The sequence below is a fragment of the Phyllobates terribilis genome, unplaced genomic scaffold (assembly GCF_046119375.1).
Source record: "Phyllobates terribilis strain yellow unplaced genomic scaffold, ASM4611937v1 Scaffold_2__4_contigs__length_985480577, whole genome shotgun sequence".
Classification (NCBI taxonomy): domain Eukaryota; kingdom Metazoa; phylum Chordata; class Amphibia; order Anura; family Dendrobatidae; genus Phyllobates; species Phyllobates terribilis.
This window is the reverse complement of record NW_027362762.1, coordinates 106,711,372-106,855,550: the sequence shown is the minus strand read 5'-3', so window position 1 is coordinate 106,855,550 and position 144,179 is coordinate 106,711,372. Positions and strand designations below refer to the sequence as shown.

At 43.2% G+C, this 144,179-nt stretch overlaps 1 protein-coding gene across 1 annotated transcript; it reads left to right on the top strand.

Moving 5' to 3' along the window:
• The first annotated feature begins 46,541 nt into the window (after positions 1 to 46,541).
• On the top strand, positions 46,542 to 123,856 carry FLT1 (fms related receptor tyrosine kinase 1). Its single transcript, XM_073662478.1, has 13 exons — positions 46,542 to 46,883; positions 73,207 to 73,303; positions 73,644 to 73,864; positions 79,669 to 79,793; positions 84,503 to 84,665; positions 86,283 to 86,419; positions 89,117 to 89,288; positions 90,853 to 90,970; positions 100,716 to 100,885; positions 100,987 to 101,143; positions 112,957 to 113,074; positions 117,589 to 117,697; positions 120,193 to 123,856. Exons 1-13 carry the CDS (start codon positions 46,823 to 46,825, stop codon positions 120,573 to 120,575), a joined length of 2,031 nt encoding a protein of 676 aa, XP_073518579.1. The 5' UTR covers positions 46,542 to 46,822; the 3' UTR covers positions 120,576 to 123,856.
• Positions 123,857 to 144,179: the final 20,323 nt, after the last annotated feature.

Below are 144,179 nucleotides of genomic sequence, written 5' to 3'. Positions count from 1 at the left end.
TCACGTCTGTCACATGTGCTCAGTTTGAACCTGCTTTTATCTGTGAAGAGCACAATCCTGGTGTTCTGTGGCAAATGCCAAGCGTCCTGCACGGTGTTGGGCTGTGAGCACAACCCCCATCTGTGGACGTCGGGCCCTCATACCACCCTCATGGAGTCGGTTTCTAACCGTTTGTGCAGACACATACACATTTGTGGCCTGCTGGAGGTCAATTTGCAGGTCTCTGGCAGTGCTCCTCCTGTTCCTCCTTGCACAAAGGCGGCGGTAGCATTCCTGCCGCTGGGTTGTTGCCCACCTACAGCCCCCTCCACGTTTCCTGGTGTACTGGCCTGTCTCCTGGTAGTGCCTCCAGCCTGGGGGATATATATACTCGGATGGAGCCCAGGATAAGAGACATATATAACAGGATGGGGGATATATATATCAGGATGAGGTCCAGGATAAGGGACATATATACTAGGATGGGGAAATATATACTAGGATGGAGCCCATGATAAGGTACATGTATACCAGGATAGGGAACATATATACCAGGATGTGCCCAGGATGAGGAACATACATCCCCTGGCAAAAATTATGGAATCACCGGGCTAGGAGGATGTTCATTCAGTTGTTTAATGTTGTTGAATAAAAGCAGATCACAGACATGGCACAAAACTAAAGTCATTTCAAATGGCAACTTTAGGGCTTTAAGAAGCACCCTGAAAGTATGATGTTTCCCCCACCATGCTTCATGGAAGGGACGATGTTCTTGGGGTTGTACTTCTCCTTCTTCTTCCTCCAAACACGGCAAGTGGATTTGATATCAAAAAGATCTATTTTGGTTTCATCTGATCCTATGACATTTTCCAATGCCTCTTCTAGATAATTCAGATGGTCATTGGTGGACTTCAAACGGATCTGGACATGTGCTGGCGTGAGCAGGGGGACCTTATGTGCCCTGCAGGATTTTAATCCATGATGGTGTAGTGTGCCACTAAAGGTAGTGTTTGAGACTGTGGTCCCAGCTCTCTTCAAATCATTGATCAGGTCCTCCTGTGTAGTTCTGGGCTGATTCCAGAGCTTTCTCAGAATCATCCTTAACCCACAAGGCGAGATCTTGCATGGAGTCCCAGACAGAGGAAGATTGCCAGTCATCTTGTGTTTCTTCCATTTTCGAATAATTGCGCCAACAGTTGTTGCCTTCTCACAAGCTGCTTGCCTATTGTCCTGTAGCCCATCACAGCCTTGTGCAGGTCTACAACTTTGTCTCTGGTGTCCTTAGACAGCTCTTTGGTCTTGGCTATGGTGGAGAGGTTGGCGTGTGATTGATTGAGTGTGTGGGACAGCTGTCTTTTATACAGGTAACGAGTTCAAACAGGTGCAATTAATACATGTAATGAGTGCAGAGTAGGTGGACTTCTTAAAGAAAAACTAACAGATCTGTGAGAGCCAGAATTCTTGCTGGTTGATAGGTGATCAAATACTTATTTCCTGCAATAAAATGCAATTTAATTATGTAAAAATCATACAATGTGATTTTCTGGTTGTTGTTTTTTTTAGATTCTGTGATTCTGTCTCTGACAGGTGAAGTTTACCTACAATAAAAATTACAGACCTCTCCATTCTTTGTAGGTGGAAATACTTGCAAAATTGGCAGTGTATCTGTGGCACCCCAGGTCTGGTCGCCACAGTGGCAGCAATGTCATGTCTGAGAGCAGGTGGGAGGTTCCCTGGTTGGGGACAATTAGCATGCAGCACCTCCTGCCTCAGTCCAGGGAGTGGAGAAACCTGCCCTTTATAAACTGGATCTGGGGCAGGGTTAGAGAGACCAGTTAGAGACCAGTTAGAGACCAGTTAGAGAGAAGTTCCAGACAAGTTGCAGATAGGGACAGGACAGCAGCAGGCTGAGGAGTCCCTGTAGGCAGAGGAGGAACACGAAGCCAGGAGGGGAGCTAGAAGAACTCTTCCTGGCTAGAGACTTAGAAAGCCGGACACTGGAGTCCGAGGCTGTGAGGGTTATAAGCCCAGCAGCAGAAAACCACCACGCAGGGGACCTCAAGTCCTCTGGCCCAAGGAAGCCCGGAGGCTCAGCCACACGAGAGGGACCACTACTGCCCCGGAGGGGTGAGAAGTATGGAAGGCCCGAGTCGCCAGTCATACGGGTGAGAACAACACGGTACATTCAGAGACGTGGGCTACCACTACACTACGGCAGGATAGCCAAGGAAGAGTGAAGTCAGCACGGTAGGCCTACAAACTCCCCCTGACCAGCGGGATTTCCCAGTTGCTCTCAGACTGACCAGGCCTCCATTGTTAACCTGTATTCCGGACGGGTCCCTTAATACCACCAACAGTAAAGACCCTGAGTTACATGACATACTCCGTGTGGTTACTGCTGCTCCCGCGCACCATCACCTCCAACATCCCTAGTTACTGCCCTGAGGCTATACTCCTCCCGTGGGGAGTTATACTATCCTCTGCTGCACCCACAACACCAGCCTCAGCTGTCTGCCCTGCAGCGGCGGTTCACTCTGACCGCAATCCACGGGTGGCATAGTCGGACATTCAGCTTATAGACTGCCATTTGGTTTGACCGCCCTGAGCACGGACCGGATCGCCACCACGAGGACTACAACCCCCAGCATCCACAAAAGGTCCGGTTCCGGGTATCCCCACACACACACGGCCCAGGGGGCGCGTCAACTTTGGCGTAGTCGGCAGAATTTCATGCCCGCCACCAACTGGTACTGCGTGCCTGAAGAAAGACTGTAAAACTTACTTTGGTGGAGTTTCCCGCCATCCGCAGCTGTTTCCCACCATCCGCGGCCATTTTCCCGCCATCGGGCGCCATCTCTGGGACGCCGCGTGGGAAGAAAAGGGGCGTGGACGATGAAAGCGCCCAAGAACTGGAGCCCCGCCTTACGCACGGACGCTGCGCAAGGTCCTGAAAGGAGCCGAGCGGACGCTGACGTCACCAGGACGCGACGCAAGGTCCTCAACCCCGACGGTCGCCTGCGGAGCCGCGGCCTACAGAAGAAAAGCAACAGAAGGTAGGCCACGGTTGACTAGGGGGGAAGAGGATGACGGAAGCAGGGGGAACTGTCACCGCCAGCGCGGTCGCTGCCGCAGTAATGCCGTTCACGATGCCTTATATCCCCGGAGCGGCCTGGTTGCCCCAGTACTCAGGGGAGTCGCATACCCTGAGCAACTTTAAAGAGAGACTGTATAGCCCATTCCAGGTGTACCCCCTGATGGAAGAACAAAAAGTGACCATACTGATAGGCCAGTTAACAGGTGCGGCCCAACGAGAAGTAAAGTCCTGGTCAGTCAGGGACAAGGGGACCGTGAAGGAGATTTTAGCCCGTCTAAAGGACACTTTTGATACCCGCACCTCAGCAGAGATCAAAATGAGATTTTATGGGTGCAAGCAGCAGGCCCAAGACAGTATAAGAGACTATGCTTTGAATTTGCAAGAGACCCTGAGAGCCATTAAGCAGGCAGACCCTGACAGTGTGCGGAATGCAGATGAACTGCTGACTGAACAATTCATTGAGGGTCTGCTGTCCAGCGCCCACCGAACCCAGTTACGCCTAATGGCCCTGCAGAACCCTGAGTTAGACTTTGCACAGTTCAAAGACAGGGCCATCCGGGTGCTCCGAGAACCGGCACCAAGTGGCGCTGTAACCCATAGGCACCCTGCTATCACCTATCCCCAGGAGGCGGCGCCCTTGTCTGCAGAGCCTGTGGGAGCTGATGCACAGATTTTGGACAAAGACCCGGCTGCAGACCTGCACCATCAGGTCCAAGAACTGAACAAAAGCGTTGCCGCGCTAACCAGGACTGTGCAGTCGTTACAGGTATCCTCTTCAGGAAAGATCCAGCTGGCTACTAGTCCGGAGGACGTCCCGTGGCGCCGACAGAAGAGGATCCCACCATCCAGAGGGAAGCCAACGGACCGCTACGACCAGGATGGACAACCCATCTGCCGCCGCTGCAGCCAGCAAGGACATATTGCGAGGTACTGTAATTTAAACCCCCAGGCGTAAGATCATTAGGCCCGTCAAACTGGCGTGACAAGTATGTGAGGGGACGACCGGTCTTGCCTGTGGTACTGGATGGCATTCCCATGAGTGCACTGTTGGACACCGGGTCACAGGTAACCACCATCCCCTATGTACTTTTCAAGCGGTACTGGGATGACACGGATAGTACCCGCTACCCAGATAATGACTTGAGCATCATCGCCAGCAATGGTCAGCCTGTGCCGCAGGTGGGGTTCAAGGAGGTGACCATCAAGATTGGTAAAGTTGAACTGCCGGCGCAAGTACTGATTATTGTGGACATTGACCGTCGTGAAAGTCACCCTAAAATAACCTTGGGTACTAACGTAATTGAAAATTGTCTTTCAGAGATAATTGTTATATTACAGCAGGTCGCAATGAATGCCAGCTCCAGCCAGCAGCGAGTCTTACAAAAGGAGATCAAAGCCCTGATGAAGTGGCAACAGGTAGAACTGTCTGGTGGTGAGATTGGTAGCATTAGGATGAGTGACCCATTCCCTATCGCCATGCCCCCAAAAAGCGAAATGATGATCTGGTGCCGGACTGCAATCGGGTTAAGAGGTAGAGACTACCAAGCTATGGTAGAACCCGTTTACTCAGACAGTAAGCCCACCATTTTGACAGCACAGGAGGGTGGTTGATGTCCACCATGGGAGGGTACACGTCCGCATCCTAAATATTGGGGAAAGAGAAGTACACTTGACCCGGTATGCCACTCTAGCCAAATTGTTCACCATTAACCAGAACTCTGTAAAGGCCGTGGAACCCTTGCCTCCATCTCAACCAGAGGAGGGTAACGGCTCCAAGAAACAAATAGAGGACTGGTGTCAGAAACTGCATGTGGGCACCGACTCCACTCCCTCACACCAAAAACAGGCAGTCTACCGGGTGGTTGAGGAGTACGAAAGAGTCTTTAGCAAACACCCGCTAGACTTTGGGCAAGTAAAGGGGGTAGAACACCAAATCCCCACAGGAGATCATCCACCCATAAAAGAGAGATATCGGCCTGTACCCCCTGCACACTATCAGAATGCCAAGGGTATGTTGCGAGAGATGAAGGAGGCTGGGGTGATCAGGGATAGCTGTAGCCCCTGGGCAGCTCCTCTAGTTCTTGTAAAAAAAAAGGATGGCACGATGAGGATGTGTGTAGATTATAGAAAGGTCAACAGAATAACACACAAAGATGCGTACCCGCTACCTAGGATAGAGGAGTCTTTGGCTGCATTAAAATCTGCTAACTTCTTCTCTACTTTGGATCTCACTAGTGGGTACTGGCAGGTTCCTGTAGCAGAGTCAGACAAGGAGAAGACCGCCTTCACCACCCCGATGGGTCTCAGTGAATTCAACTGTATGTCGTTCGGACTCTGCAATGCACCAGGGACCTTCCAGAGGCTGATGGAGTGCTGTCTGGGGCACAGAAATTTCGAGACGGTCCTACTCTACCTGGACGATGTCATCTTATATTCCAAGACCTATGAGGACCATCTAAAGCACCTGGCAGAGGTGTTCGATGCCCTGGCAGGCTTCGCCCTAAAGGTGAAACCCTCCAAGTGTCATCTACTGAAGCCAAAAGTACAGTACCTAGGACGCGTGGTGAGTGCTGACGGAGTAGCCCCAGACCCTGACAATATCACGGTGATTAAGGACTGGCCAAGACCCTCCAGCATAAAGGAAGTGCGGCAGTTCCTCGGGTTGGTAGGCTACTACCGAAGATTCATCTCCGGATTCACCAAAATGGCAGCCCCTATGCAGGACCTCCTGTTAGGTCAGTCAAAGACTAAAAGTCAGAAGCCGCCCTTTAAGTGGGACAAGCTGGAGGAGGAGTCTTTCCGCCAGCTGAAGATGGTCCTCACGGGGGATGAGATCCTGGCCTACCCTGATTACGGCCAGCCTTTTATCCTCCACACCGACGCCAGTAACGTGGGGCTAGGAGCAGTACTGTCCCAGATCCAGCAGGGCAGAGAACGGGTAATTGCTTATGCTAGTAGAAAGCTGAGACCCACAGAGAGAAACCCTGAGAATTATAGCTCCTTCAAGCTAGAGTTCCTGGCAGTGGTGTGGGCAGTCACCGAACGCTTCAAGCATTACCTGGCTTCTTCTAAGTTCACTGTGTACACGAACAACAACCCGCTGACACACCTGGACACTGCAAGACTTGGTGCCCTAGAGCAGAGATGGATGGCCCGGCTGTCCAATTATGAATTTACCATCAAATACCGGACAGGGCGCGCAAATGCCAACGCAGATGCATTGTCCAGAATGCCTCACTTGCAGTACGGGGGAGAGGATCCAGAAGAACTGGAAGAAATTGAACTCCCTGCATTCCAATGTCATGGGGTCAGCCATTGTTCCCACTGCATAAAGGAGAGGTGCTCTGCTACCGCTACGTTCAATCCCTTACCCCACCACGGCTGGGCCGAGACGCAAGATAGTGACCCCGCAGTCCGCCTGGTGAAAGAGATGCTGACCCAGGCTGATGCCCACCTTGATCCGGATGCTCCAGAAGAGACCAATCAGCTGTGGAAGGAAAGGAGCAAGCTGTTTCTCTACGAGGGGAGGCTGTGCCGCAGGACCGTCAACTCTCGAACACATGAGCTAATCTGGCAGGTAGTGGTCCCAAGGCGGGATGCGGCTATGGTCCTAGAAGCATACCACGACGGCGCAGGGCACTTTGGATGGAAGAAGCTGGAGTTCCTGTTGCGTAAGCGGTTCTTCTGGGTAGGCATGAGAGGGGCTATAGAGAGATGGTGCAGAGACTGTGGCCCGTGCAACCTAAGGAGGAAGGACCGCGCCAGCCAGAAGACTCCCCTGCGGCCCATCATCACAAAGCAGCCCCTTGAGCTGGTGGCCCTGGACCACGTAAAGCTGGCTTCAAGCAGATCGGGATATGTCTACGCCCTCACAATCGTAGATCACTACTCCCGGTTCCTAGTGGTGGTCCCTGTCAAAGACTTAACAGCTCAGACGGCCGCCAGAGCCTTTCAGCAGCATTTCTGCCGCCCACACGGGTACCCAGAGCAAGTGTTGACTGATCAAGGTCCAGCGCTCGAGGCTGAAGTCTTCCAGGAATTCTGCAACCTGTATGGCTGCAAGAAGATAAGGACAACGCCTTACCACCCCCAAACCAACGGGATGTGTGAGAAAATGAACCAGGTAGTAATAGACCTGCTCAAGACGTTGCCCCTGGAGGAACGCAGCCTGTGGCCTGAGAAACTGCCTGATCTGGTGGACTTGTATAACCATATCCCAGTGGGTTCTACCAACTGCACCCCGGCTTACCTAATGAGAGCAAGACCTGGTAAGCTGCCAATTGACCTGGAGATGGGAGTCCTGACACCCGAGGACACCTCACCAGAAGCAGACTGGGACACAGAACGACAGCAGCAGTACCGGAAAGTACAGGAGAGTGTGGAGCGAAGTCTGTCTCAGGCAAGAGAGAGGCAAGAGAGGAATTACAACCAGTATGCTCCTGCTGCTCCCCTGGCACCTGGAGAGCAGGTCTTGAAGAGGAAGAGAAGGGTCCACAAGTTGGATGACCAGTGGGAGAAAGACCCGTACACCGTACTGACCTCAAGCCATGAAAACCCAAAGGTATGTGTTATCAGTAAGGATAGAGGAGAGACCACAGCCACTGTCTCTAGAGACCACCTGAAAAAGTGTCCCGAGCAGCTGCAAGGTGCTGATGAAGACCAAGATAGCCCTCAACCCGCAGAGGAAAGGGAAGAAATGGTCAGTGCAGTGCTCAGAGAATTTCCTCGGTCCTGGACACAAATCAACAACGCTATAGTGGTACCCGTCCTTACCTTTCTCCAGACAGCCCCTCAAGGGCCTGCAGAGGAACAAGTAGTGTTGGAAGAGCAAGTGGCCCCGGAGGCAGAAGAGTACATACCAGCAGCTCAGGAGAATCAACCCTCTGCTAGTAGTGAACCGGCCATGCCCGTGGTGAGCCAAAGAGTACGCAGAAAGCTGCCCAACCTACCCGTAACATCTGCAAACACCTCTAGTGCAGACACGAGCACACCCAGTACACAGGGGGTGGAAACAGGGGACCCGAATAGAGTACCACCAGACAGTGGGTTACGTAGGTCCACCAGGAGTACTAGGGGTCAAATACCAGCTCGCTGGAGAATTTAAAATGTAATATATCTACCTGCATATTGCAAAAGTTAAAATGTTTAATGTCTGTGTTACCTGGTTACTAATTATGTTTTTCTAGTTACCCGACAGGGTTCATGGACTAACAGGTTATGGACAATAAATAACCAGAACTGTACCTTGTACATAGTTGCACCTGGTAAGGTGCCCCCTTTTGAAGACGACCACAGAACGCAAAACCCGTGGAGGTGGCTGAAGACGTGGTCCAACTCGGGATCATCAAAGCCATGTAGCCACCCCAGGGCCTACGTGGAGGGTTTGGGACGGGTCCCTCAAAGTGCATATTGGGTGACAAGGACACCTGGTTACGGGAGCACCGTGACCTAAAAAGACTAAAACTTCTTGTATATATATTACTGTATTGTTATTACCTTTTGTGTTTTTGCAAAATGTGTTTAGTCCCGGAGTACTAAATTTCACTAGGAGGGAATGTGGCACCCCAGGTCTGGTCGCCACAGTGGCAGCAATGTCATGTCTGAGAGCAGGTGGGAGGTTCCCTGGTTGGGGACAATTAGCATGCAGCACCTCCTGCCTCAGTCCAGGGAGGGGAGAAACCTGCCCTTTATAAACTGGATCTGGGGTGGGGTTAGAGAGACCAGTTAGAGACCAGTTAGAGAGAAGTTCCAGACAAGTTGCAGATAGGGACAGGTCAGCAGCAGGCTGAGGAGTCCCTGTAGGCAGAGGAGGAACACGAGGCCAGGAGGGGAGCTAGAAGAGCTCATCCTGGCTAGAGACTTAGAAAGCCGGACACTGGAGTCCGAGGCTGTGAGGGTTATAAGCCCAGCAGCAGAAAACCACCACGCAGGGGACTTCAAGTCCTCTGGCCCAAGGAAGCCCGGAGGCTCAGCCACACAAGAGGGACCACTACTGCCCCGGAGGGGTGAGAAGTACGGAAGGCCCGAGTCGCTTGTCATATGGGTGAGAACAACACGGTACACTCAGAGACGTGGGCTACCACTATACTACGGCAGGATAGCCAAGGAAGAGTGAAGTCAGCACGGTAGGCCTACAAACTCCCCCTGACCAGCGGGATTTCCCAGTTGCTCTCAGACTGACCAGGCCTCCATTGTTAACCTGTATTCCGGACGGGTCCCTTAATACCACCAACAGTAAAGACCCTGAGTTACATGACAGACCCTGTGTGGTTACTGCTGCTCCCGCGCACCATCACTACCAACATCCGTAGTTACTGCGCTGAGGCTATACTCCTCCCATGGGGAGTTATACTATCCTCTGCTGCACCCACAACACCAGCCTCAGCGGTCTGCCCTGCAGCGGCGGTTCACTCTGACCGCAATCCACGGGTAGCGTAGTCGGACATTCAGCTTATAGACTGCCATTTGGTTTGACCGCCCTAAGCACGGACCGGATCGCCGCCACGAGGACTACAACCCCCAGCATCCACAAAAGGTCCGGTTCCGGGTATCCCCACACACACACGGCCCAGGGGGCGCGTCATATCAATTACTTATTTTCCCCACTGTATATATATATATATATATATATAACAGGATGGGGGACAAAAATACTAGGATGGGCTCAGGATGGGGAACATATATACCAGAAAGGAGCCCAAGATGGGGGACATTACTACATAATGGGGGAGATGGTACAACTCACATGTTCTTATAAGATTTAGAATTCTACATCTGACCAACATGAGGGGGAGGGGGGCACAGGCAGTGATAACATTCCTGACATTATCCATAACTGCTGTGCAACAATGTAAATGGATATGTGACGGCGAAGTGTCAGAATGCACGTTCTGTCACCAATGTGCCATCCTTTCCCACGTTTCTTGCTTCCTTATCTCCATCCTTCCCTCTGTCCACTGTCACCTTCCTCTCATTTCCTACCCCTTTCTTTCTCATTCCCACAGAGAGATGTTTTTCACTTCAACTTCCTCTTGTCTTCGGACGTTTAGTCAAAGACTTTTCCTATTACTACTAAAAGACTTTTCCCATTGCCACCCCCTTATATCTGACATATTCCTTATATTCTCTGACACAGCTGAGAATAAGCCGCTCATCCATCGGTTAACACTTTGGGATTTCCCTACATATTTCATAGGGAGGAAGTGTGCTTAGTTGCCACATGGTATAATTAATCCTTTCGGAATTGGAAATTGTGTATAATCCATTTGTGTTTTGCTATTAGACCTTTTGCTAGCTAAAACATGCAAATAAATTGAGGTCACAGTTAGTCAACTGACCATTTGGCAATATTAGGCGTTAGAACAAGAGTATGTATCATGTTTTATTCTGACCACTAAAATATTTGGATTATGGGTTTTCCCATGAAAAGTATTACTATTTAATAGACAGAAGAAGTAAACATAAGTCATTTTGCATTGAAATATATTAAATGACTCTGTGTGTTGATATAACTTACGCTAGCACCAAAATAGATTTTTTCAGATTTTTTTTTGCATGAACCATTCATGGACACACCTGTCATCTAGTGTTGCCGGTTCTATCTCGATGCTGCACTCATAAAATAGCACTTGAAAGTTTGTGAACCTTCAGAATGTTTCATATTTCTGTTCCAATAGGTGGCACTACAGCTCAAGTCCTCTTCCTCTCTGAAGATGAGTATGCATGGCATATAAGTCTCCTCACTGTGACATGCCATGCATGGCACTCTCTACAAGGAGAAATGTTACCCCTAAGATCCCATATTTCTGCACAAATTTGACCTCAAACTACATTAGTGTTAGGGCTCACCTGGAGAAATAGATTCACGATCCGTGGTTGTCGTGAAGAAGTTGGAATATTTCGAAACGCGTAGAAAATAAATTGCACTACTAATACTTTTGCCAAATTCTGACTTCTTAATGAGATACACATCAGCAATGCAGGTCATCTTGCGTATAACCTGGTCCGGATCCGTCAAGGAGACGAGTGGAAGACGGCATTCAATACCTGGGACGGTCACTATGAATACCGTGTGATGCCCTTCAGTCTCTGCAATGCTCCCGCCGTCTTCCAAGAATTAGTCAATGACATCTTCCGTGACCTTCTATATTCCTACGTGGTGGTGTACCTGGACGACATCTTGGTCTTCTCTCCGGACCTTCCCACACACCGGAGGGATGTTCGTCAGGTCCTGCTTAGGCTCAGGCAGAATCACCTCTATGCCAAATTTGAGAAGTGTCTCTTCGAGCAGACCTCCCTTCCGTTCCTGGGCTATATTATCTCCCAGACAGGTCTACGAATGGACTCCAAGAAGCTCTCTCCCGTCTTAAAGTGGCCCCGTCCGGAGGGGTTGAAGGCGATTCAGCGATTCCTGGGCTTCGCCAACTACTACCATCTCTTCATCCCGCACTTCTCTTCCCGGACTGCTCCAATCTCTGCGCTCACCCGTAAGGGAGCAAATCCCAAGGTATGACCGCCCGAAGCTGAGGAGGCCTTCCTTTCCTTAAAGCAAGCCTTCTCCTCTGCTCCAGTGCTGCACCGTCCGGACAGCAACAAACAGTTCTTCCTGGAGGTTGATGCTTCCTCCTCCGGAGCCGGAGCGGTGCTCACCCAAAGATCTTCATCCGGGAGAATGGTAACCTGCGGCTTCTTCTCCAAACTCTTCTCCTCATCTGAGCGCAACTACTCCATAGGAGACCGAGAACTGCTAGCCATCAAATTGGCGCTGGAGGAGTGGCGTTACCTGCTTGAAGGGGCTCTATACCCAGTGATCATCTATACTGATCACAAAAACCTTGCATATCTCCAGAATGCCCAAAGACTCAATCCGCGTCAGGCCCGGTGGTCTTTGTTCTTCGCTCGCTTTGATTTTATCCTACATTTCCGCCCGGCGGACAAGAATGTTAAAGCTGATGCCTTGTCCCAATCCTTCCTGTCCTCCGATCTAGAGGAGGAGCCTATGCACATCATCGACCCCTCCAAAGTGATGAGTATGGCCCCCTTAGATCTGACTCGTTTCCCACCCGGTAAGACGTTTGTAGCAGTTCCAGATCGGGAGAAGATTCTTCACTGGGGTCATTCATCTAAACTAGCCGGCCATGCCAGTCAGAACAAAACTTTTCTGCTCATTACCCGGCATTACTGGTGGCCTACCCTGCGCAAGGATGTGGTAGATTTCATCTCGGCCTGTTCGTCTTGTGCCCGCAACAAAGTTCCCAGACATCTTCCAGCCGGTCATCTTCTGCCTCTTCCCATGCCTGCTGCCCCTTGGCAACACATTGCTATGGACTTTATCACTGATCTCCCTGTTTCTGCCGGCTGTACAGTCATTTGGGTGGTCGCCGACCGCTTTTCTAAAATGACCCACTTCATCCCTCTGCTTGGTCTCCCGTCTGCATCAGAGCTGGCTAAGGACTTCTTCCTTCACATCTTCCGTCTCCATGGCCTACCCCTCCACATTGTGTCGGATCGAGGGGTTCAATTCACCTCACGCTTCTGGAGAGCTACGTGTAAACTGCTGGATGTCACCCTGGATTTCTCCTCCGCTTACCATCCACAGTCCAATGGCCAAGTGGAGCGTATCAACCAGATCCTTACCAGCTACCTCCGGCACTTTGTTAATGCTCACCATACCGATTAGGTGGACCTCCTACCATGGGCCGAATTCTCCTACCTCTTTGTAGTCTATGGTCAACATCCCCGGATTCAGTTTCCCGTCTCCGCTTCTGTGGACAACCCTGCCGCGAAGTCTCTGGTCAGCGAATTTTCCACCATTTGGGAAAATACTAGGTCCGCACTTCTTTAGTCCTCCGAGCGGATGAAGAGATATGCTGACAAAAGATGCCTGGATCCGCCTCAATTCCATCCGGGAGACAAGGTTTGGCTCTCCTCCAAACATGTTCGGCTCAAAATATCCTCCTACAAGTTGGGTCCTCGGTTCATCGGTCCATTCGAAGTACTCAAACAAATCAACCCAGTGGCCTACAAGTTAAAACTCCTGGCCACCTTACGGATTCCCAACTCCTTCCACGTATCTCTCCTCAAACCAGTTGTATTTAATTATTTTTCCAACAGTCCAGGTACTCCCCCTGCTCTGGTTTCCGCTGAGGACGTTTTTGAGGTAGAGAACATTCTGGCCACCAAGAGGGTAAGAGGAAAAACCTTTTTTCTGGTGGATTGGAAGGGGTTTGGCCCAAAGGAGAGAACTTGGGAACCCAGGGAGAACATTCATGCCCCGCTTTTCCTTCAAAAATGTCTTTCTGGCCTAAAAAAGAGGGGGCATAAAGGCGGGGGTACTGTAGCATCGGCGTCTCTGCCCCCTGCCAGGCAGAGATGCCGTCCCTCTCACCGCCGCGCTCCCCGCCCGGCGTCCTCCAGCCCTGCTCTTCCTGCTTCTGCTGGCGCGCGCAGCTTCCTGGGCACTGTGCTTAGGGCGCGCGCTCCCTCCCTCTTAAAGGGGCCGCGCGCGCCACCCTGAGGAGTCCCCGGCCAATTGCCGGAGATCCTCCCATATTTAAAGCACCTCCTCCAATATGGAGGTGCCCGAGCAATAGTTGATGCACAGTGTACTTACCTCTGCTTCAGCCCTCAGGTCCCGCTGCTAGCCTGACTACTAGTCCTGCCCGCCAGCCTGACTATCAGTCCAGTCCGCCAGCCTGACTACTCTCCAGCCCGACAGTCTGTCTTCCATTCAGTCTGCCAGTCTGTCTATGGGCTTTGCTTACCTGGAAGCACCTGCCTGTTACCTGTCTGCCTACCTGGAGGCTCCTGCCCGTCACTTGCCGTGACCACCTGACAGCCTACCTAGAGGCTCCTGCCTGTCACTTGCCGTGACCACCTGTCAGCCTACCTGGAGGCTCCTCCCGTCACTTGCCGTGACCACCTGTCAGCCTACCTGGAGGCTCCTCCCATCACTTGCCGTGACCACCTGACAGCCTACCTAGAGGCTCCCGCCTGTCGCCTGCTGTCTCTGCCACCCGGATCTCTCATCAGCCTGCCTGCTGTGCTCATCTGCAGTATCGGTCAGTCCCAGCCATCTGACCCGTGGGAGTCACCTGCTCTCTTACAAGGTCGTCCCCAGAGTAGCACCTGGTCCCTCTGCTCGGTCCCTCCCTGGTCACGGAGTCGATAGCCGCCGTACGACATAGGTCGGTCCGAGTTGATACTTAGTTACGCCCCTCTGGGTCCCTCCTTGCACCACAGCACAGAGGTTCCACCACCCGGATCCGTAACACACTGCATACCTCATACCATCTGTGAAACACGTTGGTATGGTAGTAGTATCATGATTTTGTCCTGTTTGAACCTGTTTTGTCATGTCATGGACCAGGAGGGCTTGCCATTATTGGACCAATAAATTCTGAATTTTATCAGGAAATTCTAAAGAAAAATGTCAGAACATCTGTCCAGGAGCTGCATCTCACGAGAACATGGGTCATGCAGCAAGACAACGAACCAAAGCACAGAAGTCATTCTACAAAAGAATGGTTAAAGAGTCGACGAATAGAGTTGAAGTTTTGGAATGGCCAAGTCAAAGTCCTGACCTTAATTCTATAGAAATGTTAATGTAGGACGTAACAGATTTGCCATCCGTAAGTGGTACCTTGTGCTCTTAAAAAATATGTAACAAAAAAGAATGAAAAAATAAATATGAATATAAAAAAAGATGTAAAAATTAGGCCCCATGAATCATGAAAAAAAGAGGCAAAAATTATTTGATAATCAAAGGAGAAAAATGCAGCACTTGAAAGTACATTTAGGAAGAAAAGATGAAAATGTGACTGCCTACTCATAAATGGGTAAAAAGGGCCAAATCTTGAACTGATAAAAGGCTTCAAATTATTCGATATTTTACTTTTGAAAATACCAAATAGTCTTTCATTTAGACCCTCTGGGTTAATAAAAATTTAGTTCAAGTGAGTTACGGAAGGAGGTTAGCGGGCTGACGAAGACGCCGTGGCAACAAATGGGATGACAGAGTTGTGTAAGATGTTAAATGTGTGTGCTGTGTACTTTATAAGTTGTGTGATAAAGTTTTGCTGTATTTTATCCCTATGGCCATTATTGTATGCCGGTTCTCCTACAGGCTCTGCCTAAGGCCGTCCCTGGGAATGTGGGAGGTCTGTCCACTAGGAGAACCATACAATAGGTAGGGATATAGTTTGCATTACATTACTTAGACATTTGACAGTTAATTCAGAGATTAGATCATCAGTTGGGAGGGGTTAGAACAGTTATATAGAAAACAATTTCTGGGTTACAGTGAGTTAGTCAGGGTGTAGTCCATGACACGGACACCCGAGTTCTCGGTCCACGACCCTTATAGAATGGTACCAGTGCAGGTCCTGTATAAGAGAGAGTGGAGTGTAGAAGAAAGTCTGAACAGACAGGGAGACAGGTTCCTGCAAGCAGATACAGTGGAGAAGAGAGTGTTTTGCCAGCACAAGTTTTCTGAACAGAATGAGGACACATTTGATGCTTGATCTGGACACCGGCACAGTTCTGGGCTTAAAGCCTACAAGAGGTACTGAGAATCAGGCCTCTGAATCCCTCATGGAGAGAAATTCAGCTGGGTCGCAGAGGAAGTGGAAGATGGTGAGTCTCAGGACAGGACGAGGACGAGACTAGAAAGTCACATAACCAAGGGTACTTCACTAACAAAATACCATGTCTTAATCTGTATTCTGCAGCCATGTGTAGAAGAATTGCACAGTAAAAGTGAGCCTACTAATACAGATTTAAGATCTCCTGTCTTATTTGAAGTCGGTTCCGGTCCCATGGACAATGTAACAGTGAGTAAAGAAAATCCTCCATCACACTACACACTCCACTCTCAATCATTATTGGAAAAGGGGACACAGGGCGAAGAGAACTCAGTTCCGGCCCACAGTGTGTTGATACCGGCCCTGTGCCTCCCCCCTTCAAGTGGCGCTATGAGCAGACCCTGGAAAGTGAAGAAAAGATAGAAAATGAAGAAAATAAAGAAAGTGGGGACACTAAAGAAAAAGAAAGAATTCAGTACCTTAAAGGCGAAGAAAATGGTGAATAGTGATTTGAGTGCCAAAATGGCAACATGATTCCCAAAATGGCAGACAACAACATGGGTCCCAAGATAGCGATTACCGTGAGTCTGGGGAGAGTCCCTGCCCATTGTGGGAGTAGTAAGCGACAAAGGGCGTGAAAACTGTGTGCATGGCCCACCAGACGACCAACCTCCACGAGGCATAACAGATCCAAGATCCATCCCAGGAAAGGTGGAGCCACACAGAAGAAGACACACACCAGGATGAGAGAGACCCCACCTGGTAAGAAACGACAAGAACAGTGGGCGCGGCAAGAGGCGGAGGCAAAAGGAGTGACTGCGGAGGTATGATCCGCGTCAGTGGTGCGATCGCCGGAAAGGTGGAGCTTATCGGGCGGGGAGCGCACTGGAAGTGACTTGCCGGCGCCATTCTGCTTACAGCATTTCTACAGAGCAGACGTGTGCAGGGTCCTGCGGAAAATGAGTCACACCGTCTATTTTACCCATGGGTCTGAGGATATGGACTGTTCATCCGACGAGGAGGTGATTCATATCACCACTCCAGGGGCCGCTGCGGGGAAGATCCTCCATGAAGAAGAGGAGGTTCCAATGGTGGCTGCACAGTGGGAGGTTACGCCGCGTCCGGAGCTGGGGCTTGTTCAGCATGAGATCAGGATCGTTTACTGGAGGCAGATGGACGGGGAGACCAAGATGCTGTAGCTGGAATACCCAACGCCAGAAGGTTGGTACACTCCCCCTGGGCCGCCTGAATCCCCTCAGTTGGCCGAAGAGGAAGAAAAAGAGCTTCCACTTCCTGCCCTGGTCCCCACGCATGCTCCTTTGACCCTACGCCTGCCCCTCGGGCTGCTCCTATCCCTTTGCCAGCACCCAAGTCCCCATCACAGGCCATGCCAGCAAGATTTGACTGGGGCCACGGATGCTGGGACCCCCCTATCCCTGAGCTATCACCCTCCCTCAGCTTCTGCTGTCCCCGGGAGCTTCCCGATGTGGCGGAGGAGCGGATGCTGGCCGATGTGCTTGCCAGAGATTGGCTAGCAGGACCGAAACAGACGGCATTCGAAGAGCAGTGCACCGAAGGCCGCGTGGTGGACTTTAACCACAAGCGGGGTTACCGGTTCATCAAAATGCATGGGACCTGAGACGAAGTCTATGTCAACAGGGCTATGGTCAAAAGAGACACTCTTCCCTATCGCCTCCACAGTTTGTATGTGGGGGAGAAAATCCTCTTTTTGAAAGTTTGGTGTCGCAAAGGCTGGTATGCGGTGGGTGTCATGCATCCATCCACCGCCGAAGAGGCCGCCGGCTGGAAGGAGGAAGCGTTGTTTGAGCGGGCTCACCAAAACCAAAGGCAATATCCACCTCCACCCGCTCAGCCCATGTACCAGCCATCCGATGCACCAAAGCCTGTGCTGAAGACTGACATGGGGACACAGACACACGTCCCAGATCCCAGTGTCTCGGCACCTACCCAGGCCGATGAGGCCGGAGCCTCTGCAGCTGCGGCACACCAAGTGGCCGCATCAAATGTGTACATCAATAATTCCACCAACGTCATCATGAAGAATTTCAGCTGGGTCACAGATGAAGTGGAAGATGGTGGGTCTCAGGACAGGATGAGGATGAACACTGGAAAGTGGAGAAGAGAGTGTTTTGCCAGCACAAGTTTTCTGAACAGAATGAGGACACATTTGATGTGTTGACGCCGGCACAGTCCTGGGCTTAAAGCCTACAAGAGGTACTGAGAATCAGGCCTCTGAATCCCTCATGGAGAGAAATTCAGCTGGGTCGCAGAGGAAGTGGAAGATGGTGAGTCTCAGGACAGGACGAGGACGAGCACTGGAAAGGCACATAACCAAGGGTACTTCACTAACAAAAGACCATATCTTAATATGTATGCTGCAGCCATGTGTAGAAGAATTGCACAGTAAAACTGAGGTTGTTACTCCAGATTTAACATCTCCTGTCTTCTTTGAAGCCGATTCCGGTCCCATGGACAATGTAACAGTGAGTAAAGAAAATCCTCCATCACACTACACACTCCACTCTCAGTCCTTTATAGAAAAAGGGACACAGGGTGAAGAGAACTCAGTTCCGGCCCACAGCGTGTTGATACCGGCACTGTGCCTCCCCTCCTTCATTACACCAATTTTTTTTAATGGATTTGGTTAATTTAGACCTGTCCTAAAATTAGAAAATGAAATCTCTGAATGCTAGGAGTAGGCATGGACTTGCATCACAAAGTGCAGCATTTTCTGGCTTTAGTATTAGTAAGTCTGTCTAAAAGTTGTAGACCTCTCTCATACTCATTATACTATGGCCCTTACACTGTTAAGAACTGGTGATTGTTGAGATAAGACACAAATTTTTGTGCTAAAATGATGTGCACCATCATTGGTGGGATGGCTTTTTTGTTATTTTTATGAAAATGGTGTCAACTAATTACCTATGTACATTACATGTTATACAGTGGGGAAAAAAAGTATTTAGTCAGCCACCAATTGTGCAAGTTCTCCCACTTAAAAAGATGGGAGAGGCCTGTAATTGACATCATAGGTAGACCTCAACTATGAGAGACAAAATGAGAAAAGAAATCCTGAAAATTACATTGTCTGATTTGGAAAGAAATTTTTTTTTTTACATTTTGGTGGAAAATAAGTATTTGGTCAATTGCAAAAGTTCATCTCAATACTTTGTTATTTATCCTTTGTTGGCAATGACAGAGGTCAGATGTTTTCTGTAAGTCTTCACAAGGTTGGCACACACTGTTGCTGGTATGTTGGCTCATTCCTCCATGCAGATCTCCTCTAGAGCAGTGATGTTTTGGGACTGTCGCTGGACAACACGGACTTTCAACTCCCTCCAAAGGTTTTCTATAGGGTTTAGATCTGGAGACTGGCTAGGCCACTCCAGGACCTTGAAATGCTTCTTACGAAGCCACTCCTTCGTTGCCCTGGCGGTGTGCTTGGGATCATTGTCATGCTGAAAGACCCAGCCACGTTTCATCTTCAATGCCCTTGCTGATGGAAGGAGGTTTGCACTCAAAATCTCACGATACATGGCCCCATTCATTCTTTCATGTACACGGACGAGTTGCGTTTCTCCCAATACAATCCCATGTGGTTCTGGGATATTTGCTCAACGTTTTGGAGATCATTTTGACCCCACGGGGTGAGATCCTGTGTGGAGCCCCAGATTGAGGGAGATTATCAGTGGTCTTGTACGTCTTCCATTTTCTAATTATTGCTCCCACAGTTGTTTTCTGTTTTTGTTTGCTTATTGCAGATTCAGTCTTCCCAGCCTGGTGCAGGGCTACAATTTTGTTTCTGGTGTCCTTTGACAGCTCTTTGGTCCTCACCATAGTGGAGTTTGGAGTGTGACTGTTTGAGGTTGCAGACAGGTGTCTTTTATACTGATAACAAGTTCAAACAGATGTCAATACTACAGGTAATGAGTGGAGGACAGAGGAGCCTCTGAAAGAAGAAGTTACAGGTCTGTGAGAGCCAGAAATCTTGCTTGTTTGTAATTGACCAAATACTTATTTTCCACCAAAATTTGAAAAAAAAATCTTTCCAAATCAGACAATGTGATTTTCAGGATTTGTTTTCTCATTTTGTCTCTCATAGTTGAGGTCTACCTATGATGTCAATTACAGGCCTCTCTCATCTTTTTAAGTGGAAGAACTTAAACAATTGGTGGCCGACTAAATACTTTTTTCCCCACTGTACATGTACCATTGCTATTTATTTATTTACCTATTACACTGTATTTTCTCATTTTGTTTTTATCTTAGTTTCTGTCTGTTAATGTCCACAGTGTGAACGTGTGCCTACACATTGCACTTATATTAACACTAGATGGAGGCCAGATGCTATCGCATCGGGAGGGCGGTAATGTCACGATGTGGGCAGGCTTTGCAGCGTTGAGAATCTCTCCCCCCCATATGCTCACCCACCTATCCATTGTCTCTTTCCCCCATGTGCTGCCTTCTCCCGTCTGTGCTCTCCTCTTTGACTTGTCTACCCCATGTGCTATCCCACTTGTCTGCTGTCTTTCTCCTTCCTGTGCTGTGTTCTCCCCTCATGTGCTGTCCCGTTTGAGCTGTCCCCCCCTGTGCTCTGTCTCTCTCCCCCCTGTGCGCTTTCTCTCTCCCCCATCTGCTGTCTTCTCCACTCATGTGATCTCTTCTTTGACCTGTGTACCCCATGTGCTCCCCCCCTTGTCTGCTCTCTCTCCACCCCTGTTCTGTCTTCTTCCCTCATGTGTTCTCTCGTTTGAGCTGTTTCCCCGCGCAGTAAATCAGTCCGCCGCCATCTTTGTGCAGGCAGATAGCAGCGGTCACATTAAAACTGCGCATGTGATCCTCCTGTACACAGTTGACGGCGGTCAGTGAACCATTTGGCTGATCCTGGCGGCGGCGTGTACGGCTTGTTAGCGACAGTGTTCTGCTGGTGGTACCGCGCAAGAGGCTGGTACCACTAGCGGTTTCCATATTGAGACACCCATCACTTGGGTGTCCCAATATGGCTGTCGAGGATCTTCCGCCGCTTGGAATTCTGGGATCCGGACACATCTGGACGGAACAGGATGTTAAGACATTAGAAGGTAAGTATATTACAGATGTGTTCTGGCTCATTTCTTTGGATATTCCAGAAACTTGCGTAACCTGATTAATAATTTTAGCTGCTAATTGTTGAATATAATCTTTTCATTTCGTTAAACAAGAATTCCTTTGGATCATGGTCAATAATTAATCACCTAGCATGTCACATAATACTCACTATAAAGAAGATTTGAAGCCTGTACCTTTTGTCACGATTGCCAATGACGCACGTGGTTCATGAACCCACTGTGCCACGGGGCCGGGCTTGCCTTTACGCTAAACGGCTACCTAGTGTTCACTGGAGCTCCTGACGGTGGAGTCAGACTTGAGCTGCAGGTAGCAGCCACGTACCACTCCTAGGCAGTCCCCGGTCCCGCAGTTGCCGATCCCAAAGGTCGGGTTCGCTGGACGGGAATACGGGAGCGGAATCACAGACAGGAGGGATTCGGAGACTGACAGACAGTACACACAACATACAGTAGACTTCGGAGATAGGTACTCGTTCAGACACACAGGTCTTGGGACAGGGCTCAGGTACTGCCGGAGCGGCTTCAGGGTAATGTGTACACTACACAGGACTACAGGAGCAGTACAGGATAGGGAAATAACTATATTAGACTACGGACAGGGGACCTGGCAACATACAGTTGCACATACCAACTACCACTAAATAACTATAGGGGTTGCTCAGGCACTTCCCTATTGGGGAGGGTGCCTTTTATACAAGATGCCTCCCAGGTGCGCGCGCTGCCCTTTTAAGAGCAGAGGAGTGTGCGCGCACTAGGCGCACCGCCGGAAGTCAGAGAAACTTGCACAGAAGGAGGGAGAGGAGCATGAGGTTGCTGCTACAGCGGGGAGTATGCCGGTGTCCCGGCATGCAGGGAGGAGGAAAACCATGCGGGGACGCCGGCAATGGGTGTTACAACATTCAATATTTACCCATAGCAGTTTGTAAGATCAATTATAACTTCAACTCCTTTCTCCTATTCTATTTCTTTTACATTTTCATTTTCCGTTCATACTTTGAATTTTTACCTCTAGAAATATGTTGTAAATATTTCAGATTAGCACCATTGCTTGACCATGAGATGTATACTATTTCTGGCTTTTGGCTTTCTGTTACACCACATACAGTATATTAGGGATGTTAGAAGCTGCTGTACATGTACATAGTAAAAATAGATGGGAAAATCCAACATCCATCATTCAGGGCATCAATGCTGCTTTTAAAATATGGTAAATTTGAAGCTGGTGGAGCGGAGGGAAGGTGAGTATAATGGTTTCTTTTTTTCTTCACATTAAAGAACATCAGCAGAACGGGATACATATACCAGGATGGGGGATATATATATATCCTTTATTGTGTCTGAAGAAGGAGTGGGAGTGACTCTGAAACGCGTTGACATTAAACCAGCAATTCTTCATCCCAGGAAGGACAACAACTGCAAGGAGTTTGTATTTTCTCCCCGTGTTTGGGTGGGTTTCCTCCGGGTTCTCCGGTTTCCTCCCATACTCCAAAGACATACTGATAGGGAATGTATATTGTGAGCCCCAATGGGGACAGTGCCAATAATGTCTGTAAAATTGCCTGAATTGTTGGTGCTATATAAATAAAAAGATTATTATTATTATCTCATAGTTTCTTGCAATTTAATCAGCAGCGCAGGATACTTCCATCACCCTTGGCCTTGGCACATTTGTGTGCTTAAAACAAAGTTGTTCACCCACATTATTGGAAAGGTGCCAACAATCAATTCAACAATTTTTTCCTGCTCATTTTTGGGGTCTAGTGTGAAATTATGTCCAATTTGTCTTTTTTTCTTTCAGTTTTTTTGTGTCGTTCCAATACAAACAAAGGAAATAAACATGCAATAATTTTTTGGGAGAAATACTTCATTTTCTGGAACAATTTAAAGGGTGCCAACACGTTCAGCCATGACTGTATATACGTATATACCGGGATAGGGGGGGATACAAGGATGGGGGGGGACCCCGGTGCAAATCCTGCACCAGGGCTCATTGGACTCTAGTTACGTCACTGTCTGTAGGACCTCTTAACTTTATTTACAAGGCTGCCAGCAATCACTATATTGGATAGTAATGTTGGGTACAGAAAGTGAAATTAATTTCAGCAAATAGAGAAGTGTGTAAAATGTCACTAATTGTAAACTCCTTGAATTACAAAAAAAAATAAAAAAATTGTATCAATCATTGGTCACCTTCTATTGTTTTTATATGATAATTCATATTTATGTGACAGTTTTCAAAGTTGTGAAACACCAACAATACCGCCACCCCCCACCCCAACCCTTCCCATTGTGTTATCCTGTAAATGTTTGCACGATGGGGCTCATACAAACTTGACAGTTAAAAAACAGGATACTCGTGTGATACAATGGGAGTCATTTATAAAAACTGTCACTTTGCTGACAAGTCTTCATGCTACAAAATTATATGCACTCCAAATAAAAATCAAATAACAAAAATCTTACTTGACAAAGATTTTGACACAGAAAATATAAGGTCTTTATTTATTTCACAGTGTACACAATTGTAGCAATGGTTCCTGTGGATATAATTTGGGTGCAGCCTGGAGATTTGTGGATATATTCCATAATTATTATTTTTCCAGTGTTGAGCTTTTTGATTTATCTCTTGATCACTGAAGACATCTGAGAACTGTGTATGAAAATGGTAACAATACTTTGAAGTCCACTGTTTGTCCTTGTTTGTTTTTACATTATAAGAAGTTTATGGGAAAGGGAAGGATGAAGGGTAAGAGGGAAATAGGAGAGTGGGGGGAGGAGGAGTAGGACATCCACACGTAGTTATGTAAGTCAAGAACAGAATATGTTGTGACACTGAACACTGCCCGTTATTTATGTACCTAAAAGTAACAATTCCAAAAAACGTGGGATAAATTTGTTTCCTTTCTTTAAAACTAAATGCCTTAGTTCCAGGTTCATGTCTTCTTGTTCAGCGGACGTGTATAGATATGTACAATGACTATACAAATTAAATATTATACACTATTTATATTATTATAATTTACATAATGTTCAGTATGTTATTTTTAGCCTTTTGACTGCAAATGCTGGTATTGCTCACCTCATCTTGCTCCAGCACCCAGCTTGTGTCCTTTCTCTACATCGGCTGGTCTCATCTGTTCTTCTGCTCGCTCTCCTGTGATGCCATGGAATTGTGCCATTTAGTCTGGGGTATTCAGGTAGTTGGCGTCCAGCAACTCCTTAGTGCCAGAAATACTCAGATTTTGCTAAATTAGCCATCATTGTGCCAGCTCTGCTACATCGGTCATCATTGTTTCAGTTCTGCTACAATGGTCATCACTGTTTCAGTTCTGCTACATCGGTCATCACTGCTTCAGTTCTGCTACATCGGTCATCACTGTTTCAGTTCTGCTACATCGGTCATCACTGTTCCAGTTCTGCTACATCGGTCATCACTGTTCCAGTTCTGCTACATCGGTCATCACTGTTCCAGTTCTGCTACATCGGTCATCACTGTTACAGTTCTTCTACATCTGTCATCACTGTTCCAGTTCTTCTACATTGGTCATCACTGCTCTAGTTCTGCTACATCGGTCATCACTGTTCCAGTTCTGCTACATCGGTCATCACTGTTCCAGTTCTGCTACATCGGTCGTCACTGTTTCAGTTCTGCTACATCGGTCATCACTGTTCCAGTTCTGCTACATCGGTCATCACTGTTCTAGTTCAGCTACATCGGTTATCACTGTTCTGGTTCTGCTACATTGGTCATCACTGTTCCAACTGTACTAAATTAGTCATTGTGGTTCCAGCTCTGCTTCATTAGTTATCACTGTCCTGGGTAAGCTACATCAGTTATCGCTTTCCACAGATATGTTACACCAATTTGACTGACATCTATTGTGCAGCCCATTACATCATGGACACCAATTCACCCCAACTCAGCCATCCTGCTGCTCTGTGCCACCTGCCTCTGTTGCTTGAGGACTGCTCATCCAGACCAGGGGCTACAAGGATCTACATCACCAGGTGATATATAACAAATGACTGTAGGCTAAATGTAATTTGTATACGCACATCTTTTTCATTATCTGAAGTTCACTTAAAACTATGTTCAACTTCATGTATCTATCCATGTGCTACCATTTACGGCAAAAATAGCTTGTTTTTTATTTTGTGATTAGATTTTTTTTTTGTTTGAAATTAATATTCTTAATTAGGACTTAGAGACCTTGTGCGCCATATGGTACCTCTGTGAAGCATGGAAACTACCCCTAGAACCAATGCATCTAGAGTAGAATAAGATGTGATGGCACAAGTAAAATATGAAGCCAGTACAGATTTGTGATACCTCTCCAGTGGGATATAAACCACACTTCCTTATACAGCTTGCAGCTAAGGTAAAAATTAAGGTCAGCATTGGTTCATTGTGCCATTGGTTTCCAGGGCTGATTTTAGGTTCGAAAAACTGTACAGTCACCTATGTCATCTCTTTTCTTTTAGCAGCCCAGATGTCCAGGGCTTTTACTATCAAAAGAATCCTAGAATCCTAGAATGTTCGAGTTGGAAGGGACCTCCAGAGTCCTCGTGTCCAACCCCCTGCTCAATGCAGGATTCACTAAACCATCTCAGACAGATGTCTGTCCAGCCTTTGTTTGATGGTATCTGGTATCCCTTCCATACCCTACAGTGAGGTTGGAGACGGTTATAGGAAGTTTCGCCCCCAGCAGTTCGCCCCCAGCAATTTGCCCCCAGCAGTTCGCCCCCAGGTACATTTCGCCCCCGAACATTTCGCCCCTATCATTTCGCCCCCAGGAAGATTCGCCCCCGCACATTTTGCCCCCGTATGTTTCGCCCCCGGACCGGGGCGAACTGGGGGCGACATGTGCGGGGGTGAAATGTGCCGGGGGCAAAACATCCTGGGGGCCAAATGCTGGGGACGAAATGTGCGGGGGCGAAATGTACCCGGGGGCGAATTGCTGGGGGCGAACTGCTGGGGGCGAAACATCCAATTCCCGTTGGAGACACTGTGTGGAGGTATGGATAGTATTATATAGATCTTACCTTTGAGCCTTAAACTTTCACTAGATGGATTCATCTTTCGTTGGTTAGACTTTATTTATAATACAAGCGTATATTTTTAGATAGGGTGTCATTATACCACATTGACCCCTCAAGCTTGTATGTAATTAGTCTTCATCTCTGTGTTATTCTTGTTATAGGCATTTTTGGAAGGATACCCCTTTTTGATAGACTTCTTTATTCTAATCTATATATGCTTACTATGTCTCTCCGTAAGGGGAATCTTTACATGTTTTTAGTGGTTTTTAATATGTGTGTGTTTTGCAATGAATAAAAGCTATTTTTGCATCATATTTTTCTTGCTGTTAATTAAGTTATCTGCTTATTATTAGGATGTCTGGTGCCCTTACACCATTTTTTGCTTCTTCCTTATATACGGTTCAGGGTGTATGGCACAGCATCCCTTTTGATTATCTGATGTGGTGCTGGTGCTCTTAGTATTTCTATCTTTATAATAGGTCATCAACGTCAGATCAGTTAAGTCCGACACCCGGCAGCCCTACAGATCAGCAGTTTTTAGCTCTGGTGGTGGCTGAGTGTGAACAGTGGCCAGAGTCAAACAAAACAGCTACGTTCACTGTGTAGTGGCTGCTTCAAGTTACTGCAGCTCAGCTTCTAGTCACTTCATTAGGAGATGACGAGCTGTAGTACTTGAGAATGGCCACTACACAGTGAACGGCTGTCACTGAAAACAGATAATCAATGACGGTGTCAGGTGTTTAACCTCTTTATTAATGACCTTGGGGATGGGATTGAGAGTAAAGTGTCAGTCTTTGAGGAGATACCAAACTATGTAGGATATTAAAATCAGATCTTGACATTACGATATTGCAGAATGATCTGGAGCAGATGTCTGAATGGGCAAACACTTGGCAGATGAGGTTTAATGTAGATAAATGTAGAGTAATACACCTAGGACGGAGTAGTCCTATTGCGGCATACACATTAAATGGGAGTATACTCAGGACTACAGAACAGGAGAAGGACTTGGGTATTCTGGTTACAAGTAAGCTGAGAAGCAGTACTCAATGCCAAGCAGCAGCTTCAAAAGCAAATGAGATTTTAGGGTGTATAAAAAGAGAGATAAAATCCCCGATCCCAATGTACTCTTGCCCCTTTATAAATCACATATCTGGAATATGAGAGCCAGTTTTGGGCTCCACATTTTAAAAAGGATATTCAGAAGTTAGAGTCAGTTCAAAGGCGACAACTAGAATATTACAAGGGATGGAATCCTCTTATATGATGAGAGGTTGGAAAAGTTGGGCTTGTATAGCTTAGAAAAAAGACACCTCAGAGGATATTTCATTTACATGTATAAATATATGTGTGGTCAGTACCAAGGACTGGCATATGACTTACTCCTTCCAAAGACCATACTAAGGACCCATTACGGGTGGAAGAAAGGCAATTCCGGCAGATAAATAGGAAAGGGTTCTTTACAGTCAGAGCAGTCAGATCGTGGAATGCCGACCACAAGAGGTAGTGATGGCCGACACTATAACAGCTTTTAAAAAGGGTCAGGACAATTTCCTCGATACATAACATTGTGGGTTATAGTTAAATTAATGACAAAATGTACAATTGGTGAAGAAAGGTTGAACTTGATGGACCTACAGTCCTGCTCATCGTTATTGGCACCCATGAAGTTTAAGTACATAATGTGGAATATCTTCTGAAAAAAATGAGATAGAATATAGAGCGCTCGTGTTAAATACAAAAGAGCAAATGAAATACAATAATTTAAAACCAAAAAACAATGGGAGGGAAAAATAGAAAAACCTAAAGCTTGCTGTGTCACTGGTACTGGCACCGGCACCCTTACATTAATTTAGTATGGAAACACATTTTGACTCACAAAAGAGATTCACCTGTGATTGTCGGTGCCCATGTGACATGAATTAGCCAATGAATGATGACTTCAGTGTTCTAAAAAGCCAGGTCTTTTTTCATCCTATGTAACTATATATAACTATGTAATTATGTGTCAAACCCTCACCCATCTAACATTGATGACAAATCCTAAGGGCACGGCCAGACGGCTATATAAACCGAACCATGATCAGTACGCAATGCACGGACTAGCCGGCGGCTCTCTGAACCGGAGCGTGACAGCTGCAATGAAATACATAAAGCTATCACATTTGGGTCAGGAGAGCCGCTAACTAGCCCATGCACTGTGGTCCTATTTTGGTCCAATCTATACGGCTGTCTGACTGCACCCTAAGGATAGGTCATCAATAATATACGCCCCAGCTATATGAGTCCATCTGTACCTGGACTCAAAAAATGTTTAATATCAGGTATGAAAACTTGTAAAAAAATATATATTTTATAGCCATTCTGACAGATTTTCAAAGTAAGTACACCAGTCTCATCAGCCTCAGAGATATTTTTAAAGCATAGCTGTACTTTTGGATGTATCTGGTATGCATTTGGTTGTATCTGTCTAAGTATTTTAATATTTTAGATGAAAAAAAAACTACATTTAGTTGTAGTCAAAAAGGCACCTAAAATATTTCCATCAACTAACTGGTTAAATAAATGGCTGGATAATGAGCCTGGAGATGGGTGGGCGAGGTTACAATGCATGAATTTGTTTCCTTCATTATTATATTTTGCTTGCAAATATTTTATGAATCCGAACATATAATTCCCCCTGATAGAAAGCTGATTCATAGTGAACCTGCAGTCTAATGTTCCTACCACCTGCTAGCATTTTTAGGGGGAAGTCATGTAGAACTAAGTTTTTGGACTGTTTTGTGTAGTCTTCTATTTTTGGAGATAATTGGGTGACCTGGTGACCAGTGGTTTGCACTGTTGTTTTCGAGCCCTTGAGTCATAGATTTCATTCCATCTTTCTACACACTAAGAAATTTCAACTTTGTTTAAAGATTCTTCATCTAGTGCAGAAATATAATGTACAAACTGTAAAGAATGAATTAGAAGAAGAGCCAAAATAATTGTGGGCACCTCCTATTTATTTCCCACTTATTTACAGTGGCTTGCAAAAGTATTCACCGCCCTTGGCATTTTTTGTGTTTTGCTACCTCACAACCTGTAATTTCACAGTTTTTTTTGAGGGTTTGCATCAGTTCACATAAAGAACGTGCCTACAACTGAGAACATTTGGTTTTTCTTTTTTTTGTGAAGCAAACAATAAATAGGACAAAATAACTGAAAACTTCAGCGTGCATAACTATTCGGCCCCCTAAAGTCAGTACTTTGTAGAGCCTCCTTTTACATCCTTTAGGTAAGGCTAAGTGCCCACGATGCAGAAATGCTGCATATTTTTTCCGCTTCTCCCTGGCAGGAAAAACGTATGCAGATTTTACATGCGTTTTTCCTGCCAGGTAGAAGCGTTTGTCAAGCGTTTTTGCCTGCATTTCTGCATGCGGGTTAGCAAGTGCTTTTCCACTTGGAAAAGTGCTTGACAACTTGGTCACACTATATAAATCCATGCAACCGGCATGGATTTATATAGTGTGACCAAGTAATAGTTAAAAAAAATAAAATAAAATGGTAAAATACCGGGGGCCATCGGAAGGTAAGTATAATCTTTATTTTTTATTTTAAATTCTTTTTTTTTATAGGTACTATGGTACCCGGGTCTGGAGGAGAGTCTCCTCTTCTCCAGACCCGGGTACCATCCGCACATAGAAACGCATATTATCCGTGTGTGCAAATGTACTGACACGGCTAATATGCGTTTCAATGCAAGTCAATGGCGGTAATTACGCTGCGTGTCCGCAAAATTAATGGACATGCTGCATATTTTTCCGCAATGATTATCCACAGCGGAAATTTCCGCAGCATGTGCACAGAACATGCGGATTATCATTGGGGATCATGGGGCACGTATTACCAAGCGTTTTTTAAGCGTTTTCACTGCGGATATTCCGCGGCAAAAACGTTTGAAAAACGCATAGTGGGCACGCAGCCTTAGTCTCAATGAGCTTTCCACATCTTGCCACTGGCATTTTTGCCCATTCCTCAAGGCAAAACTGCTCCAGCTCCTTCAAGTTAGATGGTTTCTTCTGATGAACAGCAATCTTCAAGTCTGACCACAGATTCTCAGTTGGATTAAATTGGGAAATAAACAGTTAAGTCGGTTACTTCCACCTTCTTCTTATCTATATGTTGCATCCCGTGATCTTATTACAATAGAATACTGGGAAGAAGAGAGAGGAGGCATGACGGATGATACCTGGTGAAGACAGGAGGGAGAAAAGATACATGATAGAGAGAAGAGTGACTATATCTGGGGAGGAGAGCGAGCTGATACCTTGGGGGAGGGACATTATGCTTGAGGAGAGAAGATGTTAGTAGTATGCTACTTTGGGGATGAAGCTGAATACTTGTGAAAGGGGTTGATAATACCTAGTACAGACAGATATGATACTGAGGACATGGAGATATGCCCTATAGACGAACCAGAGGGAAGGTGACAATCTTCACTCGGTAGGTTAGGACAAATCAGACTATACGGACAATGAAGACTTTTAAGTGTATAGGTGAAGTATAAAAAAAAAGTTTACAAAATAAAACTATTAGCATTGGATATTTAAAAAAAACATTGATTGCTAGAATGGTCACTGTTAGAACTCTCCTGTTAGGTTTTTTTTAGTTTGCTGGTCACATGACCATTTTTGCCTATTTAATCCGGCTCCGCCCTCCTGGTCTTGCTGGACTTCATTGTATTTACTACTCTTGAGCTAGCTTGGTGCTCTGTTGCCGTTCTCTGTTAGTTTTGCTAGGTCTTCTGACCTCTATGCTTTTTGTTGTGTGTTTGTCTTTGACTGCTACTATTTCTGCTAGGAGGTGTCCAACTTATCCCAGTCCCTAGTTCTTGTAGGGATCCCTCCCTCACATCTATAGGTCTTCGTTCAGACTAGCCGAGGACTTTAGCGGGTCTGATCGCAGGATCAGGTTCCCCGTTACATCGTAGGGATCTAGTTTAGTTCTATTGTAGGGACAGTTCTCCTGTCTTTCCTTAGTCCCTGTAGCAGATCATAACAGTAAGTCCAGCCCTAAAAGAAAAAAAAAATTTTCTCTAAGGAAAGACCTCCAGTTTTCCATCATGGTCTCGGTTCAAGATTTGGCTCAACGCTTGCAGGGACTCTCTCTGGAGGTGGCCAAGCTCCAACAACACGTGAGTAGCTGTTCTGGAGCACATTTTGTGGAACCAAAGGTACGTCTGCCTGATTTATTTTTTGGCGAACAACAAGATTTTTTTTCTTTTAAAAAAATGCTTGTTTATTGTATTTTCGTTTGAGACCCGGATCCTCTGGTGATGAATCACAGCGCATAGGGTTCATAATGTCACTTTTGCGCAAAGATCCTCAAGGATGGGCCTTCTCTCTCCAACCTAGTGATCCGTGCTTTAGATCAGTGGATAGTTTTTTTTCTGCTTTGGGTTTGTTGTATGATGATCCTGATCGTGTCTCATCTGCTGAGTCTGAATTGAGACGTTTGAGGCAGGGATCAGGTAATGTGGTCTGCCCAGGTGGGGTGGAACGATTCAGCTTTGAAAAGCTTGTTTCTTGCAGGGCTAGGTGAAAGGGTTAAGGATTTACTGATTGCTTATCCCACACCTGGAAACTTGGACAGGAGACTGCGTGCAAGAGTTAATGAGAGCAAATCCTCTGCTATGTCAGCTCCGAGTCTTGAGAGGGTCTGTGCTGACAATGGAGAGCCGATGGAGATTGGGGCGATGACACCCCGCTCTCAGGAAAAAGATCGCAGGCTTTCTGAAGGCTTGTGCTTCTATTGCGGAAATTCTGGTCATTTTATTAAGAACTGTGTGCTTCGTTTGAAGAAAGAAAAAAAAATGGCCAGTTATGCCCGTATTGCCTGTTTACATTCTAAGGGAGTATTCCTATCTGCCACTACTGCTGCTCAGGATGAATTAATTGAATTTCGGGTATTTGTGGATTGTGGTTCTACTCTGAATGTGATTGATGGGGGATTCTTGGAAAAACTTAGATTAGAACCTAAAACTTTGTCATCCCCTATTGCTGTGGTTTCTGTTGATGGCTCTCCCTTGAAGAGTGTTACTCATAAGGTCTGTGAATTTCCCCTCACTATTAATGGTATTCACCAAGAAAATTTGGATTTGGTGGTATTGGATAATTTGCCTTCTCCAGTAATATTGGGGTTACCCTGGTTAAAATTGCACAATCCTGTACTGGATTGGTCTACCAATGAAATTAAGTCCTGGAGCCCTAAGTGTTATAACAAGTGTTGTAACGGACGTATTGCTGCTGTGGATAAAGGGGAATTGCCTGTACCTATTCAGGATTTTTGGAGAGCTTTTTCTGAGGAGGAGTCACAAATTTTGCCTCCCCATAGAGACTATGATTGTACCATTGAATTTGTCCCTGGAGCGACTCTTCCTAAAAGTCGTTTATTTAATCTTACTATTCCTGAGAGAAAGGCTTTGGAGGAATACATACAGACAAGTTTGGCCGCCGGTCACATTATGCCTTCCAAGTCTCCTGTGGCTGTTGGATTTTTTTTTGTAAAAAAAAAAAGATGGCGGTTTACGTCCTTGTCTGGACTTTCGTGAGATTAATAAAATTACTGTACGCAATCCTTACCCACTGCCATTGATTCCTGATTTATTTAACCAGTTAGTGGGGGCCAAGTGGTTCTCTAAAATTGATCTCCGGGGGGCATACAATTTGTTGCGCATGAAGGAGGGTGATGAATGGAAGACTGCTTTTAACACTCCTGTGGGTCATTTTGAGAATCTGGTGATGCCTTTTGGTCTTACCAATGCTCCAGCATTTTTTCAGAATCTTATTAATGACATCCTTAGACCTTTAATCGGCAAAAATGTGGTTGTGTATTTGGATGACATTCTGATTTATTCGCCTGATCTGGAGTCTCATTGGCGGAGCGTACGTGAGGTATTACAGTTATTAATGGACAATTCGCTTTTTGCTAAGGTGGAGAAATGTGAGTTCACTGTACAGAGAATTAGTTTTTTGGGTTACATTATCTCCAGTGAAGGTTTTGAGATGGACCCGGTTAAAGTTCAAGCTGTGCAGGAATGGCCTAGGCCTATTGGTTTGAAATCGATACAGAGGTTTTTGGGTTTCGCCAATTATTACAGAAAATTCATAAAAAAAATTTCTATTATTGTCAAACCGCTGACCGATCTCACCAGGAAAGGTGCTAATGCGGTTCAGTGGACTTCTGAGGCCATTGAAGCTTTTGTGTTTCTAAAGGAGAGGTTCACCTCTGCTCCCATCCTTATGCAGCCTGATGTGACTAAGCCGTTTTTGGTTGAGGTTGATGCTTCTTCGGTGGGGGTCGGTGCGGTGTTGTCTCAGGAAAACAAGGATGGAGTACATCCCTGTGCCTTTTTTTCAAAAAAAATTTCTGAGACTGAACTTAATTACGATATTGGTAATCGGGAATTGCTGGCGATTAAACTCGCATTTGAACACTGGCGTCACCTCTTGGAAGGTGCTGAATTTCCCATTCAGGTTTTCACTGATCATAAAAATCTGATCTATCTTGATGCTGCCAAGCGCTTGAATGCCCGTCAGGCTAGGTGGGCACTTTTTTTCTCGCGGTTTAATTTTTCCATTACTTACATCCCGGGTACCAAGAATGTTAAAGCGGATGCTTTGTCTCGCAGCTTTTCTCCCATGGTCGGTGTTGAGGAGGAAGAGGAGAGCATTTTACAAGAAGGTGTTGTGATTGCTGCTTTGGACTCCGTTTTGGAGGATGAGATTCTTAAAGCTCAGGAGAATGCCCCATCTAACACTCCCCATGGGAGGTTGTTTGTGCCTAGGACCTTTAGGAGAGATTTGTTTGTTGAGTGTCATGAGTCTCGGTTGGCAGGTCATCCAGGAATTTCTGAGACCAAGAGACTTGTGGATCGCAGTTTTTGGTGGCCTGGATGGCAGAAGGAAGTCATTAAGTGGGTGCGCCAATGTACTGTGTGTGCTAGATCCAAGTCTTCGCATGCTCCTGCTGCGGGGTTGCTTTGCCCTCTGGAGGTTCCTAGTGCACCTTGGACACATCTGGCTATGGACTTTATTACTGACCTTCCCCCCTCTGAAGATTTCACGGTCATCTGGGTGGTCGTGGACCGTTTTAGCAAGATGTGTCACTTGGTTCCCTTCATCAAACTGCCTTGCGCTAAGACACTCGCTAAGGCCTTTATCAAGGAAATTGTCAGACTACATGGTGTTCCTACTGACATTGTTTCTGATAGGGGACCTCAGTTCGTGGCTCGTTTTTGGCGTGCCTTTTGTGACAGGTTGGGAGTTCATTTGTCGTTTTCATCTGGATATCATCCTGAGTCTAATGGCCAGACAGAAAGGAAGAACCAGGATGTTGAGCAGTTCTTGCGTTGTTTTGTGGCAGACAATCAAGAGGGGTGGTCTGAGTTTCTGCCACTTGCTGAATTTGCTCTTAACAACCATACATCCTCTTGTGCTGGGTGTTCGCCTTTTTTTTGTTGTTCTGGGAGACATCCGTCTTTTGGGTCATTCTCCAAATTGGTTTCGGCTGTGCCTGAGGAGGAGAGTTTTTCCGGTGATTTGGAGAGAGTTTGGACGGATGTGCGTGGTAATCTTCAGGAGGCTAACAAAAAATCTAAGAGGTACTTTGATAGGAAACGGCAAGAGGTTTTGTTTGCTGTTGATGACATGGTTTGGTTGTCCTCTAAGAATCTGCGATTGAGGATTCCTTCTAAAAAATTGGGTCCCAAGTTCGTAGGGCCCTTTAAGGTGCTTCAGATAGTTAACCAATCTGCTGTTAGGTTGGAGGTTCCTACACCCTGGAAGATTAACCCGGTGTTTCATGTTTCTCTGTTGAAAAAAGCTGATGTGTCTGATGGTGACGCCTCTGCCACTGTTCCTTCGGTGGTGGAGGACGGGGAATATGAAATTTCCCGCATCCTAAATTCTAGACGGTATAGAGGGAGTTTGCAGTATCTCGTCGCTTGGAAGGGTTTCGGACCTGAGGATAACTCATGGGTGAGGGCGGATGATGTTTCTGCTTCCAGACTTGTCAGAGCGTTTCACAGGAGGTTTCCTGGTAAGCCTGGGCCTAGGGGATCCGGAGGATCCTCTTAGAAGAGGGGGTACTGTTAGAACTCTCCTGTTAGTTTTTTTTTAGTTTGCTGGTCACATGACCATTTTTGCCTATTTAATCCGGCTCCGCCCTCCTGGTCTTGCTGGACTTCATTGTATTTACTACTCTTGAGCTAGCTTGGTGCTCTGTTGCCGTTCTCTGTTAGTTTTGCTAGGTCTTCTGACCTCTATGCTTTTTGTTGTGTGTTTGTCTTTGACTGCTACTATTTCTGCTAGGAGGTGTCCAACTTATCCCAGTCCCTAGTTCTTGTAGGGATCCCTCCCTCACATCTATAGGTCTTCGTTCAGACTAGCCGAGGACTTTAGCGGGTCTGATCGCAGGATCAGGTTCCCCGTTACATCGTAGGGATCTAGTTTAGTTCTATTGTAGGGACAGTTCTCCTGTCTTTCCTTAGTCCCTGTAGCAGATCATAACAGTCACAGCCTGTATATTTTTTTCCGTTTCTTTGGTTGGTCAACTGGTGGTGGTGATCTGGGGGCTCCTAAATATCCAGCATTTTTGGCAGCTTCCATGCGACAGCTATGGATCCCGGTGAGCTGAGTCATCTTGATCTTTCAATCTACAGTGCTTTATGCTGACATAATAAACCTGCAGACGTAACCGTTCCTGTGTCTACTTCTGACTGCAGCCAAGCGAGTCGTCTTGCCACAGTTATTATTGCTCATCAAGGCCGACATGCATAGTAATAATTCCTTGTGCACAGTGTCATAGTTTTTATTAGAATTTTGATGTCATCTTCCTGGTTTCACATTTTTATAGTCATGTTGTCATGGGACACATATTGCAGAAGCTAAAATAACTGAAAGAATTTTACCAGAAAAGATATTCTGTACCATATGTTTTCACTCATGTAGTATAAATTAATTATATCCTTTGTTAAACTCCATGTCATGATGAATACATCACTTGTGCAGGATCTCTTTCTCCTGCTGTGATCTGTACAGTAAAACCATAGAATATTGGATGAATGCTACATGGTCTCGTCAATTTTTTCTTTGGTGGGCTTGTATCTGATGCCTGGGTGACCGATATTAGGAGAAATAGAGCTTGACTTTCCTGTGTTAGAAGCTGACGCAGCAATAAATTGTGTACAATGAGTTGATCCACTCAAGTGTATTTGGAAAGACGATATCAGACTGGAAATCTCTGATAATGTCCTCTATAAGAACGTATGTGTACACTCACTATTAATTACTCCACCATGTAGTTAGGATTAGACACACATGACATATAATCAAGCTCTAATAGAATATCTGTGAATAATCCCATAAAAAATACACCCTTGTGAACCGATAGAAAATCAACTCCAAATTTGGATATTTTTCTAATAGATCTTTGTGACCCATTGTAGTCGATCTTAAGCCAACCATAGGATCCTCCATTACTCTGTTGACAAAGTCCGGCTCTGATACCAATGGAGTGAAATAAATCTAATATTTTCTAAAACTATGGTTTATATGGCATAAGAACACTACTTCCTAACCATTCGATTTCACCGATCAACTGATGAACGAGTCAATTCTTGTTTGTTGACTGATTGCATCTTTTATGCAGTCTATAAAAAAAATTGTTGATGGTAGCACATCCCCTCCTGTGCTCAAGGGATGTGCTGTGGACAAAATGCAAACTGTATGGGGTAGAGATGAGCGAAAAATTTTGCAGTACGCTGCTCCAGCAGCCACAATAGTAGTCTATGGCCGCCGGACCACTGCTAATTTCCCCTGTTCAGATTAATTCACCTTTTCCACCATGCTTGCATTGTGCTGCAATGTAATAATATTAAGTGGCCTACTAATAAGAAGAGGCACAGGGGATGCTGCAGGTAGTTGGAAGTCTGGCAGCCATGAACAACTACTGTGGCCGCTGGACCAGGCTCCTTCAAATCTCTTTATTCAATTATAGTATGGGGACCTAACTATATTTTTTCCTGATACATTTTGCATTTATCTGTTTAAAAGGTTCTTTAAATTAGCACTGATTTAATTAATATATTAGCAATTGGCACTCATTAGGTGTGAGTGTGAAAGGACCCTTAAAGGGAAGGTATCATCAGAAAATATCTATACTTTAAATCAAGTTTTTGTGTTAAATATATTTTGTAAAAAATGTTAGCAATGTTTCTTTTCTTTACATATCTCAATCTGTGTTAAAAAAATAAAAAAACAGAAAATCTTACAATTATCATACTCTCCACTAGGGTTTTTAATACTTCCTTTTGTTTCAGGAAACAATACATGTACATAGCCACAATCCCAGCCTTCGATTTTGAATTTAAAAGTTTAAGGAGCATGTGCAAAGGTCATTGTGAAGGGAGGGGGAGCAGGATCAATTGAGACTTTGCCTATTGTAACTGGTGGATATTCTATTATCAGCTGTGTACAGACGTGTTAACTGACGTTATAGCCCGGCCTCTGCTGATAAGAAAACTCCTGTCAACTCTTCCTGAAAGGTCACATTTGGCAATAAAAGCCCCAATGGCCAGTGTAAAAAATTTCAAGATTAATAATTTATTAATTTATTTTATTTATTTAGATTGTGATATGAAAAAAATGTCATTTTTTAAATACATGTAGCGCAAAAATCAGATTTAAACAATAGATAATTTTCTGATGATAGCTTCCTTTTAAGGCCCCTATACACAATAAAATTAAGCTAGTTCAACCTACCAATAACCACAAAATTGGCTGACAGTCTAAGATATATGGGAGCCTCCTGATTCCCCCACGACATGTGATATTGGGGGACAGAAGGATCCGGCACGCCGAATTTCCAATGGCCGATCCTTAGCGAACACATGAGCATTTGGACGAGCCTTCCTGTGTATGGGGGACTCTGGAAAGAGCTGTCAAATATGTATTGGGGGGTTTAAGCTCATTGTTGGCAACAAGATTCTATATAACAAAGATGTCTGCCCTATCTGGCTTCATTTTCTGCCTCTGACTTACATGATGACGTCACTACCTTAGAATTATTTTATAATCCATATTCCGTTGTGCTCAGTATACTCATTAAAATATAACAGCCATGGAAGGATGTAATTTAATTGAATAAGCCCAGCACACAAAGGGTTATCCACATGCCCCCTGCCATGATAGTCAATACCCGATCAGTTAAGCAGATCAAGATAATCTTAGCCATAGGGGTCTTTCCTCCCTATGCCCAGAGTCCATGTATTTCATGTCACACAGAAGGTATCACATATGTCACCCTCTTCACGGACATCAAAAGCCTATTCTGTAGGAAGGTGGATTTTCTCAAGGATCTCTCCCCACCATGGGATTGTTAGGAGGACAATAGAGCTCTGTGTCCGTCTTGTTGGCACCAGCTAGTACAATACAGGAAACAGCGTTTCCTTTCTGGGCTAGAAATTAACTTGGATCGTGCTCTTCCCGTTTTATTACTAATCCACGCCGGGAAACCGAGACTTAAAGGCCTTCAGAAGTGACTACGATTAGCAGACACTAAAAATAAAGGTTTGCAGATAGTTAGGTGGGGCCGCTTACTGGCTATATATGTCCATTTATTAGCTATTGTCTTGCAGCTATGGGTACAATGAAATGGATGGAAATTGGACGCTGACACTTAGTTCCTATGTAATTAACCCCTATCCTGCTATCTTGCAAGAAGCAAGAGTCTATGCGGGGGACGAAGCAAAAGTCAAAGGTCTTCCAGGTCGCTCATGCCTCATCGCTTCTCTATTACCCTGTTTATGGCCTAATTAGCTTAACTAAACTTTATATTTATCTTGGTGGCCATTGTGTACCCCAGTAAGGCACATGGTGGTGGACAACTTTGGCCTTTAATACCAGAGAAGGTTTTTGCTTTTCCTCTCCATTATCATCGTCGGATTTAACGTCAACATATTTATAGTTATTTTACATGATTTAGAGTTCCATGGGCCCCAGGTTTCTCATGTATTTGAACTATTAGGGCAGACAAAACCCAAGAAAAACAACAGAAAAAAACAAAATATACCCTACAGCAAGTAAATAAAATATTAATAATGCATGCAAATAACATAGGGTACTTAGTTAACGCTATTTTGAACAAAAAAGCCATCCCACCACGACAAGGTGTACTCAATCGGGATGGTCGTATCCTGTTTTTAGTATTAAAACCTTAGATAGTGTCAAACGACCTCAATGTGAATAAGGTCAGAGCAGGACAGAGTCCCAACTGAGACATCTATCCATGGGAAGCTATACAGATGAAAAACTTAGCTCAGAAAGTTTGTCCACACCACTATTTATACTAAGTACAAAAGATTAACACAAAACCAAAGAAATGAGCTGGACTATAAGCTGGTATATGTGCAAAGTGTAAGAGCACGTTCATACTGTGGCCATTTCACAGACAAAACCCAAGAAAAAAACAAAATGAGAATATACCCTACAGAAAGTAAATAAGTAAATTATAATAGTACATGTAAATAACATAGGGTAATTAGTTTTGATCAAAAATGCATAACAGCCATCCCACCATGACAAGGTGTACCTATAGGGACGGTCTCTAGTAGTAAAACTTTAAAGAGTGACAAACAACCGTCAGGTGCAGATGAGCGTATTTTCGGTCCAAGTGTGATCTGACAAAACATCGGATCGCACTTGGACCATTGTTAGTCTTTGGGGCCGTGCACTTGGCAGAATTTTTTGTCAGACCGAGCCAGTCCGAGCAAAAAATTGCTGCATGCTCAAGTTTGATCTGATATTTGGATTGCAATTGGCCATGTAAGTCAATGAGTCCATGGGAAACATCAGACTGCACTTGGATGACATCTAAAGTTCGATTTCAATGGACTCACAGAATGGAGAAGATGGGGAAATAATTTTCTCCATCTTCTCTGTATCTAAGAGAATCAGATCACACTGTGATCACACTCTGATCAAACTCTGATCAGAGTGTGATTTGCATAATCAACCCGATTTCAGGTGAGAGAATACACGGTTGTCTGCGCTCGCCCTTATTATGGATGATGTACAGGCAGCGTCGGACTGGAGTGCATTGGGACCAGAGAAAATCATTCTTGGGGCACACTATGTAGCTACATATAAATAAATACAAGACCACCAATTGTGTCGTAAAACATGCTAATATCAGGGTATATATAAGGTAGTACCCTTAATGTTATAGAAAGTGCTATTCACCACATTTTGGTGCAAACTCAATCATAAATGTCCCCTGATGTGTATTAACCACTACACCAATGTTTTATAGCACAAGCATAGTGGATGAGATCTCATCCATACACTGAGAAAATCCACAGCGTGAATTGACTGGGGCTGCGGATTTGACATGATGTGTCAATTTATGCTGCTGATATTCACCACCGATTTCATCCTTTGTTATACAAAGTATCAGGTCAATGTTAAAGGTGCGACATTGCGTAGTATTAAGAGCAGCAATATCTGGACAATATCTGTGTTGATATTACCGCTGTTAATTTCTGGGATTTCTATTGTAGAAATTAAGCAGCAAATACATTATGTGAATAAACCCACTAATAGTGGTGGAGGCCCTAAATCAGTTATGTATGAAATTGGAGTGATATTGAAAGAGCTTTCCCTCACATCCCCCCATACACTTGTTATGCAAATCTCTGCCTCCTTTAAGGCCATAAATTTTTATGAAGGGCCTCATTTTGTTAGTAGTAGGGGAAGGAAACTTTGTTAGTCAGGGGTGATACAGGGAGAAACGGGTCAGTCAGGGGTGATACTGGGTTGGAGGGGCCCAGTCAGTCAGAGGTGATACAGGGGGAGAGGGGCCCAGTCAGTCAGGGGTGATACAGGGGGAGCGGTGCTTAGTCAGGAGTGATACAGGGGAGAGGGGCTTAGTGAGGAGTGATACAGGGGAGAGGAGCTTAGTGAGGAGTGATACAGGGGAGAGGAGCTTAGTGAGGAGTGATACGGGGAAGAGGCACCCAGTTAGTGACGGGTGATACAGGGGGAGCGAGGCTCAGTCAGGAGTGATACAGGGGAGAGGGGCTTAATGAGGAGTGATACAGGGGAGAGGAGCTTAGTGAGGAGTGATACAGGGGAGAGGAGCTTAGTGAGGAGTGATACGGGGAAGAGGCACCCAGTTAGTCACAGGTGATACAGGGGGAGAGGGGCTCAGTCAAGGATGATACTGGGGAAGGGGCTTTGTCAGGAGTGATACAGGAGAGAGGAGCTTAGTCAGGAGTGATACAGGGGAGAGGGGCTCAGTCAGTCAGGGGTGATACAGGGTGAGCAGGCTCAGTCAGTTGAGGGTGATACAGGGAGAGGTGGCCCAGTCAGTTGGGGATGATACAGGGAGAGGGGGCTCAGTCAGGGGTGATATGAGTAGGGGGTGCAGTAAAGGGTGATACGGGGAATGGGGTGAAGTCAGGTGTGATATAGAGGGAAGGGACTCAGTCAGGGGTGATAAGGGGGAGGGGGTGCAGTCAAGTCAGGGGTGAAAGAAGATATGAGGGAATGGGGCCCTCATTCATTTCTAAGTGACTTAGCCCACTCCCCCTCTATCACCACAGACTAGAGGCCCCCCATTTGCACTTAGTCACTGTTATGCTGGAGGGGGGCCCACCTTCAATCATTGCACCATAGCAAGGAGTCGTCTATCTTCGTCTGTTGCTTATATTGTGGGGAAGATGATTGTGTGTTATGCAGTCGAGAAGAGGACAAACAAAGCTAACAGTGATTGGCTCCACTGCTTGTTCAAAGTAGGGAACAGCGGTGACATAAAAAGTAATTGGTGCGCAACAGAGCTCTGTTACTTACAAAAAGTGAGCCACAGTCTGCAGCAGGCGAGTGTGTCATCAATGCCATCAGTGACGCTAGCACTGCTCACTGCTCACCTGGGTTGTCTAACTCTGGGAGGAGCCGCAAGGAGTAGTGATGTACACACTAGGAGAACGCCCTGCTTGCGGTTTTTCCCAGAGTTAGACAACCCAGGAGAGCAGTGCATGTGTCAAACTGCGGCTCACTATTTGTAAGTAACAGAGCGATGTTGCACCCTGATTACTTTTAATGTCACCACTCTTCCCAGTTAGACAACCAGGGAGAACGATCGGTATGCCTCTGGTGGGCCAGTCTGACCTTGGATGTTCTCCTCCCCCACATATAGCATATATAGCCAAGTCTCCCCCTCCAAATATAGCATATAGAGCCAAGTCCTCCTCCCCCACATATAGCTAAGTCTCCCTCCTCCATATATAGCCATGTCCCCCTCCCCAACACAGTGCACATAGCCAATTTCCCCCCCCCCACATACTCACATATATATATATGTACATATATATATATATATATATATATATATTTATAGCCAAGTTCCCCTCCTCCAGAATTGATACATAAGGTACACTATTCTATTACACATATCAATTTCACATAAAATAATATTTAAAAATTAAAACGGCTTCCACTCACAGTCTTCTGAGATCCAGGAAAGTGTCTTCTTGATGATGGCATTAGCAGCAGAAGATGGAGTAAATCAGGGCAGCTGCTGCATGCTGGCAATGACACAGCACCAATGGCAGCATAACTTCATCAAGCTTCTGTAGCACCCTGGGGGTTCGGTTGCTACAGAGGTATTGCATCTCATTCAGATGTGCGATATCTCACTCTCAGGTAAGGATGGAGTGTGGACCAGGACCCTGACACCTGCATGCATTACACCACATGTCCGGGGGGCAGGGCGACCGATATGCTCCAAGTAGAGCGCGACAGTCCCTGCCCCTGGCTGGAGTGGGGGGAGGGAACACCTAGTAAAGGGGGAACCCGGTAGTGCAGGAGCAGGGAGGAAGCAGTTACTGGGTGCACCTAGAGGGAGGTACAAAAGGTGGGCACCATCTTAGTTCAGGGGAGTCGGTTCGGAGAAGTCGGTTCAGTGGAGTCAGAGAGAAGATGTGACAGAGCAGGACTCTGTGGAGCTCTGCTCCAGACGCGGGTCTAGCCTGTGAGGCCCAGTCAGCACTGAAAGGAGAGAGAAAGAGTTGGGGAGAAGGAATGAAGAAGAGCGGAGGAGGTTCCAGAAACACAGAGGAAAGAAGGGGCCCCAGGAGTGTGGACCGGCTGATAGCCACCATACGCCCGCATCTACCTGAGTAGTGGGGTCAGGCCAAGGAGGAGACCGGTCCCCAAAACTAGTGGAGGCGGGGAACTACCCTCAACTAGAAACCGGAGGCTGTGACATTTTATATGGTGCAGCCCCTCGCTACACCCGCTAGGAAGGCACCATATAGGGTCAGGGAAACTGGCGCCGAAGTTTACCAAGAGAAGGCCCGAGGCAGCCGGACACAAGCGTGGTCACTGGTGGGGTATGACAGGCCAGAGGAAGGCCACGAGAAGGGGGTCCTGCGAAGTTCTCCAAAATTATCTGAGAGTTGGCCGAGCCCCCTCACCTGGTGAACATGGTGCGACGCGGGAAGTTACAGCCGGCCGGAGTAACGTGGAGTAACGAACTGTGAGTAAAGATCCTGGACTGCATTACAGAGACTCTTGAGTCATAATTCCCGCACACCATCACCCCCATCATTCACCTACACTGCCCTGGGGCTACACTCTTCCTGTGGGGAGTTATACCATCCCTGTGCTGCTCACCAACACCAGCCCCAGCGGTCTGCCCTGCAGCGGCGGTTCATCCTGACCGCAATCCACGGGTGGCGTAGTCAGACATTTGAAAATAATGAAAACCGGGTCATCGCCACGGTGACTACAACCCCCAGCATCCCACCAAAGGCCCGGTTCCGGGTTCCCCACGCGGCCCAGGGGGCGAGTCACTTCTCCTGCAAGAGAGGGGTGAAGGTGAGCAGACTGCTGTGAAAGCCATCCTCCAGCAGTACCTTGGGGGAGGGGGGGGGGCTATGGAAGCTTGTCAGATTGGTACCTCTGCAGTCTGACTCTGACACCTAGGGTCAGCACAGCAGGGGAAGGAGGGAGCAGGCCACTATGAATGTGGATTAGCCGGGCAGCTCAGTCAGAGCTGGCTCTGCTTCGGGGCCCACCGGAGGATTGACCGATTCCCCGTTGGGCCAGTCCAAACCTGTGTACAGGTATGTCATTCATTTTGACATCTTGTCATGAAATCTGCTTAAGACAGGAAATATTTCTATCAGTTTGAATAAATTGTGGTTCAAGACATGGGCTCTCAATTCATAACAACTCTATATATAAATTCTGCCCACACAGTGAAGTTCACAAATCTTTTCTTTATTGTTATTCCAAGAAAGATCAGATTAAAAATGAATATTTTTTTGCTCAGTCGACTTTCATCACCCGGTAGGAGGAGAAGAGAAAGGGGTATTAATAGTAGAACAAAGAGTGTGATGTAATTGCAATAGCAATACTCCCCTTTGGCGTTTTTCTACACTGTAATGGCAGTTAATTAAAGGACATGTGACCAGACCTGTCCATCAGCCTCCTCCAATAAGAAAATAACATTGCTTATTAGGAAGCTGTCTTTCTATTGGAGGAGATTGATGGACAGGTCTGCTCACATGCTCCTCCACCAGCAGCCATATTGTGCACAGAAGAGCTTTGCAGTCTGTGAGGAAGATGTCACTAACAAGAGCAGGAGGAGAACCTGTACTACTTGTATATTAGTAAATGCTGCAAATCATGTTCCCAACACATCTGTTAAAATAAATATATAGTGGACAACCCCTTTAAGACAGGTGAGCACAATTCCACATTGTGAACCATTTTTCCTATTCAAAGGAGTGTTGCTTTAAAGTGTTTCTCCAGGTTTGGCACAAAAGTCTGCAGTGACTATATGTGACTGCAGACTTGCGAATCCTCAAATCCTCACATCGCGCACACGATGTGCTGTCAGGACTCTCCAGTGCAATATGCATACAATAAGCCAAGCATAAGAACCTTTACTCAATTCAATATCGGGGTCTATCTTGCAATTTTGGGGAAAACCCATATCATCATTACTGATTTTTCGGTGCATTTTAAGAAATTTTTCTTTTATATATACGGCCCATCTGTAGCACCCTGAGGACTCGGCTGCTACAGGGGTATTACACCTCAAGCCAGAGGTGTGGTATTCCACTCCCGGGTAAGGATGGAGTGTGGAACTGAGCTCAGAAGGCTGCATGCACTACATACATCCCATTTCCGGGGGACAGAACTACGGTACTCCCACCAGTATATGTGCAGGTACGACAGCGTCTGTCCCTGGCTGGAGTGGGAGGGGGGTGGAACATCCCAGTAGTGTAGGGGCAGATAGGGGGAGTAGTCTGGGTAAATGTAGGAGCTCATTGGGTGCTGGTCACCTGAGCTCACACATAGAGGGAGTATATAAGGTGGGCACCATCTTAGGACAGGGTCAGTCAGTCAGTCAGTCAGTGAGTCAGCAGTAACTCCAGGAGAGGAGAAGGAAGAGGGACCCAGAGGCGCAGGACGAGAGGGGACCCCAAGATCCCAGAATAAGGACAAAAGGGTGAAGGGTCGGCAAAAGGGTACCGGATCCCAAGCTGGCGGAGGCCAAAGCAAACCTTAGCCAGGAACCGGAGGTCGTGGGCAAGATTTGCCACGACCCTCACCAAATCCACCAGAATGGCACACCGAGCATAGGGTCAGGGAAGCCAGAGAAGGTTCAACCACCAAGAGACCCGAGGGAGCCGGACATAGGTGGATCCCTGGTGAGAACGGCCAGAGAGAGAGAGAAGAAGGGAGCTCAGGACCATACTCAGGAATTGCCCGGGAGTTGACCGAGTCCCGCACCTGGTGGACGCAGCACGGCTTGGGTGGTCACTGCTGTACAGAGTGACCCGAGCAACACCAGTGAGTAAAAACCCTGAAACTGCATTTCATGCCTCTGAGTCTCCTTGCTGCACCTTCACAACCACCATCCTCCACGTCTGACCCCCTGAGGCTATACCCCTCCCGTTGGGGGTTATACTACCACAGCTGCACACACACCACCAGCCTCAGCGGACCATCCTGCAGCGGCGGCCTTTTGACCGCAAATCAACGGGTGGCGTAGTCGACACTAAGAACATCTGCAAGGACTGCCGCACACTGAGTTTGACACCCTGGGCACGGACCGGGTCACAGCCACTCGGAGACTACAACCCCCATCTGATCCGGCTCCGGGTATCCCTAACAACATGGCCCAGGGGGCGCGTCACATCTATATAATATACACAGAACTATAGAAACGTAATGTTTGGTTTATGGTATCACCGACCATAGAAACATTGTAGTTTAGATGAAATACAAACTAATATCTATTAGAAGATAAATAATGTGTTCTCTTGTAGTGAGCGGATCCTATACTAACAGCAGACTGTGGGGTAGGGGGGCATTGTATAAGCGCTCAGTGCTTGCAGGGGACTCCAAACTTCTTGCATAGTCTGTTTTGTGCTTATGACCCTAATCAAGTGTAAATGAAACAATGCTGCTCCAGCTGGATCATGGCTGTGGATCATGACTGTATAATGCAGAAGTGACTGGGAGCTGTGGCCCCTGCAGCTGTGACCAGTTACTGCCTGCATGTGGTGGGGCCAGCTGCCTTTATACCAGGGCTCAGTGATGTCATGGGCAGGGAGTGGTTGCAGATGCCATCAGTTAGAAGAGGTTATATCAGGGGTGTGAGAATTTGGCTGCACATAATGAATGGATATCTCCCTGGGGTTCCAGCACTTTGTCCTTCAGGATATTCCTTCCCACTCTGCAGCTCAGGACACACTGCTGTGCACAAGTCACTTTGCAGGAAGCTGCTGAGGAGAGAGGAGCTCTCACACTTGCTGGATAGCTCTTGTGCAGGATAAACTTTCAGCACTCCCAGTCTGGGGACCAGGGAGGACACTTCTTACTGGAGGCTCATCCTTGGCTTCATCATTGCCATTAGCATTGCAGTCTGTGGGATCTAGGACAGAGATGTTAAGCTGTGTCACTGTGGCAATGCTGTGCTTGGTGTTTGGATGCCTGATGCTGACAGGTAGGTGCATTCCTCTACATTTGGGCTATTAAGCTGACAGGTCCATTAATGAATCCAAAGTATAAGAGGACATCTGTCAGGACATGGTGGGGAGGAAGATGAGCCCGATTTAACACTTGTATATATATATATTTTTTTCTTATACTTTAAAGACTTTTGTTTTGGACAACCTTTGACAGATGATGAACTTCTAGGTAAAGCATGTCCTGCTGTAAGATATCAAGAAAGATGTAATCTTATGGGTAGTAATGCCTATTTGTGCTTTGCAGTGCCATAAAATGGGCCATTTGATAACTAAACTTGGATTGAGAGATGATGAGTTACTAGAAAAAGTTTGGATAATTCAAAGCTATGATTCTAGATAAGTTACAGGGTACCATTCTGGAAATGTTATATATAGGATGTTTCTGGATACTTGACTTTGTATGATTCTGGATACATGATATGATTTTTGATATATTACAGGATGTTATATCTGATATATTAAGTAGGCTGATTCAGAATATATTACATAGTCTCATTCTGGATACATTAAATGGTATGATTGGATATTTTCCAGGGTGTTATACAGAATCTATTATGCAGTATTATTCTGAATATACCACATAGTATAATTCTGGGTACATTATATAGCATGACTATGGATACATTACCTAGCATGATTTTATATTGTATATATGATTCTGGATATATTATATAGAATGATTCTAGGTTACTGTACAAGGATATAATACAGGGTAATATTCTGGATACATACTGTAGTATGATTCTGGATACATTACATAGTAAGAATCTTTATATATTATATAGGATGATTCTGGATACATTACATAGTAAGATTCTTTATATATTATATAGGATGGTTCTGGATACATTACATAGTAAGATTTTTTATATATTTTATAGGATGATTCTGGATACATTACATAGTAAGATTCTTTATGTATTATATAGGATGTTTCTGGAAACATTACATAGTAGGTTTCTGGATGAAGAATACAGTATGATTCTGGATATGTTATGTAGTATGATGCTAGGTTACACTTTAAGGTATTATAGTGTATATATTATAGTATATCATTCTAGATTTGCTATGCTATAGTCTGATTCTGGGTGCAGGATCTAGTATGAAGCTGTGTTTATTGAATAGTCTGATTCTGGATACATACTATGATTTGGGGCTATGATGATATGTGGAGGAGAGTAAAGCATATTTCTGTCATGAGTTACATTCATCCTAAACTTGGTGGCAGTTTTTACTTGTGACTCATGAGGTACCCAGAACTGCATAACCTCAGTGCACTGTGCGACTCGCTCCCGTTACACTCTGGATCTATAATACATTTTTGAAACTGCGTAAAGATCAATGTCTATCCCATAAAATCAAGTGTTCAGGGTTATTTTACTTTATGGCTGAAGAAGTCTTTTGGGCATTGCCTTTTTATTTTATTCCTTGAGATGTATTGCTGTGATCGATCACAATGGATCAGTTTATCACCAATGATTGATGTTTTTTGCTATTCGATTGTTAAAAATATTGAATATTTAAAGGTGAGGACAATAGACTAATCTCGGTAAAAGAAAAGAAAATCATTTTGAGTGGAGAATATATCACAGGTATGGGAGGACCAGACTTATTTGTAAACTTCTGCATATTGTATCATCTCCTACAAATGGAACAGCATCAACTAAATAAAGACATTATCTATTCTACTAAAGTTATTATTCTGCTGTCTGTAGTAAAGCCATACTGGCCTTCTAGTCAAATTCATCATTTCTGACCATTTTAGAGGTTGTGCTATCAAGTACTATTAGATTACCAGAAAGCCACAATATTTGGTAAATTAGGCATTTTCCACAGTAGCAGAAACCAGTACAAGCCAGTAAGATGCATTGGGAAAGTGTCAGAGCTTCTGGAATGAAGAACATGGGAGTAGACATCTTACAGAAGACCACAACTGATCCTAGGACCAAAAGGCAAAATAGACATCCTGCACAGTGCTCTGATAAGGACAGGAGAAACAGAAATAATTATCTCAACAAAAAGCCTTCTGCAAGGCAATAAATACGTAAGATCATTTTAAAATTGATGGAGACACTGTGAAATTATTTAATACATTAATTATATCATAGATTGCAGAAATTCAAGACTTTAGTTTGAAAGGGACAGATCATCTACTCTTAATAGTTTTCTAGAACATCTCTAAACTCAAGAACGAGATGTCTGAGACTCCAATGAGAGCTTGATTTTGGGCCAATGTTGCATTATGCCACATATTGGAGAATCTTCTGGGTACATTTCTGTGGGACACAGATGTTGATTCTGGTCTGTCACACTTGAGCAGACTCCAGTGCTGCTCTTCGATATTTCTAGTGCTCAATACTGATTTATTTTTTTCTTTATAACAGCCTTCGGCTCGATCTCGAGCCATGGCTACTTGATGGATGAACGATCAGTAGGAAGATCGATCTTGTGCAAGCCTAGATAGGTCCACCAGGGTCTTCTTTGCTGTTATCTTGACTGTATCAAGCCATCGGGTTGCTGGTCTTCCTCTTCGTCTTGTTCCTTCTATTATTTTGACCATGATGTGTCCAAAATAGCAAGTCGTAGCTTGGTGATCCTTGCTTTGAGTGACATGTCTGGCTTGATTTGTTCCAAAATTGATTTGTTTATTCTTCTTGACCCATCCGTGGTATTGATCCTTCTCCAGCTCCACATTTCGAAGGCGTCGATTCTACTTTCAATACTGATATCAGTTTATTTTGTCGTTATCCTGAGATTGTGGAGGGTCTACAATTTGATGTTCATCATTAAACTGTGTACATTGTGATGAAGATGATGGTTGTGATGATGACTATGAGTGTTATTATCATTATTCTTGTTGATGGTTATGTTATCCCACCATGCTTTATACAGCTGATAATTTTACTGTATACCTTGTCTTGTACCCTATATAGCTCCAAAAAAAATCAAGTCCTATTACATTACAACATAGTGATATCTAGATGCCAAACACAAAACAATCCAAAACTAAAGAGGGAATCCGACAGCATAAGTTGTCTTTAACATGTGGCTCTTCAACTATTCCGATACTACTACTGCTATCATGCTTGGAGAGCCTAAGGATGGAGACCATCCTTATGGGGTCAAGGTGGCTCAGTGGTTACTGTTGCTTTGCAGCTCTAGGGAACAAATCCTACCATTCACGTGGGTTTCCTCCGGGTTCTCTGGCTTCCTCCCAGACTCCAAAGACATACTGATAGAGAATGTAGATTGTGAGCCCCAATTTGGACAGTGATGATGTTTGCAAAACGCTTTGGAATTAATGGTGCCATATAAGTAATAATGATTTTAATTAATTATCAGAAAAGCAAACAAAAAGATTTTTTTTACATTTTGGGAAACCTCTATGCTATAATCTGGTCTCACTATACCTTAGGCTGTTTCTAGGTTTAGGAGGTCTAGTGTGAGATGCAGCCCAGGTTCAGCGTAATTCAGGGATTCTGCCTTGGCTGAGTTATTTACCTATAGGGCTAGGGAAGCAGACTGAATTTAGAGTGAAATATCCTCCAGTTCCTTTTTTCCAGGAATGCATATTGTCATCGAACAATGCCGTGTCCTGACGAGAGAACTCCTTATTACATCCATCTTAAAGTTACTGTCTGCTTGACCAGATAAGCAGCTTTGATTTAGAGGAAGTCGAGTGTATCGGTATAGATTAGTCTGTTTACGTTTCCATTGAAGACCTCGGCTTACTGTGCCAAAATATGATAGAAACAATGTACCCAAAGTGTTGGAGCTATCTGGATGCAAATCTTTATGAGCCCTGGAAAAGTCCCATTCTGGATGTGTTTATTCCGAAGCGTGCGCTACAATTACCCAGCCAGCGTCCATGTACACACAGCACAATGCCAGACACAAAGCCGAGGGGATGTTTCCAGTTATAACTCCATTACAAGCCAATCTTCCTAACAGCCCCGGTTGTGTTTTTAGTTCATTGTAACCTATGTGCTTATTTTATAACCATGTGAAAACTCTTTTTCTGGCTCCATACAGCGCACAGACCATGCTTTCTACCTAGCTGGAGTCTCCTGGCTTTGGATGGGTTACAGTTTGCTCAGTCAAAGGGAACATTGTGGTTCATTCCATTGCATTAGTTCATGGAGTTCAGTGAGCTGTAAGGTGCCTTTTCGCCTGGTCTATTAGATCATCTCCCTGTGGTAGGTTATTTGTTACAGGTGCCAAGTAAATATAGACAAATATGTACTTTCTGACTTTTCAGTTTTCTTAAAAGGAATGTAACAAAACTAAACTCTGTTGCATATACACTTTGATTTAAAGTTACATTTTTACATTGATGACCTATCCTTGGGATTATCCAGGGTCACACACCCCGCACCCGGCACCCCCGTCGATCAGCTGTTATCGGTGCCGGCGGCCGGAAGTACTCACTTGCCGAGCTTGGCCGTCTGCTTGTAGTGGCTGCCACGGGATTCTGCATATCTGCCTCCTATTGATTAGAATAGGAGGCGGAAGTGTAGTACCAAGCCTCGGCCACTACAAGTAGACAGCCAAGCTCAGCAAGTGAGTACTTCCGGCCAGTGGCTGCCACCGGCACCGATAGCAGTTCATCAACAGAGGTGCTGAGTGTCTGACCCCGGCCGATCAGACATTGATGACTTATCCTAAGGATAGGCCACCAATGTAAAAGTAGTGGACAACCTCTTTAAGTGTATGCTTTCCAAAGTAGTGGTCTCCAATCCAGTAGTTTCCAAAATACATCTCCCAACAGCTGAAGAAAAGAGCTGGAGCCCCATAGGTTAGACACCACTGATCTAGGACTCTGTTCACATCATGTCTGAGCCTCCTACCATACATATAAACTGGGAGTATGCCCAACAGATTTCTTCAATGGAAGGCTCTGACAGTGATACCAACTTGACTTTTTATTTTTTCTGGACAGCTCATCAAAAAATCACGGGCAGACAATATTTTTTACAGACACATTGGAAAACCATAATACATCATTCTGATTATAAATGACACATGTCTACAGCTCAAAATTCTGATATATTTTAACCAGGGGTCACTACTCAAACCCCCTAGGTGATCACCACCAATTCTATACATTTTATTTATCCTCCTCTAATAGGGTCACCCTATTTTCTGTGCTTTTTCCCTCCACAGCTTTTATCGCAAACCTGACATGTATGCATATCTCAAACACAATGGGTGTGAAGTTGAGAAGACAGAAGCAAATAAAGGGTCCCATATCTATATCTCACGTCTTGGACTTCTATAAGTCTAACATTTTGGACTGATTTGGATTCACAGCTGAATTTTTAGATTTAGACTGAAGGAAAAGCTGTAAGCGAATATATCCTTTTGGGTCCTTGCATATGGCCAAGCAGATGGCATGGACCCATAGACACCCATATGCTATCATATGGTGCCTCATTATATCCTACCCATTAAAAAAGGCAGATCTGTATCAGAGCATTATGCATTATTGTTGCATTATTTATGATCATTTGTTACTCTATGAACAATATGTTTATATCTCTACTGTTATTTATTTCCTTGCTTTTCAGTTTATTGCTGTAGATTTGCATAAAAAGACCCTGATCAAGGCAGAAATGCATATTTGCAGCCCTCCTGGCCCCCAGTACATCTGCTCCAGTCCTTTACACTAGGTCCCTGTATTTGTTGAAATTTCCTATTAGTTTGTGTGAAACATTTGTATCTAAAAAGTCAAAAAATACATTGTTGGTGACATGCGATCCAGTCTTCTAGAGAGTATATCCACCAGACAAAACAGACATGGGCAAACCACAACATAACCTCATATTTTTGCAGTTGACCACTTTTGCTTAGGTTTCCACCAATGAGTCATGGAAAGCTTCTCCATCCAGCCGCACCTCCGATTCCTGTCATTATACCCCAGCTCTCTCATGTCACAGTCTGTCCCTACTTCTCCTCTGTTCCTGTCTCTTCTACGTAAGTGGACATCCCTATTTTTCCTAATTACCTTAAATAGGCTTTTTCCTGATATCAAAAGGAAATGACTTTCCCATATCCTTAGCTGTGTTCTTCCCAGTCCCCTACCTAGAAATAGCCCATCTCCTTCCTCTTACCTGAGTGCATTGCTCTTTGTCCCCTGTGTGTTTCCCCTTTGATTTCCTCTAGCACTTCATACTTTTATGTAGTATCTGGAACTCACCTTCCTTGGTAAAGGAGAAGCTGGAAATCAAACTTCTTATCACTTAGTGGAAACTACATTTCAAAACTTTCTTGTTTCTTGTTTGTGTTGAACGTTTAACTATTTTCGTGTTATTTGATTCAAGTAAAAGACTTTTCAATGTGTCAATGTAAATACTTTTATGCCCAAAGATGACAAAAGTATTCTCGGAGTGATACCTTTATTGGCTAACCAGAAAAGAATATATATTTGCAAGCTTTCGGAGCACAGAGGCTCCTTTTTCAGGCAGGATTACAACTTTTTGAGTAGTTTTTTTAGCTTCTGGCATTCAGTTGTCCAAGTAGACAAAATTACTTAGGGATTGCTCCATGCAAGTGGCAAATCTATGAGGCTACCAATTATTACCCCAAAGAAGAATGCGTCTAGTGGAAATACCAAGTAACAGCGCGCGTGACACTCATCACTTTCTTGCATGAATTAATGGTCTGAAGTTAAAGTAATAATTGTATAAGTACAAAAAAGATATCTAAAGTCTAGAAGATGTTCCAAATCCATTGCACAGTTTGCACCAGTGGTAAATTTGCTGCATCTACAGACTGCCTTGTCTTGTCTGAATCTGGCATTATTGCATGAACTTTATTGTGTTAGTGAAGTTTGACATTTTGAGTCCAGGATACTTTTTTGTGTTTGAGTAATAAAATAAAGAAGAGAAGTGCTCCATCACATGCCATAACATCCATCTAACGGTCACTTTACTGTATTATTTTGGCTGTTCTAATGTTGTTTGGGCATCCAGAAAAGTTCTTTACACCTCATCATCCAGTGAACATATTACATTATTAACCATGGCAGTGCAGGTCCTTCTACATAGGAAGATGTTGGTTGTAACAAGTGCCAGTAGCCATTATAGCACCTTGGTTGTTGATCAATTAACTTAGATGTTACAGTAATTGTCAGTTTTTCCGTAAATGCAGTTATTTCTCTACACCCCTTTTCCCCATCATACAGTTCCCCATTACAATAGACAGGCAGAGACCTGTTAACCTGAGATGTGCTGACAACAAGAGATCATTTTTATGTAAGCATAAAAGATGCATAATCAACAGCAAACATCGAATTACTACTCAACGTTCGACCACTGGGCAAGTTTACACTGCATGACGAATGTGGCCACATTCCGACTAGACGTGTCACTTGTATTGAGCGAGGTCGCACACGTCTAGTCGGCATGTGACTGCATGGGTGGAAATTGAATATTTGTGGTCACATTTCCATCCTCTCTCAGCACCGGCACTAGAGGGGCTGTGCGGATTCACAAATCTGGAATCACATAGAGTGACAAGCCCTTTAAGACTCTCATTTCCGATATTCATTTCACATTTTGTGAAAACTTAGGTCCAATCAAAGTTGGCTCCCTATACAGACATGGCTTTCCTCTCACTAGTGCTAAATTTTCAGTCCCTGTGTGCACAGATTCACACCATCCAGGCAAAAATGGATTGAGACAACTGCACTGAAGCCCCCCTCTCCATAGCCATAGACCACCATTCAGATACCCTAGTTGTGTCTATGGTGTCTTTATTTCTGACTTGACATGAAATGTTATGTTTTCAGCACAAGCGTTAAGCCATAGAAAAACGTTTAATTTATATTCACCTTCAGTACTTTTGTACTTTTAAAGGATATGAACAACTAAGAAAGCATTTTTTTATGCTTGAATGCATGTATTTTTGGCTAAATTAGGTTTCCTTAAAAATTTTGCACAGTTTGACTTTTATAGTCTGTGTTGCATTGCCTACTGCTGGCTGCAGAATGAGTTAACTAAGAATCCATCAGTGAGTTCGTTCTGACAGTGAGTGTATAACTCTTTCTTTCTTTTTTCTGAGCTTCTCTCAGCTGATTTATGACTACAAAGCTCAGCTCAACTTTCATGTGGTCAAAAATCAGTCAAGCCGAATTCAGAAGAGAGAAGCACACTGACGGAGTCTCTGTTAACTCATTATGCAGCCAGTAATAGACGATGCAACACAGAGGCTATAGAAGGCAAACCATGTGAAAATTTTAATGAAACCTAATTCCAAAAATGATATTTACAATGTTATAAGGGACTTAGCCCCTATAACAACCATTCTAGCTCTGTACCTGTTATTGGGAACCTGAAAAAAAAACATGAATAATTATGCAAATGAAGGGGCTATTGTGCACCCTTGTCATGGCCAAGAGTTTGGTGCATCGTTACGCCTCCTCTTTTGCATGTTGGGGGCCTTCCCTCCCTTCTGATTGACAATGCTTACATTTGGGGGTGACGGACTACCTTTAACCCCCCTGATAATCATCAGTCCGGGGCTCCTATACATATTAGATTGTCGATGGGATTAGTGTAATGTGTATGGGGGGCTTTATAAGTGACAGTGCAATATCTGCATTATTACCTGCATCTCAGTAACTACTTGAAATGACTGGGAAATTTGCAGGAACATAACAAGTGTGGGTGATGTTATCGATGTTTTCTGCAAATTTTCCCCCTACTTACAGAACTAGGAAACTTGGGGGCGGTTGAAGATGATTTCAGCACATTGCTGTAAATCCAGCAAGTAAGCGTAGGAGTGATTCTAGTACAGTGTGTGATGCGGCAATACCAAGAAATGTGGTCAAATAGGAAATTTAAAAGCAGAACTAAATGCATATATGTTACAAAACTGCAAAGACACTGAAGATGACGCATTCATTTCAGAAATGAGGCCACCTACCCCTTTTATCAATACATTAAACAACGTTCTGTTGAATTTCCAAACCGCTAATGTGACCAATATTCAGACTTTTCACAGGAAAACTACAAAGAATTTTGCTTTAGAAGAGCTGGAAATATTATTATTTTTATTAATATTATTATTTTTAGAACGTCATTGATTCCATAGTGCTGTACATGTGAAAAGCGTTTACATACCCTGTGAGGTGGCAGCTCCGGTGGTGGTGAGGTGGCAGCTCTGGTGGTGGTGAGGTGGCAGCTCCGGTGGTGGTGTGGTGGCAGCTCTGGTGGTGGTGAGGTGGCAGTGGGGTCAGTGCAGGCTGTAGATTTCTTGAAGTTTTCAAGTTTTGTCTGAAGGATCCAAATGTGTGAGACAATTGGACGAGTTGCGGCACAGAATTTCAGAGGATGGGGTCCACTCGGGAGAAGTAGTGAAGGCAATTGGGTGAGAAACCTACAAATTTGGAGGAGAGGAGGAGGTCTTGGGAGGGCCGGAGATTACGTGTGAGAAGATATCGATATTAGTTTGGAGATACAGTATACGGAAGAGATAGATTATGGACGGCTTTGTAGGTTTTTGTTATTAGTTTAACCTGTATCCGTTGGGAAATTGGGAGCCATTGAAGGGTCTCATTATATGTCCCTTATCCTGGGCCCCATCCTGGTATATATGTCTTCCATTCTGCCACTGTTCTTTAATGTATAGAAAACAAAAAAAAGATTATACTCACCTTCCCTCCGCTCCCCCGCTGCACGGTATCCTCTTCTATAGCCAGCAGCTGACTTCAGCGTGCAAGAGACGGGCAGCGCATGATGTCACTGCCATGCGCCCCTGGTCACGTGCACGCCTCTTATTGGCCGGCAGCATATATTGCTGCACACTGACCTGGATGGTCTCCTGCGCCTCAATACAAGGACGCACAGGCGCCGTTGCGGTAACGAGCTTTGTGAATGCAATCGTTGCACCCCTGGTTTTCTGTACTTTGGATAGGTGAGGACTTTTGTTTGCTGGATGACACCTTATGGTTTGAGATCATACAATGTATACAGTAAAAACTTGATTGTCTTGATTACGGTCACAAAAAGGTGACTTGAGTAACACATTACATTAGTAAAATGTATTATGATATTCAGTTATTTTTATATGTAATATGGGGAATCCTGCTTTCATCATTACTTAAAGGGGTTTTCCCACGAACAAAAGTTCATTTTAATCAATAGATCTTGGAATAATAATAATTTTGTAGTCCGTATGTGAACTGTTAAAGTCAGGTGCGTGAAATCGACTTAAAGGTGGACATGGAGATAATGATCCTTCCTAAGGATCTGACCACAACTGTTGTATTATTTGGACCATCAATATCTCCCAGCATTTGCAGTTGTTTTGAAGTTTTCGTGTAATGAAATTTTTTTGTATTTGGTGTCATTTATTACATTCACCATGAGTTCATTGGTTGTTTGCTGGGTTACAATGACTTATTCTGTCTGAGGGACAGTTTTCTACTATTACATTGATTGTATATATTTATTGATATCTTCTGTTACATGATTTGCTCATATTCCGTCACTGACAAGCTTGTTTGAGAAGGTGTAATTGAGACTAAGGCCACTGCCCCACTATCAGTATTTGGTCAGTATTCGGTCAGTATTTTTTCTCAGGAGTGGGAGCCAAAACCAGGAGTGGGTGATAAATGCAGAATTTGTGACTTGTTTCTATTATACCTTTTCTCTGATTGTTCCTCACCTGGTTTTGGCTCCCACTTCTGAGAAAAAATACTGACCGAATACTGATAGTGGGGCCGTGGCCTAACAGAAAAAAATGTCTTTGTAACATTAGGACTGTGAAGAAATGTCCTCACCCCATTGACTTCTCAGCATTAGTTTTTATGGATCCATTATTTGGTATAATGCTTATGGCACATTTGGGGCTTTTTATTAGGTGTAAGATACGGAGTGATTTTCCATGAAAGTGTAGCCCAAATGTGTTCACTACTTATGAACGCGTGCAATAATAATCTTACTGTAATGACAACCAAGGGATCTGTTAATAGAAGGACCAGGGGGTGTAAGTTGTGGAACACATTACACTAAAAGTGCCCCATTTCTACTTTATCTTGGCTGTGGCATGGCGGTGAGAGATGAGCTAGTGAGTAAGATGGTCATCAATCTGCAGAATGAGCAAGGAGATTGCCATGTAATTAATTGTTTAGGATACTGTGATATATGCAGTGATACTTGTAGAAGAGCGTTACAAAGAACCCTGCAGAGATGGTGTATGCTTCCGGGGATATTCTCCTTCATAAAGGAGCTTCAGCTGGTAACGATCACCGTGTCAGTTTGTAACAAAGTCAACTAGTAGCCAGAACCTACAAGACCAGACAGATACATGAATGAATCAAAGGATCCTTCTCTGAGCTGTTGGGGGTTGTCCATTGAAAATGAGTTATCACCTGTTGCCACAACAGGTCATAGCTTGCTGATCGGTGGGAATCCCAGTGCTAGGACCCGCATCAATTTTATCCCAATTGCAAAATGATCCAGCAGGTGAGATGTCTGACTCCATTCTTTGTCTATAGGGTTTGCGAGAAAAAGCCAAGTGCAGAGCTTGGTAGCCCCATGGTGAATGAAGGTTGTACATGCTCACTGCCCTACATTCTCCCAGTGGTCAGAACCTTACCGATCATTGTTATTATCACCGATCCTAAGAACGCTTATTCATGATTATCTTTCAGTCTAAGTGGTGCTAGGATGGTACTTCAAGACCCCCATATACATTAGAATAAAATTAGCCAAAGTTGCTGATATTGATGGGATCGGCAGACAGCCTTGTTTGTATGGAGGCCTCCCAACTTTCACATATCAAATGATATTGGGGGAGATAAGGGCTGGTTGGGTCAAAATTAAATACCTAACAGTTTAGTTCTTCGAGAGATAAGATGCCAAATTTGTCCGGCTTTTTCCACTCTCCCCATTGAGCACACAAGGCTGAAGGCTCAGATCGAGCATTCAGCTGACAGCCATTGAATATGAATGATCATCTTTCAAAGTTTCGCCTTGAGCAGAGCGCCAAGTTTGCGCACCAAGGCTTATAGGCCATGCAGTGCTCCCTGGGAATTTGAATATGCAAATAACCTTTGCAGACAGGAAGAGAACATGAACTCTAGTGCCACCTATTGGATGTAGCAATCCTAAAAATTGATACTAACCCTTCAAGGGGCTTTGCAACGTGACAAAGTGGTTGTCCACCTCTGTAACCAATTTTTTGTCTCACTTAAATGCTAGCGATTGGGGCTACAAATCATTTTTGCAATTGGGTTTCATTAAAACTTTTGCACCGTTTGCCTCCTATAGCCGCTCTATTACACTGTCTATTGCTGGCTGCAGAATGAGTGAACGGGATCGGCCACATTATCTTTATTTTATCAGATGTGTAGAGGACATGATTTGTGACACTGACTATTATACAAGTATGACAGGTTCTCCTCCTGCTCTTGTTAGTGCAGCTTTCCTCACAGACTGCACAGATCTCCAGTCCATAAAATGGCTGCTGGTGGAGGCTACAGGAGGCAAATGGTGCAAAATTTTTAATGAAACCCAATTGCAAAAATTATTTTTATCCCTAAATTAATGCATTTAAATACTGAAAAAAACTGTCCCCAAAGTTGAACCCCTTTATGATAAAGAAGCCAAACCAAAAACTCAATTTGCAGACAAAGGGAAGGGTTAATATCAACTTTTAGGATTGCTACTTCCAGTAGGTGGCACTAGAGTTCCTGCCTTCTTCCTGTATTTGTCATTCTTCCTACTCTCTATACTGAAACATTGGCGTTTTAGTGTCCCTGCAATTATATGGCAGCCGTGGGAACACTAGTCTTTATGTTACTTAATAAATTTAGTTTTATTTCTAGTGACATTAAACTGCATTAAGGCTCCAAACACTTTAGAGAACAGTTATCCAACTATCTCCCAACTCTTCCCCGACAGATGATGTTAGGGGAGAAAAGGATTGGGCATGCTGAATTTCATCGCCCAATCCCTTTGTTCTCCTTTTGTTTAATATTTCGCATTAAAGGATTTTACAGCTCAGGTGACTTATTTTTTTCTTAATTGTATGTATTTGGGGCTAAAAATCATTTTTGCAATTAGGTTTCATAAAAAATTTTGCAATCTTTTATTTTTGCAAGCTCTTTTGTTTCCTTACATATTCAACTTAGATATGGTTTGTGGTCATAAATCAGCTGAGAGGAGCCAGGACAGATGCAAGCAATCCCTGGGTTTTCAGATTGAGGTCACTGATGGATTCTCACTATGTCACCTTTCCGTCTTCCCATTAAGACCACATGCATTCTAACATGTAGGCGGGAGATAAGGAGGAATAGCTGTCAAGTGACTGCTACATACAGTGTATGGGCAGTTTTACTTGAGCACAACTTTATATGCGCACCGTTTTTGACATGCACAGCTTTACATGCGCACAGTTTGACATGCACACATTTTTACATGCGCACAGCTTGATATGCACAGTTTTACATGGGCTTAGCTTGACATGCACACACTTTTACATGCACACAGCTTGACATGCACCCACTTTTACGTGCGCACAGCTTGATATGCACACAATATTACATGTGCACAGCTTGACATGCACACAGTTTTACATGGGCACAGTGTGACATGCAAACAGTTTTACATGGGCACAGCTTGACTTGTTCCTGTGTATTTTCCTGTGTCAATGGCAGGAGCAAATTGCATACATGTGGTCAAGTGCCGACTAGACGTGCGCGTCCTTGCTCAATGCAAGTGTCTTGAACGAGGCCAGACAGGTCTAGTTGGAATGTGGCCGGAGGTATGCAAATCGCATACTTGTGGTCATCTGACTGTCCACTGCTGGTGCCAGCGAATCCTCACAGTGCACAGTGCAAAAGCTGTGAGGATTCCTAAATTTCACAAAGAGTGACTGCAGGCTTGTATTCCAAGGTCAGACAACCCCTTTAAATATTTTGGAAATGTGTAAACAAGCAATTAGAGCTTTCTGCTCTTGTAGGGAGAAATCATCTTCTTCCTGTAGAGTTTGATCTTCGACCCGGGTTAGCTTAGCGTGGATCATTTACACGGTTGTGAGATGAGCTAATTCTTTGCTCTTGTAATTAAACTTCCTCTGCTATTTGTGAGATCCTCAGTGTTAGTCCTGCATGTAATTAATTATAAGACTTTATCAGCAGTAAACAGATTCCAGAACACTTTCTCATGCTCTTATCGGAGTTTGTGCACACAACGTATTTTTCTGACGTAACTCTCCTGCAAAAGCGCGAAAGAAACATTAAGAAGAATGAGCATATTCCCTTTAAATGTAAAAGCAACTTGCTGTAATAATAATAAAAATCTTTTTACTTACAGTACAGACCAAAAGTTTGGACACACCTTCTCATTTAAAGATTTTTCTGTATTTTCATGACTATGAAAATTGTACATTCACACTGAGGGCATCAAAACTATGAATTAACTCATGTGGAATTATATACTTAACAAAAAAATATGAGACAACTGAAAATATGTCTTATATTCTAAGTTCTTCAAACTAGCCACATTTTGCTTTGATGACTGCTTTGCACACTCTTGGCATTCTCTTGATGAGCTTCAAGAGGTAGTCACCGGAAATGGTCTTCCAACAATCTTGAAGGAGTTCCCAGAGATGCTTAGCACTTGTTGGTCCTTTTGCCTTCACTCTGCGGTCCAGCTCACCCCAAACCATCTCGATTGGGTTCAGGTCTGGTGACTGTGGAGGCCAGGTCATCTGGCGTAGCACCCCATCACTCTCCTTCTTGGTCAAATAGCCCTTACACAGCCTGGAGGTGTGTTTGGGGTCATTGTCCTGTTGAAAAATAAATGATGGTCCAACTAAATGCAAACCGGATGGAATAGCATGCCGCTGCAAGATGCTGTGGTAGCCATGCTGGTTCAGTATGCCTTCAATTTTGAATAAATCCTCAACAGTGTCACCAGCAAAGCACCCCCACACCATCACACCTCCTCCTCCATGCTTTACGGTGGGAACCAGGCATGTAGAGTCCATCCGTTCACCTTTTCTGCATCGCACAAAGACACGGTGGTTGGAACCAAAGATCTCAAATTTGGACTCATCAGACCAAAGCACAGATTTCCACTGGTCTAATGTCCATTCCTTGTGTTCTTTAGCCCAAACAAGTCTCTTCTGCTTGTTGCCTGTCCTTAGCAGTGGTTTCCTATCAGCTATTTTACCAAGAAGGCCTGCTGCACAAAGTCTCCCTTTAACAGTTGTTGAAGGGATGTGTCTGCTGCTAGAACTCTGGGTGGCATTGACCTGGTCTCTAATCTGAGCTACTGTTAACCTGCGATTTCTGAGGCTGGTGACTCGGATAAACTTATCCTCAGAAGCAGAGGTGACTCTTGGTCTTCCTTTCCTGGGGCGGTCCTCATGTGAGCCAGTTTCTTTGTAGCGCTTGATGGTTTTTGCAACTGCACTTGGGGACACTCAAAGTTTTCCCAATTTTTCGCACTGACTGACCTTCATTTCTTAAAGTAATGATGGCCACTTGTTTTTCTTTACTTAGCTGCTTTTTTCTTGCCATAATAGAACAGTCTATTCAGTAGGACTATCAGCTGTGTATCCACCAGACTTCTGCACAACACAACTGATGGTCCCAACCCCATTTATAAGGCAAGAAATCCCACTTATTAAACCTGACAGGGCACACCTGTGAAGTGAAAACCTTTTCCGGTGACTACCTCTTGAAGCTCATCAAGAGAATGGCAAGAGTGTGCAAAGCGGTCATCAAAGCAAATGGTGGCTACTTTGAAGAACCTAGAATATAAGACATATTTTCAGCTGTTTCACACTTTTTTGTTAAGTATATAATTCCACATGTGTTAATTCATAGTTTTGATGCCTTCAGTGTGAATGTACAATTTTCATAGTCATGAAAATACAGAAAAATCTTTAAATGAGAAGGTGTGTCCAAACTTTTGGTCTGTGCTGTATATTGCGCTAACATGTTCAGCAGCGCTTTACAATTCAGAAAATTTACAGACATTATCGGCACTGTCCCCATTGGGGCTCACAATCTACATTCCCTATCAGTATGTCTTTGGAGTGTGGGAGGAAAAACCGGAGAACCCGGAGGAAACCCTAGCAAACATGGGGAGAACATACAAACGCCTTGCAGACCTTGTCCTTGCTATGCGTATGTTCAGTCATTTCATCTTCTATTGACCAGTTCACGTTTGCAAAGCCGCAAAGTGGTTGACAGAAATGACCTGACCATTTTGTAGGCGTTTTCTGCTATTTTATACATGCAAGTATAAAAAAACTCTGCCTTCGCAAGAAACAACCAAGGAGACACCAAAAAAGACGCTTCATGAAAAACAGTGCCGGCGTCTTCCTTAAAGGGTTTTTCCCACGAATAAAAGTTCATTTTAATCAATAGATCTTGGAATGATAATAACTTCCACAATTGGATGTGTTTAAATAAAATGTTCCTGTGCTGAGATAATCTTATAAATGTGTCCCTGCTGTGTACTGTGTAATGGCTGTGTCTGACCGTACAGGAACATGGTCTGATCATACCACATCTCCTGGGCAGGGGAGAACGCAAAAGAGTATACAGACATTACAGGACAGGGTTGCAGCTGATTCTTTCTTTGAAGTAAAACATTGTTTAAAAACAAGCAGGGAAATGTTTTATCTCACAGAAAGAATCAGCTGTGATCCCATGCTGTAATTTCTTTATACTCTTTTGCTTCCTCCCCTGCCCAAGAGATGTGGTATGATCAGACCGTGTTCCGATTGTGCTGCGATTGTTTTCGGCATCAGAAAATCACTGATCTGAACTGCCCCATAGTATAACATTGAGCTGGGTACTATCTGACCAAACATTGGAAAGCACTCGGCTGTGTTATACGCTAGTGTGAGTGAACCTTAACACAGCTTACTTCGCCTTAGGATAGGTCATCCATATCTGATAATTGGGAGTTGACTCTTGGCACCCCAACTGATCAGCTGAGTTAAGGAGCCATTGCATATTGGAAGTGACACAGCGCCCTAGTGGTAGTGAGTGGTACTGCATCTAGGAGAGATCTTGCACTATCATTCATGGCAGCTCCACAATGTATGGCACTATGCCACTTCTGCCATGGCCCCTTCAATCAGGTGATCTGTAGTGGTAGCAAGAGTTGGACCTTCACTAATTTAATATTAATGACATGTTGTAAGTATAGGTCATTGATATTAAAGTCAAGGAAAACCCCATTAAGAAAGCTTGTTTTGTTTGATCGGTGCATGTCCAACCTCTAGGACGTTGACTGATTATCACAATAAGGCCATGGCCCCACTATCAGTATTTTGTCAGTATTCAGTCAGTATTTTTTCTCAGGAGTGGGAGCCAAAATCAGGAGTGGGTGATAAATGTAGAATTGGTGACTTGTTTCTATTATACCTTTTCTCTGATTGTTCCTCACCTGGTTTTGGCTCCCACTCGCAAGAAAAAATACTGACCGAATACTGATCAAATACTGATAGTGGGGCCGTGGCTCAACCACGTTGAATGAGCCAGAAAATCCTCAGCTTGGTTGAAAAACCACTCCTGCTCAGTGGTAGCAATAGGAAAAGGTAAGGATATCCAGCCATTTTTTTATTAAAAAAATCCAAAAAGTTTTATTAGTGGAATAAAAACAGAATATTCCCAGTACTAAAAAAAAAAAAAAAATGTGAGCGCTTTTCCTACATGTGTTGGACTGAATCTCAGTTTCTTACTCATGTAAGAACTGAGATTCAGTCTTAAACATGTAGGAAAACATTCTTTTTTTTTTTTTTTTTAAATTCCACTTACAAAATTTTTTGGAAATGTTTTATCCAAAAAACGGCAAAAATGGCTAAACGCCGAACACGGACGTCTTCTGGAAGTCCGATGCAATGTTCGGAGTTCCGGGGGAAGGAGAGAGAGAGAAAATTTTGCAGATCAAAAGTTCGGGTCCCAATTGTTTTCAATGGGGTTCGGATTCTAGTTCTAGTTTGGGTACAGTTCTGGTACCCAAACCGAACTTTGAAACAAAGTTCGGGTGGGGTACCAGAACCCGAAATTCCATGGGTCCACCCATCCCTAATCCCTACCTTTTCTCTAAAGCTATGCTTGCTGTCAGTGAATCCATTCTTGTGTCCGGAAGCCAGGTACAGGTACATGTCTAATATATCTCATAGAGTCGAACTTTCTACAATGTACCATCATTTGCTTGCAAAATACATAAAATGCAGACCTCTCACTTCTGTCATGAGGGTTTGCCACAATGCATCAGTACAGGAACTCATCCGTGTAGGGAATAATAGTGCATGTGTTCTGTATAAAAGCAGCGTACGGCATGTGTCCTGAACATCTCTGACACAATAGGGTACTTTGTAGAAGCCACAGTCACATTTCCGCGGTGCACCTTGTGACTGCTGTGTGTTCCCAGGGTTTTCAGCATGGTCCAGGGCTCCAGATGTTCCCTGAACATCTCATTCATGTGAGCGAAGCTCAGCAAATCCGCCAATGCTGTTTTCATTTAGTATTAGGATTTTTGGCCGCTTTGATCTTGACAAGCCGCCATCACACGCTGACCAGATTCTCTGCTAATCTCTTTCCTAATGGCCAATTATGTGGAGTGGTAACGTGCGCCATCGATGGACACGCTGCAGGAGCCATTCTCATCTGTCTTCTGGAGCACTGTATATGTAACGCCAGGCTCACGCAAGCTACAATCCACAGACTGCGTGAAGGACGTGGCTCCAGTGTACAATGTAGCGTTAGATCTCTGTTTATATCAATGTTCTGGGTCACATTTCTGACTACTAATATGACAGCAGAAATTACGTCATATGGGGTTGTTGCCATATTATGTCACCGTAAATTCAGTTTGCTTCTTAAAAGGTTTCACCAGTCAGATGTGTAACTTATTGCTCCAAGCCTACAATGCAAAATTTGTAACAAACCCCCACTAACCAGGTGCCATTTACAATATCTCCTAACGTCATGGAGGCAATGACGTAGGGTGGCCGGGCACAATGGTGGTTGCCCTGGGCTTAAAATTCTTAGGTAAAACAGTAAAATTCAAATATGTATTTTTTTTCTTTTCTTCTTTTTTCCTTGAAATTTTGTGACACTAAGAACAAAGATCCAGGGCAGTGTACATGCCACAGCCTTCTGGCTCGGTGCCCGGATCTCCGGGCAATCCTCACTTTGAACTGTATCAACTTAAAAATGATGCAGATACATTTGGATTGAGATGTAGAAGAGCAGCTCCACCACTCATCACTGAAGGTGTTGAAGGCCTATGGTCTAAAAGACATTAGTTTTCCACCTCAAACATTTTCGTTACAGCATTGTGCCAATTGTGCCAACCTGTTTGGAGTTCAGGGGAGAAGAGGACATGTTTGCTCAGATTTTTTGAGGTGGGAGGGAAACACAAAAGTGCCAATATCTTGGAGGCTGCACTGAAAGGACATCATTGCTTTATTAAATGGGCACCAAAGAGGCATTAATACTTTGTATTTGATTTAAGGGCACTGAGTCACGGGGAATAATTTCTGGGTTATGGGGACAGGATTGCCAACTGTCCAGAAATTCCAGGACAGTCTGTAAAAGTAGGGCAATTTGCCCTTCCTGTAAATTTTTTTGTTAAATGTCAATGATTTTTTTTAAGCTTCTACAGATATTTTTCATTGTAATTATGATCATTTTGCAGTTTACAGTGAATGCAGCTGATGTCAGAATTATGGGCTGTAGACATGGATCACTTATACTCATAATGACTTATTATGGTTTTCCAATGTGTCCGTAAAAAATATTGTCTGTCCTTGATTTTTTTTATAAGCTGTCCAGAAAACATAAAAAGTCAAGTTGGCAACCCTGTATGGGGAGCAATACTTGCCTTGCCATAGGCACTGGTAAGCTATGCTGTGCCACTTCATAGAAAGGCTTTGGGCAGTAATGTTCCCTGTGCCCCCAATAAAGCTTCTCCCTCTGATAAGATCAGTACATATAAAATTTCATTCTCATCCTAGGAATACTAAGGGCAAATATACTGCACGGTCCTGGTGGGGCAAGTCCTTCTCATCTGCCTCAAGTTCTGATTACTACAGAGAAATGGATTAGGCATACCATGTATTAATTCATACAAAAGGAAGATTCCTTATAAATCGTTTTCCAATCTTATGTATAATTCTGTGCTGTCCTTGAGAACAAAAGGATTGGATATGTTGCATTTAAGCTGCTCTATCCTTCTCTCTCCTATCAGCTGCTGCCGGGGGAGAGTCATGGCGCTCCCATACACATCTGGTGCTTCAGCCGACATTCTTCTGTTGTGTATGGTCATCTTAATGCTAATTTTGATGTGTCTTTCTTATAGAACTTCTATAACAACTATGGAGAGATTTTCCAGCTTCAAAGTTCAGGTCCCTGTTGATTTTTCTGGGGTTCGGTTTCTGGTTAAAGTTCAGGTAGAGTTCTGGTACCCGAACCGAACTTTGGACAAAAGTTCAGTCCAACGAACCCGAACTTCCACTCGTCCGCTCATCCCTAGTAATGAGTAACATTACTCATTTTATCCTAATCCTGTGTTACAGGTCTTAATATAATCCAAAGCTGAATTTGCAATATTGGAGCTGCTGATGGCACCAGTCTTTAAACTTGTTAATAGTTTGACCTGTAATTTTTTTTTACATACTGTATGTTACTAGTTACTTTTAGTTGCACTAAGCTTCAGTGTACAATCTTCATTCCTTCACTCTTTTCTAGACCCCCTGATTCAGTTTGTAGTCTAATACAAGTTTCAGATTTTTCTCTTGTAGGAGTGTCCCTTCCTGTAATATAGGCTGGATGAGAGCTCTGCGTGTATTCAATGTGCTGTTGTCTTCACTCGCTTTCATGTACAAACACAGTTCTAACGCTGTACTTATTCCCACTCCATATACTTTCCTCGGCATCTACAGTGTGGTTTTTTTTCTGCCCTCCCTGAGATTGTACATGCTTTCTCCCTTATCCAGAATATGGAGATCGGTGTACAACCCCCCTCCTCTGCTGCTATTTTTAACAATGAAAGAAGGGGGAAAGCAAAATGCTGTCAGGTGCAACAGCTCTGATGGATATGAAACATTTAATAAAAAATCAAATGAAGACTAATTGAAAAGTTCCTTATATTTGCATTTAGGAAATAAACAATTTAAAACATTATGTATAAAGGTTTACATTCCTTGCAATCTCCATAAACACGTTGAGCAAGCAGCTTGAGTGGCCTAAGGAAAAGTGAATGCAGCTCTGGAGAGGAATGAGCTATAATATCTACATAATTCATCAATACAAGAGCAATAATGCAATATAGAGTAGAGAACTTTATAGTCAGATCAATCACTAGAAACTGCAATTTAAAGTGGAAATTGTAAAAACACACCAGGGCTTGCTGCATTACTTTCATACGATACACTTATGATTAGGGATGAGTGGACCCCTGGAAGTTCAGGTTCATGTACTTGACCCAAACTTTAGTCCAAAGTTTGGTTCAGGTACCAGAACTGTACCCGAAACTGAACCTTATTAAAAACAATGGAGACCCGGACTTTTGAGCTGGAAAACTGGAAAACTCTCTCTGCAGCGGACTTTCCCCGAACTCCGAGTGTTACAATGGACTTCCGGGAGAAGTCTGTGTTCGGCGATTAGTGTGGCACCCCAGGGGTCTGGTTTCCACAGTAACGGCAATGTTATGTCTGAGAGCAGGTGGGAGGTCTCTTGGTCAGGAATCCTATGCATGCCACACCTCCTGCCCAGTCCTGGGAGGGGAAGAACTTCCCCTATATAAACCTGGGGCTGAGGCAGGGTTAGGGAGTTCAGAGGGAGAGTGCAGCCAGGAGGGCTGACAGGGAGCTGTGGCTCCGGCTGGGCCCAGCTCCTGGGCCATGCCAGAAGTAGAGACAGAAAGAGAAGCAGCTATGGGAAGGAACATCAGGAGCTCTGTGGGAGCAGTGTTACAAGGAGTCAGGGGCTGGCAGCTGCAGAGCTCGCCCTGACTGAGAAGATTTCTTACCGGACCCGGAGTCCGAGGCTGTGGGGACTAATCCTTACCCAGCAGCAGAATCCGTCAGGCAGGGGATTTCAGGTCCTCTGGCCAAGAAACCCGAAGGCACGGTCACACGCATGGGACCAGCACCGCCGTCATGGAGCGGAAGCTACTAGAAGGCCCCGAGTCACCGGCCATACGGGTGAGCACCACACGGTACACTCAGGGACGTGGGCTACTTATACCCGCCTCTAGCAAGGTAGCCAGAAGAGTACAGTTAGTTTGGGAGGCCTACAACTCCGCCTGGCCAGGGGAGATCCCATCTGCTCAAGGACTGACCAGGCCCCAATTGCTAGCCAGTACTCCGGGAGGGTCTATCTTTGTCACCAGTAAAGACCCTGAACTACACCGTACCGTCTCCGAGTGGTTCCTGCTACCCCCATCATCCACGTCGGCTGCCCTGAGGCCATACCCCTCCCGTTGGGGGTTATACCATCCCCGCTGCACCATCCTTCCACCGGCCTCAGCGGTCTGCCCTGCAGCGGCAGCTCCAAAGCTGCATTCAACGGGTGGCGTAGTCATCCAACATCTACCGCTGATACAGCGCCGCTCAGTTTGACTCCCTGGGCACGGACCGGATCACCGCCACGAGACTACAACCCTCAAGAGATCCGGCTCCGGGTAAGCTCCCGCGTGCGCAACGCAGCGCGACACAGGCCCAGGGGCGCGTCAACTTTTGGCGTAGTCGGCAGGATCTCGTGCCCGCAACCACCGGGTACTGCGTGCCTGAAAAAGACTGTTCAAACTTACCTGTGGTGAAGATTCCCGCCATCCGGCGCCATCTTCCGCTTCCTTCCCGCCATCGGTGGAGTTTTCCCGCCATCCGGCGCCATCTTCAGCCTTCTTCCCGCCATACGTGGAGTTTTCCCGCCATTGGACGCCATCTTGAGGACGCCGCGTGGGAAGAAGAGGGGCGTGGACTCCGAAAGCGCACGAGAACTGAAGCCCCGCCTCACGTCCGGACGTTGCGTAAGGTCCTGGAAGGAGCCCAGCAGACGCCGACGTCACAGGAGCGCGACGGAAGGTCCTCAACCCTGACGATCCACTGCGGAGCCGCGGCCTACGGAAGAGGATCATCGCAAGGTAGGCCACGGTCCACTAGGGGGGAGAAGGATGCCGGATACGGAGGAGAGCTTCACCGCTTCAACCCCCGCCAGGGCCACCGCTGTTGCGGTCATGCCTTTCACCATGCCCTATATCCCGGGGGCAGCCTGGCTACCCCAGTACTCAGGGGAGTCACATACCCTGCATGACTTTAGAGAAAAGCTGGATAGCCTCTTCCAGGTGTACCCCCTCACAGAGGAGCAAAAAGTGAGCACCCTGGTGGCCCAATTAACCGGGGCAGCCCAAAGGGAGGTAAAGTCCTGGCCACCTGGGAGGAGGACTGTCGCAGAGATACTAACCCAGCTAACCGAGGAGGAGCTGCAGTACTACCAATACGAGGAAAGCCAAGAGGACCCGGACGGGTCTGAGGACTACCCTCAGGAGGGAGCACAAAGAGGACATAGCTACTGAAGGGAAGTAGCGTGAATAAAGAGCTGTAAATAGTTACCCGTAAGGGTACAAGGACTGCTGCTAATTAAAATATGGTCCCCGTTGGGATTAGTGAATTGTTCCCCATGTGCCCCTATCTTAAACCAGGCTGAGGACTGTGAGCAGCCGTTCCTTATCCCCACTGGCCGAGGACTGAGAGCGGCCATATCCTGTAAATAATTATGTGTTTCTAGTAATTTATGGGAGTCTTTGGTGGATTTACCGGGAATCCTTTGTACATGGTTGGAGCGTAACCCAGGAATGGACTAAAGACTGTTAAGGACTCGGGGCAGGACAGACCCCTACCTGGTTACGTCTCCCTGTTTTGGTGAAATGGACACCTTGCTTTTCTTCAAAACTGCACCCGGTTGCGGACACGCCGTAATCATCTTTATGTGTTTTTCTTATTGTATTATTATTGTTTATACCTTGTTATGTTTTTCTAAAAATATGTTTAGTCCCGGAGTACTAAATTTCACTAGGGGGGAATGTGGCACCCCAGGGGTCTGGTTTCCACAGTAACGGCAATGTTATGTCTGAGAGCAGGTGGGAGGTCTCTTGGTCAGGAATCCTATGCATGCCACACCTCCTGCCCAGTCCTGGGAGGGGAAGAACTTCCCCTATATAAACCTGGGGCTGAGGCAGGGTTAGGGAGTTCAGAGGGAGAGTGCAACCAGGAGGGCTGACAGGGAGCTGTGGCTCCGGCTGGGCCCAGCTCCTGGGCCATGCCAGAAGTAGAGACAGAGAAGAGAAGCAGCTATGGGAAGGAACATCAGGAGCTCTGTGGGAGCAGTGTTACAAGGAGTCAGGGGCTGGCAGCTGCAGAGCTCGCCCTGACTGAGAAGATTTCTTACCGCACCCGGAGTCCGAGGCTGTGGGGACTAATCCTTACCCAGCAGCAGAATCCGTCAGGCAGGGGATTTCAGGTCCTCTGGCCAAGAAACCCGAAGGCACGGTCACACGCATGGGACCAGCACCGCCGTCGTGGAGTGGAAGCTACTAGAAGGCCCCGAGTCACCGGCCATACGGGTGAGCACCACACGGTACACTCAGGGACGTGGGCTACTTATACCCGCCTCTAGCAAGGTAGCCAGAAGAGTACAGTTAGTTTGGGAGGCCTACAACTCCGCCTGGCCAGGGGAGATCCCATCTGCTCAAGGACTGACCAGGCCCCAATTGCTAGCCAGTACTCCGGGAGGGTCTATCTTTGTCGCCAGTAAAGACCCTGAACTACACCGTACTGTCTCCGAGTGGTTCCTGCTACCCCCATCATCCACGTCGGCTGCCCTGAGGCCATACCCCTCCCATTGGGGGTTATACCATCCCCGCTGCACCATCCTTCCACCGGCCTCAGCGGTCTGCCCTGCAGCGGCAGCTCCAAAGCTGCATTCAACGGGTGGCGTAGTCATCCAACATCTACCGCTGATACAGCGCCGCTCAGTTTGACTCCCTGGGCACGGACCGGATCACCGCCACGAGACTACAACCCTCAAGAGATCCGGCTCCGGGTAAGCTCCCGCGTGCGCAACGCAGCGCGACACAGGCCCAGGGGCGCGTCAATTAGCTCCGGACACTAACTGTCCGGTACGAACCCCGAACATTTAAGTTCAGGTTCGCTCATCAGTACTTATGATAACTTATGATAAAATCATGATTATAAGACGCTTTGCAGTGGGATAAAACACTTTCTAAACCTACTTTGTACTTTGGTAGCAAAAGCAAAAAATTAAAAAAAGAGTCAGATCACCCACCAGAAGATCTAAAGCGCGAAAGTTTGTAGCGCCAAAGAGAAAAATGTAGAAAAGGAAAAAATACACCAATGACTAAAGACTGTTGTCTGAAATGCGTTTGCGAAATTATCCTGGTCTGGGAATTACAACTTTTTTATCCATATTTCAATAAATTTGTGTTTTTAACTGAGGATCTTGACGCTGGATTTCTTCCTTTTCTATTTTGTACTTTAGTCATGCAATGCCTCTAACCTGATAACTAAACTGAACCAAGGAGTTTAAGGCTTATTTCTATGGTGGATTCATTGATGATATGAAATGTCGGTATAGCGATGGCACTATTTCGTAAGGGATTACCGGATGGTTTCACACTTCCAACATTCACGGTCCAAGAACAGACTACAATGTCAAGACCCACTGCTGGTCTCCTTAACCCAAAAGGCTCATAGGCTTACAGTATATGAGGTTGTTGATTTTAGGTTGGGTAACGATTAGTGATGAGAGAGAGTGCTCGTTTAACCCTTTCACTGCGCACGCTCAGGTGCTTTCCGAGTATCTTCGGCGTGCTCGTATATTATGTTCGAGTCCCTGCGTCTGCATGATTTATGGCTGTTAGACAGCTTCAACACATGCATGGATTGCCTGTTTGTTAGGGAATCCTCACATGTGTTTAGGCTGTGTATTGCCATAAATCATGCAGACGCAGGGACTCCAACATAATATACGAGTATGCTGAAGACAGTCGGAAAGCACCCGAGCATGCTCGGTGAAAGGGTTAAATGAGCACGCTCGCTCATCACTATTAACGATGTGGAAATATGGAAAGCGCTCAGTCAGCAACGTTCACAATCACATCAGATCCGGACTTCGGTAACAGCGCCTGCTTCATGATCTTCTGAATCTAAAAGACTGATCAACTTTGCTGCCATCTTCTATTTAATACTTTGCTCCTAATAATTGCATTTCTCAGTATTACATCCTTTATCTTGCAGGTCACAGTTCTGGCTCCAAGTTAAAAGCGCCTGTATTAAATATAAAGGGAAAAGAGTTAGTAGTACGAGTCGGCCAGCCAATACATCTTACATGCAGGTAAGACGGGTTCTGTCAGCGGTTTTATTGTAGGGCTGACGTAGACTACGGTCCCGTGGCACAGTCCATAATGCAGCCCCAGATTTATGGTGAAAAGTTGCCATTACCACAATGCCTCATGAGCACCTTAAAAGTTTCCCTGTTGGAAAAACATTGCAAACACCCAATCGTGACGGAATATTTGCAAGTTTTATAAAGTCACTTGCTAATTTCTTTGCTATTGAGGTGGCCAGTGGTAATAATCACAGCTGACTTTTTGTCACGTTATCTTTCAGGTTGATAGATATTTTTTTTTTCTAAAATCAAATGCATATTTGTTTTCTATCTTTTGTTTTTACAGAGGCGATCAAACGGTTTTCTGGAAATTCCCAGCTGCTTCCAGGAAAGAAAGTAAAAGGTTCCATATAAGCGATAATTTATGCCAGGGAAGCCCCAAGATGGCGTGCAGCAGGAACGTCACGCTGCACAGAGCCCAGCTGAGCGACACTGGCTTCTACACTTGTCAGTATGAATACTTTACCTCATCCAAGAACCCGTCTGGTATCTATATATTTATTTCAGGTAAATCTCAGCTGCTCATGATTATTATTATTTTTTTTTGTATTTTTGGTCTTCATTTTGTTTTAGGCCACGTTCACACATTGAATATTTGGTGAGGTTTTTTACCTCAGTATGTGTAAGCCAAAACCAGGAGGAGTGGAACAATCAGAGGAAAAGTATAATAGAAACCACTTCTGTATTTTTCACCCACTCCTGGTTTTGGCTTACACATACTGAGGTAAAAAAGTCACCAAATACTCAATGTGTGAATGTGGCCTTAAAACATTGTTTGTAAAAGTCACCTGTAAATATGGATTCCACTTCATTCCTTGTCTGTAGGCCAAATATGGCAATCCCATACAGAATGAATAGAGCCATAGTGCTCCCAAAAAAGCAGGCGTGTAACATAGGAGAGAGGGGTCCTCATGGCAAAGATCAAAATGGGCCTCCCATTAATGTGATGTTTTTTGTCTACTCAGGACATAAGAATCCATTTTGTTTCATGACCCTCGGTCCAATTCCCAAAACGCATCTTTTCTGGAGAATATTTTCTCACAACCCGTAAGTAAGGAGGATTGGACAAATCTCTGCCCCCTCTCACCAAGGGCACCAAAAGGGTGGTCTTCCTTAATACTGCCCTTGTGTATGACCACCCAGGGGCGGATACAAACAAAAGATGGCCCCTTTGCAAAACAATGCATGGGCCCTTTGCAGTCCAATAGTTCTTCTATGACTGAAGCTCCTTGCTGTTTTGGAGCTGGTAGTGGCCCCCTTACCTATTGGACCCCTGTGCAGCTGTCCATGCCGCACTAATAATATGTCCGCCCCTGTGACCACCACTATTGTTCAGTTGGTTTTCCAATAGCTCCATAAATTGCCGTCATATCACTGAATAACTAGTCGTTGACCTTCCGTCAATAGCCAAATTGGTTGCGCGGAATAGACTGTTAGAACCTGTCAATATACAGGAGTTCTAGGGACATTGTATTGTGATTTTAGGTGCAGTTGTATTTTGACTAATTTGTATTTTTTATAAATTTTTATGCAAAAATTGTGAAAATAATCTACTATAAAATGCTGTAAACTGCAGTGAGTTTACCCTGAATTATCTTATTATATCATCTGGATAGGATAGGCTACCACCGTTGATTGTTTAAGGTCAGATCCATAAAGCTCACGGAGTTCTGTGCATGGATAAACATTGAAAAGGTTGGGACAATACAGCTGGAGCGTCTCAGACCCCTTGTTCCGATTTCCTGGAGATTGGTCCTCATTAAGGCCCTGAGGCCATGTTCACACGTTCAGTATTTTACATCAGTATTTGTAAGCCAAAACCAGGTGAGGAACAATCAAAGGAAAAGTATAAAAGTAACACGTCACCCACTCCTGGTTTTGGCTAACAAATATTGATGTAAAATACTGACCAAATACTGAACGTGTGAATGTGGCCTAAGGATGATGGTTTTTTCTATGTCGGCACGTGAGCAAAACACAGCCAGCCTCCTTCATTGTCACAGATGATCATTATACAGGGAAGGGGGCTGGCTTTGCCATTGAAATAATCAGTCAGCCAGTGCTCTGGTCATATGCGGGTGCAGGAAATTATGTCCTGTGTGGAACACTGGTCTGGAAGTGAAGTAGCTATCCAACGATGAGGGCACCTGGCCTATGTAAACTAAAATAGTAAGTTATATAGCTAGCAATTCAATTTCTATTTAAAACTCATTTATGTATTTTTTGGTATAGTTGAGGTAGACCGGGACTTTTGAGTCTCCATAAAAAAAACACTTCCTGGTTAAAAGTCTCCTCAAATATGCAGGACATGAGATACAGAAAAATAAAATAATAGGATTTAAAATAAAAAAAAAAATCTCAAAATTCCATTCTTTTCACATTTTTTACAAACATGGCATTCCTCCCTTTTCCAAACTATTGTTTCCTTGTTGGCCTGCCGTTGTCTAAATTACAGTGCTTGGCTGAACTTTTGTACCCCTGTCTCATCCTCTGGAACTCCCAACTTCCTGTGGGCCAGACAGCCCCTTTGACAGTGTCTTTGGACCAGGAAGTAACAAACTGGGGAGGATAAGTGTGTCAGATGTTATCCAAATGGCTTATATCAACTTAGCACAAGCCCAAATTGTGATGGACCTAAGGTAAAACTGGATTTAAATATATTCTTGGAAAATGACATTGGCTTCAATGATTTGGCTGTTGGAGTGGAAGGATGCAGATTCTTCACTTCTTCGTGTTTGATGGCGCCAACGGTTCCTGCAATAATAATGTATCTCAAGGTCTTCTGTCTGTATCTGAAGGAAATTATACGTTCCTCTATTAGGAGACGCAGGACAAGAAATGTAACGTCTTATAATGTGAGCTCCTTCGACAATATTGTCCTCCTTAGAACTGCAATAGCCTAATGCAGACTGTTGTAGAACAGTTGAGAATTTGCTGACAGTTCTGCTTTGAAGCCAGAAGAAATAAAAAATCCCTGTTGGCAGCCCTGTGCTTTTGCCGAATTACACTGACTGCCGACAGGAGCAATTCTCTGAATTACATTAATGCTGATTACTCCGTTTTGAAAAATGGAGATTTTTCAACTTGATAATTTTCAGGTATTTTTATTATTAGAGGTTTTGTGATTTAAAGAGAATGTGTCACCAGGTCAAAAGTGTCCAGTTTTTGTTCTTATTTTACTCCCACTGTTCCCCAGAGTAACCTGTTTTTATTTTTTTTTTAATTCCGTCGTACGGTTCCAGAGATATGGACCTTTTTATTTGGCACTATTTTTAAGGGTCTTTACCAAGGAGGTGATGCTCACAGGATTCTTTGGGGGCGTGTCTGCATTATTACCCTGTGAGCCACGCCTTCTTTGCAAAGACCATAAAAATCAAAACTAAATGAAAAAGACCATCTCTCTGAAACCGTATGGCGGATTTCTAAAAAACAAAAAACACCATACTTAGCGGACCAGTGGGAATAAAATAAGATCCAAAACTGGACACTTTTGACCTAGTGACAGGTTCTCTTTAAGTTCCATCATCCCAATGAATTAGTGATCAGCTAGAGATCTGGTAAATAAGTCTCCTAGAGATCAATTATTTTCACTGGGGGTTTCTGTAGAAGGTAACCTATTTCTCTTGTATGTAATATACGGATGTGTTGACTCCTCCATAGTGAAAGTTTCTCTTTGTAGTAGCTCTCTGCTTTGTCTAATAGAGGTGGTCATGAGCAAGGGTTACCTGCTATGACAGTCATATTTCCGAAGAAGATATTTGGACAGGGGTTGTTTATGATCCTCTAAGACCCACAAGCATGAAAATATCCACAAGGCTATACATTGCATTGCCTATTGAAAGTATGTACTCATTGGGCACATAGACCAGAGGAGGAGAACCTTGAGGCTACATCACCTTTTCGCATCTCATGGAACAATTTCCATGGATGACCTGAATTTTCTATTTAAATTTGAGTCATATTTTATTGAGTCAGAGTAAAACTTGATTGAAACATTAAAGTAAATGACTTTTTAATATCAAATGATAAGTCTAAGTCTTAAACAAAGCGTTTATGACTTGCGAGACTATGTGGTCTTTATAAGATCTGGCAGCAGCGAGTGGTGACATTATGTCTACAGAACAGCTATTTGTACACCTTCTCGTGTTATCTATGGTAGAATACAGGAAATTGCTCTATAACACTTACACAGTTTGGAATTGTTATATTAATTTCATGACATGAATGGCCGCGTCCCTCTGGGAGAGGTAGTAATCATTTCTACAGATGATTAAAAGTATAGAACTATTGACCTCTCCGCACATCTACCCTACCTTGGAAAATAAGTTTGTTTTTCAATGGTCCTCCACAAGTCCTTCAGCGTCCTTAAAATAGGAGGAAATCATTGTTGGCACAAGCCTATTATAATAATATAGATACCATGGTTACTGTTTCAGAAATAATCCACTTACACTATGACTACAACTTCCTTTGCGTGGAGTATGGGACTAAATATTAATATTTCCAGAGGTTTCATCTAGTAGGACTCCAGCAGAATGACCAACACTGGGAACTACTGGTTGTCCAAGTCTGCCAAATGCACTGATGGTATGATTAGCACTGGGACCTTGCAATTTTTAGGGTCCTAAATTGGAGTCCAACAATGTTAAAGGTGTTGTACTACAATAGAAAATTGCAGTTAAAGGGGTTGTCCAGTCAGGATATATTGATGATCTATCCTTAGGATAGGATATCATGATCTGATCAGTGGGGTCCCACATCCGGCACCACCTCCGATCAGCTGTTATTAGCTCTGGCAACTAAGAGCATACACATTGAAGAGAGCTGCGCATGTGCAGCTCCTTTCAGTTTTTATACCTAGCCGCCGATGAGGGTGCTGGGTGTTGGACCTCCACCGATCTGATCGATTACCTATTCTAACGATAGAGTATCAGTATAGTCTGACTCACCAACCCCTTTAAATGTGCTTAAATTGGTATCTTATGTAACTTACTAATATACTTCCAGCCTAAGGGGTGCCCTGATCTTCAGCTACAAGCTAAGGTGTGGTCTCTGGTCCCAACAAGTCCTCTCCCAGTTTGAGCCAGAATTGTCAACCACAAAGTGGAAAAGGGCCCGCCAGAACTTGTGAATAGACAACCTGCACAACCCTTTTAGAATCGGCATAAAGGATGAATTTTCTGTGATTTATCATGTTTTTCTTGGACTCCCTTGAAATTGGTCACAGATTCTATGATAGTGCTTGGTCATTGGGAAATTAATGATGCCCTTTGGGATTTGGGTACAAATTGAGTGGATTCTCCATACAATGGCTTCTTAGCCTTTTACATTTGAGGCCTCACCAGTCAAGACCATGTGATGTGTGGACTCATTAGTGGTCAAGAACCATGCCAACATTTATAGCATTGGTACATTTGAAGGAGCATATGATCACCCCCCAGCTGCACCTCAACAACAATTAGGTGGTGCCTCACCAGTAAGACCCCCTAATAGTCCGAGATGTGTGGCTCTGAGGTAATAAATAATAGTTTGGTTACTTCGAGGACTGCTTTGCAAAAGTTAATTTTGCTGTTTACTAATGGATCGTGTAACCAGTCCTTGCTGAAAAATAATTAAAGGAGAAGTCCAATCAAAGTTTCTCGCATAAAAAAAACTATTTATAAAAGATCAGTCAAGGTTTTGTAATGCCTAAAATCACTATTTTTCAGAAGTCACTAAAATAGAATAGTTTAAGTCTGAACTTCCTCTCTGCTGTTACTGGGCAATTTCCTCTCTTTGTTTTAAGGTTCGGATGAGCTGATATCAGTCACCAATCAGCTTAGCTTTTGAGAGGGTGTGCGCTCATCGCCCTTGTCTATTGACCAATCAGAGGACGGCTGCATTTTACTATTCTCTGTAGTATTGGACTGAACTTGATGACTTTCTTCTCTCGGTTGAGAAGTCACCTTTGCAATAGGATCAGTTCTAGATTTCCTCGCCAGGAACTTTTTTTGTTTTCTGTTACGCTACTCTTTGTGTTAAGATGTACATTTTATATACATGTGTTCTCTTAATTATACTATCCATTGTAGTGATGATATACAGATGCCAATACTTAACTCTTTAAAAACAGTGTCCACCATTAACGACCTGTATCCTTTGATGTGGCAGAAGAAGGGCTTTTGTGCCCCCTCAAGCTAAAGATCCCTTAAAAGAAATAGGATCATGAATTTTTCTCTTAGGCATCAGAAAAAAAACAACCATTGGTTTATAGCTGACTATTATATAATTCTCTTATTGCATTCATCATCATTTTAATGATTATTTTACAGACGACCACACTGCATTCGTAGACACACATGACCGAGAACCCCAAATAATTACCATAACTGAAGGAGAGAGGCTGGTTATTCCTTGCCGGGTTACGTCACCAAATATCACCGTCACATTAAAACAGGTACTGTATAATATGGAAACACTTGTATTTCAAAAATCTCTAAAAATTTAATGTAAAAAAGTTTTCCGACAAATGAAAAAGATCAATATTGTATTCCAAATGTAAACTAGGCAAACATATGAATATATTTTCATTTTCTAAATTGCACAAGTAGTCTGATTTCAGTTCATAGACCACTTTCCTTGACAGTTGTGATTTCTCTTTATCTGCATCGTCCATAACGAAGAAGGGGGCTAGATGACTGTCTCGATTCATTAGCTAATCCACTCCCGTTTTCTGCTTCTGCATCAGCCATGATGGAAAAAGGGGCTGGCTTAGCAAATGAACTGAACCTAACAGCCAGCCTCCTTCATCATGGCTGCCACAAAGAAGGGCATAGAAGTTCTGTCGGTGTTGAAGCTTCACAGCTTACAAAAGAAGCTCCTATTTCTGGAAAATGTGACAGTGGACTGAAATTGGGCCATAAGTGCAGTTTAGAAAATTAACCAATTCAAGACAAAGCAAACATCATCCCTTTCATTTTTTTGCCAGAAGTTTAAACTTTTTTTATGCAACCTCACATTGTGCAAAAATTTGATGACATTTCAATGCTTTTGAGGCCAGAATTCTGCTTTGATGAATCAGGCCCATTAACTTGTGTGCCCCTTTCCTTAACATTTATTTTTATGTGTTGTACATATGATTTGGACTGACGGTGTTTTTTTTATTTTGTTTATTTCTTTTTGTTGCTTTTTTTTTTATTCATTTATTTTTTCATTTACGTCACACATTGTAAGGTCATGAAACATTTAAATACATTTTCATTGTTGCTGATTTCCCCTGTAACTTGGGGTGAAGTATTAACTCTAGTTACAGGGAAAATTCAGCCTCTTGCTTGCACCTCAGAGTAGATCGAACATCCCGCGATCACGTGATCGATTGGACAGGAGGCGAACAATCGCTTTTTCATTTATATGTGGACCAACCCCATGTTTTAATTGATTGGGTGATCTGAAAGAAGTTAAAGTATTTTAGCAAGTTTATTAATGTTACGTGAAAAAAACAGTTAACCTTTTCTGGAATTGTACAATCTTTTAAACTTTTTGCAGATAGCTGGTGATATCAGGGATAAGATGATTTTTTGGTATCTGAAGACAAAGATTTTTATAATCTACCTGTTAGAAAAACAGTTTTTTATTGGTTGGATCTTTTAGATAAGTTTGGAAAAATGTATGCATTTTGCCGCACTAATAGGAGTTTGTCAGATATATTCTCCAAGTTTATCTTCAAGGATGATTTCATTGTTCTCTAAGTTTTGAAGTAGGATGAAAATGTTATTCACAGACATTAAATCAGTCCACGGATGTTAGATCCTGACAGAACATTTTCATTTGTCACAGACTTGTCAAGTCACCTATAGTTCAAAGACTCTGAACATCCTTTCAATTTTTTGCTTATGTAAAGTAATTATGAATTGCATGGAAATACATTTTAGTTAAAATGGGTCTAAAATTTTTGCTTTAATTAATTTTTTGAGATTTTTTTTTATTTGGTTATTTTTTCTGATGATGATTTCTAAATCCCCTAAATTAAAAAGATTTTGCCCCCCCCTGCTGCCACTACTAGTGGGAGATCTAGAGCTCACTGAATATGACTAATGTGTTTTGAACTAAAAAGTGTAAAAAGTTTATAGTGTTCCTGAGCTCCCCCTAGAGGCGGCAGCACACAGACAAAATTTTACATGTAACTGAATGTGTATAGGGAAGATTTTGATCTGTATTAGAAATATGGAGCCCCGGCCACTATAGAGAAATCTGATCTAATTAGTCTAATTAACTTACTATTTTCAGGTTGGTAGCTAACTTGCAACAGAATCTCGATGCCTTGTAAATGTGGGATTGATGGGTGTTTGATCACAAGTTGGTGACCCACCAGGCACTTAGCACCCTTTTGTGCATTCTAATAATTCTCTGACTGAAAGCATATTTGTAACCAGATTTGCCAGTACAAACTTAAATAGATATCTTCGACCTGATGAGGCTGTGGTATTTACTTTGAATATCGTGGTCAAAATGGCTGTATAATTCTTTATAAAAGTTTAACTCAATATCTGCCCTTCCAGCCTGATGGGCAACTCCTCAGTGTTCCTCCTCCCTGTTGAGATCGCACACTGATCAGTACCATCTGCAGCTGTTAGGCTGGTTGAGTGGACACTTAAAGTGGTTGTCTGGCCTTAGACTTCAAGTCTGCAGTTACTCTATGACTGCAGACTTGTGAATTTTCACGTCACTTGCACTGTTCGCTGTAAGGATTCTCCGATGCCAGCACCGGGAGTGGTGTTCCAGTGACCTCAAGTATGTGATTTGCATACTTGAGGTCACATGCCAACTAGATGGGTGCAGACTAGCTCAATGTAAGTATACTGAGCGAGGCAGGACACAGTCTAGTAGGAATGTGGCCGGAACTATGAAAATCACATGACCACTCGATCCCTGCCCCGGCGAATCCTCACAGTGCACTCGATGTGAGGATTCACAAGTCTGCTGTCATGTGACTGTAGATTTGTGGCCTATGGCCGGACAACCCTTTTAATACACTAGGACTCATGAGCTAGTTTACTCTTTAGGTGGACTCATAAAATGCTCATCGTAATATAAGGATTACACAGCCATTCTGACATGGATTTTCAAAGTAAGTACACCAGTCTTCTCAGGGGTAAGAGATCTATTTAATAATGTATGCAGTTTATATTGTAAAAATCTATTTATTTATTTCATTTTTCTATGTTGACTCAATCAATAAATCAGGCTGAGCTGCAGATACAATCAACATGAATGGAGCTCATTTTGTAAAAAAAAACAACATTTTTTTTCTCCTTTTCTTATCTGACACAAACACAACGGTTTCCTTAACTTGTGAAACCTAGTAGGTTATAAAATGCCCAAACAGTATATTTGTAGAGAATTAAAGGACGGTCTTTCGTCTCTCATGTGGTGGCCATATGACGCACCTGACGTAATATATCCCCCCCCCTTCGCTCTGTAGCCGCTCAATTTATAAATCATTAAAGACTCTTCAAAAACTCTAAAAACAGCCGGGACTCTATTTATAACCAGATAAAAGCTCTAAGAATAGGATTTGTTATTCCTATAGAAGTATACAAGCAATTGTTTGCTGGGAAAACGTGGATCGTGGAGATTAGACCTTGAGACTAGAGTTGGTTCCCATATATATTTATAGGTTTAGGAAGTCTAGGATTTCCAGTATTTTCTAAACTTAAGAAACCTCTTTAGTTTTTCTCTGTCTGCTCCTCTGACGGACTACACGGGAAACTGTCTCAAGTTGGGAATAAATGCATGTCACTCCTCACGGCTTCCTATTTATAGAGGGGTTACACTGGGTGCCCATGGTGTCCTTGCACCTCAACTGCTAACTTATGCCCTTTCTTGCTTTCAAAGTCTGAAATCTTTTCATTGTCTGAAGATGAAGGATGGAAGTCCAAGCTCAGGGAACCTCGGGATGCATCTATCATCTGTTTTTAGCAGTGCAAATAAATGAAAAATTCATCCAATACAATCATATTATGACTGAGCCATAATACGTTGCCCATTACCTTCTATGGTGCCCAACTATTCCCTATTTAGTAAAGGTGTTTGTCTCTCTAAGTATAAAAATGGTGGTGTGTCTATTAGAGAGCACCATCCAGGGACATGCGGCTGCGGGCACCCAGAATTATAACATTTAAAGGGGACCTGTCACTTGCCATCAATATGTCATTTATTTACCCGATGTAAATGCTGCTGTTCTCCTGATTCCAGCATTGTTTTTTTTTTCTTTCTGCGCCTCTCCGTTCCTGAGATATAGCCCCTTCTTCCCTGTATTTTAATTTTGTCTTTTTAACCATCTGGGCGTGGTCAACAAGAAAAAAAAAAAAACACATTTGAGGCACACACCCATTGGCTATATAGACTCAATTTATCTACAGGAATGAAAGGGCCATATCTCAGGAATGGAGAGACGTAGGAACAAAAGAAAAATAACGCCGGATTCAGAAGAACAGCGGCAGTTACACTAGGTTAAAAACAATACATATTTAATATGACAAGTTATGCAGAAGTCTTTTGGAAATCCATATCAGGAGGCGCTCCCACCGCAATAAAAATTTACAAAGAAAATCTGTTAACACAGAATTTTGGACATATTTAGCTTGAAAATCAATATGATGTTGACTAGTGGATATTCACTTTAGGACACAGTCATATTGTATGCAGCTTGCCATGTTGATAGATATATCCCATGCATTCCAGGACTAGAATTACATCGCCTCACTTGTCCACAGGTTGTGTGTGGTATTGCAGCTGAGTTTTATTCACTTTATTGGAGCAGAGCTGCAGCCGTAGTTTTCTAATTGTGTACTGCCACTTTAATGCTTTACCTATTTTATTATTACATTGCAGATGTGTGTACTGATAGGACTTTAGTTTCCGAGCAATACTTTTTTTGAGTGAAGGTCATTTGAACAAAACTCCAAAAACAAGGGCTGGAATAATGTTTGGATATCCACGATTAGTCATGAGCTCGTCGTCTTAAATTGGATGTTCAGGGAGCGGCACAGACATTATTCAGAAGATGAGTCTGTCTTGACAAACTTCTTTCAGATCTTCACTGTACAAGTAATTACATGATGATGTTTTCCAGTATATCAGCAACGTTCTCTTTGTTCCCATTAGATCTTTGGAAACGTAATATTATCTGGTCACAAAAACGTTATTTGGGATAACAAAAGAGGCTTCATTATTAGAAACCCAACGTATTTGTTTTTCGACCTGCTAAGTTGTGAAGCCAAAGTCAACGGAGTTCTGCAAACGTCATCGTACTTCACCAATAAGCAATGTGAGTGACATTTTCAGCTGCTTTTTGCTTCTTTTCTTTTAAAGTATATATGTATTATAGAGACCAACCATGTTTCTGCTATTGAGCTTTGAAGCCTTAAAAGGATTTTCCTGGGAAAGCAAGTTATTGCCTCTCCGTACAGGCAGGTAAATTACCGTTCATTCTAAGACTTTGTTCACACATGTTGGGTTTTTCAGCGTTTTTTGCTGCAGATTTTTATGCAAATTTTCAACTTCATTTTTCAATACCAGAAAAGTCTATGAGAAACCAGAATTCTCTGTTCACACATCATGTTTTTTTTGTTGTTGTTGCGGATTTTGTGCCTTGGTATGGTTTTTGGAAAATAGAGCATGTCACTTCTTTCAGCATTATTTCAGCCATAAGAAGTAATGGGGGGTGAAAAAAACGCTGAAAAAACGCAGCAAAATTTGCATCAACGTTTTTTCAGCATTTTTGATGGCAAAATAGAATGGGGTTCTTTTTTTTACAGAACTTTATGTACAAGCATAAATAGAGACAGAAGGACAGTGGAAAAAATGCTGAAAAAACGCATCAAAAAACACAGCAAAAGCTGCGTTTTTGACACAGCTGATTTCCTGCCAGAGATCAATTTTGATGCAGATTTGAAAAGTAAAAAAACCCCAACATGTGTGAACATAGCCTTAGAGGGATAAAAATGCCTGGTTCTACCAATCTGTGCTGGCTGTAGCAGTCGGACCCCCAAAGATCAATAAATTGTCACCTATCCCATGAATAGGAGATAAAGAGGTTCTATGGAGAAAACAAGTTAAGGCCCAGATACACATTAGATTAAAGACTGCCAAACCTGCCAATTTGGGTGGGAGCGACTGACCATCTGTTGTGTATGGGGGCCTCCCGACTTTCTGCATTGTCAAGTGAGAGTTTGAATTTAAACACTCCATCCTTATGTCAAGAGAAATAGTTATCGCTTGCATTAGGCATTAAAGGGAATCTGTCAGCAGGTTTTTGCTATTTAATCTAAGAGCAGCATGATGTAGGGATAGAAACCCTGATTCCAGTGAAGTGTTACTTGCTCAGCTGCTTGCTATAGTTTCAATGCAATCAGTGTTTCACAGCAGGAAATTATCACTGCAGGACTAGGTGTCACATGCCAGTCAGTCCAGCTGGTCTGGGAAACCCCGCCCCCACCACTGATTGGCAGCTTGCTGACAATGACCAGCGTACACACTAAGCTGCCAATCAGTGGTGTGGGCGATAATATGCTGCTCAACATTCAGAGAACTGCCAAACCTACTGCAGAGAAAACAGGGATTTTATCAAAACTACAGCAAGGAGCACAGCAAGTGGTGCATCACTGGAATCAGCCTCTCCTCCCCTACATCATGCTGCTCTCAGATTCCATAACAAACACCTGCTGAATGATTCCCTTTAAAAAGGGTGAGTGATTGCTGCTGGAGAGTTGGAGAGGGAGAAGCAAGCACATTACCCTTTGTCCTGGATGGCAAAATCCTGTGCTAAAATGGAGAGTCCAGTTTTGTTGTTTGCTATGGTGCCCCCTCTCTTTTGTGTATGCTGTTGCTTCTATATTTTTTATTTTAAATACTCTTCATGCAATGGTTAATTTTTTTTTTGCAGCCAGTGCAATCCATAAAGTGCAGCTCAATGTGCCAAGCTCCATCAGGCTGCTGCGTAATGCCACCCTGGCAATTAATTGTACGGTAACTACGGCTCTGAATTCAAGAGCTGAAATAGAGTGGACATATCCTGGACAGGTAAGAAAAGACATACTTCCATCTTACCTGCATCCGTATCCATCCACCTCTGTTATGTTCTACTGTTCCTTACAAGATGCATTGTGGTAATACAGCCATAGCAGGTAATTGAAGGGGTATGCCTATTTCATCAAATAGATACCACTGTCAATTCTTTGTGGCCTCCCGGGTCTTTGTATGCAGTCAGTCAACAGAAACCTTAAAAAAAGCACTTCCATCAAAGTTTTTATCCTCTTAATATATTGCACTCATCATATTATAATACACTGTGTACTTACAATTGCTAATTTTGCCTTTGTACCCAGATAATTCTTCTATTTTCTCTGCTCTATGTAGAAACCGGAAGTCTCTTGTCCCTGCATTTATCATTCCCCTCTTCAACTCCTGGCCCAGCTGCTCCCTCCTCCCTCCTGCCATTGACTTTTGCAGTGACTCGTGACTTGTGCGGACAAAATTGACCTCCCGTTTCTACATAGAGCTTAGAAGGATTCAGCCATAGCTCCCAACCGTCCTTCATACTGCGGGACCGTCCCGATTTTGAGGCTGTGCCCCGCAGTTCCGGCCAGGACCGGCTTCTCCCGCAGCTGCTGAGCTGCTGCTGGGGGGATTCTGAGGAGAAGGCACATTGGTGTTTGTTCCTAATCCCCTCTTGTGTGTTACTGTCTGCTGAGCTGTGTACCTAATCCTCACCTGTGTGATACCGTCTGCTGAGCCGTGTATCTAATCCTATCCTGTGTGATACTGACTACTGAGTCGTGTATCTAATGATTATAATATGCAACTTTTAAAATAGAATTTTGTACTTTAAAATATTCTTATGTAAAAGTAACACTACCAAGTTTGCATTTGTACTCTAATTCATTACTTTTTGGAAATAAATATTTATTTTTTTTGTTTTTTTATTACGGTTTATGAAACAATGTGATCAGCAGCACTGAATGGGTGTGGTGAGGGCGTGGACATGGGGTGTGGTTAGGGGGCGTTGACATTTAGGGGAGTGACCTAAAAATGTGCCGTGACATGCTTCGCGCACCGCATACTTTGTCCCTCTTTCCTTTCCAAAAATGCTGGGAGGTATGATTCAGCTAGTCAGTTTATAATCATGTGATGTCATAGACCTAATGAAAAAGAGAAGAATTAGCTGGGTAGACATAATGAGCAATTGTAGGTACACAATGCTATATAATATGATGATTGCAATATATTCAGAGGATAAAAACTTTGATAGGAGGAGGAGTGCTTCTTTCATTTCTTATACTGTACCTGTCCTGGTCATGTGATGGACAAACAGGTGTGTGGTTTGTTTCAGGACACAACTGTAACTGTAAGGAGCCATGCACCTGGTTGATCATCACATGACAAGGAGAGATATTTATCCACTATTATTTAAGCTGGTGTTTACATATTGAGTATGGTATGACTGTATAGGTGATTGTCTTTCCCAAAAAATTTATATATTTTTTGTAGAGATCTGTTGTACCGGGCATGAGAAATCTAGAGTAGACATATGCAAATGAGGATGGAAGTGCATTGGGGGTGTGTAATTTCATTTAGACTGCTTTCTTCCACATGCACTGACACACCCTCAATGCACTTCCGGATTGATTTGCATATGGCTTCTGTGCTAGATATCTCATTACCGCCATATTGAATGTCTACAAAAAATATATCATTTTTTTGGGGAGACAAGCACCTACATATCACTACTTCGGTGTGCTGATAGGTTCACTTTAAAGGGGTTGTCCGGTCAAGCTACATGACTGCAGACTTGTGAATCCTCACATAGTGAGCATTGCGCTCTGTGAGATTTCTCCGGTGCCGGCAACAAGAGCGGACGGTCAGGTGACCCCAAGTATGCGCTTTTATTTACTTCCCGCCACATTACGACTAGACTGTATCAATACACTTACCCATCTAGTCGTCATGTGACCACATGTATGCAAATCACGTACTCAAAGTCACACTCTCGGCACTGCCGGCAACGGAGAATCCTCACAGTGTGCAGTGTGCGCAATGTGAGGATTCACAAGTCTGCAGTCATATAGAGTGACTGCAGATTTGTAGTTAAAAACTGGACAACCCCTTAAAACCAAAAAAGGTTCCTATTGAATGACTGCAAGACACAAATAAAAAAGTATATAGGAAATTGTATAATTTTTTTGATACAATGAGTGTTATACAGCACATTAGGGTCTAGGCTTTATTAAGCAAACAGGCGATGTCTATTAGGAGCATTAATTCTCTCTTCCTCTGCCAAATCACTGCCAGACAGTTAGGCTCCCCCACCCATGTGTGTAGAGCCATCACTTAATCCAGTTAGTCAGGATCTCACGGATGACGTGAGCCAACTACTGTGCACTGGACGGATTGGTCACATCATTTCCTTTCCAAAGTGAAAGCGCTGTGTCAATATTTTGCCATGTGCAAATCAAAAGCTGCAAAGAAATGTCTGCTGCTAATGTGGAAATAGAATATCTGCACCTCGATAATATAAAAAAACTGATATATTTTGTATCTATAACTTTTTATGTCTGTATAAAATTATATAAAAAAAATGCAATAAAGTAACCACGTGCAACAAGCAAATATGTGTGTAAATAACCATAACAATAATAACAACATACTACTGTATATAAATAAAGTGATGAGGCAGATTCCCACTACGCAGCTTTGTAACTACAGTACCTATTTTTCTAGAAATTTGGCAGACTGGGCTCCATAATAAAGAGGATTGTTTTAGACTCAGAGGCGGTGGTGTACAGCATGCTATTTATCCACAAAGTAAGGAGCATTGACCAAGGCTTGTATACCTGTACTGCGACAAATGGGCCATCAACCAAATCCGTCAATACAACAGTTCGTGTTCACGGTAAGATCTTCTGTAATACTGTAATAAAAATGTAACTAAAAAAAAGATATTTTGCCTATATTACTTTTGGTATCCATCAAATGGAGCTGCTCAAAATAGTAGCTCTTGCTCTAGTGGACCTCTCCTCTTCATGTAATACATGCTTGGCCATTTTAATGTATGTAATACACATCATTTTATTATTGCTTGAGACTTTCCTGGTGTTTATAGCTTGTCCACATGGGATTCCTGAATACCCTGTTTAAAGGGACCTTGTTATTGGATTCATGCTACTCGAACCATAGGCAGCATGAATCAAAGCCTGGCTGTGTGGTATGTTTTACTCTGAAGCGCTGCTGGACTGAAAACCTGCCTGACTGGGAACAATAGGGAAAGTTGGCTAGTCTGATGCAGTCCCCAGCTAGCTTCTCCCTGCTCACTGAGGTTGTATTGACAGGTCTCTTCCATGTGTTTACATAGGGAGAGACCTGTCAATCAACTGGCGAGAGAGGGGAAAAGCCAGCAGGGAACTGCAGCCCACTGCCCTGTTCTAACTATGTTTTCTGTGAAACTCCTCAGCCCTACAGAGTAAGGGCTGCAATCGCTCGGCCGGGCTCTGATTCTAGCTGCCCGTGGTTTGGGCATGTTCCCTTCATATGCCAATCATTTAAGGACTGTGCACACCTATGCACATTTTTTGTTATTGTTCATTTGCTTACTTACTAGAAAGTTAAGCAGCTTTCAGAATAGTCTTCATTAAAAATGTGGCACCACTTTGCTGCTGTAAAGTGTCTATAAGTCCTTTATTTAGCTGAATGATCTCTCCCTGCTCCCCCCCCCTACTTCTCTCAGTGTTAGAAATAGCAGGAGGGAAGGGAGTTGCACACAAATTTGCAGTGGAGGGAGGGGATAAAGTGTCTAAAGTTTTATGGAGAGCAGAGAAAACAGTCTATGGTATAGCATGACACATGAAAGCAAATGTAGACAGTAGCACCCTGGATACACACAGAGCTCACATCCAGCCTATATTACTTGGAGGGACACTCCCACAAGAGAAAAACCTGAAATTTGGATCAGGCTGCAAACTGCATATCAGGGGTGTCTGGAAATGAATGATGGAATGAAGATTGTAGACTGTAATTTAGTGCAATTTCATTAACTAAAGGTAACCACAAAAATGAAAAATCATTTCATTCCACGTCAAATGTGTCCAAAGCCTTTAAAGTGATAAACTGTAAAACATTTTAGAGGGAATGTACCGATTTATAAAAAAAAGAGTCTGCTTGTTTTTCAGAAACAGTCATCAAAAACGCTGATGCAAAATTTGGTGTATTTTTGATGTGTTTTTTCAGCGTCTTTTTCACCACCCATTACTTCCTATGGGGAAAGTGAATAATACATTTAGCACAACCATCTCAAGTCCTTAGCCCCATCCTTTAAATGCATTTTTCAAACCTTTCTTACATATGGTAGAACAAGATTATAAATGGTGCACTTGTTTCTAATGCACTTTACATAGCACATTTTATTTAAGATATCAGCCCCACTGACTTTTAGTGTTATTTTTCCTTTATTGGTTTTGCAGCTGCTCCGTACCTAAATGTTAAACCTCGAAGGACAGGTGTATTGGAAGCTGTGGTGGGTCAGAAATTTTACCGCATTGCTGTTAAAGTGAGAGCATTTCCTCCTCCAGAAATTACCTGGTAAGTAGAGTATGCCAATATTAAAGGGGATCCATCAGCTGGTTTTTGCTATGTAATCTAAGGACAAGAGGTAGCATCTGAGACACAGATTTCAGTGATGTGTTACTTATTAGGCTGTGTTCTGTTGTTTTCATACAATGAAAGTTTTATTAATAGGAGATAATGACTGCTGGGACTGATGCTCAGGTGAGCCCTAGTCCGACAATGCCTCCTCTGTTAAGCAGCTCACTTTCAATAAACAATGTACATAGAAAGCTGTGGTGTGGGCAGGGAAAGCTTTATGAGCTCTGCTACTGTTAGGAACTGACCTAGGTTGGAGTAGTGGTATTGCAACCACTAGGGGCAGCATCGGCAGGTAGCATAGTCAGGAATAGCCAGAGGTCAGTACATAGGAACAGCAGTATAGTCTTGAAGGATTTAGCAGCTTGATTAGTCAAAAATAGCCAGAGATCAGTACATGGGAGCAGCAGTATAGTCTTGAAGGATTTATAAGGTTGAGTAGTCAGAAATAGCCTGAGGTACACAGGAACAGCAGTATAGTCTTGGATGAGGCAGCAGGTGAAAGGCACACTTGACTAAAGGCTGGGCGCTCAATAATCTCACAAGGAAGAGGTGCCAGGCCTGGTTTATATAGGGTGTTCAATCAGAAAATCACAGGATGAAGCCAATCAGGAACAACACATGGTGGAGCCACTCGGGAACAACACAGGTACTGGTATCTGGGTTAACAAGGAACTGTCCAGCGAGCTGAATGGCTCAGAGGGAAGAGCTGCCGCCTGGTGCACAAGTGCTTCTGGGTTTGAGTCCTGACAGCTACATTTAAAAACTCTGATTGTGTCGGAACTGCTGCACCCCATGATCTAAGGGTTAATGTTTCTCTTTGTGGAGAGTGACATGCCTGTCATGCCAGTGGAAGGAGGCTTATAAGCCATGCAATGCTCTTCTGGGAAATTAAATATGTAAATTGCTTCTTCAGGGCAGAAGAGGACTAGAACCCTAGAACTTTACAGTTTTAGTCATCTTCTTCTCTGAAGAGGCAATTTGCCTACCCAGTAAACTAAGTGAAACTTCATTGGAATCGGGGTCTCTTTTTCTACATTATGCTGGTCTCAGATTAAGTAGCAAAAACAGGGTGATATATTACCTTTAAATAACTTAAGCACCCAAAGTTAAGTTGGCTTCCATATGGCTCCATATGGAAGTTTGTTGAGATACTGTAGCTTATGGAGTGCCTGTATCTGCATTTGCGGCTCCTTATGCTGCCATATAGGTTCTGCTCAGCCATAACCATGAGCCCTAATTTGTGGTATTTTGGTAATCATGTCGCAGGCATGGAGGGTTACCCTCATTTTCCCTGTAATATTGAGCAATTTGGCCTGTATAGCTTATGAATAGACACCACTTTGGGCTTTCCTTTCAATGAGTCATGTCCTTTAGCAGCGATTGCCAGACTATATTTACACTTTGGGCTTTTTTCTGTTGTAGGACATGCTGACTCAACTATTTTTTCTAATGCCGCTTTGCCAAGTTTCTATTCTAACTGCAAAACGCTCAGTAACAAGTACCAGATATTTTTATGGAATCTTTTATTTTTTCATTTTTTTAATACCCCTTTAATCATAAAGCACATAAAGGAGTCACGAAAAGTTATTGAAAATCAGACATATGACAGCCTTAAAGGGACTCTGTCACCAGGATTTTGATGCCCTATCTGTCAGCAGCATGAGGTAGAGACCCTGATTCCAGTGATTCATCACTTACTGGGCTGCTTGCTTTAGTTTTTAGAAAATCCTCTGCTGCAAATCTAGCAGTTCTCTCAATGTTGAGCTCTGCTTAGCTCCGCCCACACCAATGATTGGCAGCGTTCTGTGTTCACTGTGCATAGGCGAAAAGTTTATATAAGGCTGTGTTCACACGATGCGTATTTCATGCGTTTCCGCGGCGTTTTTGCAGTTGCGTAAACGCCGCGGAAACGCATGAAAAACGCATGGTAGAAGGGAAGCAATGTTCCCCAATGGAAATCCGCATGTGCTGTGCCCATGATGCGGATTTTTCCGCAGCGTTAACGCTGCGGTCAAAAATCCGCAGCATGTCAATTAATTTTGCGGAAACGCGGCGATTTCGCCGCCATTGACTTGCATTAGAACGCGCCAATTCCGCAAGACAGCATTTGTACTTGCGTAATTGGTGCGTTCTAATGTGCGGATGGTACCCGGGTGTGGAGGAGAGGAGAGTCTCATCCACACCCAGGTACCATTAAAAAAGCTGTAAAAGAAGAATAAAATAAAAAATAAATGTATTCTTACCATCTGTCGGCCCGCACAGTGCTCCCGCTTGGTTCCCGGCACTTACAGTGAGTTGTAGGACCTGCGGTGACGTCAGAGTCATGTGACGGGTCACGTGACGCTGACGTCGGCAGGTCTTTCAATTCAAAGTTGCCGGCAGCCGGGAGAACAGATTGAGCAGGACAGCGCGGGCCATCGGAGGTAAGTATATACACTCTCTCGGGTCACACTATATAAATCCATGCTGTTTGCATGGATTTATATAGTGTGACCTAGTTGTCAAGCACTTTCCAAGTGATGCTAAAATCGCCTGGAAAGCGCTTGTCAATCTGCATGCGGAAACGCATGTGAATCTGCATGTGGATCCGCATGTATTCTGCAGGAAAAACGCATGCACAATCTGCATGCGTTTTTTCTGCCAGGGAGATGCAGAAATGATGCAGAAATTTTCTGCTTCATTTCTGCATCGTGTGCACATACCCTTATAGAATATTTAGAGCACAATAAAAAAGAGTTTCAAACAAATGAACAAAAAAATTGCTGAAAAGTCCCAGTAAAAGTCTCTTTATCAAATTTTCTGTGGCACTTTCTCTGTGTAGGAGCAAAAAGTCCACCAAGAAGTCTGCAATAGACAGAATAAACTAAGGAAATTAGGGCCGCTCAACACTGTCACAGTCTGAATGGTGTCATAAAAAAACTCCCAGATCACCGGCTTTTATATTAATGTTTTGTCCAGGCAGATCTTCTAATTAAGATCTTCTAATTAAGCAGCATCCATTAAGATAGATGTTATATTACGGCTTTATACTTGGTGGGTGTTTTCAATGCCTAAGGTGTCCATCTCTAAATAAATGATATGATTCTCCATATATCAGCGTTGTCAAAACATAGTGTAAATCCAATAGCAAATCGTTATTCTAAATCTCAATTAGCATCCTCACATAACAGCATAGGATAGTCAGCACATCAATATCATCCAACCATACGCTTAGCGTTCTGACCAACCAAGGGTTTCGCCATTATAATTGCGTCACCATAATTTATAGACAGAAAGCTGTCAATCAATGGTGTGGGCGGGGTTACACAGAGGTCATTATAGTGATAATCTCCTGCTGATAAATCACTGATTTTATCAAAACTACTGCAAGCAGCCCAGTAAGTGACACATCGCTGGAATCAAGGTCTCTGTCTCTACATTATGCTGCTCTCAGATTAGGTAACAAAAACCTGCTGACAGATTCCCTTTAAACTGAATTTCTTGTTAAGCTTTATGCCTTTGCTTTAAAGTAGGCGGAGATAGAACACACAGTAGCCAATCAGATCGCAGAAATGATCACAGCAGATGGTTTTGCGGATTGTGTGGGAAGCAGTTATGGGATTGAAATTGACATAAAAAAAGCTCTACTTGATGGGAGGAAGTGTCATGATAAGCAGAGAAAAGATGGAGAATGGTTATAAGACTTGGGCTACATGGCAATTTTGGCCACGATACAAGACGTACGGCCAAAGTGTGCTAGTTAAATCTCAGCAGAACACAAGTCAATAGGATCACATTGTAAATTTGACAAGAGATAATATCAGAAGGGAGTTTGTATGTTTTTGTTCTTTTTTTTTATTGGTTTCCTATTGGTACCCAGTGTTCTCCCACAATCCAAAAACATACTGATCGACTAGATACTTGACTACTTATGAAATTATCAGCAGTGTAAATGTGATATTGGGGAAATAGTCTGAGTGTCTGTAATCTCTGTACAGTAGGGTGAAATATGTGTGTGATACAAAAACACAAAAACCAGTGCAAATAAAAATACCCTACAGACAATGGCTGCCAGTGCAGTAACTGGGCGCATACCCACTGAGCAAGCCAGAAGTAGACATTGGATGGCTCAAACTTTGCTGCATGGGATCTACAGAGGGTGGTACAGATATCTTAGTGAACATTTAGGAGAACGTACTGTATGGCATCCAGCAAGATTGAATGTAGGTGGTCTATGAATTTAAATCCCTGAAGTTACAGATTGCTGTAAAAGTCCATTTCCTACATATGGGAAAGAAGATTGTAAGTGACCATCGCTAAAATTCCAACCTTGTTAGGCTTGGTTCACATTTGTATGAGTATAACGTATAACGTATACATCAAAAACTAATGGAAGCGCGTACTATACATTGAACTATGTCTTAATTTCAATATATAAGTCATTTATGTCTATTTGTGTCTATATATGCTTTTTTTAATTTTTTTTATTAATTTTGTTATTCTTTTATCATGGCACAAACAGGAAAACGTATATAATTTAGACGTATTGAAATGTACTGTTATAAGTTTCACTAGTTGAGAAAAAAACTTACTTTTTCATACATTTTTGTGGACCAAAAAAAGCATAGTCAAGTACTTTTCTTCTATGTATCCCCAAAAAAACGCAATAGGATGTAAACTTAAAGGGGTTGCCCAGGACTATTTTTTTTTTTTTACTATGGGCCTAAAAACTAACAGGCAGGTAGTTGCTAACAGAGACAATTACCTGCCTGTTCTACCTGGCACCAGCTCAGTGCGGTCACTGACCGCTCCTGTCGGCGATTTAACTGCTGCACGTCAACTGAGCAGCTCTTCATCTTTCGGGCTGCTCTGTCGACGGGATGTGACTGCCAACACCATGTTGACTGTCAGTCGGCTCAATAGGTATCCAACTGTCAATCAGCATGACATCGTTAGTGACGCCCTCTCAATGGAGCATAGCAGAAGAGTAGCTGCCATTCTGTACCAACAGAAATCGGTGCTAATCACAAGAGCCAGGTAGTTAGCAACTGCCTGCCAGTTAGCTCTTGGGCCAATGGTAAAACAATAAATAGTCCTGGATAACCCCTTTAACAAAATGTATTCAAAATAAAAACAATTTTTTGCCTATGTGGATACGCTGCAATATACGTCTGAATACAGTTTTTGGCAATTGAAGCGTATACGTCCAGCGGAGTGCACTGTAAAAAATAAAGTAAAATTGTACACCTAGCCTTACACAGGTGCTTGCAACTTTTTACCCTTTAGGAAACTAATTCAAGTCACTTCATGACCATCATTTTAAAATTTAATTCATGACACTTCGGAGCCCTGAAATATGAAAATAGTCGATTAATAAAATACTCATCAAGATTATTTTTAGCGCCTCAACCTTCGTCATTGATATTGTGCACCCATTCTTCTTGTGGCTTACCTAAATTAACTATTGTAGTCAGTTCTTGGCAGTAATGTGGAATATTTCAAAATCGAAAAATAAGATGCAAACACCTTTAATAAACAATGCTATCTGCAGCTTAGCAGCACCCAACCGGCCTGATGTATTAAACCTGGAACAAAGGTTTGCGTGACAGATCCAATTAGGAAAACAAATAACGTGAAGGGGAATTGCCTCCATACTTTCTGATCCTAAAATAGTAAAGGAAGACAATCAAATGTTAATCATGCTCTAGGGTCATGGACTCGTGTTTCCCATAAGGTTTTGCTACAGTGAAGGTATTCCAGTTCTCATCATTCTATTAGCCCTGAACAATTAATGATGTTTTTCCTGTCCCTTTTCATAATTGAAATTCAAGTGCTTTTCGTGGCTTTATAACAAGGTCTCTCTTGTGCCCAAGTGATGTCTATAGGGATCAGTATCTCGGAAAATGACCTTATTGTTCATAGATACTTACCTGTCCACTCCCTTCTTCGCGGTTGACTTTATAACTAAGTTCCTTTGGGAAATCCACATTTCTCCTTAATGCATGGGAATCTATCTCATGTGAGACATTAGAAGAAGTCTCAACTATGGCAGAGAATCTTTAGATAATCCAACCTAAATGGGTGGTCCGAAGTATAGCTTCATTTTCCTCCTAAATCCCTATCTATGCAGTGCCATAATCTAATCTATTTTCTAAAATACATGAATTATAAATTCTCTAACGTTCCCTAACTACACTGTCTGTTTTTTTTTTACAACCTCCTTTTTGATGACGATTCATGTGAGAATCCCAGTGCATGCTGGCATTCTCAAATGAAGCGTCATCAAGGGGCAGAGGCTGCGATCACTGCCACAGCCCCTACCACTACCTGAAATGAAGCCTTATCAGTGATGCTTATTTCAGGGGCTGGGCTGGTCCCTGCTCTCTCATTGTGCAATGTGCACAAAGACAGTGCGCTCTCTCGCTGACTCAGATCAGTAGTAGCGAATCAGCAAAAGAGCGCACTGTCAGTGTGTGTTCTAAGACAAATACCTGCCTTGCAGAGACCAACGCCGCCCTCACAAGTGACGCCACTTGCAGGGGCAGCGCTGGTCTCTGCAAGCCGGATATTCATGTTACAATGCCCTCTGTTATCAGCTTGTTACTACTGATCTGAGCTGACGAAAAAGCGCACACAGTGACAGAGCAGGCACTAGCCCAGCCCCTGAAACAAGCATCACTGATGACGCTTCCTTTCAGGGAGGGGGCACGGGCTCTGGCTGTTACCGCAGACTCTGCCCACTGATGACACTTTGTTTGAGTATCCCAGCATGCACTGAGATTCTCAAATGAGCAGTTTCTTGTTTTTACAAGCACTTTTCAATTTTACCCCTTTAATAAGATGAGACAACGCCTTTAAATTGTAATAATGTTTGAGAGTCTGTGATGTTTTATTTTCCAGAGTTTAACACCTTTTAAAATTCCTGGAGGACCCAGGAAATCGGTGTAGCCTATTTATTTCAACAAGAACTGTGTAAATCTTTGTTTTACCAGCAGTGGCACAGTAGAGAAATAAAACACATGGCTGCACAACTGATTGCTGGTGGTCCCAACATCAAAATGTACTGTGATCAGTTTATCTTCTTGTAGCCCTAACAAACCAGGCTTTCCAAAGTAGACAAATCCTTTAAGTCAACAAGCTACACTACATACCTTAAGTTTGTGAGCCATTGAAACTTTGACCAAGGTAAAACTGAAATTTCTTGGAGCTGTTCCTCAAGATATTCCGATGCACGAAGGAACAAAATGTGTTAACTATGGTTATATATAGATCCCACTAAAAAAAGAGACAAAGGATCTAAACTTATGATCAGTCATCCTTGTGAGTTATTTCCCATGCAATGAACGCAGGGGTCATAATATTAAGGGTTAAGAAGGGGATTTGTGTGAAAATAAGAAATTTATTTTTCACAAATGTTCCGAATTCCGTGTTCTAAAAATATCCGGATTTATGTTTTTTCGGAGTTTGTAAGTTCTGTCAGTAAAATGAGGGTCGCCTGGGTGGCTGAACTCTGCTATAAATAGAGCATTTTCTTGTAGTAGAACAGAGAAACATAATGTTTGTATTAAAGAAATAGGATAATTTATAACATCCATGTTCAACATGCTTGATGCAGCGTACAATCGTGTTTTACAATTTCATTGCCCTTCGAGTCATTCGGCTTAGGAACATGGTAAAAATGCATGAAATCTATTTGATATGACTTTTTAAACCTCTCTAGTAGGAATGAGCGGACCTGTGGAAGTTCGGGTTCTGGTTCTCGACCCAAACTTTATTTCAAATTTCGGTTCGGGTACCAGAACTGTACCCGAAGTTGAACCAGACCACGAACCCCATTGAAGGTAATGAGGACCCGAACTTTTGAGATGGAAAATTTTCTCTCCCTCCTCCTGGACTTCCACCGGAACTCTGAACATTGCAACGGACTTCCGGAAGAAGTCAGTGTTCGGTGTTTATCATCAGACACTAACTGTCTGGTACGAACCCCAAACTTTTAAGTTCGGTTTCACTTATTTCTACTCTCTAGCCATTAAGTTATTTATGCTTGATAATATATATGAGTAAAACGTCTTCTTATTTTATGCTGAAAACATATGAAAGCAATGGAAACATGGGCTAGAGAAAAACAACCATTTTTCTATCATATTACAAAGTTACTTAGGTTTAAAAAACATGTGTTTATTTCCGAGACCATGTTATTGGATCTAGAAAAAGGGAAAAAGTGCTAAGAATTTGTCGAGTGTGCCAAATGGGGGAAAAAAGTCTTTCAATTTAATTAAATCATTACTTTCCTAGTTCTCCTTGAGGCTGCGCTCACACGTTGCGACAGCATTGCATTTGTTTTGCCACAATTGCAGTTAAACTGCAACGTTTTCTGCCATGATTTTTGAAAATTGTAGCAAAACAATGTGGTTTTTGCATGAGTGCAGCAAAAAAACAACAGTGCCGCAACGTGTGAAGTCCTCACCTTCACCCATCTCCACAGCCCCTGTTTGGACACTTACCAAGTCCATGCTTGTCTCTAATTTCTGGTCACATCTCAACATAATAATAGAGGCTAGAAATGCTAATTCAGCCAATTACTTGCCAAATTGTTGACCTACCTCAACCAGTGATTGGCTGAAAAAGTATTTCTGGTGGATACAGCCATGACCCGGAATTACAAATAGAAAGAATTGAGTAAGTGTCATAACAGGAGCTGGGAGGATCAGTGAGCGTGAGTATTAAAACTTTTTTTTTTTTACCTGTCTTAACACTTTAATAAAAAATCTGTTTATCCTCTGGAAAACCCCTTCAAATTCTGTTATTGTATTCCTCATAGTATTCCAAAGTTGGATGACTTTAACTGTAAAGAACCCTTTCCAATCTCATTTTTTAATCTAATCACTTTTTTTCTAACTCTCTCTCTAGCCTTTCTAATAAATTGAAGTAGCAATACTTAAAGGTAAAATTGCATTACCATCATGGCTTCCATGTTTTAAAAGGGTCCCAATAAATCCCAATAAATTCAAGTGGATTCCATTTACTTAGAATCCACTCCATTAAAGATTTTAGCAAAACCAAAGAAATGAGCCGGACTATAAAGAGCTATATGTGCAAAGTGTAAGAGCACGTTCACACTGTGGCTATTTCACAGACAAAACTCAAGAAAACACACAAAAAAAAATGACCATATACCCTACAGCAAGTAAATAAGGAAATGGTAATAGTACATGTAAATAACATAAGGTACTTAGTTAACGCTATATTGATCAAAAAGTCATAAAAGCCATCCCACCACGACAAAGTGTACCCATCGGGACAGTCCTAACTAGTCACTAGTATTAAAACCTTACCTTGTGTTAAACAACATCCATGTGAATAAGGGCAGAACAGGACAAGACCCCAGCGAGATACCCATTCATGGGAAGCTATACAGATGAAATGCTTAGCTCAGAAAGTAAAAGAGATTACAGCAAAACAAAAAAACTGAGCTGGACTATAAGCTAGTATATGCGCAAAGTGTAAGAGCACGTTCACACATTAAAGATTTTAGCATTTTTTATGGTAAGAATAGTAGTGCAGTTTTTGCCATCAAAGAACCAATGGAACTTGAAGAATGCCAACATGTCTGAGCGTAAGTCGTTCAGCAAGAGAGCCCAATATTGTTAAGATATGAGAAATGTTTAGGCTGTTTACCAAATGTGTCCACTTTCTATCGTAGGTGGAAAAATAACCTGTTGGCGGCAGACAAGTGTGCACGGTACATAATACATGATGATGTCTTAACTATAAAGGATGTTGCCGAAGAAGATGCAGGAGAATACACAGTGTCGCTGAAACTGAAACAGTGGAATCTTATCAAAAATGTTACCATGACCCTCACAGTTAATGGTACGTTGATTGCCGTTTTTTTGTTTTGTCACTCAAGGTTCTGGTCAATGGGCTCCTGCTCTCATCAAGAGTAATGTCTCAATTTTTCTTCTATTTTACAGTAAAGCCACAAATTTATGAGAAATCTATGACAATTCTAGAACCACAACCGTACACACTGGGCAGCAGGCAAACACTGACATGTACAGTATATGGAGTTCCACCGCCCAGAATAACTTGGACATGGCATCCATGCACGCAAAACCACTTTGGCTCAAGGTAGGTAGATAGATGATATTCATGAGAATCTGTGAAGATACTTGCATCAACTTGTAGTACTAAAACAGATTGGAATACAAAAATAGCAATTTCATTGACACCTTTACATTTCCATTGTACCAATTTGTGAGCATCATTACTACAGAGCATCATTACTACAATTAGTAGGACCCTCGCTGATAGGATCCCCACTGATCACTAGAAGAGGGTTCATGAGTCTCCATTCCTCCTCACTTCACAACTATGTTGAGGAAGAGTTTAAATGGAGTGGTTGGTTGTCCAATCTGTGCTCCGCTCCAGTCAGTGACTATGGGGTTGTTGGAAACACCAAGTGTAACACTTTGTGGGACAACCTATCTAAGCTCTGAACATGCCTGGGTTGTCTTCACTGAGCCAACACTGTCACACCTAGTACCTACAGCTACTTATTACAGAATTGCAAACCATCCATGTTTTGACATATGACGCTCCATATTTTCCTTTATATCAGCAGACAATATCACAATTCGTGTGAATGGTCGTGTGCTTCATATATGGTAGGAGATATAAGAAGGTAGAGTATAGGCCGATAGCAATGTATGTATGCCATAACATGGATTTCTACCGTTTAGATCTGAGATCCATGTGTGTTAGTTGTCTGTCACATCTCCACCAAGACCTGCTACTGCAACGTCTGCTTCTGTCACCAAGCACCACCGTATTCATTCTGCGGACGGCACTGGTGTTAGAAGAAATATTGGAACCAGAAGCTCTGGACAGCACAGGCTCTGTCCAGCCTCTTAGATTTGGATGGCTGGGACCTGCAGTGCTGTTCAGTCTGGCAGTATGGGTGTGTGTGCTGTGCACCTGGACTTATCAGCTCTCTGCTCCAGCCAATTGGAGAGCACCACACCCTACTGAAGGCTCCAGCTTACTGCTGGAAGCTGCCAGATGTAGCTTTGTGCTTTACTGGTTTAGATCTGTGGCTTCGCTCCTGTGTTGTATTTGTGTTTTCCGTGCTTTGACCTCGGCTTTTTATTGACTATTTTGTACCTTTGCTGCCCTCTTGGTTTTCTTCCGGCTACCTGACTATCCAGCTTGTGCCACCGAACAGCAGCTGACTCTGTGGCCCTTGCCCAGGGACCCCTGTGTAAGTCCAGATCCCTGTCTAGGTGTTAAAGGGTAAAGACCAGGGCTACACCAGTGCTCTGGGAAATGGAGTAGCTTGCACCAAGCCGGTTTGTGGTAGCCATTTTAGAGCTGCCAGGCGACCACTGACAGAGCCACCTTGCATTGTCTAAACAAGAAAAGAAGTGATAGTCACTTCACCAATCCCCCCCCCCCCCTGTTTCTCCATTTCCAAAGCGATGCAGGTCCCAAAACAGTCCCTACTTTCTGGTGCAGCTCAACACACAGGAAATGCCCACCTAGTCAATGACTGACTGCAGCAAGGACCCGTCTTGGTCAGTATTAGGTTGAGCTGCATTTCCTGTAGGTTAAGATGGGACCTGAAAGAAGAGATCTGTGTTAGACCTGGTCAGAATCAGAACATCGATGAGGGCAAGTATGGATTCTTTTATTTTATTTTTTAATTACTTTGAGCTCTTTGCATAAAGTATTTCCCCACTGGAAAACTATTTTAACAGATTAAGTAACCTCCATTTGGTCTTAATATTGTATGGCTGTGTCTTGGAATAACTTCAGTCATGTCTCCTATTTTGAGGTCCACATCGTGAAGGGCCACTGACATATATATGAGTTTTTATGACATGAGCACCAAGATACGGTACAATAAGCGTTCTCCACCGTACAGACATATTGACGAAATTACAATATTGAGTAAATATTTGGAAAGTTCCCTGCTGACAATGATCAAGATGGAGACCTGCTGTGGTTATTTTTCTCATTACTCAGACAAAGCCTTATAATGGAATATTAAGCCCTTAAATCCAGATTGGAATTTGATGTTAAGTAAAAAAACAAAACAAAAAAAAACTTCCTTGCACAATTCACCATCTGGTTTTAATGTGTACGGCTGAGAAAATATGTTTTTTAGTTGTTTTATTTTTTATTTTATTTTTTAACTAAAACTCCTGTAATTATATAATCGTTCCTTTTTCCAATACTGTATAAACAAAACAAAACAAAAAAATTACAACAACAGGAAACAATATTTCATTTTCCAGAGGCCTCCCGGGGATCTAATAGTAGATAGTAGAAATAAAATATTATTACATCTGCTCCGTTTAACCAGGGCAAGCATTCCAGTAATGCTGATATAGAGGTATAAGAAAAATTCCAATTGCTAAGGCCTCGGCCTGAGAGTCTGTGAGTAGACGACTTGGTGCTGTTTATGGCACAGGGTAGTCTGTACAGTGAAGGAGAAATCACAGGAAATAGGAATTGACCCAACTGCATTGTATGCACGGATGCAGTAAACCCCTAATGTAGGAGCTGCGATTAATCTTATAATTTAAAGGGGTTTTCTGGGGATTTAATAACAATGACCTATCATCAGTAATGGATCAGTGGGTGTCAAACTTCTAGCACTGCTCGAGAAAGGCTGGGGTGTAGTACAATGCAATTGTGTAGTGGTAAAAATTATATTGCAAGGTCTCATACAAGTGTAAGGGAGCTTGCAGTACCTTTCATGGCCACTAGACAATGATTGACGCTGTGCTACCTCTATTGCACCACTGCCGCTTGAGTTAGCTAATTGGTGCGATTTCTAGAATTCGATCTCACACAGATCTGATATTGATGTTATCCTAAGGAAAGGTCATCAATAATAATGTTTCAGAAATTCTATGTATATGTAAAAAATAGCTTTTTTTTTTTTATAAAAAAAAGAGGTTCACCCATTATAAAGATAGACACATATAAACATAAATTTTTATAAAATTTATATATTTGTATTTTATATATAATATATTTATATATTGTATATTTATGAAAAAATATACGTGCAACTTTGGACCAAATTAGGAGTTAGATAATTACATATTCTTATTAGGAAATTAACATCTAGGAATGCTATATTTGGGAACAGCTATTTAGGCACTAAAAGTAGAAAAAACACTAATTCCAGAAGATATTTTCTTCCGAGCAAGAAAATATCCTAATAATTGTATAATTTTAATATGATAAATAAATGGCATTGTACTTTGTTTAACAAGGAAGTGAATTCCTATAAGGCAAGTGGCTGTCTACAGTGGTGAAACTACAGTCATTTACCTTGAAGTTTGAGAAATAACCGTATTTCCGGAGTATAAGACGGCTGGGTGTATAAGACGACCCCCAACTTTTCTAGTTAAAATATAGAGTTTGGGATATACTCGCCGTATAAGACTACCCCTCTTCTGACGCACATACGGTAAAAATTAAAAAAAAATCAGATTTGATTTCAATATGGTAATTTTAAAGTGATGAACCTTACCGGCGATTGGCTGGTTGTTGTATACAAATCTTGCTTGGATTGGTCAGCTCTCCCTGCCTGTCCAGCCCTCCCTGTCTCCAAGACTATCAGAGCGGTAGCACATCCCTTGTGTCCTATTACCAGTACCTCTTTCTCTGCCTCTCTGATCTCGCTCCTGAGGACTGCAGTGACGAGGTGAAGGGGCGCCTCACCGGGAAGGTGTAAGTGAAGCAAGTTGCAGGCGTTTGGGATGCCTGGGGTATGGAAAAAAGAGAAAGGCCGGTGCTGTGCCCAGAACAACACGCCTCTTTCACTAGTCTGGCCCGCCCTTGTATTACCTCCTTCTCTGCCTCTCAGATCTCGCACATGCGCGCCTGCGCCGCTTCACTGCTGTCCTCAGGAGGAAAATGGAAAAAAAAATGTAAGCAAAAAATGTGGTCACGATGCTGACACTGGTATAGGGGTAATGTCCCCCAATTCTGGCAATATCCCCCATCCTGGTATATATGCCTCCCTCCTTCCTTTTATACGTGGCCCCCATCCCCATCCTGGTATGCCTGGCATTCCTCCGTTCTGGTATGCATGGAACCCCTCCATCCTGGTATGCATGGCACCCCTCATCCTTATCCTGGTATGCATGGCACCCCTCATCCCTATCCTGGTATGCATGGCACCCCTCATCCTTATCCTGGTATGCATGGCACCCCTCATCCCTATCCTGGTATGCATGGCACCCTTCATCCCTATCCTGGTATTCATGGCACCCCTAATCCCTATCCTGGTATGCATTTCACAGCAATCCCCATCCTGGTATGCATGGCACCCCTCATCCCTGTCCTGGTATGGAAGGCACCCCTCATCCTTATACTGGTATGCATGGCACCCCTAATCTCTATCCTGGCATGCATGGCACAGCAATCCCCATCCTGGTATGCATGGCACCCCTCATCCTTATCCTGGTATGTATGGCCCCTCATCCTTATCCTGGTATGTATGGCCCCCTCATCTTTATCCTGTTATATATGCCCCCTCAGCCTTATCATGGTATGTATGGCCCCCTCACCTTTATCCTGTTATGTTTGCCCCCTCATCCTTATTTTGGTATGCATGGTCCCCCTAGTCCCCATCATGCTGCACATAAAAAAAATAATCACTCCTACTCACCTTTCTTCTCTCCTCCAGTGCTGCATCCTGTCTGCCTGCACTGATCTCGCCATGTGAACTGCGCATGGCGTCACTACCATGGCATGCGTGACTCACAAGGAGAGATCAGCTGCCGGAAGTCACTTCTCCCCACGCCGGGACTGTGCGCGCGGGGAGCAGTGACTTCATGCTCCTTCATAGCCGGCATACAGCGTAGCCGCAGCGCGGCTCCTGCTGCTGCCGGGCGATCGCGTGTGCCCGCTATTAAAGGGCATGAATATTCACCCCCTCCCCACGCCCATGGGTGTGGAGAGAGGTTGAATATTCATGCCCTTTAACAGCGGGCACAGGCGATTCCGGCTGCAGCAGGAGCCGCGCTGCGGCTACACTGTGTGCCGCTATTAAGGAGCATGAATATTCAGTGCTCCCCACGCCCAGTGAATATTCATTTTCTTTAACAGTGGGGACAGTGTAGGGTGCAGCAGGCGGCTGCTGCCTCCTGTGCAATGATCCTCCGCGGCTAACGCTCCCCCCACACCCCACACAGCATATATATATACCCCCTCCCCCACCAACATTCGGACTATAAGGGTATACGCCCTATAAGATTACACCCGGCGTATAAGACAACTCCTGACTTTTGAGAAGATTTTCAGGGGTTAAAAAGTCATCTTATACGCCAGAAAATACGGTAAATATTCTTTCAATACATGAAATTACTAAAATAGATAAAATTAATAAATATTACTATTCTTATTAAAAAATAATAATTAATAATAATTAATGAAGGTCCAATGATGAAGAATTTCTCAAATAAATAAAATAATATAATAAAAAGATAATAAAATAAAATTATTATAATAAAATACATTTGCCAAGATGTATATCAGTCTGATAGAGCCCTAGCACTGAATGTACATATATACACATATATTATTTAATGTTCCAGAATATATGCATTTTTTTAACAGAGCTTAAAAGTAGTGATGAGCGAATCTGCAAAAATTGTAATAGCAGATTTGCTCAAATGTGTGCTGGACATTTGCTTTGTGTCACAAGTATTTAATGTGCATCCAATATGTATTATTATGTTCAGAGTCTTCCCAGGCCATAGAGCATGAAAAAAATTATACTCACCTGGCCCTAACCTGTCGCACCGTGCAGACCCGCTCACTTTTGAGCTTCCTGCAGTGACTCTTGGCCCCGCAACATCTTAACATGGGACCTAGTCAACTCAAGAGGCATCAAAGAAGCCAGGAGCAGGAATACGCCGTAGATGGCGAGATGCAGGAATGCATTAAAAAATTGTAGAGTGAAGAAGACGACCAGATCAAAGCAGTACAATATGGCAGGACAGGTGAAGGCCGAGAGAGTCTAGGTTTTTTTCTTAGTTTTCTTAGTTTTCATAACCCCTTCCCAGCCTCTAAAATTCAGCAAAATGTTGCAAAAAAGTAAAGAGCAAAAAATTATTATTTGGGTGAATTATAATTTTTGTAAAAATTCGAGGAGAATTCAATTTGCCTCAAATTGATTGACATCTATTTTTAAAAGTTTTTGGAAGGGGTGTAACTATAGTGGATGCCAATGTTACATCTGCGACCGGTGTTGGAGATTAAGGAGCCCAAATGGTCCTTTTGCCCTATAAATGTCGTGAAATAGTTTGGCGACTTTTGTAGATTTTGCATTAAGTCTCTGAAGCCACAGGTAGGAGTTTTTTATACAGTAAGCGGTAGGTCGTTTTATCCAATATCCCTATGGGAGGAATCACATTGAGCGTGCCCATCATTATGAACTATTTACTGTTCACCACGGCTCGATCACTCAGCTCATTTATAACGGCGCACGAGTACTATATACAAATGTCATGTAGTACACGCTTGCCCCGGAAAAGCTTTTCATTCAGCAGTTATAATTATATTGTTCTATTGTGTTTGGCATGCTTTCTAGAAATGGCAGCAGCAGCTTTTAAAAATGACTGAGAACACAGGGAGTGAACTGAGTGAAGTATCTCGAGGACAGTGTTACAGCTAAAGGTTGATAACAGTGGCCTGGTCCAGAATAGGCCATGGGAGCCGTCTTATCTCCCTTTGGCAGGAGGTGTTCGGAGCTTCCTGTGCGAAATCAGGAGCGTATGCTGCTTTCCTCTTCTTGTTTGGCTTCCTCCCCAATACAAGACCGTTCCCAGCACTGCTGTTATCTTTGCATCTTCAAACATGGCACAATTTACTTCCTTAAAAGCTTTATGTATTCTTAAGGGTCGCGTTATATCTCCCAATCAAGCATTAACCCTTCCAGAAAAGAAGAGGTAACCAGGAAGCGCAATGTGTTATAGTTAAGGGATTAACCTTTATAACCGTTCAACAAAGTCCAGTGATAAGGTCCAATGGGCACCGAACCGCTTTTTATGGACTACATAAGTCAAAAGGGCAAATAATTAAAAGATTCACAGTGTCCTTATCATCAAAGGGTTAACACGTGAATTCCTGCTGGAAGTGTGGAATTGCTCGAAGAACTTTGAAAAAATAATTGCAGGGGCTCTCGACTTCCTGCTACTGTGTACTGCCAGATTTATGGCCGTCTTCCTCCTCCTCACCTCCTTCTTGGTTTATAATATTAAAATAGAAATGATGACTTCTGTTAAAGTCTATCCCTTCTCATTCTTCTCATTCATGGCAAACAGAAAGAAAAACACAAAGATTGGTCAAGGACAGGCTGTCGGAAAGTCAAGAATAAATAATCCAAATCCCAAGCCACTTTCCTCCCTTTCAAAATACTCTTAACCCAGAAAGACTTTGCAGTAAGGAAGGAATTTGGTGGTTTGGGCAACCTTCGAAGTATAATGAGGTCTATGACTTTCTTGACCTTTTCGGCATGGAAAGCAATAATGGATCTACAAGGACAATAACTCGTGAAATTATTGTTGTGTTTCCATGGTTTAGGATGTAAAAATGAAAATCAAGTTAATAAAACACTCAAGACAAGGCAAGATACTCAGGAGGAACATAATGTGAGGTCTTACTTCCCACATCTCTCTTATCGAGTGGCTAAACTTGAAGCTCATGGGCCCCAATGAAAATTCTCCAACATGGTCTTCAACTATCATGGGTCTTTAAAGTATTGGACTTCACATAGGGGCCAAAGAGAGTTTCAGAGCCTGGGTGCTACTGCAGTCCATGTAATCACTCTAGTTATGGCCCTGCTGTTGCCTCAACATATGGTCCTTATATATTGCAAACCTAAATTGTAGACGTTCTGCTTTTTGGGATGTTTCCCCAGAGGCTTTGGAGGTTCCAGGGAGGTTTGCCAACTCTTGCATGGACACTACCTGCTTTCCATACTAGCCATGTAAGTTTGCCCTAGCATGGCCTTTTTTGTGACGGTTCCTGGTTGGATCAGTCTTACAGTTGGGGAATGAATGGGTTGAGATATGGTAGAACTTGTAGGAGACCATAACCTCTCCGGAATGTTTTTGGGCATAGGGATACATGATATCAGGACATAGCGATCACCATGGTCTCATATATGTGCCACTGTTCCGACTTCAGCCTAGAAATATTTTAGCACACTCCTTATGAGGTCTGGCAATAGTCAGGACTTTGTAAAATCAACTCTGGTTTATTTAACACCCTGATTTGGATTGCTGCTGACTAATGGTTTGATGTGACAGTGTTGGAAAAAAACAGCTCAATCTGCTCATACGTGAAGCCAATCTCAGACCAGCCCTTCCTGGTAACTTCACTATGCTTCTACATGACTCCCAGGGGGAATCACCGGGTGAATTTCCATGTAACTTACACTTCCACTAATTCCATTACTTCCCAGTTCTGATTTTGTACTTTTAGCTTTTAAGTTTATAGATTTTTGTTGTTTTAAACTTCTTAATGTTAAATCCAGGAGTTTTTGTTATTCTAAAAGTTTAATGCAGTCAACATATAGTGACATAAAAATACCACAACTCATTGAGCGTACTAAAATAAAGACTATCAGTTTGCAAGTATGCATAGTACAGTAGAAATACTAATAACATAAGCATTATAGATATGAAGGTATCCCATATAAAGCAATGGGAACCTTGACTAAACTCAGTACCTCCAACAGTGAATACCCAGGGTGACCTGGAGATACTGTATATTTTCAGAGAAGCCCTGGTGCATAGAATATATTCTAGTTCTCCCACAATAGTGAAGAACAACTACTCCAAAAGGAGTTTTATATTTAAAGGGATTGTTTGTTTAAAAAAAAACATTTTTGAAACATTCTCTTATGGAATCTTGAGTTCATAGATTCCCCTCTGGAGAACCTTTTGTACCACCCAGAGCAGAGAACAGCTACAAATAGCATTTCTCCCTATGGGGGACTAGATACATTTTTGTATTACACAAATAGTCCAATGTTTCCATGGGGGGATGTGTAATGCTTTTTTGCCCCTGTGGTAGTGCTATAGAGTAATTGAACACTTCATATCCAGCTGATCCCTTATCAATTTGGGAAAAACTTGAATTGTAACTATATCTCAACTTTACAGTAATAGAGCATCTATTAATATAAACTTAGCTACTGCATTAGCTTGCAATGCACAGCACCCCCCCTCAATTGTTGGAGTTATAAACAACCTCACCGAGCACAATAGTCCCCAGTCATAGCCATAAGTCATAGCCCTTAGTCATAAGTCATAGCCCCCAGCCCCAGAATAAGTTGTCATGCATTTCTGACCATTATATGACTGTTTTCTGCATTTTTTCACCAGTTTTCACCTCTGCAGTCTCTATTTCTCGTTTTGAATTGTCTCTGAGCTAGTGGGTAGACACTAGCTTTTATGATGTGTCCTATATACAGTACAAAGAAATAGAGGGAATCCTTGTCTTCTTTCTCTTTGGCAAACAGATAGGAGCAAAAGCAGCATGGAGAACATTATACAGCAGTATTGAGCTCTGTGGCTGTGAATCCAGCCCTGGAGTAAACTAAAATAGTTATTTGATACTGCAGCTGGATCTGCCTGTGTCTGACTTGTCTTTTAACCCTAGAACGCATGACCATAAAAATCTACACTTTCACATACCTGGGGCCTTTTAGGCCCGTGTGCAAATAATAAATAAATGACCAACTGGAAATGACAAACAACTACAGTGGCATGTAAAAGTTTGGGCACCCCTGGTCAAAATCATTGTTATTGTGAACAGTTAAGCAAGTTGAAGATGAAATGATCTCTAAAAGGCATATTGTTAAAGATGACATATTTCAGTTGTATTTTAGGCAAATAAGTATATAGATGGTCTTTTTTTTTCATTTTAAAAAATTACAATAAGGGAAATGGGCCTATGCAAAAGTTTGGGCACCCTTGGAGATTTGTGTGCTTTGATAATTTTGACCAAGGTTTCTGACCTTAATTAGCCTGTTAGGGTTATGGCTTGTTCACTACCATCGTTAGGAAATGCCAGGTGATGAAAATTTCCCAGCTTTATAAAAACCAAGCCTCCTCTAACTTTATGCCAAAAAAACAGCAGGGGTTCTTCTAAGCAGCTGCCTAACACTCTGAAAATGAAAATGGTGGAGGCCCATAAAACAGGAGAAGGCTATAAGAAGATAGCAAAGTGTTTTCAAGTTGCCCTTTCCTCAGTTTGAAATGTAATTAAGAAATGGCAGTTAACAGGAACAGTGAAGGTCAAGATAAGGTCTGGAAGACCAAGCAAAATTTCAGTGAGAGCTGTTCGTACAATTGCTAGAGAGGCAAATCAGAACCCCCACTTGACCTCAAAAGACCTACAGAAAGATTTAACAGACTCTAGCTTTGTGGTTCATTGTTCTACTGTTCAGAGACACCTGCACAAATATGACCTTCATGGAAGAGTCATCAGAAGAAAACCTCTCCTGCAGTCTCACCATAAAATTCAGCATCAGAAGTGCAAAAGAACATCTAAACAAGCCTGATACATTTTGGAAACAAGTTCTGTTGACCGAAAAGGTTAAAATAGAAGTCTTTGGCCACAATGATCAAAGGTATGTGTGGAGAAAAAAGGCCACCAAATTTCAGGAAAATAACATCTCGCCAACTATTAAGCATGGAGGTGGATCAATCATGCTTTGGGGTTGTGTTGCAGCCAATGGTACAGGGGACATTTCACGGGTAGAGGGAACAATGGATTCAATGAAATTTCAACAAATTCTTGATGCAAACATAACACCATCTGTAAAAAAGCTGAAGTTGAAAAGAGGATGGCTTCTACAAATGGTTAATGATCCTAAACAAACACCATAATACACAATAGGCTACCTCAAAAGGTGCAAGCTGAAGGTTTTACAATGGCCCTCACAGTCCCCTCTTCTGAACATCAATGAAAATCTGTGGCTAGACCTCAAAATAGCAGTGCATGCAAGATGATCAAGGAATCTCACAGAACTGGAAGGATTTTCCAAGGAAGAATGGATGAAAATCCCTCAAACAAGAATTGAAAGACTCTTGTCTTGCTACAAAAAGCTTTTACAAGCTGTGATACTTTCAAAAGGGGGCGCTACTAAGTACTAACCATGCAGAGTGCCAAAACTTTTGCATTGGTCCATTTTCCTTTTTTGTCATTTTTAAAATGTAAAAGATTAAAAAATATATATTTTTTGCCTAAAATACAAAGGAAATCTGTTATCTTTAACTTTAGGCCTTTTAGAGATCATTTCATCTTCAACTTGCTTAACTGTTCACAATAACATTAACTTTGACCAGGGGTGCCCAAACTTTTACATGCCACTGTATATACCTGAGGAATACCTAGAGTTTCAAAATTCTAACTAAAGAAATCTTGCAGAAAATAGAAAACAATTAACAGGGCGGGCCTGCGAGGCCCCAGGTATGCGTTCTAGGGTTAATGTGCTGAGCACTCCTTGGTCTTCCCCATCCCCTGTCCATAGAGTATAGTAGGAGGTAAAAACTGACACTTCACTGTGTCTGCAGTTCATTTTGCTTTGATAAACACAAATTTGAGCTGTTTTTCAGAGAATCATTAGTTGAGGAGGTGAAGGTGGGGGCAGGAAATGGCTCATAAGTGGAGAAAGAAGCATATTTCTTTGATGACATATATTACAAAGTCTCTTATATTGACTTGTATTATTTATTTAGTGATTTATTTGTAGTACTCATTCGTGCAAAGTTTGTTAAATGACAAGTGACCATTTAAACAAGATCCCCTAATTGAAAGAAACTTTTCAGTAATGAAAGACCTGCTCACTGACCAAGCCATTCTCTAAATGTGTGCACAGTGTATGACTTATTTTTTTCCTCTTACAGGTGCGATTTCCATTCTGACAGCTCAGTTCCTCTTATTGTTGGAAAAAACAGCAGTAGCATGGGAAATAAGATTTATAGTATCACAGAACGTACACGTCTGATCGAGGGGAGGAACAAGGTAATAAACCAATATATTTTGTTAAATAGAGATTATCATTCAAATGAATAAAACAAAAAAAAAGTAATTCAATTTCTAATTATTTCATCAATGTGCACGCCTACCTGTAAATAGAGATGAGCGAATCTTTTCACCAGGTTTGCAAAATTTTCTCAGGAAATTCGATTTGAAATAAATCGATTTGCACGGAATCTGGAAAGCCTCCAGTGTCCCTGAAAACCGTGTATGACACTATTCTCCCTTTCTCACACACTAATCCTCTTCACTACTGCGCTGTCACACACTATCTGTGAAACATATGTGAACCAGCTCACCCTGAAGGAGGCTTCCAACGGTGTCTGGCATGGAAACGCCACTCCTGCCCTGTGTAGAAAAGCCGTAATCCAAGAAAAAGAGTTTTCCAGGTGATTTTCAAATTAAAAATATCTATAAGCTTTATTCCAAAAGTAGTAAAAGTGACAATCCCAGGTACATCCAAAGAATATATGATTTTCCCTACTCATTTCAGACCACACTTAACCTAAACTAGTAAAGAACATATCTTGTTTAAATAGAAAAACAGGGTATGTTCCTTACTAGTTTCATCCATGAATAAGGACTTAGTTTTCGTCTGAAACGCGTAGGAAAATTCATATGTTCTTTGGATGTACCTGTCACTTTTACTACTTTTGGAATAAAGCTTATACCGCACATATTTTTAATTTGAAAATCAGCTGGAAAACTCATTATCTTGGATTACACACTATCTGTACAGTTTCTTCAGTATTTTATTGCATTCTCTCCCTGTCTCTATGGCTAAGCTGTGACGTCGTCTCACTATCCAGATTCACTACAAAATGGCTGCTGCATTTCCTGCTGCTGCTTTTATGCAGGCTATTCTAGACCCTTCAGATAGGCTGTGCTCTATCATGTGATGTGATAGCTGCCAAGCTTTATAGGGGAGCTCGCCCTGCCTTGCTTGAGGTTGTGTGATTCTTCCCTTGCAGATAGAAACTTCTGTAATGTATAAAGTGCCGATGATCATTTTAGATGATTCGTGCAAATCTAATCGTAAATTCTTCAAAAACACCGGGTTCAGTGAATTCCTAAAAATTCAACACGAATTTGGTTTTCTTTGAATCTCTCATCTCTACCTATAACCTATACACCTATAAGGTGTAAACTTCTACTCAGAAAAGACTCGTCAGATCTAACATGTCTAATTGTTTTCTCCAATGCTGTTGCACCATTCCTCTATTATTCCTCCTGTAAATTTGGGAATAAATTGATACCTGGGCGTTAACATTTCTTGTAGGTTTTACTCAAAACCTGAAAAACTAATTCGCCAATATCATACTATGTAGGAAACCCCCGTTTCCCCGCTAGTAACACATTGACATGAAAATACAAAAAAATTCTAAAACGGGCAAAGACTTCATATTCTTTCTTAGTCTTATCCCTTTGGGTGATTGAAACATCTATGTTACTCTTTGAATTTTTGACCCTTTCTGAGTTTATCGTGCCAGAATAAAATTTGGACTGGAGCAGGTGAAGGACGGGAAATGTGTCCTATTATGACTAACTCATTAAGGTCTTACAGGAATGACAGCTATAGCCGTCTATTGAGATTTCCTCTGAGTACTTTCTGGGCTCACATTGCGAAATGGAGAGCATCATTGAAACAGTCAATGACACAAGTGCTGTACTTACCTCTCATATATCAACTTCCACTTGTCTTTAATGACTAAGTTCCCACACCCCGAACACTTATATTCGCACGTCTCAGATCTGTATCAATCTTCTCACTTTTTGCTTCGGCTAATTTTAGTGTCCAGTGGGTACGTGACGAGAAGTGTATTGTGTGTCATTCACAGAACGAACGTCCGTACTTCCCTTCTTCTCTTCCACATCTGTCCTGTTTAGGACTCTGAGGGTCATAATGTGAATCTAACCACGAATGTGCTTCATGCTAATGTTCTTAGACACAATCTATACGTAGAGCGTCCATTATTATGTTTTTCTTATATATTCACCTTTTAATACTCTCTTTTATTTTTGTATATCTCAGGGTTATGTTTTCTAATATCTAATTTATTTGTCTTTTATTCTATTTCCTGTCTCTGGCTGTAATACTAGTTATTGTATTGTATATGTAAACTTTTTTTTCTACTTTTTACTAATCTTGTTAGCCCCCTTAGGGAACTTGAAGATGCGATCGTCCGATCACTTATGCTATATGCAGCGATGTTACAGCATCGCTCTATATAGCAGAAATCACAGTTTAAAGTAGAGACCACCCAAGAAGCCGGGAATTTAAAGGAGTCTATCAGCACCCAATGACTGTTCAAACCAAGCACAGTCGCTTGGTGCACCCCTGGTGTGGCTGAGCAGTTCAGTGCACCTTCCCACCTACTTGTTTTCCATCTATCTCTGCCCTTCTCTGGCTCCTGTAAAGACAAAGATGTCATTTAAAGGGGTTGTTCAGCAGCCAAAGTACAGTTGAATTAATAAATCTTATAATAATAATAAGTTCCACAATTGGATGTGTTAAATAAAATGTTCCTGTGCTGAGATAATCTTACAAATGTTTCCCTGCTGTGTACTGTGTAATGGCTGTGTCTGACCGTACAGGGACATGGTCTGGTCATACCACAGCTCCTGGGCAGGGGGGAGAAAAGGAGTATAAAGATATTACAGCACGGGATCACTGTTGATTCTTTCTGTGAAGTAAAACAAGTTTTTAAACATTCAGGGAAATGTTTTATCTCGCAGAAAGAATCATAGTAACATAGTTTGTAAAGCCGAATAAAGACTTGCGTCCATCAAGTTCGACCTGTTAGTTCTGTAATTGCTAAAGTTGATCCAGAGGAGGGCAAAAACCCCAAATGATTTGGCCAATCTTCACCTGAGGAAAAATTCCCTCCCGACTCTGAAACCAGCAGTCAGAATAAATCCCTGTATCAACCTATTTTATTTTATTTTTAAGTATATGCTGAAATCTGCCTGGTATCTAGAAATGCATCCAGACCCCGCTTGAACTGGTGTAGTGAATCCGACATTACCGTCTCCTCACTCAGTGAATTCCATATTCTCACTGCTCTTACCGTAAAGAACCCCTTCCTATGCTGGTGCTGAAACCTTTTCTCTTCCAGTCTTAGTGAATGCCCTCTTGTTACCGTAATATCCCTCCTTTTGAACAAATCCCAGGCAAGATCTCTATACTGTCCCCTAACATATTTGTACACATTTATTATGTCCCCCCTCAACCTTCTCTTTTCCAGGCTGAATAGTCCTAGTTTTGCCAACCTCTCTGGGTATTGCAGTCCCTCCATTCCCTTTATTAATTTTGTTGCCCTCCTTTGTACCTTTTCAAGCTCGTTTATATCCTTTCTATATATTGGGGCCCATAACTGAGCACAGTATTCCAAGTGTGGTCTGACCAGTGCTTTGTACAGTGGAAGAACAATGTTCTCATCCTTTGCAGCTATACCTCTTCTGATACATCCCATTACCCTGTTTGCCCTTACAGCAGCGGCCTGACTTTGGGCACTCCAATTTAGTTTGCTATCAATCAAGATGCCCAAGTCCTTCTCCATCTCTGAATTCCCCAATGATTTCCCATTCAGTGAGTACTGGTGACTTCCATTTTTCCTTCCCATATGTATGACCTTACATTTCTCCTCGTTAAACCTCATTTGCCATTTAATGCTCCACCTACCCAGCTTATCCAAATCCCTCTGTAGGTCTGCACTGTCCTCTTTTGTATTAATTGTTTTACATAACTTTGTGTCATCTGCAAATATTGATATTTTACTATTTATCCCGTTGACTATGTCATTAATAAAGATATTAAATAACATTGGGCCTAGTACAGACCCCTGTGGTACCCCACAAGTGACGCTTACCCAATCTGAGTATATTCCATTTATAACCACCCTCTGCCTTCTATCCTTTAGCCAGTTAGCTACCCACTTGCAGACATTTTCCCCCAGCCCCATCATTCTCATTTTGTATACCAACCTATTATGTGGCACGCTATCGAACGCTTTTGAGAAGTCGAGATACACGACATCCACTGGTTCCCCCTGATCTACTCGAGAGCTAACCTCCTCGTAGAAGTCAATCAGGTTTGTTTGGCAGGAGCGATTCCTCATGAATCCATGTTGGTTCGGGATTAAAAGATTATTAGCATCAAGATGCTCCGTAATTGCCTCTTTAATGAAGCTTTCAAAAATTTTGCCCATGCCGGCGTCGGGAGCGCTGGGCGTGTGACCGCAAATAGGTGATTTCTATACATGCGGTCACGTGCAGACTAGATGGGCACGGCCTCGCTCAGTTCACCAGACACGTCTAGTTGGAATGTGGCCGGAAGTATGCAAATCACATAGAGTTACTGCAGACTTGTAGCCTAAGTCCGGACAACCCCTTTAATTGTGGACATTGTATAATCATAGACTTTGGAGAAGACTATTGAATGCAAAAAAATAGTTTAATAGTTAAAAGAGGAGAATCTGAATCTTTCTTTTTATTTTCAGACCGCTGGGACACTTGTTGTAGATGATGCGTCGGCCTCTGGTGTCTATGCCTGCACTGCTGCCAATAAATTAGGAAATGAAAGAAGAAATATACATTTTTATGTCACTGGTAAGATCGTTTTGCACAATATTCTAATACTTAATGAATCAAATTTAATCTTGTTAAATTTTTCTTTTCCTTTATATTTTATTAGTTTTATTATTGACTAATTGACGATGACTAAATATTTTTTTCTGGACTGGAGGAGTGGGGGGGGGGTTGCTGTTACACTTCACGTCTCACATCGGCATGTTTTCCCACTTGGTACCAATAGTTGGAAGTTTTCCTTTGACTCCAAATTACTGTTTTCCTCTGGATATTGATGTTTTGACTGCACTCCTCTACCTCAGCATGGGCTACAGGACGTGCCTTTGTAGGTGGTCATGTAACAATCTGTCTGAGAGTTGTATAAGTCAAGACTCACAATAGGACAGGGAGTTAAAACATGCCCGAATTGTTCACCGTCTGAAGCATTCACCGCTGTCCAAGTACATCAAACTGCAGTAACCTGTGAAAGGTCCTTTCTTGTCCGTTTTCTGGCAGACAGCAGGACTGAGGGTGTGTTTGCAATTACCTAGGGTGAAACAGGAACAGAACAGCCTTATCTCCTTGGCTTCCCAATGTCACTAAACTACATTTTATTTTGAGATTCCTGGTGGCCCTTGGCAAAGATAAACAGCATCTTCCATCAGGAAACCTGGGAGCTAATTCCACAGGAAGTTTCAAATCACTTAAGTAAATAAAACTATTATATATCACTGCGGCGGCCGTGCAGCTGAGCATCACATTGATCTCAGGCTTAAGGTGTAGTAACTTGGAGCAAATGGATTCTTTTTTGTTGTACATACCTGAGTCCAGAAACTTCCACCCTGAATCCAAAATGTGCTTCAAGGGGTTTTCCATTTATTCTCAAAAAATGCCTAGACACTATGAAAAAGTTATGGAACTTTCTAATATACTTTAAAGTCCACTTTTGAATCCATGACATTTTTAAGTTGTTGGTTTGATATCGGTGAATGAGCAAGCAGCTGTTTAAAGAAGTCTGCCACCAGAGCAAAAGTGTCCAGTTTTTGCTTTTATTTTATTCCCGCTGCTCCCCTGAGTATTTGCTGTCAGCAGGTATAAAATAAGAGCAAAAACTGGCAACTTTTGATCTGGTGACAGGTCTTCTTTAAGGCTAGGGCTACGCAGTAACACTGGTCTCAAAACTTGAAAATTGCACCATTGCATCTAAAGATTATGTATGGGGTCTCCTGGTGACCCTTCACCTATGTAGATGTGTCAATCACAATCAATTCAACACTGTTTGGTCTTTGGGTCAAAACTCTCAGTTGACTTTGGCTCCTAGACTTCAATGCAAGTCGCGTACCATTTGCAATTTGTATGTAAAAATCAGATTCACAAAGCATGTAATGCCAGCTTATAGTGAACGAACAGATACCAAAGGCTGAAGCCATGCAGAGGTACAGTACAGGTACGGTAAAGGAGTTGTCTTATGTCAATCTTTTGTACTCCATAGGCTTGTAGACTGATAAAATAGCAAACTGAGCTTTAAAGTGAATCTGACAGCTGGTACATGCTTCCCAATCCTTAGGCAGCATGTATCGGGCACTGACTGTATAGACCCAGCCAGGTACAGTATGTTTGACTCTGAAATGCTGCAGTGTTTCAGAGAAAAACATACTTTAAAAGCCGCAGGGGACCGAGCCGCTCTGGAAACTAGTCAGGCAAGCTTCTCCCTGCCCGTCCCCTGCCTATAGGTGCGTATAGGCAGAGACCTGTCAATCCAGGGCAGCGGGCGGGGAGAAGCCACCCGTGATCGCCTGTCCAATATGTCTACAGTACGGTCTCGGTCCCTGGTGGCTTCTAAAGCATGTTCTCTGAGTCGTCGCATCGTTTCAGAGCCAAACATACCTGGCTGGGTTCAGTGCCTGATACATTCTGCTCAGTTTGTTATTTTACCAGTATACAAACCTATTGACTACAGAAAATTTAAACATTAAAACCCCTTTAATTGGAAGTGGAAGATTTAACGTAAAAACTGACTTTGCTACACATTACAAGCAGTCAGACCTTAGGAAAAGGTTCACACAGGCCCATGTATCTGTCCATATGTTTGAACTCGGTTCAGCATCAATGTTCAGCAGAATGGGGAGAAATATACTGATCATGACACACAAAGGTCTTGAACCTGCAACCAAAGTGAGGAGGAATTGCAGTTTTCCTCCTGGCAGCTGTATATTCCCTTCTCATTCCCATATGAACAGTCGGTGGACATGTATGTGTGAGAGGGAAAGGGTTTTGGGAGGAATAGCTGAAAGGCAAAAGCGATTGAAGGACTATGGGCACCTTGACACAGATTTTGTTGGCCTTTTTTGCTCTTGAAAATGATATATATTCATCCAGGGAAAATGAATCGAAACCAAATGCAAATTGTCAGATGTAAGATTTGCCCGTTTACTCCACCACGTATTGATGTCATTTATTCAGCTGAAATTGACGACTAATTAAATTTCACCGAAATGCTGCGTAGGTTTTGTGTAAACATTTTTTAACTCTTACAGATGTCCCCAGTGGATTCCACATCACCGTCGACAGGTTGGCAAAAGAAGGTGACAACATGACCCTAACATGTTCCGTCAGCAAATATCTCTACACAAACATTAGTTGGATTTTACGCAGAAGAGTCGGAAACCAAACAGTAAACCACAGCATCAGTAAGCAGCGAAACGCAATCACAACTGAGTATTCTACGATTCTAACCGCACTCATCCAGAACGCAACACGAGCCGATTCAGGAATCTACGAGTGTAGAGCGACCAACACCTTCACCGGGGACCTCATGTCTCAGAGTAAAGACATTATCATCAAAGGAGAACATAGCAATAGGAAAAGTCACTTATCACGGACCTCTAAACAGAAAAGAAAATTATACAACAGAAAGTAGCACAACCCAATAAAAAAATGACTCGAACCATTGTTCTTAAAGATTGTGATTGAAAATCAAAGGTACTGAATATACTTCCTGGAAGGACTGGAGAAATGGCTGCGGATGTATGGAGCAGTGGCTACACGCCAGTGGAGACCACATTCTTATCATTCTCTACTGTATCGGAAGCCATTTATATTCCTGGAAAAAGAAAAACAGTCCAAAGATGGAAGAGATAATGTTCAAAGATTATTCTGCAGATTTGCTCCAGTACACGAGTGTAGAATATAGTACTGAGGAGGCACATAGCATGTCTATTCAAACTAGGCCAGATCTGTGGCGCATTTTGTAAGGGTTAGGGTTACTTTTACTTTATCTTGTCTGAAGAAAGACGTCATGTACCAAAAATGTAATTGAAATCTCAGGTTTGGAAAAATGGAAAAATTCTAATGATTTAACGGGAATATGCAAAGTAAAAGAAAAACAAACAATGGAACAATTTTTCAACTTGGTTTCCATATGAATTGATATTGAATTGTCGATTGCCTGGTAGCTATAATGCACCTTACGGATTGAGCTGCTATATTACAGTGTCAGGAGGATCTGCCTCGTATAAGGAGTGCTATGTATAGGAAGATGATCCAGAATTGAAGGTGAACCATTTATGATGAATGGAAGCCATTGTAGGATTATGGAACCCTTTTTTAGGCTATGGACTACTATATAGCCCGGTCATATTAAGTTATATGTTTTTTTCAGCTGGCAGCAGATACATATCTGAATGAAATATGAAGTCATGGGTGTGGTGTATTTAGAGAAGATTTGGCCAATTATTTCTATGCAATCATAGCTATATTATTAAATTATTTAATGCTTTAAAATACATGGCAGCATATACAGTATGTTCAGACACTCAAAAACCAGGGCAGGAGAACTTGCAGCAGACACTAATGCAACACATCTGGTTAGAAATGTCAATCAGATCTCCAGAAGATGTTGATGGATCACAGTGTCTATACTGTATGGGGATAAAAGGTATATTTATTGAAGGATTTCATGTTGTCTTCTGAGATTGTGTATAAATACATATAAGATATGATATTGGCATCATAGTATATATTTGTATGGCTTCAAAAGTTAAGGATATTACTGAGAAGCACCAGATCCTTTCTAGGCTGATCTCCGGTTGGTTGGTCATGGTGTTTACGAGTCTCATTGTCCTATGACCCCATACAGAGTGTTGGCCATGTGATCAATCACTGGGCAGAGCACCAAATAAGACAACTCTGTAAGATTATTTATCAGGAGGTCATAGGTGACCTTTTTGGTGGCCACATGTAGCTACAGGTCACCAGAAGTCCACCATTGTTTTTGTTGTGTGATTTTCTCTAGTCTAGGTGGACTTTTCTCTAGAAGAGATGGCTGGTGTTTGAGATGGTGTAGTGGTGCTGAAGTAGGTAAATGGTGCTTATTCACTAACCATTCAATACTGGAAATAATTATTTAGCACAAAACTGCTATCTTCAGCCTGGACGGCAGCTATATTTCTGGTTTATTGAAATATTAACTCATTCTACTCGTCTTTCATTCGAGATACAATATTACAATGATCAACCGGGAACAATGAGCACCAAATACTAAGAGCATACTTGTATAATTTACATATGTACTGCTTCAAATCTTTACATACTAGGAGAAGTTATTGGTAAAAACTCTTCTAAAGTTATTCAGTTGGATCATCTAAGGAACAATTTGTGACAATACTTTGGATGCTGTGGACGATATCTCATACTCCACTCAGTGGAGATACTTCATTCTCTCCCCCTCAATGGCAATAGTTATTTCCAGATTGAAAAGATTGTGTATATTGTACATATATGCGTTCTCTGCAGTCATATCTGAGAACTATTATATTGTAAAAAGCCAGCAAATATTTAAGAATAACCTATACTTTTGTATGTTTTTTAGATGATTGTACATAATGTCTTTAATATTTTAATATAAAATGTAATTAAAAGTAAATATTTGGCAATGCACTGAGTAATACGCTGAAGACAAAAGGTGTGATTTACACTGCTTAGATTGAGTTGACATGTTCAGCAATCATCAAGTGAAGGGCATATTTTCGGTCTAAGTGCGATCCGACGACACATTGGATTGCACTTGGACCAATGTTATTCTATGGGGCCATGCACATATCCAGTTTTTTCCAGAGACTGAGCCGGTTATAGGAAAAAATCATTGCACGTCTAAGTTGTATCCAATATTCAGATCGCACTCGCCCATAAAAGTCAATGAGTCCATGGGAACCATCGGACTGCACTCGGATGACATGTGAGTGCAGTGCTATTTTCACGGACTGAGAGAATGGAGAAGATGGAGAACATTTTTTCTCCATCTTCTCATTCGAGAGAATTGGATCACACTATCATAGTATGTTATAGTTGGAAGGGACCTCTAGGGTCATCGCGTCCAGGCCCCTGCTCAATGCAGGATTCACTAAACCATCTCAGATAGATGTCTGTCCAGCCTCTGTTTGAAGACGTCCATTGAAGGAGAACTCATCACCTCTCGTGGCAGCCTGTTCCACTCGTTTATCACCCTCACTGTCAAAAAGTTTTTTCTAATATCTAATCTGCATCTTCTCCCTTTCAGTTTCATTCCATTGCTTCTAGTCTTTCTTTGTGCAAATGAGAATAAGGATGGTCCCGCTACACTGTGACAGCCCTTCAGATATTTGTAGACAACTATTAAGTCTCCTCTTAGCCTACTGGATTCCAGATGAGGAACAGAGTTTGATTAGAGTATGATTTCCATAATCGACTTGATTCTCTCGAATCAGAGAATATACGCTGGTGTGCACTTAGCCTAAAGCAGATCCATTAAACAAAAAAAATGGATCAGTTTGAAACCGACGCACTAAAAACTGATCCGTTAATTTATCTCCAGTGATTTAACAAATTAATCCAGCAATAATATTGTTTCTGTCCTACTAAGAAAAAATGATTGCCGCAAGACCCATTTGTTAATTGAATTTGAATTCAATGTGAACAGATCATTTTTTAGTGCATTTTGGGTCAGTTAAAATGTATCCAGTTTTTGTTTTTCATCACTTTCAAACTGATGATTATTGGACATTGGAACTCAGCCTTACTGTTGTATGATGGAGCGACTACAAATATGTTCAGGCAAGATTTTGCTTTTAACTTTTCCCTGACTTTCTACATTCTGGAGAATAAAATTATGGGGTCCAAGATGATAAAGTTCTGGACTTATTTCCCAATATTCTTATCCCCCCCCACAAAAAAAAACGTATCCCTTCCTGAATTTATTTTCTATCAATCAGGGCTGGCCCTCTATAAAATTACCAACTGATCAAATATATATGCTGACATCACGTCGACAGAGCAGCGGCTTCTTTTCTGCCCTGCTCTGTCGACAGGGCATGGCTTCCAACGTCATTCTGATTGACAGTCGGCTCCCACAGTTAGGCAGCGGGAATCCGGCTGTCAATCAGAATGACGTAGAAACCCTGCCCCCTCAACAGAGCGGAGCGGGAAAGAAGCTGCCACTCTGTTGACGTGATGTCAAGACAGGCCGCTGAATCACCGGCAGATGCGGTCTGTGATGCCGGGCACAACAGACGGGTAGGTAGCAACTACCTGCCTGTTTGTAAAAAAACAAAAAAATTGCCCAAGCACTAAGTCCTGGATATCCCCTTTAATGGGATTTGTCACTTCGCACCAACATTTCACAGATGTATGGGGGAAAAAAAATAATTCTGGTTTCACATGCCCGGACTTGTTGTGGGTCTACTGAAATTTGAGGCTATTAAGTCAGTAGACCGGCGGTGGTCCAGACGTGTAAAACTGGAGCAAAGAAGTGTTTGAGATAAGTAAGGAAAACTAGGACCTCTCTGTACTGGGACCTTGAGTGCCGTACATGTGAATCCAGCCTTAGTTGACCACTTTTCCTTCTGATCCTTCCAGACACATGAACGCTCAGCTCAAACAAGCATGCATGTGTTTTCAATGAGGACAGTGGAGTAAACCGCTGCCACCCATCTCTGGGAGAAGCTTATCTTCCGTGATAACAAAAGGATCAAGAATGTGAAAATCCAGCATGCCTAATACTTCATTCTACTTCTTAGGGGAGAGTTAAGGCACATGGTCAGCGAGTTCCAGAAAAAAGAGGTTTCAGCTGATATTCATCTAATGTGTTTGGGCAACCTCCAAAGCATAGACAAAGGTTTAAAGAAGTTGCAAAAATTAGGAAATGACCACTTTTGTCCAAGAGTTGTATTCGGTAATATACTTCATACAAATAGAGCTAAGATGAAATTCTAAACACGGCCTTCGGACAAGAGTGGAGATGTTTATGGAAAACAAGTAAACTCATTATCAACTTTCTCCTTCAAAGGTTAAGCGCCATCATCGTTCTCTAATTCACTACATCAGTTTGGTCAGTTAACATGCAGCCTGAATCCTTTCTGTTTCCCTCTCTATATTTTCATGGACTAAAGAAGGTGATGACATCATTATATCGATATCAAAGCAATTTCTGAAGTGACAGATCTCCTTTAAGAGTGCTAAGGCTTCCAAGCTGTCTGAACGGTGCGGAGCCTATAAATATCTTGTACGGAGCTTGTTTTCGGATTCATTTAGTTACGGCACTAATCCAAAATAAACAAGTCCTTAAATAGAGTATTTGTGGAAAGGGGACAGGAAGAATGGGATTGACAGAAAACAGAAACAGAGTAGACACACAAGATGGAATTCTTCAGAAATCTGCAGATTTGGGGAATGACTTAATGTTTTTCCCATTTAATAAAATAAACTCTTTTGTCATCTAGCTCTTAAAAAACGTGCGGAATCTGCTGAAAGTATGAGTATGGGGCACGTAGGTTTAGTAAGTGAAAGACCTGATCAGTTCATGGTTTTATAAAGTTTGTACCGCTAACATTCGAGGTCTGGTGTATAAAACTAGAGTTGAGACCTCTAGGATCTATGGATCTCATAATGTGATGTTCAGGTAGCGATAATGTAGTATCTGGAGGTGAGATTCCACCGAATGTGTGACGTATAGAGACAACATGGAATTTTTTTGTGCCATTTCAAAATGGAAGTACTCGATATTGCTGATCTATGAAAAATATTAGCATGGTGACTACCTGAGATGGGTTTTGTAAAAAGCTTAGGACTCTTAAAGTAAGGCGAGCCACACAAAATTTGTATGTTGGGTGCCCTGCCCATAATTTTCAGGCTCATCCACTTTGGACAATCCAATTCCCGTAGGGCGCCCTTATACTCTGAATAAATGTCAGCAGAACAATCGTTGCTGTTCCTCCCAACTCCACCATACATATGAATGCTCGGTTCAGGTGAGCATGTATGTGTACCTAATGTGGAGAGGGGAGTAAGACACCTCAAATGATTGCGCATTGAAATTTTACATGCTTGAGCACTCTTTCCCTCAACATCTTCTGTTGGGGAACAGTCAGGAGGACCTTAAACATATAAGATAATTGGCTGGTCCAGGCGTAATTGGTGGTTGCCAACTTTGCTTAAATATGTTTGGCACCTTTAGAAGGATCTCTTAATTGGAAGTTGATTTCCCACTTGTGGGACTATTAGCAATCAGCTGTAATCTATGGGAAACGCATGGTAGCTTGTGTTTAATTTCCCTGCAGCACCTCCGGAGGAGAAATTAAGCATTACAGGGTTCTGAACTAAAATAATGGGCTGCCCGCAGAATGTATACACATGGTGTGTCCTCCAGAGATAGAAAAACTCTCCGAAGAGTCTAGATCAGGGCAGCCCTTTCCCGTTGAACTAAGAGTTTCCTAACTTGGAATTGGTTTTCTGAACCAGACAATGAACAATCAGAAGTAACAATCACTTATATTAAATTATGGGAGTTTCATGATGAGAAAAGATGACCACTAAGGGGACTTTTTTGTTACCATAACAATTTAAGCACAATTTAACGCATTTCAGGCCACAAGGTCCTTAGATTTAAGACTAATAATAATCTACTGTCTGAAATAAATTAATTAAATATTTTGGGTTGATTCAATGGTTTAATAGTTTGAATAATGGTTTTAATCATGTCATGGCTTTCCTTATCTTTTTTTGTTGAAGACACATGCCTTGCTCTACTAGAAGGAAAATAATATGTGAAATTGCAGGAATGTCTTGTAGTATATAACCTTTTATAGTGCCTTCCATTTGTGTGGATTAGATTGTTCTTGGTCAGACTGATACTGCTTTGTATAGTCACAAGATAGAGCTGAGAAGTAGAGATGAGCGAACCCGAACTTAAAAGGTCGAGGTTTGTACCGGACAGTTAGTGTCCGGTGCAAAACGCCGAACACGGACTTCTACCGGAGATCTGTTGCAATATTCGGAGTTCCAGGGAATGTCCATTGAAAAGAGAGAGAGAATTTTTTTTTCCAAATCCAAAGTTCGGGTCTCCATTTTTTCAATGGGGTTCGGGTTCTGGTTCAAGTTCGGGTACAGTTCTGGTACTTTGGACTAAAGTTCGGGTCAGGTACCAGAACCCGAACTTCCACGGGTCCACTCATCCCTACTGGAAGCCCCATTAGTGGTAGAAGAGAAGCATTAATGATGTAATTTAAAGGGATCAAATTAATAATACTGTACTAAACTAGTATAGTTTAAAGGGTTTCTCCCAAGTTAGCCTGTTATTCCCTATCCGCAGGACAACTAATAACTTGTTGATCGCTGGGGGCTGTCTATCACTTACAGTTTAATGGAGAAAGAATGGAGCGGTGGTGCAAATCGTGGCCATCGCTTCACTTAAAAGAGCCTCCTACTTGAGATTGGTGGGGGGCCAGTGATGGGACCTTAAGCGATTAACAAGTTATGCTGCAGATTGGTGACAACTTGCTAAGTTGGTACAATCCCTTTAAGGCTCTATTCACACTGGCATCATAGCTTTAGTTATGAATAGATTTGGTGGGTAACAGATTCTAACCCTATTAAAATATAATAGGTTTCATAAACTTTTAATTTGACACTGATCTGGAAAAAGCAATGTGGACCCAATTAATGTTATCCAGTATTAGACTTTTTTTTTCCATAAACAGCACCTCTCTTGGCCATAGGCTGTGTCTGGAATTACAGTTGAAAATAAAGAAAGGAAGCCTTATTTTTCGATTCCTGGCCAAGCTCAATGATAGTGTGATTAGATGACTACTTCTTACCTGTCTGCTTCCAAATCTTGTCTCTCTGTCCTTTAATTACTTGAAATAGAAGTGAATTCAATCACTAGTAGTTTTGAGGGTGGCCATTTTTCATTCTATAATTAAACAGGCAACATTAGTGACCCATGAAGCTTACACTGTGAACTGGAAGGAAACTTTCCATTAACTTAATACAGTTGTGTATATTCATTTCATATAAACTCATAGGTCAATATATAACTTATTTAATGTCAGATGTCAGAAATTACTTATTTATAGAGTGATAACCGTCAATATACGTTAACATTGTTCTATGTTAAATATACTTATTTCAGGGTCTTTTTATTGCAATACAATATCTTGTTATTCCGTGGTAGCATATTCTATGTATATTGTATATATTTTCATATTTTACGGTGGCATTTTAATTAATATTGAAAATTGTATTAACAATTTATAGAATATTCTTATTTTTGCACGTGTCTGTGGATTGGATATGTTCATTTTTTTTTTTTGTAACCTGGATTTCTTAAGAAAAAGATTAAATTTGGATGATTGTCATTAAAAGTGATGTTTTCCTGTTTTACTTTTTCTATCAATTCTCCATTATTCTGTACACAATGGGCAACTGGTCTGTGCAATAATGGGGTCAATCTGCTACAATACAAGAGACTGGTACCCATGGGTGGTTTTTAGCACAGCAGGAATAGTATTCGGACAGGCAGACAAGTTCTGGTTGGGAACCTGTAAAGCAGTTTCCTCCCTCATGATCCTAAATTGGGGTCTCACGACTGCGCTTTTCTTTAACGTGGGAATAGCCATTGTAAGAGTAACAAGTAAACAATGGCATTTCCTCTAAATTCTGCTTTTGAACAGAATAAATATGTTGGGAAACAATCAATAATGTGACAACAAATTATACATTCAGCAGCACCAACAAGTACGTCCTGTATTGTCGTCTTCCTTTCTGGGATTGTATCCTGAAAGTAAAAAGACGTATGCATAGTTGAGAATAACTGGAAAACTAGATACAATTGGAGTATTATGTCAATTAATTGAGATGAGAATAACATTTGTGTCAAATTTTTAGCAATTCTCTGAACCCGATGTGACTTGCCAAAAATGGCCACAGCCATTTTACCGATTGCAGAAGATTGCATAAACCAGAGAAGACTCACATGACATTGGGCATGGCCAGGCGGACTTCCTCTCGCAGTTCTCACTTTAGTATAGCACAGTCTATCAAGAGAGACTGTCATATCTTATATAAAAGCTGAGGCAGGGAATGCCTGAGCCATTTTGGTTTGAGTCTGAATATTATTATTATTATTTTTTTTCTTTTTCGAGCACCATTGATTCCATGGTGCTGTACATGACAACGGGTGTATGCGACTCATGGGAGCCATAAATGCCCACAACTTGATATTTTCCCCCAGCCCCCATTTACTAAATAAACACACCACACAAGTATATTGGATTAAACTGGCCACAGCAGCCTTTTATTAACAGATAAAATACAAAACGTTATAAACATCCTCCTAAAGGGGTGGTACTCGAAGCCCCAAGCCCCAGTTGTGTTTTTTTGCCTCAGCCTAGATTGCGTATTACCTCCAACCGCTAAGCACCAGCTCTGAGGCACCAATTCAAACAACCTAGCCAATGAACTAAGCCCCAAACCATGGGCCCTCCAATCCCTTTCCTTGGGATCAACCACCCATGACCACTGAATACCACGTAGGGGGGTCCAGAACTTCCCGAGGTTCCTCTCCCACGGTCCGCCATTAACCAATTCCACCAACTTCGAGGACCCCCCCATGCCAGGTGCCATGACAAAGTTTACACTACAATGATACAGTTTAATAAACTTTCGCGCCATGTGTTCATGGTAAAGTTACCCAGAACTATTAACTAGGCCAATGTTAGGGTGGGTGGGAGATGCTGTTAGTGGGGTGATGGCAACCTAAAATGGCTGCTAGACCTCAAATGGCTGTCCATTAAAAACCCCACTCCTCCCCTAATGCTAACCCTGCCCCTTAATGCCTATTGTAACTCCTCCAATTTCCCATTTAACTCATTACTCCCCGATAAAGACCAAATTACACAACAGATCCCTCTTATTCTCGCATTAACCCTGTCACGTCGGTCTCCCTCCTAAGCCATGGGCCGAGTACGGCCTTTCTTGAAAAGGGGGTTGCATATAAATTACAGTGAACAAACTAAAAACAGATTGGTACAGAGGGGGGGGCTGTCCACGCGTGGTTACATTCTATAGGATAATGGGGAAGAAGACAGTAGGTTGGGGGGTTTCCGGCAGCTTCAGTGGTGGAGAGATTTGTTATCGCAAGCTGTAGAGTCGCTTTTTCAAGTTCCGTCTGAAAGCTCCGAATGTGGTGGATAATCAGTTGGGGCACAGAATTCCAGAGGATAAGGGACACTCAGAAAAAGTTTTGTAGGGGATTAGGTGAGCAATGTATAGGTGTGGAGGAGAGAAGGAGGTCTTGGGAAGACTGGAGATTACGTGTGGGAAGATATCAGGAGATTAGTTCGGAGATATATGGAGGAGACAGATTATGGACGGCTTTGTAGGTCAGTGTTAGTAGTTTGAACTGGATACATTGGGAAATTGGGAGCCAGTGAAGGGATTTGCAGAGGGGAGAAGTGGAGGAATAGAGAGGTGGATTAGTCGGGCAGCAGAGTTAAGGACGGACTGGAGAGGTGCCAGAGTGTTAGCAGGGAGGCCACAGAGGAGGATATTGCAGAAGGGATAGTGAGAGGATGTCACAGCTCACAGCTTAGCTATAGAGAAAGAAAGAGAAAAAGCCATAAAACATTGGATGAAATGGGACAGATAGTGTGTGACAATACAATGAAGAATGGTTACCATCTGTTTAGCCATAGCCATGTTGAGGTCACTTTGACATTATTAAGGCTGTATTTGCGTTAAAGAGATTTAAAGGGATTAGATACAGTCCTATGAAACCTCAGAGTGTTATACACATCTATTAAAGACAATCGCAGTACTTAAATTTTGGAAAAAAAAATTGTCAAAGCTTGAGAATTCATGTTAGGCTCATCTGGGGAGGAGGATCTGCCAAGCCCAAGGTCCGGGTGGGCACATGGGCCATGAGTATCAATGCATTAGACAGGTGAGGCATGTGGTAGATGGGTAATAGAGATACTGGAAGCAGCAGACAAATAGCAGAGGCATGGAAGCCACAGACAAATTGGTAGCTGAGGTACTGCTAGCCACAGGCAGACAGCTGAGGTACTGAAGCCACAGGCAGACATGGAGCTGAGGTACTGGAAGCTGCAGACAGACAAACTAAAAGTTTTAATATCAAGACACAGGTGTGTGTCTTGGTGAGCCGTATATAGGCCCAGGCAGATGATCACATAGGATCACACTAACCATCTGCAAAGCCCAATGTGGAGCACAACAGAGTTTAGCGGACCGGGGTGAGGGAAGCAAAGACTGGATCCGAGATAGGTGGGTAACAATTCCAATTTCAGAAGATTTGCTCATCTCTCATAATTAATCTTTGCATTTAGTTTTATTTTATTTTGCGTGTATTATTGTGGAAATCTTCAGATCCCTCTCTTTGTGCTCTCAGTTGCCTATGTTTCTAGCCACCATGGTAGTGGCTAAGCTTGCTCAAATGCAAGTTAGAATCTGGCTAGCCACCTCTCTGCACTTCTACTGCAATATTTCCATAAATCTGCTTACAATTCATCTTTATTTATGTGAGTCATGCTTATGCAACATACAATAGGTTGAAAATGGCTCTGTGTGCTGGGTACAATGGGATGAAGATATTCCTGATGATGCATGTGGAACAGAGTGTACAATACTTGCCAACTTTTGGAAGTTGCCATGCAAGAAAACCCATGAAGCAGTCAATCTTTATTACATAGTGATGTCTCTTTTTCAGGGCACACCCCATGTAAGCCCATTTCTCACACCCAGTGAAATGCACAGAAAACCTTCTGAAACAGCTGCTTTCTGGGAGGTTTTGGAGGCTTTAACTATAGAATCACAGACAAAATAGGATAAACTATATATGGGTATCTAAAAATCCAAAAATATATATAGCAATAGAAAAATTACCCCTTTAAAAATTAGTAATTCTTTATTAGATAGACGCATTAAAAACACTCAAATAACACCACAAATCTATACATTGTAAGGTTGCAGCTGGACAGGTCATGGACGGGAGGTATGTGTCCCTGAGGTACCAAGCCTCGGTGATGTAGGACCCAGAGAAGCTGGCTCCAGCACACATAGTGCTGAGAGGTGTTTAATGGGCTGGGTTTTACGAGCAGCTGAAAGAGCTGGGTGGGATTGGCTACTCACTTACCTCCAGTCCAGGTCTTGGTAGTTCTGATTTAAGGCAGCTGAAGCTGTTTCACACTGTCTGTGTGTTTTGCAAGGTGAGCAGGCCTTGCATGTGCTGCTCGGACCTGCTGAAGTCAAGTAAAAGCACTTGCATTTAAACAGCTGAGGCCGTGCTTGATAGACTTGTTATTTTGAGTTTTGTTCAGTTATATCTTTTTGTACTTGAAAAAAGGCTGTGATCATTTGTTATCCTGACTGGTTTATGGATGTTAAATAAAATGCCCGTTTGTTTGCACAAAAGAACTGCATCCCTGTGTGTAAACCAGCGTCTACCACAGAGCCAATTCTCTACAAATTGATGCTTCGAATGCGGGCAGAAATCCCAGAGGACAGGTGATTTCTGTCTGGATACTGCATGTCCTGGGTCAAGGCAGCTGTAGCAGTACAAGCGCAGTCTGTAACCATGGAGGAGCTGATAAGACAACTGGTACAGGCGAATATGCAGCAGCAGCAAGCTCAGTAAGAGACAAACAAATTGTTGATACAACAATTCCAGCTTTAACAGTAACAAATGCAGCAGCGACAGCAGCAGGAACAGATGACACTCCTCGCGAAGGAGACGCACCACCTGCAGGCTGAAGCGACGAGACCCAGGTGAGGAAAACCGTGAGAGGGACGTTGCAAAAGATGGGGTGGCAGTCCATGAGAGACTGCCACCGGAGCAGTAGGCGGTGGTTCTAGTGCCATATCTGACCGGGGAGCCACAGAAGGCATACTTTGATTTGGCCTTGCAAGACGCTAAAGAATATGATAAACTTAAAGCTGAGATCTTGGCTCGGCTGGGCGTAACCCTGGCAGTCAGGGCACAACGGGTCCACCTCTGGGACTTTCACAGGGACAAACCTCCCCGGTCTCAAATGTTTGACCTTCTGCACCTGGTACAGAAGTGGCTGCAGCCAGAAACTTGTTCCCCAGCCCAGATGTGCGAGAGAGTGGTCATGGATCGGTTTATCCACTCACTACCCAAGCTGATTCAGTCCTGGGTTGCCCAGGGAGATCCCCAAAATGCAGACGATCTGGTGGGCCTAGTGGAGAACTATCGGGTGATAGAGGGTTCCCTGGGGTTAGGTCACCTTTCTGGGGTTCCCAAAGAGGGGATGGCTCCCAAAAGAAGGGGACTAAATTCACACTCGGTGGGCGTCCAAAGTCCCAGGAGGCAGCTGAGTCGCACCTGGGTAATCAGTCTCATTCCATCCTCTGTTGGAGGTGTCATGCCCCTTGCCATATAGCCGCCCGGTGTCCCATGAACTCTGAGCCAATGGACTGCTGCATAGGCCGATGTTGCTCCTCTTTTGCCTACACCACCTGCAGCGCAGTTCCTCAACCTGGCTAGGGTCCTCAGGTGTGCTCTGTGTCTGTAAACGGGGTGTGAGTGACTGGACTGTTGGAAGTTGGTGACCCTGATACGGACCACACTTCCTCATCGGCTAGTCCGTGGGAAGGTGGTGGTTGTCCGGTGAATCCATAGGGACGCTAAAACCTATTCTGTGGCCTGGACGGATGTAAGCACGGACAGTGGCACCGTGTCTCAGGAAGTGGAGGTTGTCAAGGACTTATTGCACCCCATAATAATCGGTCGGGACTTTGTATTGTTCTGGGACATGTGGAGGAAAGCGGGGATGCCTGGTTGCTCGGACGACAGCCAGATCACCCCTAAAGAAACCTCGCCGCCAGCCGTAGTGGACGAGTTTTTCATGTGTGTGCTTGTGGGTGATGAGGATGAGATAGCATCCCCTGTGGCTAACATCCCTGAGCTGGACGTGTCTGAGGGAAATTTTGTAACTGTCCAACTCAGGGACTTAACTCTTAAAGGGGCATTCGAAAATGTGACCGTGTTAAATGGGGTGCCTCAGGAGCCGCGGGCCGAAAATCGGTTCCCTCATTTTGCTGTGAATGGAGATTTGCTGTATAAAGTAACCAAGCCAAGGGGTGAGGTAAAAGAGCAGTTACTAGTGCCAGGGCCGTATAGACGCAGGGTGTTAGACATGGCTCATTCCAATGTGTTGGTTGGTCACCTGGGTGCAGACAAGACCCAGGAAAGGATCCAGAGATTCTACTGGCCAGGGTGCTACAGAGAAATAATGAGATATTGTCGTGCCTGCCCCACATGCCAGATAACCTCCCTGGTGGCCTTCTTCCTCAGTCCTCTAGTACCGCTACCTCTCATCGAGGTCCGATTCGAACATATAGCGATGGATTTAAGTGCGCCCAAGGGCATCAGAATATCCTGGTGGTACTATACTATGCTTCACGGTATCCGGAGGCCGTACAACTACAAAACTCCTCCGCCAGGGGTATAGCCCGGGAGTTGGTCCATATATTTTCCAGAACTGGGTTGCCTAAGGAGATTCTAATGGACCAAGGGATTCCATTGATGTTGAAGGTAATGAGGGAATTGTGCAAGACACTGCAGATGGTACAACTCAGAACCTCAGTGTACCATCCCCAGACAGACGGACTAGTGGAGAGGTTTAACAAAACCTTGAAGGCTATGTTGAGGAAAGCAGTGGAGAAGGTGGCCGAGACTGGGAATGTCTGCTTCCCTATTATTATTATTTTTATTATTATTTTTATTATTTATTATTATAGCGCCATTTATTCCATGGCACATTACATGTGAAAAAGGGTGTATACATAGCAAAAACAATTACAATAATCTTGAACAAAAAACGCGACGGTGATTGGTACAGGAGGAGAGAGGACTCTGCCCGCAAGGGCTCACAATCTACAAGGGATGGATTAGGATACAGTAGGTGAGGGTAGAGCTGGTCGTGCAGCGGTATGGTAGAGCGAGGGTTAATGCAGGTTGTACATTTGTCGGAAGAGGTGGGATCCTCTTGTTGTTCTCCATCATCGTGGGCGGAGGCGATTTTTTGGCGCAAACAAGTCGGAACCCTGAACACGAACACGAATTTGAAATGCCGAATAAATTCGCTCAACACTAATCACTTCCCTGGATCTCACAAAAGGATACTGGCAGATTCCTCTGTCCAAAGATGCCAAGGAGAAGACTGCCTTCTCAATGCCAGATGGATGCTATCAGTATGTCAGGATGGCGTTTGGGTTGGAGGGAGCTACGGACACTTTCCAGAGAGCCATGGACCGGATCTTAGCATCCCACAAAAAGTATGCAGTGGCCTACCTAGATGACATCATATTCTGGACTGGGGAAATCACTTTGGCAAAGTCCAGGCCATACTGGATGCCCTAAGGAAGGCAGGCTTTACCATCAACCCAAAGAAATGTGCTATGGGGATGGAGGAAGCAAAGTATCTGGGCTACGTGGTTGGTAGAGGTGAAATAAAACCACAAATAAATAAGGTGGAGGCGATCCAGAGCCGGCCACAGCCCCTCTCGAAGAAGCAGATCAGGCCATTTCTAGGAATTGTGAACTACTAGTGAAGATTTTTCCCTAACTTTGCCCTGATAGTAGACCGGCTGATGGATCTTCTGAAAGGTATTTAAAGCGGGCGCATTGAAAACGAGACAAAATTGCAAGGGAGAGAGAAAAGAAACAATGCAAAAAGGGGATATGCACACCAATTAGCCAAAAGTATACAAATTTATTCAAGAAAGATCAGTGCACACACGTGAAAACATTAAAAACATTTAAAAACTAAAGACCATGTCCACAAAAGCTTAATATAATATAGTAAGATAAACAGTTACATATAAACAGAATATACCCAAGCATGTACAAATAATGATCCAACCCACTCCTAAAGCATGATAACCAAAGCTGCTGGACCGATATTAATGCATAGTAACAAACATCACAACCCCAAGGCGTCCCTATGGGGAGCGTGTGCAAGAAATATGTCTCAGTCATACAAGGTACACGGACAAATCCTACCAAGTAAATGTATAAGAAGCACACCCAAATGTAGAAGGTATATGCCTCTGCGGCAGGAGTTCCCACTGTTCTTTCAGGATATATTCCACGAGTACGGACTGCTATATCTAGCAAAATGAGACCTAGCAGAGGAGGAGGGGAAAGGGAGACCTGGACATGGGAAGAACCCTCGCGTATCACCGACTGGCGGCTTCGTCAGGGCTGGTCATAGTGTTTAGTGAGCGTACTGATGTATATATACTATATAGACAAATACCTTGATCAGTCTCAGGTGTGCATGGAGCCGCACTCCAGTGCTCAAGGGTACTGCATTGGTCACATGCGGTGCATCACGTGCTACCGGAAGGTCCTGGTAGGTACATAGTTAGTGCCTGCACGTCATGTGCGGCAGGAAAGGTCCCGGTTGATGCAGGATAATGAGATAGCGGTCATGTGTACAAACACATGACTATGATATCTTGTCGATGCGCGTCATCGCGCATACGTATGAGACAGTAAGGAAGCCAGTGTGGATGCAAGGTACCATACCATACCTACAAGACATGGGCATGCACAGTAAACAATGGAGGTACCACAATGAACACTACAGTACATCATAATTGATGTCCATACACCAAAGGGAGATGAGAAAACTCCAATAAGAGCATCCCCCCTTGTCCCAGCGGTCCAACGACACAGCCAAAGGGTTCAAGACTGACACTCAATAAGGGGGACAATAGAGGACTGCAAAAATACTGAGTAGACAAAATTCCATTGGGCTCCACAGGATCCTTAGTAACCAATGTTATACCTAAGTCAGACATAGTGGTGCAAAACAAACAAAAAAAATCTTCTGAAAGGGACGGTGTCGGCTAAGCCTAAGTGGTCCCTGGAAGCTGAGGCGGCCTTCGAGGAACTAAAACTGGCCCTCTGTAAACAGCCAGTCTTGGTGGCGCCCAACTTCTCCAAAGAGTTTGTGGTCCAGAAAGACGCATCGGATGTCAGGCTGGGAGCAGTCTTGTCCCAGGAGATTAACGGAGAGGAACATCCCGTAATGTACCTCAGTTGGAAGCTGTCCACGTGTAAGAAGAACTACTCCATAGTGGAAAAAGAATGTTTGGCCATCAAGTGGGCATTGGACACTTTGAGGTATTATCTGTTAGGTAGAAGGTTCAGGTTAGTGTCAGACCATGCCCCACTGAGGTGGTTCCTCTTAGCCCTACAGGATTTTAGTTTTCAGGTGGAGTATAGGCCTGGGAAACAACATGGGAATGCAAATGCCCTATCAAGGGTCTATTGTATGTTAGCGGAATGTGCCAAGCCCACCTGCTTTGGGCAGAAGGGGGTAAGTAAGGTTGCAGCTGGACAGGTCGTGGACGGGAGGTATGTGTCACCAAGGTACCAAGCCTTGGTGAGGTAGGACCCGGAGAAGCAGGCTCTAGCACACATAGTGCTGAGAGGTGTTTAATGGGCCCGGATTATGGGGCCGGGTTTTAGCTGAAAAGGCTGGTTGGGATTGGCTGCTCACTTACCTCCAGTCCAGGCCTTGTAAGGTCTGATTTAAGGCAGCTGGGGATGTCTCACACCGTCTGTGTGTTTTTCAAGGTGAGCAGACCTTGCCTGTACTGCTCAGACCTGCTGAATTCAAGGAAAAGCACTTGCATTTAAACAGCTGAGGCCGTGCTTGATAGACTTGTTATTTTGAGTTTTGTTCAGTTATACATTTTTGTACTTGAAAATGGCTGCTATCATTTGTTATCCTGACCAGTTTATGGACGTTTAATAAACCGCCTGTTTGTTTGCACCAACGAACTGCATCCCTGTGTGTAAACCAGCCTCTACCACAGAGCCAATTCTCCACAACATATAAAGATGGGGAACAAAGGGATGCCCTCAAAATACAATAGGGTAGAAAGGGGAAAGGGCACCTACAGACCCTAATACTAGTTGCCCCTTCTTGACCCGCACAGGTTAGCACCCTAAAATTACGTAATAGCGCCCCCGCTCAATGTAGGCTAAGCCCTTAAATCCCTTAATAAGGCACATAAAGGCAAGAAAAGGCAAAATAGCAATAAATAATTTTTGAGCCTATTGCTAATGATATGGTAATAACAAACAGCATATAGTATATAATCATAGAATATACCTCCAAAAGATAAAAAGGAGTACATGTTAGCAAAACCATGTCACTGCCTCAACGTGTTTCCTCCATGAGATATCAGGTTCATCAGAAGGCCTGGATGTAAAGCTTCAGTCCCATATAGGATGATGCAGAGGATTGCCAGATAGGAAGCCGTGTCCAGTGGTGAAAAGAGAGGACCGGACAGTAGGCAGCCTGGAGAGGTATTTTTACCAATACTAACCTCATCATTCACCTCTCCAGGCTGCCTACTGTCCGGTCCTCTCTTTTCACCGCTGGACACGGCGTCCAGCTGCTTACCGTACAGTTCTCTTCTTTCCACCATAGCGCAATGCATCTCTAGACTCTTCACTACAGTCCAGGACTTCCGACCATGTCCGGGCCTCAGAGATGACTGCGTGTTCTAAGGTCACAATGTCTTGACATCAAGACATGCGCCACAACCTTATGACGCAGTGTCCTCCGAGGTCACTCTGAATGAAGCTGTGAGAGACAGGTAGAGCTGCATATCTCTGACTATGTCAGATTATGTAAGAGCCTCTCAGGGAGATTAGAGGTGAAGTGCCAAAGGGAAGGATAGCAATCTCCTTATTAAGATGGAAGGCAGAGAACATGCTAGGGAGAAAAGAGGGTGCCGAATGCAAGACTATTGTGTTCAGGAGAAGGAAAGTGACTGGTGAGAGCCACCTCTCAGAGCTTCACCTGATGGAAGAGATTGCTAAGTGTAAAAAAATCACCCTGCTGCAAAGCCAATATGGAGATATATCTCTGATCAGTGTGAAAAGAGAGAATTGAAGAGCGACTATGACTAAATTGAGGCCCCAAAGTTTGCAGGGGGCTAATAAGGTCGCCCCCAGTTTGGCCTGCCCAGGCAGGAAATCTATGGCCTACAAGTCAGGTTCCACTGGACAATAATAGCCAAGGCAGTAAACTGGCCCTTGGGAGTCAACCTTGGCTCAAGATAGGAATGCAAAGATTAAAAAGGAAGATAATGCTACAGGAGCGCTGCCGATAGGCTTTCACCCATGGAAAAGAAGCTTTTTAAATGATATGATAGAAATATGATGTCTAAGGCCCTTGTTTCTTAATCCTAGTCAGATCAACCTAATCAGAAAAGCGCTAAACCTTTCGAACTGTGAACCTAACAGTCCTGATGGTAAGCTAAATGACCAAGAATTCGGGTAGAAGAACAGACCGATCTGAAAGTCTGTCTGGATGCTATGGATGGTGCCCTGGGGCATCTGCAATGAAGAACGAGAGTTTTGCACTCAATCTGAAGAATCTTAAGCTTAGCAAATATTCAAAATTCTCAGTCAAAAAATTGGGAATGAGAATCCTGCCCTGACAGTGAAAGGCCAAGATTCCCCTGGAATGGAGAAGAGGCTTGACCTCCACCCTCACCTGTCACCTGCCCATGAAAACTCTAGTGGAGGAGGTAGGCTTCTTGGGAGACCATCTGAGCCATAAAATCTCGAAACCCCCTGAGTTCTAGGCAACACAACAAAAGTCAATCATCTGAATAATCTGCCTTAAGCCTTGAAAGAGATGGACCTTGTCAGCGCTCCTTTAAGAGGTAAAAACATGGAAACATACCTAGTATTCTCTAACCCAGCCATCAAGGATTGTAGACAAAAAAGACTAAGATAAAATGGAAACCACCTTGGAGATTAGATAGAATATGGTATGAACCAATGTACTCAACAATCCGCCTCAAGGGGAGGCTGGCTTCAATAGCCACTCAATGCATCTAAAGTGGCATCCTACCCAGGGACAATGCATCCACAAAGGCAGAGTATCTGCAGACTTCCTGAAAAAATGAATCCCACTGGCAAGAAGGTCAGACTGTCAAGAGGAAACGATGTGACCTGACAGTCTACCTAAAGTGACATCCTAAGCAAGGAGGGCACTAATTAGAAAAGCAGGCAAGAGGCCCATGGTTACTCTGGAGGAGCTGCAAAGATCTATAGCACATGTGGGAGAAACTTTTCCACACGACTATTAGTTGTGTACTCAACAAATCTGGCCTTTATAGAAGAATGGCAAAAAGCCATGTAGAAGACTTAGCTAGCATGTGGAAGAAAGTGTTCTGGTCAGATGAGACCAAAGTCGAACTTTTTGTGCTAAATTCAAAACACTGTGTGGAGGAAAACTAACACTGCTCATCGCCCTGAAAACACCATCCCCGCCATGAAACGAGCCTAAACATACTGCCAGAGCTACAATGGAATAGTTTAGATCAAAGGATAGTCATGTGTTTGAATGGACCAGTCAAAGTTCAGACCTAAATCCCATTGAAAATCTGTGGCAAGACTTGAAAATTGCTGTTCACAGATGTCCATCCAGTGTCACTGAGCTAGAGCTAGTGTGCAAAGAAGAATGGGCAAAAATTTCAGCCTCTTTGTAACACCGGCATCTCTGACTTCTGCCTCTCTCCTCCGGCAGAAACGCCGACTCTCTCACCGCCGTGGCCCCCGGCCAGAGTGTCCCGCTCCTCCTCCCTCTTCCGGCTCTGATGCCTCCCGGGATATGTGCATAGCATGCAGATCCATGGGCACTGTGCTTAGGGTGAGTGTGCGCTCCCCGTCTCTTGAGGGGGCAGCGCGCATCACCTTATTGTGTCCCCAGCCAATTGCTGGAGGACACATAGTATTTAAGGCACCTCCTCCAAAATGGAGGTGCCTGTGCAACGTAGTAAGTTTGTTCATAACGCTCTTGTTAGTTCTCAGGTCCCAGTGCTTGTATACCTGTATACCTGCCTGTCTATCAGCCGTGTCTGCTTGCCTGTCTATCAGCTGTGCCTGCCAGCCTATCAGCCGTGCCGGCCTGCCTGTATATCAGCCTTGCCCGCATGCCTGTCTATCAGCCATGCCAGCCTGCGTGTCTCTGTCGTGCCAGTCTGCCAGTCCACCTGCACCAGGCTTGCTATTCTCCAGTCATTCCCATCTGTACCTGCCTGCCCGTGTGTCTTGCGTACCTGTCACTATACCAGCAGTGTCAGCTTATCTACTGTTCCTGGCCGTGCCTGCCTCCTGTCCCTTGGGGGTCAGCTGCCATCCACCCGAGGTCAGTCCCGGAGTAGCACCTGGTTCCGCCTCCCTCTCTCCTCGGATCACAGAGTCGTCAAGCCGCCGTACATCCGAGGTTGGACTTGGTGAGGTCCCTAGTCACGACCTCCTGGCTCTCGTTGGGCCATGGCACAGTGGTTCCACCATTCTACCTGTTACACTCTAGATATGCAAACCTGGTAGAGACATACCCCAAAAGAAAGGTGGTACTACAAAGTATTGACTCAGGTGGGCTGAATATAAATCCACATCTCAATTTTCAGATTTATATTTTTTAAATATTTAGAAACCATGTATCATTTCCTTTACACTACATACTACTTTGTATGTGTACTCAGTACAAAGGACTGGCACATGACTTATTCCTTCCAAAGACCATACTAAGGACCAGGGGGCACTCATTACGGGTGGAAGAAAGGCGATTCCGGCACCTAAACAGGAAAGGGTTCTTTACACTCAGAGCAGTCAGACTGTGGAATGCCGACCACAAGAGGTAGTAATGGCCGACACTATAACAGCTTTCAAAAAAGGGCTGGATGACTTCCTCAATACACATAACATTGTGGGTTATAGTTAAATTAGACACACTGTACAATTGGGGGAGGAAGGTTGAACTTGATGAACCTAGGTCTTTATTCAACCAACATTACTATGTTACTATGTGTTGGTATATCATATAAAATACCAATAAAATACATTTACATTTGTGGGTGTAACGTGAAGAAATGTGGAAAAGTTCACACGGTGTGAATACTTTTTCAAGGCACTGTAGTCAGCGAGGTACCCTCAAAAGACGGTAGGCATTCGTTGAAGTGTGGCCTGACAGCTGTGTGGTACAGCCAGCGGCGGAGGGTGGGAGATAAGTCAGAAGGAGCATGCTTGGCCAATAGGTAAGGGACGTGTGGTCTGCCTGGAGCCAGGTAGGCCGCAATGAAGTTGGGGAATAAATTAGAGACCCTGCCACGCAGGAGACACAGGGGAGCCACAGGTTCACCGTGTTGGCCATAAAAGAAAGCAGTGCGACCTCCAAACCATGGGGGGTCCACAGAGAACCCAGACGGCTGGAGGGAATGCCCAGAAGAAGCAGAGATGTGCGCAATAGAATAAGATACCCAGGGATGCTAGCCCACTGTTGGACCACACAAAAAACACCACGAGAAGAACATTGAAGGAGTGGCTGCAGGGAAAGCCAGCGCAATGCAGAACCAAAGCAAGGGGCCTACTTACCTGTCCTCCAAAGACTTCATCCTGTGGTCCTGATAGTCCTGGATCCATCTTCTGCTCCATGCAATGTGCCACACTTTGGAGGGTAGGCAGTCAGAGTCAAAAGTCATAGGACCATCTGCCCAGGTACCTTATTACTGACTGCATTAAGATACAATAGTCTTGACATCCCGACAAGAGAGGATACCAACTGACCACTACAGGCTGTAGTCTTTATCGCTTAGTGGGGTGAAACAAAGTGCCACTAATTCTCTCTATTACCCAACCTAAAGGACAAAAGAGAGAAAGGTTAGTCTTTTCTGGAAAAAAATCATAGGCAAAAAACAGCCTGAAACTTAACCCGTGTCTGCCTCCAACGTAACACAAAGCTAAACTGAATAGTCGGGTGACTGCTGGCTAGTTGTAGGCTGTTGGGGAGGAGTCTGCTTTTTCTTCTAAGATGTTTTCTTAGTGTGAAGCACCAGGTGGCAGCATATAAACCCATGGTTCCGGGGTCCCTCAACGAAGCATCCGAAAAAGACTGTAGTGTTATTTTTCATCATTAAGACGATTCAATCTTTCCTGTGGTCTTGACAACAATGTAGACACAGAAAGTAACATTAATAGTCGATAGGATGGACAGGGAAAGTGATACAAAAATGGATGGTCCTCCTTATGTTCTGCTTACATCATTTATAAAATGCAGGGTCAAACTAGGTTTGGTGTGGACCAAAATTTCAGTCATCCACCTGAACTTGCAGGCAGCGACAGAAATGCCTACCTGATCATAAAAGACTAAAAGGGATAATTTTTAGACTGTTTTCTAATTGACGGTGCACTGTGCTATTAAACGGGCTTTTGGTTACTACAGGTTACTATCCATTTCTGTAGTATGGTCACTTGTGACATTACTAAGGATGTGGTTTTGTTTAAAATATCTTCAAAGGGGTTGCATTCAGTCCTAGGAGACCTCAGGGTGTTACATGTATCAGGTCAATTGGTTGCATTGCAGTATACGCCATTTGCATTGAATCAATTTTTTTTTTAATTTTGTCGAAGCTGGCACAAGCACACACACTTGCACACGCATACGAAATTCAGAGTGCAATGGAAACTTGATGGAGAGGAAATACCACAGTCTTATATTTTTTAATCTCTTTATATATTTTCATTACATACTGGAAAGATTTGTGGTGCAAAATGACTTGAGTATAGTATGTTCCCCATCATGTCCCAGAATCAATTATCTGATAAAAATAACTGTTTCTAAATAAAACCTTACAATAAACAAATGTTCTCAAGAGACAAAAAATCATAACAGATTTATGTGAATTAATGGACTTCTGTGAACCCCTCAGTCCTCTCCACACTTTCGGTGTACATCCTCTCCTATTTTTAGGAACCAGAAAAATTCTAAGTAACTGCATCTGGTCACGTATCAAGCCACAAAAGCTTACATCATGGCCCCGACTATGAGAACTGGCCTGAGAGTGTGTTTTATCTGTAAAAGCATCTGAAATATTTTAATAGAATTCTAATAGAAATGTAAAGAAGAACATTTTTCCGGCTTGGATTGGACGCTCCGTAGGGTTTTATGTATGAACATATGAATACCATTAGCGCACTATGCGTGAGTCTACTGACATCTAATGAGAAAGTGGCAATCTCTTCTATGTAGGTGTAGTATTAAGAGTGTTTGTGCTTCTGTTCATATTCTACAATAAAACTACGCTGTGTTTCTTTATAACATGTTAGGGTGGGAAAAAATGAATTCAATGTTTAATG

Coding starts and splice junctions, on each gene's coding strand:
- FLT1 (XM_073662478.1), top strand. CDS start 46,823: ATGTTAAGCTGTGTCACTGTGGCAATGCTGTGCTTGGTGTTTGGATGC. Junction 100,886..100,986: donor CATGACCCTCACAGTTAATG/GTACGTTGATTG, acceptor TCTATTTTACAG/TAAAGCCACAAATTTATGAG. Junction 101,144..112,956: donor CAAAACCACTTTGGCTCAAG/GTAGGTAGATAG, acceptor TTCCTCTTACAG/GTGCGATTTCCATTCTGACA.